The sequence below is a fragment of the Desmodus rotundus genome, chromosome 3 (assembly GCF_022682495.2).
Source record: "Desmodus rotundus isolate HL8 chromosome 3, HLdesRot8A.1, whole genome shotgun sequence".
NCBI lineage: Eukaryota > Metazoa > Chordata > Mammalia > Chiroptera > Phyllostomidae > Desmodus > Desmodus rotundus.
The window spans coordinates 80,853,768-80,997,946 of NC_071389.1; the positions used below are offsets into that span (position 1 = coordinate 80,853,768).

At 40.2% G+C, this 144,179-nt stretch overlaps 1 protein-coding gene and 1 pseudogene across 2 annotated transcripts; one reads left to right on the forward strand and one right to left on the reverse strand.

Annotated features, from left to right (window-relative positions):
- Positions 1–22,506: 22,506 nt before the first annotated feature.
- ADTRP (androgen dependent TFPI regulating protein) lies at positions 22,507–109,620 on the forward strand. 2 transcript variants are annotated; one of them, XM_045199596.3, is made up of 7 exons: positions 22,507–22,724; positions 45,751–45,894; positions 55,987–56,121; positions 57,612–57,713; positions 89,083–89,198; positions 102,695–102,846; positions 107,551–109,620. In XM_045199596.3, the coding sequence occupies exons 2-7, from the start codon at positions 45,865–45,867 to the stop codon at positions 107,583–107,585; spliced, it is 570 nt and encodes a 189-aa protein (XP_045055531.1). In that variant the 5' UTR covers positions 22,507–22,724; positions 45,751–45,864; the 3' UTR covers positions 107,586–109,620. The 2 variants fall into 2 exon arrangements, with proteins under 2 accessions (XP_045055531.1, XP_024421086.1); XM_024565318.4 differs by having other exon boundaries at positions 22,509–22,724; positions 45,751–46,000.
- LOC112309432 (U2 spliceosomal RNA) lies at positions 89,348–89,573 on the reverse strand (annotated as a pseudogene).
- Positions 109,621–144,179: the final 34,559 nt, after the last annotated feature.

The following is a 144,179-nucleotide window of genomic DNA, read 5'->3' on the forward strand; positions in this document are numbered from 1 at the left end:
GGAAAATACATCCTTTGTGCTTAAGTTGTCTAGCTACCTTCTCTAGGTATCCTGTTGCCTCTTTGCTGATCAAACCACAACAACCTATTTCTGTCTCAACGATAAGGTTAAAAATGCAGTCAACACATCTTGGTCTCTGTAAACTTCGAGTTTTTGTTGCTGTTGTCATTAAATGTTACCACAGTACCTGGGACATAGTAGAAAAATAATAAATATCAAATGAATATAGATATAGATAGATGTAGATACAGATATAGATGGTGTAGATATGATATAGATAGATTTAAACATGAATGTTGTTGGGTAAGAGGTGTCAGCCAATATGTTTTTTTTTCCTCTACTCTGTGTTAGTCTGAGCCCTCCAAGAAGACCCCAAGATGAATTAGCTCCACAACAGATTCATTAGGGGAAATGCCTTTGAGGGAAAGGTAGCAAGGGAGGCAGAAGGGGTTGAAAGAGCCATCAGAACTTGGAAAAGATAGGAAAGGATGGCTAAGTGCAATTGCCTCCAACTGAAGTGCAGTAAAAAAAATATTGGCAAAGCTGATATGGAGTCCTTGAGCCAAGGACACCCAACAGAGGAATCCTTGTCATCCAGGAAAAGGCATTACTTATAACCCTGCCCCACTCAGTCACTGCCTGGGGGCAGCCCATAGGAAGCATGACCCTGGAACCAGTGTGGTGGAGTTTTTCAGGGTGTAATTGCTGGAGTAGTTCAGTTATACTACCTGCAGCCAAGATCTGGGAGGCACTTTTCACAGCCACCTCACCCCTCATGTCTATTTGTAGCTTTTTACTCAATATTGTATATAAATGAGTGAATGCAAATGAAAATACCAAAGGAAATCTGAACAACCATCTTTTTCAGCATCTCCAGTCAAATACCTGAATATCCATAATGCTTCTTAGTTAAATAAGTCAACCAGTGGCAACAAGCCATAGTTTAGGCGACTTAGAATTGTTAGATTAATCTTTTATCATAAAATCTAACACATTATCACCATCTCATAAAATGATTACGTATCTTTTAATAGACAAGCTAAGTGAAAAAGACAAAGGATACTCCCTCTGTTCTGCTTCCCCTTTATCCTGTTAGTTACTAACCTTGAATCAGCCCAGACCCCAGCTTGCATCCTCCTCTTCCATTTTAGTCCTCTCCCCACAAAGTTCCTGTCAAGATTACTCCTTAGGTTGTTGTCTAACTTCTACCCCAGAAATTCAAACAAAGCCACTTGCTTGCAATCTATTTTTCAAAGGAACCCTTCCATCTGTGAATACACACTTGTGTTTTTATAAAAATGTGACTCAACTACCATGTACTAAGAACATACTTTTTGCAAAGATGTGTATTGGTGAGTCAAAAAGTTAACCGTTTTTTAATAAAGGAAAATCTGAGGGAAAACATCTGGCTTGCTCTTCTCAACACTATGTGCTAAGATTTTTGTAATATAATGTGTTCATTTTCCAAAGAAGAAAACTGAGTCATGAGATAAAGAATTATTTTATTTATTTTATTTTTATTTTTTAAATATATTTTATTGATTATGCTATTATAGTTGTCCCATTTCCCCCCCTTCACTCCTCTCCATCCTGCCCACCCCCTCCCTCCCACATTTCCCCCCTACAGTTCATGTCCATGGGTCATACTTATAAGTTCTTTGGCTTCTACATTTCCTATACTATTCTTACACTCCCCCTGTCTATTTTCTACCTACCATTTATGCTACTTATTCTCTGTACCTTTTCCCCCCCCTCCCACTCCCCTGTTGATAACCCTCCATGTGATCTCCATTTCTGTGGTTCTGTTCCTGTTCTAGTTGTTTGCTTAGTTTGCTTTTGTTTGTTTTAGGTGTGGTTGTTAACAACTATGAGTTTGATGTCATTTTTACTGTTCATATTTTTTATCTTCTTTTTCTTAGATAAATCCCTTCAACATTTCATATAATAAAGGCTTGGGGATGATGAACTCCTTTAACTTGACTTTATCTGAGAAGCACTTTATCTGCCCTTCCATTCTAAATGATAGCTTTGCTGGATAGAGCAATCTTGGATGTAGGTCCTTGCCTTTCATGACTTCCAATAATTCTTTCCAGCCCCCTCTTGCCTGTAAGGTCTCTTTTGAGAAATCAGCTGACAGTCTTATGGGAACTACTTTGTAGGTAACTGTCTCCTTTTCTCTTGCTGCTTCTAGGATTCTCTCCATATCTTTAACCTTGGGTAATGTAATGATGATGTGCTTTAGTGTGTACTTCCTTGGGTCCAGCTTCTTTGGGACTCTCTGAGCTTCCTGGACTTCCTGGAAGTCTATCTTCTTTGCCAGATTAGGGAAGTTCCCCTTCATTATGTGTTCAAACAAGTTTTCAATTTTTTGCTCTTCCTATTCTCCTTCTGGCACCCCTATAATTTGGATGTTGGAATGTTTAAAGATGTCCTGGAGGTTTCTAAGCCTCTCCTCATTTTTCAAAATTCTTATTTTTTCATTCTTTTCTGGTTGGATGTTTTCTTCCTTCTGGTCCACATCATTGATTTGAGTTCTAGTTTCCTTCCCATCACTATTGGTTCCCTGTACACTTTCCTTTGTTTCTCTTAGCATAGCCTTCATTTTTTCATCTAGTTTCGAACAAATTCAACCAATTCTGTGAGCTTCCTGATTACCAGTGTTTTGAACTGTGTATCTGATAGGCTGGCTATCTCTTCATTGCTTAGGTGTATTATTTCTGGAGCTTTGATCTCTTCTTTCATTTGGGCCATTTTTTTTGTCTTGTTGTGCCGGTTATGTAAAGGGGCGGAGCCTTAGGTATTCAACAGGTCAGGCTAATACTCCTCGCTGCACTGTGATGCTGTACGTGGGGGAGGGATCCAATAAAGAGCAATGGTGCTTACTCCACTCTCTGCCAGTTTTCAGTCACTCCCTCCGCTACCCACAATTACATTGGGTCCTTCTGGTGCTGCTTCGCAAGTGGGTGGGCTTGTGTACGTTCTAGGATCCTGTGGGTCTCTCCAACGACCTCTTCTGTGAGGCTGGGAGTTTCTCCTGCTGCCTCCTCAACCCCCACAGGTGTTTTCAATCAGTGGTTTGAGCCTTTATTTCCCCACTCTGGAACTCTGGGTTGCGTGGTCTGTCACCCAGTCCACCAGCTGCTGCCTCGCCGGCCAGCTGCAGCTTTGCCCACCTGGCTCAGCAATCCACCACCTCTCTGGGTCCTCAAGCCACTGCCTTGCTGAGAGTCCTCTTTGCCTGGCTGCCCATCCCTGCCCCTCCTACCAGTCTAGATGAATGTTTCTTCTTTATCTCCTTGGTTGTCGGACTTCCATACAGTTCAATTTTCTGTCAGTTCTAGTTGTTTTTTGTTTTTAAATTGTTGTTGTCCTTCTTTTGGTTGTGCGAGGAGGCACAGCGTGTCTACCTATGCCTCCATCTTGGCTGGAAGTCCTATTTATTTTACTTTTACACTTTTTTTTGTAATACAAAAGTCAGAATCTTATATTAAACTTTCTCACCCTGCACCACACTCAATCACTTACCTTAAATTGCACGACTACGAGCTGAGAACATCAGTACCTGAGAATCACACATTATGTGTGCATGAGAGGATAACTAACTGCTTTTGAACCTGAATATTGATTCTTCAGTGGTCTATCCTATTAGACATACCATTACACTTGAATGAAGCAATTTCTTTTCAGTGTCACAGAGGAAGAAAGTAATAGCTACAGGGCAGATTTTCCTGTCTCTTAGTATATAGTTAATTAAGCAAGAACTGCTGTTTTTAATTTACCAGTAACCACGTTAGCCCTTGGTTTCATCGTTCTCCCCAGTAATGTCTATGCACTTAGATTTTAAAGTAGGTGGGAGAAAGAGGATCACAGTAGAGAGGAAAACTGAGTTTTCCTTTTTCTTCCCCAGGGTAAAGAAAGGGATTAATAACTATACAGTAGTGGATTTTGTAATTGCATATTTTCTTTTAAGGAGTGAAAATTCAACTGCCCCATCCATATAGCACATCTTCTACTATTTCTAAAGACAAAACAAAAACTCTACAGAAGTTTTTTCACCTTACTTAAAGCATTTATTTACTGGAAACTTGAATTATTCCATGCTAAGAAGTTGAGCAATTTAATGGAGTTAAAACAATTTGCTCAGGTCTCCAAAAGACCATTCCTATTTTGGAGCCTCAAGGTTGGTCATTGACTCAGTCTTAGGAAGGTCCATAAGATGTGTCACCTACCATTTTGTTCAATAGAGAAGTGCTCAAAACTCAGCCTGAAGACAGCAACAGACCTGTATGTGCAGCCCTCTGCAAAAGGGGAAAAGTGGCTATTCTAACTTGTAGTGACTGGATGTAATACTGTGTTCTCTAAAAGATTTTATATGCAACTACTACACTTAGATTTATGAATACTGGAAATACCCGTCAATTTTATTTTGTATAATAAATTACAATTTTTTAAAACTGTGGTCTTGGTCAGTAATATTGAATGCTGGTTCCCACCCTTTTTAGGTCTGGCCACACTTGCTGGAATCCTATGACAGAGATAAACCAACATTTCCCTGTATAGATGAAAATCCGTACAATCTTTGGCCTAGTTTACAAAGATCTCAGAAAAAGAGATTATGCAAGTTTTGTTCCAGAAGTCTCTTTCCTTATTTATTTTTCAATGATTCTTAGTCCCTTAAAAGTTGTTGTTTGTTTGTTTTTTAAAAGAACACACAGGAATACTTTGGGCAGCTTCTCCACCAACTTTCCAGGCTACAACAATAATGGTTGTCTTATGCTTTACTCAAAGATCTTATATCCAAGACTTAAATAACCTGAAAGTATGTCTTTTTATTTATTTATGTAATAAATTATTTGGGCCCACACTGAGTGCGGTGGCGAAAGCTGCAGCTGACCCAGATCCGGAGTCTCCCAGGGCAGGGGCACAGGGCCCCAAGCTATGCAGGACACTCCTCAGTGCTTGTTTCAGCTTGGCTTCCTCTCTTATGTTTGCTTAATCCTCACATTGTTAGCAGAGAAAGCAAGGACCGGGGAGGGCTGCCTCTACCACTTTCTCCACTCCCCCACCAGCCCCATTTTTTAGAACCAAGTAAATTTTTCCTAGAAATCTTCCAGAGCTTTCCCCTATTTTTTCACTAGCCAGATTTTGGCTTAAAGACCATTGCTAAAACTATTACTAATAAAAGAATGGGATTACTATGTTTGGCTTAGATAATTTCAGATCAAGTGGATGTTGGGAAATCAATCTTAAGAGCTATAGCAGGCAGGTAAACAAGTCATAAATTTCAAGATAGAAATTGTTGAGTCATAAAGACACATAACTGTGTTTTGAGTATTAAACCTAAAGAACTTATTTGCAGCTGGGGAATAAGAAAAAAACTGACTTTGGGAGTGGAAGACTGGAATTATACAGAAGATGAAAAAAAGCATTTTAATTTGCCAATCAGAAGAAAAGTAATGGGACATATATATAAAGTTACCAGGTACATTTGGCTGAGGTAAAGATATGTGAAGGTATAGCAGTTAGCTTTTGCTATTACAATAAGCCTGCATCTCAGGGTTTCGCAGTAGTCCCCCTTTCTCCATGGTTTTTACTTTCCATGATTTCAGTTACCTGTGTCCAGCTGTGGTCCAAAAATATTAAATGAAAAACTCTAGAAATAAACAATTCACAAGTTTTAAATTGTGTGCTATGTTGAGTAAAATGATGAAATCTCGTGCAGTCCTGCTCCATGCACTGGGACATGAGTCATCCCTTTGTCTCCCTGCTGTATACACTCCTCACCTGTTATTTACTTACTCAGTATCCATCATGATTATCAGATCGACTGCCCTGGCATCACAGTGTTCAAGAAACCCTTAATATACTTCGTAATGAGCCCAAAGCACCAGAGTAGTGATGCTGGCAATTTGGATATGCCCAAGAAAAGTCATAAAGTGCTTCCTTTAAGTGAAAAGGTAAAAGTTATCAACTTAATAAGAAAAGAAAAAAAGTATATGCTGAGGTTGCTAAGGTCTATGATAAGGATGAAATTCTGTCTGTGAAATTGTAAAGAAGTAAAAAGAAATTTGTTCCAGTTTTGTTGTCACATTTCTAACTGCAAAAATTGTGGCCACAGTGCATGGTAAGTACTTAGTTAAGGAAGAAAAGCTGTTAAATTTGTGGGTAGAAGTGAGTTGGAAATGTGTTCTGACTGATGGCAACATGTTGACCAGAAAGCACTGAACCCGTATCCCAGTGACACCAAGCCATTCACTGGAAGTGAGGCACAGTTACAATCAGCTATTTTGAGAGAAAGAGAGAGAACATTTATGTAACTATTATCGCAATATATTGTTATAATCATTCTGTTTTATTTTTAGTTGTTGTTGATCTCTTACTGTGTCTACATTGTAAGCTAAGTTTTATCACAGGTATGTGTGTGTAGGAAAATCATAGTATCTATAGGTTTTGGTACTATCTGCAGTTTCAGGTCTCCACTGGGGGTCTTGGAAAATATCCTCTGTGGATAAGAGGCAACTACTGTAAAACCACAACTATTGTTGTCCTGCTCAAAAGTCTGCCAACTGTCTGTAGCTCTGTTTGACCCTATTCTAAGTGTCTTCTTATTTGGGGCAGCAGGCTAGAGGAGCAGCCTCTAGCTGGGATATGCTCCTCTTATGGCAGAAAGCAGAAACCCAAACTTACGGAAAAGTTTCTAGGGGCCCAGTGGTCTGGGGAATGTTGAGGTATTCCTTCAGAGATGAATCCAAAGTTGTGTTGTCTTGTGCCTCCTACCACTAAGAATGAGGCACAAAGGCTGGTAGGAGTCTGGACTTAGGAGGCAGCACATGTCACAGGTAAGTGTGCTATTCTGTGCAGTTTACCAAGTTATCATTAAGCTAGCTAGTTTTGCAAGGTGTCAAGAGCAAGAGAAGCATCTACAACAGGTTCAGGCCACTAATAAACTGCTCTACAACTTGAGTACTTTGATCTAGGAGATCAGAGGCTGAGTGAAATATCTGATGCCAGATGAGGTCTTTGAAAACCTCCATAGGAGTATCACTATGCAGACTTCTGAAATTTGGATGTGTAGCTGTTCCCGCTTCTGAAAACTAACTACTGTTCTCCTCATGAAAATCATCTCCTCATTTGTTGCTGGTAGAGAATGAATATTCAACCATGGAAACCAAATTACCACCAGTCAGACTGCAACTGCCTCCACAGAATAATGGCTTTTCCTTCTCCATTCCCAATCTTGTGCAAATTGATCCCACTGGCAAATTCTAACCTGGAGCAATATGGCATGAGAGATTGGGGAAATGTAACCCCTGGCTTCTCTGTGATGCACAGGCCCTGGAAGAGGTGGCAGGGATACCAAGTTGGCAAAAGAAGATGAGATTGGAAAGAGACTAGGACTCTTTCATGCAGGGCCTTAAATGCTATATCAAGAAAAGAGGCAAAAGAGAGTTATTTAAAGTTTTAGGTAGAAGACTGGCATGATCGAGGATTAATCCCAAAGCTCTTTCAAGTATTCTATAGGTAGAAACGTCACAGGTGGACCCAACAGAATCATAACATTTACTCCTTAGCTGTTTTCCTTTGTGCCTGGTACTGAACTATATCCTTTTTCTTAATCTTCACATTTAAATCCTTTTAATCCTTTATCTAGTATCCTTGTAAGGTAGATTTTAACATCTCTATTTTTCAGGTAAGAAAATTGAGACTCAGGGAGATTAAGGAACTGGCTTAACCCTCCAGCTAAGAAGGTGTTCCTGATTTCAGCCTCCAAACACTTTCACTTTTATTAAACTGTCTCTCCCTATGAACTAAGATGCAGAGACAGGAGCCCTACAGCCAGAGAAAGTCCAGGGAATACACAACTCTGAGGGGCTGAAATCTCTTTGCACTCAATTGTTTATTTATTCCTCCATTCGACAAATAACTAGGAGCTAGAAGTTAGGCAATTTTGAGGAGATTTGAAGGGCACTCTTTTAGCATGCCTTAAGCTGTGGTTCTTTAGACATTGTATTTAACTTGGGTCCAGGTGAAGTAAACTCAATCACAACTGCTGATTTAATCGTCATCTTCTCCATCACAGCCTAAACTCCAAGAAGGAAAACTATGGCTGTTTTATACGTTGTGTCCAGCACATAATAATTTCTCAATAAAGATTTAATGGGAAATGTGATGACTGAGTGACAGGCTGATAGAATAACAAGAACCACACAGAATTTACTCCTACCGTGGCAGTAAGAATCAGCTGGTAGCCTTTCTCTTGCTGATGGGACTGGTCTTTTAAACCTGCAGCATGAACTCTCCATCACACACTCTCCAGTTTGAGAGCTAATCATCTAATAGCTCTTTCTGCCTCAGTCTCACTTCCCGCTGACTCGTTGCCACAAGGTTAAGCGTCTAACACAGACACCTCATTCACCATGCTATTCTCCCAATGACAAAGCACTGAAGATCCTCCATTTGACTCCAAAGTTTAGCGTAACATCTAAGGCCCCTGGGAGAGTCTATTTTCAGACAATCTTTCAGCTCTGTTGCCATCATTTATCACCAGCCCTTCCCTCACCCCCAATCCAAGCCCCTGGACCCTACACTCCATCCATAAACAAAACTATTTACAATTTCTCAAGTACTCCGGGCCCTCTTCCACTGGAACTCCAAGTAACCCTTCAAGATACAGCAGCTCAAAAGTTGTCTTGACTGTCACACCTCATGCAGAGCTAGTCATACCTTCTGCCGAGATCAATAACACTTCATTCATAGCTCTTCTGTAGCTCTACCCATAGTATTCTGATGACATATTTCCATGTCTAGCTTTTCTCAGACTAGAGAGAGCTCAGAAATGAGGCTTTATTTGTCTTTGCCTAGATGGTTCCCAGAGAGGTGGACAGCAGGTCATAGATGTTCAGCAAATGATGGCCAGATGAATAAGGCCACATAGTGAGCAATGAAGATGCTCCACTCAGCCACAAGGCTTTGATCCAGGCTTCTTTGTCTGGGTGTTCATTCTAGTTACAGAAGGTTCCATGGCCCCGTGTCTGTCATGGCCAGCAAAGGAGAAATTTCCCATGAATGCTGGGTGGTGAATAGGTAATGTCTTTGCAGTCACAAAACTGTCCTCCATGGGTAGACATAACCCGGGGTGGTGTGTCTGTGACCAGGGAAGGGCCAGATGATTGTCCACTGAAAGACCGAGAGGTTTAATTCTGAGATGCTAGCCTTTGGATCAGCCTGACCCACTTTCACCCTGGCTCAGTTCTGATTCATTTGCCTCGTTAGTGCAGGCTACTTTATGAAAAGCGAAAACACACATTTGATGATTTTGTAAAGCTGGTGCTTGTGTGCATTTCATCAAGGCATTTTCTCAAAAAGGGGCAGATGTAAATTTTTTTTAAGCTTGGTAATGTAGAGGATATGACCAGACATGATCCCTCACAGCTGAAAAATATTCCCTTCGTCTTTGCAGCAAGTATGAGGATGACGGGGAACTTTCATCTGTTCTGACAAGATAACGCACAGATTTTCCTCAGGGAGAAGCAATTGATCATTTGGTTCTGTTCAAGAACAACATGGAGTGTATAAAAGCATTCACAGGACTTCATTCTTTATAGCTGCCTCCTTTGAAAACATGTGAAAACACACAGGATGTTCTTCATTACACAAGGAGCCCACTTGTGATTTTTATTTTAAAGGCTCTTGAGTACTGGGAGCTATGACAAGAGGCCATTTCTGCTCCATAATGCAGACCAAGAGAGCTCTTCCCAGCCCCCAAACATGCCCCTCACCTGACTACTTTGGTTGACATTCATCTCACCTCTCTCTGAACTCCTAAAAGCTCTTTATGCCTGAAGCTTTCTGCAGAACATTTACTAGAGATTGTATTGTGTCATGCTCTCTCCTCTCACATTTCTATTGTTTCAGGTATATTTAAAACTTCTGAAGGACAGGGGACCTACCATCTGCTTCTCTGATAATCCCTAGAGTGCCTAGCACAATGCTGAGTATATAAATCATGCTCAATAAATATTTTGATCGATGTATTTCCCAAAGACAGGGTGTAAAAAGGATGTGCGAGAGAAGATTAATCATGTCATGTCACTTTTCAGGCAACTTCATGAGAAGCCATCACCAATTTACAACTGAACATTATTTCTTTTTGTAACCTGGATAACAAACAATTCTCCATAACCAATGACACATACAGCTCCCTGTCAGCCTGCAGCTGGTTCCATAGCTTGTGCTAACATGGAGATGGTTTTTAGTAATATGATTAAAATAGCATCACATTCTTGAACCTAACCAAATTACCTCTACCTGGGGAAGTCTGTGTGTCATTCTGTTGTCAGACCTTAAAAATGATAACTGAGGGCTGCAGAGGCCTGTGGGAAAGCATTTTAAAGGATAATGTAATTGGGTGCATTTTAGGAAAATCAGTGGACATACTAGAATTACTTATTTAGACTACAGAAAGGCTGACAAAAATCCAATCAAAGTTTATATAATATTACACTTTTGAAATAAATTTCCTTTTGTAAAAAATGTTTATAAAATAATGAAGATAAACTGCATATTTAATCGCATGAACTGCATATTAAATCCTATAATTCTACCACTGATAGACACTTGGTAAACAACGGGCTTGAAGAACTCAGTGATTATATGATTATAAATACAAATATATCTTAGCAGGACAGGAATCAATTAATGGTACATAGAGCCACAATATATTATTAAGGAAATCAGGAACATTTGGGGTTCTTGTGCTGAAGGGCACATTACCATGCCTTCTTGCAAAAATCTTGCTTGATAGATAGCCTTCTCAGACACACAATACCGAGGGGATAGGAGAATTGGGCTTCCCTATTATTATATGTCTTAAATGCTTATCTCCAGTTTGGAATTATTTTTCCTTTCCTTGAATTCCTACAGACTTTTATCTATATGAATAATATAATCTGTATACTTTCTGCCTTTTATTACAAATATGTGCATGTCATTTATCTTACTAGGTTTAGGGGTCCTTAACTAATAACAGAAATAATGATAAAAATGATAAGGGTGGTAATGATGATAATAAGAGCTAACATTTATTATGTTCTTACTAAGTGCCATGCTTTACTGGGCTTCATTGATTTACATTCACTTAATCGCATTGCATATTCATCTTCACATGTTTATTAGGCTTAATAGCATTTGGAATAAGATTATCTATGAAATCAACAAATGGTCAGTTGATTTCCTGATAACCTCAATGTTTTATTTTCCTCTTGAGTAGCCTGGGAACATGGGCAGATTGAGATCCAAATACATGACTGGTTTTTCTCTCCCTTTTAATTTTTTAGAAGCCTCTTCTACTAGGCAGGAAAGTCACATCTTCTGATGACATATTTACTTACGGTTTCTAGTGCAGTGGTATCTGCCTAATATGTCCTCAGAAAATGCCCCTCGACTTATATATATTCCACAGTACCAATTAAGTAATGATTATAGCTTGGGGACATCACTGTGGGTCATATATAAGGAACATGGTACTAAATTTGCAATGGAATCAATACACAGTGTCCCAGGGATCACATCAAAATAAAAACCTCCTGCATAACTAAAGAAAACAGCATTAAAAAGAGAATGAACCATATGGGAAACATAATTGCCAATGATACCTCAGACAAGGATGTGATCTCCAAAATATATAAAGAAGCCACATGACTCTACTCTAAGAAGACAAACAACGCAATTAAAAAATGGGAAAGGACTTGAGTGGACACTTCTCCAAGGAGGATATACAGAGAGTCCAGAGACATATGAAAAGATGCTCAGCATTGCTAGCCATGCAAATTAAAGCCAGGATGACATACCACTTCACACCGATGAGAATGGCCACCATAAACAAAGCAACAAGTATTGGAGAGGTTGTGGAGAAAAGGGAACCCTAGTGCACTGTTGTTGGGATTGCAGACTGGTGCAACCACTATGGAAAACAGTATGGAATTTCCTCAGGAAACTAAAAATGGAACTGCCTTTTGACTCAGCAATTCCACTGCTGGGATTATACCCTAAGAGCCCTGAAACACCAATCCAAAATAACCTGTGCACCCCAATGTTCATAACAGCACAATTTACAATAGCCAAGTGCTGGAAGCAACCTAAGTGCCCATCAGTAAATGAGTGGATCAAAAAACTATGGAACATTTACACAATGGAATTCTATGCAGCAGAAAGAAAGAAGGAGCTCCTACTCTTTGCAACAGTATGGATGGAACTAGAGAGCATTATGCTAAGTGAAATAAGCCAGGAGGTAAGGGACAAATACCATATGATCTCACCTTTAACTGGAACCTAATCAACAAAATAAACAAGCAAGAAAAATATAACCAAAGACACTAATTAAGAATAAATTGACAGTAACCAGAAGGAAGAGGAGAGGGGGTAAGGGGGAAAAAGGGCAAAGGGTTTACAGGAACTACTATAAAGGACACATGGACAAAAACAAGGGGGGGTGGAAACAGGGGAGGGAGGTGTGGAATGGCTGGGGTGGTGGGGAAGGGTGGGGGGAAAGGCAGAAAACTGTACTTGAACAAAAATAAGATTAAAAAGTATTTAATGAAAAAATAAAAATAAAAAGCAGTTGCTTAAACAAACAAAAATATACAGTGTCCCATGAAGATAATATAGAATATATATGTGTGTGCATAGGTATGATATTAAATATATATGTATATATGATATAAGTTTATAAATAACTTTTAATCCTAGGAGAGAATTACTCCATCTATCCCATAAATTCATTGATTCCAATATTTCAGTAAAAATTCTATTTTCTATCCTTTGTCTTTAATAAGATATAGAATCTGTCTATCTATCTATCTATTTGTCTATCTGTCACATATTCCTGATAAGCTCTGCAATGATTTTGAGAGGTCCCTGTATGTTTCTAAGTAGCTTGTCTACATCTAAGAAAGTGAGTGGGCTCTAAAATGCCTGAGTTTGAAACCTTTGAAAACCATGAAAATAGTAAAATAGAAACTGCAAGTGTTATTCTAAAGCTCTAAAAAAACTTAAAAATAAATTGAAAACATCCTCAAGAAACTCCCACTCTTGGGAAAATTATTAACTTGTGAGTAATGTGAGGACATTCTCAGCAGATTCCCAGTTATATTTTCATGGTCTTAATTGTTTCCTCTTTAATTAGAGTGAGCCCATCTCATATTTCTTGTGGACTCCCCCCAAAATAAAATAGCACAACTAAAATAATTCTTCTTACTCCCCTTTCTGTACTACCCCTCATCCCTTCTAGCACCAGTTTGGAATTTTCCTGGAGTTACAATCTTCTGAGGGAACTTGTCTTGGGCCAGTGAAGGTTGGGAGGAAAGGGCAAGGGGAGTGTGAGAGTAGCGAGCCAAGGCAACTTTGAGCTCCCTCACTACCCTGAACAGTTCTGAAGTGGCCTGTATTTGTAACAATCTACGAAATTTGTCACAAAGCAGAAGATGGATCCTGTAGACTTTTCTCTTTTTTTTTTCCTATTAAGGGAATCTTAGATCCTGGCTCTTAGAATTTGCTAAGTTTCTTTTCCGTGATGGGCAATAAGTCAAGATGGCTGAATTCCCAAGCTTTCTGGAACTATGTGAAAGTTCTCAGCCTCTACCCAAGCCTTTTTCCCTGCCAAGTGGTATGATAAAACTTGTGAGAACAGGTTTTCCTTGTGAGGTAGCTAATGCATCTGCATTCATTTCTGGCAGAAAAACAAAATAAAAAAGAATTTGGGAGAAGCTTTACAGAGCATCATAAAGAGGTTGATATAAATTGGTCTTAGGAGTTTAATGATTGTTCAAAAGAATGTGATTTTTGTTTGACCTTTATCCAAGTAGTTTCTCCCCATCATAGCACTCATAATTAGCCCCGCTTAACCAGCCATGACCCAGGTAAGGCACTTTTACCTGAATGAATTATAAGACCTTTACCAATTAAACACGAACAACATACTGCCTAACAGGTCTTTCTCAACTATGAAACTCCACAATACTAGAACTAGCCTTACAACTGTATGAGTATGTGAAAGTTCAAAGGCCTTTTACATGAGTTACCACTTTCTTTTGTCTGTTTTCTCTTTTAATCCTAGGAGAGAATTGTTCCATTTGTCCCATAAATTCATTGACTCCAATATTTCATTAAAAGGTCTTATTTTCCAGCCTTTCTCTTTAGTAAGATATAGAATCAAAAGGGAAATGTGTAAACTTGGCTTTCCTTTGGAAATGAAGAAAAAAAATAGCTGTTTCCCTCTGTAGGGGGCTGAGGACTCAAGTGACTGGCCCCTGGTGGTGTCACCATGATCAGTCTTAGCCTTTGCTTACCCCTCCACTTAGACTCAAGGAGCAGCCATGGGAACTATCAGTCACTGAGAAGCTGGGCTCCCCACACTGTTCTCTGCTGTGAAAAGCCCACAGCTGTTAACTTCATGCATGGAGAATCCAAGCAGGCTCAAGGTCACCAACCAATGTAGACTTATAAACTACTTTATTGGTTATCCCATTGAATGTTTAAAACAATACTTTGGAGCAGACATTATTAATTGTTATTTTATAAATGAAAAATCAGAATTTTAGTGAGATTAAGTAACTTACATGAAGTCAGGTAGAACTTGAATTGAACCCATGTTTTTTGACTCATTGATTTGGAGTCAATTCACCACATCCTTGACATTCAAAGCATGTTCTGCAGACGAGCTGCATCAGCATCCCTTGAAAATTTGTTAGAAGTGCAATCTTAGGCACTTCCAGACCTACTGAATCTGCATTTTATCCAGATCCCAAGTAATGTGCATGTACCTTGAAGCATGAGAAATACTGATCTACAACAAAATTCTTTCCAGCCAAGGGGAAGTTCAGTTGAGTACCCACATGCAGAGATGGATATGTCCATAGGAGGAACATTATGGCAAGCTCACTCCCATTTTGTATTATTCATCTGCATAAAATTTAAGTTTCTCCATCTCTTCCAAATCTGGAGAAACAGAATCTCAGGCCCCATGGGCCACATAGACATCTTCTCAGTACCTCTTTAGGTGTAAGCTTTATTTTCATGAGAATCTTTTTGAAGTTTCCTAATGAAAAGGGGTCATCACTCCTGTCAATGCTAGAGTCCTACCTGATGTGGCTTGTGAGAAAGCCCATTTAGCTTGAATACTACTGTAGATACTCATAGATAAGCAATACTGCTTTTTTCTTGAACAGAAGATAACTTGTAGTTTCAGGGGATGAGGAAGCACTGGGAAGGAGAGAACTATTAAAAACCCTGGAAGAATATGGAGGAATGCTGCCTCTGACTTCAATCCCCTGCCTACTAAGCATACCCTGAAAGGAGGGCTGAATAGGCCAGTCAGAGCCTGTCTTTGATATGTTATTACTCAAATAAAACAATTCTGGATTCTTTTTATTTTCCATCCTTCCCAATTTCCCATAAGAGTGGTCAGGAAAACCAAATGGCATGATTTCAAAGATTGGGAAGTCCAGTTATCCTAAATGTAACTCACACCCCTTCCTCTATCTGCCCTGAAATGCTAGGAATTTCATTAATCATTATTTCTGCTCAAGGGATTCTCATTCATGTTCTAGAAACCTGAGACAGTTGAAAGTCAGGTCCCAAGCTTCATCTGTTTGGTGTGAATATTGAGACTCAGTAATCCAGACCCTTCATGATAAAATGATTCCTGTTTCTATCTTCCATCTTGAATCCTGTGGGTCTAAGTGAAACCTGGCCTTGTAGGCAGATGTGATTCTTCTCTTTGTGCACAGACTGCCGTGTTGGGGATTCGTGGCATGATTCAGGCAGCTTATATAACTATTGTTAGAAGACAAGTGTGTGGTAATTGTAATGTCATCTTTCTCATCTATTTTTATTTGATCGATTGTACATTGTTTCACTTTTTCTGTTCTGGAACGAATATAGTACCCCTAACCACAGACTGTCTAGACTCTGGTCCAACTTGGCTTCTAAGAAACCAAATCAAATGTGCCCTATTCCATTGTTCAAAACTCATTTCATCCCTTGGATTCTCCATTGTTATCTCTAGATGTTCCAAATCTTCTATGTTGATCTGAAGATTAACTCTCTCTTCTGACTTTTAATTTCTATTTCTGCTTCTGGGACCAGTGGCCCCAGCATCTCCACAATAATAATCATTTTGTCCCAGCAATTCTCTCCTCTGAACAGCATCTTTGTGTTGGAAAACTTACATCCAATCAAAAAAAAAAAACAAAAAACATTTGTTGAGGTAAGGAGTTTATTATGTAATCAAGGTGGAAAAATTGGTAGTTTTTGAATGAGTTGTATGATTTTATCTGTACTTTTAGAAAGCTTACTCTTGAAATAGTGTGTAAAAAAGAGCAGAAGAGATGATTAAGGAAGCAGGTTTCAACCTCTGAATGAATACCTCTTTCTCCTTATTCATGCTGTTGAGATTCAATGGAAATTATCAAGTTAATAGTAAACATAAAGGATTAGATAAATGAGTGCATAAGAATAATTTTTTGAAAAACAGCAGGCCATACTCGCATACACATATACACATATAACCTGGGGAAAAAATGGGCCCTTAAGAGGCCTATTTTGATTATCTATTGCTGGGGCGGGGGGGAGATCACTGCAGTATCTTTGGGCTTATAAAGATAAGGTAATTTATTATTTCTCACAATTCAGGAAGTTCTTTTTTGCATGCTGTTGGCTGGGGTGTGGAAGAGCTGGAAGGTTCAAAAGGGCTCCAGTCACGTGGCTGATATTTAGTTGGTGCTGGTGGCTGTCTAGGAGCTCAGCTAGGCTCTCAGTGGAGAGCTTCAGTTCTCCTTCTTATGAACCTGTCTGCTTGGGCTTCCTAATTGTATGGGGGGTTGGATTCTAAGAAGGAGCCTTCCAAAAAATAAAGGCAAGAGTTGTAGATTTTAAGACTTTGCTTTAGAGAGTGCACAGTGTAATTTGGCAGCATTATACTAGTCAAAAGAGGTCACTTGGCAAGCCTAGATCGCAGGTGGGTAGAGAAGGCAATAGGCTCCACCTGTTTAATAGAGAGTGGCAAGATCATAGTGCAAAAGAGCTGTAGAATGAGAACTATTCTTGTAGACACCTTGAAAACATACTTTACCACAGGGTTTTTTTGGCACTCTTGCATGGCACTTGAACTATTTTAAATGACAGGGAAAATATTATGATATCATTTTAAGAAAATAGAGGTTGGCATGCTTGAGATTTTGATAGCTCTCCTGTTGCAGATGTACATTTTTATTAATGGATCAACACAGTCCTAATCAATGTATTAAGAAAGGCCAGAGTTTGATTTCACTAGTTGAGTAAAAATATCAGTTGGCATTGCCAACTAATGGAGTATCCCAAGTGTATTACCCTATAGCAATACATTTTGTGTCCTCTCCGATGCTAGCACTAGATAGGTATGGTGGGCTGCACAAGAAGAGAATTGCAAGTCCCTGTCCTTCAACCTTTGCCCCTATGTCTTGCAAAATTAGATATATACTTCAAATGAGGATTTCAGGATAGAGCTCCTCAAAGTCTACTTAATCACATTCTCCTAAGAATCCTGGAAAATTTGTGTAACTGAGGAAGGGCTTAATGGGAGCAAACTAAGAAATCATGGCTGGAGTTTCTACAATACTTTTAAAAGGAATGGTTCTAGGGTGAGGTACAAACCACTTCTTCTGGGAGAACGAGTCATAGTGGTGTGATCAAACTAAAACTGGAGTCTATCTGGAGAGTGCGGGGCACATTTCTCAGATGGAGAAGGCAGAATCTTGAGGATGTTATTCATGCCTCTCACACCCAATTGCCTGTCCTCGTGTCATCACAGCTGAATGTAGGATTAGATTTGTTGGACCTGACCCTGGACAGAAGACACCTTTTCAAGCATCTTATTACAATGAATTCTGGCAAGAGAAGAGCTGGGCACAATGTAGAACAGTCTGGAGGCCTTGTTGGAATAAGAGACAATAGTGTGGTTTATCTGTTGACATAATGTAAAATTTATTTATTTTTTAAATAAAAAAGTACTTAATTATGTAAGCATCTTATAGTAAGCTTTCTTCCAAGATAGGGAAATGTTCAGTGTTTCCAGATTTCTTGATAGGACTTATATCTTACACAGATTGTGACAATGATGAAGTCTGGTCTCTTAATTTTCTTTACATGGAGCATCTACACAAGATTTCTACTTGGATTGAGTGGTCACCCTGGGTGGGGGGGTTCTTGATCAGAAGTAGCAAACACATAGTAGACATTCAGCCATTGTTGTTGAGTAGGTAACTGAATGACTGAGATAGACACGACAGACGAGCTAATTGGATTTTCCAAGTCTCCCCTCCTGCCCTTACACACCTTACACACACACACCTACCATTTGAGTTGCCTTCTAGAATCCAAGAGACTATAAACTGCTCCAGATTCCAAGGTGTTTTAGACCAAAAGCTTAGTAAATATTTCCTAAATCAAAATCACACAGGCTGTGTTCATTCAGCCTACCACTTTGGAACAGTTGCTTTCCATAGCAAGACACTCAGCAGTTGTAAGTAAGAAATAGGGCTCAAGTGGAAAATATTTGTAAAGGGAACAAAAGCAAATGGTGTTGTGATTGCCAATGACATCTTACAGAACCAGTGGGTATTAAAAGAGGGAAAACAAAGAGGCTTAATATTATAATATGCTTTTCTTTCAAGCACACACATACAACAAAAATAAGGCAAACCCCTTTCAGGGGAAACATTTCTGGCAGAAATAATTACTCTATACTTATTGCTGCTGGAGTTATGGCCCAACAGGGGAGTAGAAGGTACAAGGCAATGAAGTAGAGCTTCGAGAGGGGACCAACAGGCATTGAGCAATTTACAAAGGGCTCAGATTGTTCTACCTGAAAAGAGGAGTGTATATTTTAAAATATCACATTTAATTAACACTTGAAGAGAGAAACCTAATGGCTCACACCAGTGATTCCAGGCAGCTTTTGTATGAAACAGATGAAGGGGAAAAAACCTGATTAGGCACTGGCCTTAAGCACAGTTTCCTTGGATTTCCTTTTTCCTCTTTACTGTATAATAACATGGATGAAAATTAGTTCTGACAGCTAATCAGAGTGAGTGGCCCTTTCTTTTCCTGGAGTGGTTAACAAGTACTACACGTTGTGCCAACACACCATACAGCTGAATGGATGTAGGAAGGAAAGAACTGATTACTTATTTCATGACAGGCAGCTCTGTACCTCCCTTCAGTTGAATTAAAAGGATCCTGTGGTACTAATGCCTGTTATGTGTGTGTCTGAGGGCAGCCTCTCGGAATGTCAGAATCCAGCTCTGCAAATATGATGACTTCTCTTCCTCCCATAAGTACTCATGTGCTTCCCTCGCCCTCCAGTCCCTGTCTAATGCCTCCCACTCATAATTACTTCTACTTCTCGTGTGTATTGGAAATCTGGGCAATAAAGATGGAGTTAGGAACTAAATTTAGGCTGTTGAATAATAAAGCAGGAAGTAGCTAAAGACAGAAAAACAAAATCAAACCCAACTCTTTTAAAGAGAATTGCTTGGGACCCAGGGGGGTTGGCTCAGAATAGGACAAGTATTTGTGTATAATGGGCAGATGTGAGTTAAGGTCATTCCAGGTGAGCAGGTAGGTGCTTCCCTCCCCAAGGGGTGTCCTTTACTTGCTTGGAGAGAGTTTGTTTGCCTCAGCAATAATTTTTTTTTCTCCTAGTTTTGAAATGCAAGAGAATGATCATTGCTAAAAGGGCTGTGATGGAATGGAATGCATGAAAGATCTTTAAGACTCTCCCTAAGAAGGCTGTGCAAAGGGGTACAATAATTGCCCTGCCAATTAAATATAATAGCAACAGCCAAAGTGTCCAAAGGGTGGTATTTGGGCCAAACACAGCCCACGGGATTCCAAACCTTGCCCTAGAGCTGATTCTCATTTGAAATCCCGAGAAATATCCCTGAGACTACAGCTCCTGACACATTCCCTTTCTAGGGTAGAAGCCAGAGGAAATGGTTCTGGATTAAATAGGGCAACATGACAAGCCACAACCTGAACTGTGGCAGCTCCCTCTTAGCTGAGAGTAGCCCCGTCCAGGCCAAGCAATGGGGTGCTTGGTCATGCCCCAATAGGTTCTTGGCTGGGTTCCTGGAAAGTCTCCTTTTTAAGTTGTACTTTGAGGGAGGAGTGGACACTCAGATGCTCCAGGCCAATTTTCCTTGGCTCTCTGGAGGGATATGAGCCCCTGAAATAAGAGTGGTCCTTCTTTAGCACAAATATCCTGATTTCAGGGCTCTGTTTTGCTGCGTCCATGCAAGTAGATCAAAGAGGAAAAGAAAAAAAAGCCTTAGAAATCACTTTAAAAATGCACTGGCTGCATTTTGGCTGGATGTACACTTGCCCTGTCTTTTTTTTCTTTTTTTTAATTGTGGTAAAATACGTATAACAGAAAACTTATATTTAATTTTATTTTACAAGTCAGTGACATTAAGTACATTCATAATGTAGTGCGTCCATCACCACCATCTCATTCCAGAATGTTTTCATCACCTTTAAAGGAAACTTGTACCCATTAGCGGCGATAGCCCCATTCCCACCTTCCCCAGCCCCTGACCACTGCTAATTTGCTTTCTGTCGCTATGGAGTTGCCTCTTGTGCATATTTTATATAAATGGAATCATACAATACATGACCTTTTGTGTCTGGCTTCTTTCACTTGGCATAATGTTTTCAAGGGTCACCCATGTTGTAGCATGTGTAATATTTCATTCCTTTTATGGATGAATGATATTCCGACGGCTTGTTCATTTATCAGTTGGTAGACATTTGGGTTGTTCCCACCTTTTGCATATTGTGAATAGTGTTGCTATGAACATTTATGTACAAGTTTTAATTTGAACATTTGCTTTCACTTCCTTTGAGTATATGCCTAGGAGGGAAACTGGGGTCCATATGACAGTTGTATGCTTAACTTATGAAGAGATTGTTGAACTGTTTTCCGTAGAGGTTGTACCATTTTACATTTCCCTTAGCAATGTATAGGGTTCCAGTTTCTCCACATTCTCACCAATACTTGTCGTTTTCTCAATTATTATTGGCATCCTTGTGGATAAAAAGTTGTATTTCATTGTGGTTTTGATTTTCATTTTCCTAATGATGAAGGATGTGGAGCATGTTTTCATGTGCTTGTTGGTTATTTACATATCTTCTCTGGAGAAGTTCTTTGCCTATTTTTAAATTGGGTTGTTTCTGTCTTTTTGTTTTTGAGTTGTAGGAGATCTTATATATTCTGAATACTAAACTAATCAGATTTACAAGCATTTCCCCCATTTAGTGGACTGTCTATTTACTTTCTTGGTGGTCCTGTTTTTAAAAAGAAGATGCCAAACAAAGCATTCGGATGCTTTGGGAAAAGGCATGTCAAATAGGACAGTAGCAGCTACAAGAATGTGGTAAAGGAAGTCTCCTTGCTATTATTATTTTTCCCACTAGGCAGCCCACATCCCTGAAGTCTTAATTATAGCAACAATATGTTGTATAAAGACTCCTTGTGAGAAACCTCTTCCTACTCACCACACATTTGGTAAATTTTGTTCTAGGGAGCTTTGGGGTCTCCACGTGGGTGTCTCTTGGACCTTCCTGTCCATCAAACAGATGATCAGTAGAGAGTCTAGGTCTCTGGGGCCAGCAACCTCACCAACCAGGGAAGCTCTGCTTTGATATCTCTTGTAATGTGGGGCTCAGGTGCAGGACTTTGAAAGAAAGAGGCCTCTAATGCTTTCAAAGTGTTTTAAAATCACTGCTAAATCATGCTATGCCAAGGAAGAAAACCCCAAAGCTCTTGTAACTTCTTGTGAAATAGGGGTTTGGTTAATGGAAAATTGGTTTTAAATGGGGAGCTATTGTGCAATGGACATAAAGCTTCAGTTCTGCTGAATGAATAAGTTCTAGAGATCTGCTGTACAACATAGGGCCCATAATTAGCAATAGGGTATTATGCACTCAAAATGTTGGTAAGAGGGTATATAGATCGAATGTTAAGTGATTTTACTACACACACACACAAAGGCTAAGGGACACAAGAAAACTTTGGGAGGTATGAGATATGTCTATTATCTTGACCATGGGGATGATGGTATTATAAGTGTTTGCATATGTCTGAATTCATCAAATTGTACATATTAAGTATATTTTTATATATTGATTATACCTCAATAAAGCTATTTTTTAAAAAAGGAAAACTATTCTTAGCTTCATTGAGAAACTCATTGTGTTGTGTCTGCACACACCCACATCCACACACTCCCACACTCTTCCTCTATCACCCTATCCCTGCACATTCCTACTACAGGTGGATGATGCCAACTCTGGAGGGAGTTGCCTCTAAACTCCTACTCACAAAAAAAAAAAAAAAAGTGGCTCTTGACAGCTGCCGCACCCACACTTTCTGGCAGTCTCAACTATTACCATTCATCAGTTAGGTATGTTGCCTGCTCACCTTTGACAGCATTCTCACAGGCTACCAGCCTAAGACACCCTCCAAACCAGAGCCATCCTTCTGGTCCTTTCTATTTTTCAATCTGCGAAATGAGTTACTACCAACGAATGAAAGAGACCTGAGCTTTTTTTCATCCTGGGTCGCAATACCCATATTCAGGAAGAGAGTCATTCAGAAGGTGAAGCCAAATCTTAAGAAAACTAGCTTGCAGGTGAGTGTCTGCCCGCCTGACAATTACTTGGAGAGGGGGCTGTGTGGCCAGGTGAGAGGGCAATGGGCTGAGAGGGTAATGAGGCTGCCGCATCCACATAACATTCATGATCTTCAGCAGGTCTCACTCAGCGGGGCAGTGCTCTGGGCCTAGAAATCCCCTGTGCACAGGAAGCTGGGCCTGGTCTCGAGCTCTCTACTTTCCCTTTCTTAGGAGACTCCGGCAATTGGGACAAGTTCCATGCATGTTAGAGTCAGCATCTGAGGTTCATCACTGTGTGAAGATGAACAGTTACAGAGAGGGAAGGGACATGGATTTCTGTAGCTTCTCAGAATTGCAACTTGGGTTTCTGAACATCTGTCTTGTGTGTCAATAAACTGTTGCCAGTTGTTCTCTCAGTTTTAATTCCAGTGTGAATTCACACAAAGAGGTCTAATGCCCTTTATTGCTTTGGTCAGAGATGAAGAGGGGTTGATGGGGAAACTTCTTGCCTACTCAGTAAAATGGGATCCCAGAGCATAATGCCTTTTATCCATTTCTAGTTTTCTCCAAATTAAACACTACACTGTGCATTTGTTTTCTTTTGTTCTCAAGAAATAACCAGCTGACAGTGGTATTTATTATCAGATTCCTATAGTGTAAATGGTGTTTCCTGACCCCATTAGGCAACAACCTGCAGGTAGAAACCGCAGAGCAGGCAAGTTTACAGGATATGTTTTCTGAAACATTGAGGGCCTTCCTCACCTCTAAATCCTCCCCAGGGACTTGCTCTAATCTAGCTAAAATGTTCCTAAACTTTAAACTGTTGATGTCACTAGTAGGTTAGTCAACCAATATGGGGCTCTTGCTGTCAGAAGGTCCCTGGTAAAGTACACATGGACCCACAGCCTCAGCTGCGGAGTGACCCCTCTCTGGAAGACTGAGACCTGACAAATCTATCAAGACCAAAAAAAAAAAAAAAAAGAGAGAGAGAGAGAGAGAGAGCGAGAGGGAGAAAAGCAAGCACAGGTGTGTCTTGCCACTTGCTGCTTAAGTGTGCTACACCCAACTTGCTTATCCAGATAAGCAGCAACAGGTCCCCAGGCAGCAGCCATTTGAACACACAGTGAATCATCCCTGGAACACTGGATATCTTGAAATTAAGAAAATGTCCTTTCCTCCATACTTCTTCCTTTCAAAGCCTAGGATTCTGACTGTCATTTATTCTGTTTTTCATAACCAGGAAAAGTTTTCCCTAGGTCCTGAGAAAGAAAAAATCTAAGAGGCATTTAGTACAGCCCAGCCTGCATTCCCCAGTGTGTCAGATATTTATACACATTGGTGATGAAGTTTCCAGGTGGGAGAGGCAGGGGGGGGAAAGGGCACCCCCTGGCCCCAGATACTACAGGCTGACGGGGAAATCACTGGCCTGGGTGCTGTGCCATTCAGTCAAGGTGAATAGCTAGCTGCCTCTCTATTTACCAGGGAAGGGAGTAGTTGAAAGATACTTGGGAAACACTGAAAACCATCCTGAAGGCCTACAAGAGAGGAGAGTGAGACTTGGTGGGGAAGCATGATAGCCCTGGAAGGAAGGTGACAGAATGAGGTGCTGGATGTAAAACCTCTGCAGCACGCTGTGTCCTTACTGTTTGGGGGTGTCTTTGCTGTCAGATCTTCCTACTGAGCCCAACTAGTGAATGTCAGGGTTTCTGGGTCAGAAATCCCATGGTTTTGATTTAGACTAATCACCAGAATACTCTTCTCTCAGCCTGATATGTCTTACGCAAAATCCAGAAACAGGAAACGCTCCTTTCTCACACTGTTAAGGTCTCCCTGAAGTGTCCCTGCAGCTCTGAACTGTCCTAGCAAGGGCTGTAGGCAGCATTTTGAAGGGATCACAGTGCACAATTGTATACAATGGGTCAGATACATAAAATATTTAGTGCAAACATGCTTTCTAAATTAACTATGGCTTGCCAAGTTAATTCCTATAAGCAAAGAAAAAGAAATTCAATTCAGTTCAATAAGTCTAATTAGGCTTATGATTTTACAAGGTAATGAATCAAAACAAAAAAATGAAAATGGTGAAGGTTTAAAAATTACAGGAAGACTTAATGAAGAATGTGAATTTGAAATTATGTTTGATTTCTATTTTTATAACAACTACCATTCTCTTTATCAATGAGAACTCATTGATATCTACCTTCAGAACCATGCTCTGTGCTTATGCTGGGAAAGACAGGTCTGGATATATTTACGACCCGAGGACCAGGCTCATCAATTTAGGATCTAATTGCTGGGGCTTAAGAGTTTTCTAGGAAAGAAATTTTACATCTACCCCCTGGCCAAGTACATAACTCATCTGTGGCAAAAAGCAAAAGGACAGTTGGATGTCATATGATGTTTGTATTCTTCCAATGCCCCAGTAGTAAGTTTACTCTAGGGCCAAGATTCACACCTGACCGAAGTCTCATTGTTAACCATGAGCCAAGACCTCCAATTTGAACAATTGTTTTTTATAAAGAGAAAAAATGGCACAGTTGTTAAGTAGACATGACTTTACAAATAATTCTTTAGAGGTATAAGCTTTAAAAAGCATAATTTCTTTTTTTAAGTTAAATTTATTGGGGTGACTTCGGTTAATAAGATTATAGAGGTTTTAAGTATACAGCTCTGTAATATGTCAGCTTATTATTGCATTTGTGCCCACCACTCAAAGTCAAATCTTCTGTCACCATGTATTTGACCCCCATTACCCTTTACTACCTCCTATCCTTCCCTCTGGTAACCACTATACTGTGGCCTGTGTCTATGAGTTCTTGTTTGTTTGTTCTCTTGTTTGTTCATTTGTTGCTTTCAGTTTTATATGCCACATATGAGTGAAATCATATGGTTCTTTACTTTTTCTGTTGACTTATTTCACTTAGCATGGTATTCTCAAGATCCATTCATATTTTCACAAATGGCAGTATTTCATCTTTTCTTATGGCTGAGTAGTATTCCATTGTATTCTACCACATCTTCTTTATCCAATCATCTAACAAAGGACACAAAGCATAATTTCTAAAGGAGTATTTAGTTTATTGAAAATAGATATATTCTAAATAAGCTTCATCTTTGAGAAAGAAAAGGAAAACAATTCCAAGTGTTTAACTTCATAGATAGAAACCTGGCGTTCCATCTGCACACATCTACACCCACACCCATACACCTCCTCCTTTTAGTCCCCCATTCCTAGCAATTCTGCGATCATGGTCCTAAGCTGCAGTCACCATGTAATATAGTTGAGAGAGACTGTTTTACCCCATATGAGGTTGCATTAGTGATTATCCATTCCCACTCTCCCCTCCAGTGTTCCCGGGGATATGTGTGCAGCTCAATCATAGACTGTTTGCATGGTGCGGGGGGGAATGTCTTATAACAAAGCTGATTCTTGACCTTTCCCCACACCTAGTGGAGCAGAATTGCTTGGGGAGAAATTGGGAAAGTTTTTTAAAGACCCCGAAGTAATTTTTATGCCCAATAAGTTTGGTAACCACTGCCAGAAAGATCGAAAATAAGTTGGTTCATATGGAAACCAAAACTAAGACCTTGAATCATTCTCGTATTTATCTCAGCAACTGTAGCTCTAGTTTCTACCAATGACCCAATGACAAGAAAAAGAAATGCACAAGATGAGATTAAATGAAAAGGAGAAATAAAAATTTAAGTAATAAATGCTAGAATGCTGAAATAGAGTGATTTTTAACTTTTTATTTTTGTAAAATTTTTTATTGTTGTTCAAGTACAGTTTTCTGCCTCCCCACTACCCCAACCCTCCCCACCTCCCTCCCTCATTTCCACCCCTCCATCCTTGTTATTGTCCATGTGTCCTTTATAATTGTTCCTGCAGACCCTTCACCCTTTTCCCCCATTATCCCCTCCCTTATCCCCTCTAGTCACTGTCAGCCTGTTCTCAATTTCAATGTCTTTGGCTATACTTGCCTTGCTTGTTCGTTTTGTTGATTAGGTTCCTATTAATGGTGAGATTTTTAACTCTTTAATCATGCGAAGATATCATTACTGATAGAGTGATTGTGACTCAGGTGACTAATATTGAATTACATGTGCATTTTAATATGAATATTTATTTAACTTGAGTGAAGCAGAGACATAACAGCAAAGGAAAGCAAAATAAAACAAAGTAAAAGGTAACTGTGGCATTCTTCTTTAAAATCCTTTACAAAAGTGTGTAGATTGACAATGATTACCTAACACACACATACGGACATAGCTCAAAATTTTTAACTAATAAGGGAGACTACAGATCCAGCTATCTCATTCCTTTAGTACCTTGAAAGTTATCAACTTGAAAAATTTAAAAAATTACAAATGGCCCTCATTTATGGTCATATGTGACTTGTCTTAGAAGATATCTGTATTTTAATAGAGAACAGTGTTTAACCTGAAGGAATCCACCTCTAGTGGTGAGTTTCAGGCTCTCTGGTTGGCATGTAGATATGAGTTGAGGTAGAGAAGCCTTTTCCAGGAGAAACATATATGAGAAGAAACTCCTAGAAGAAACACCTTCGGTTGGGAACAGAAATTCAAGGCAGTTATGATTTTTCAGTGAGCTCGGCAGTTGCCTTCCACTTTCCAATGAGATTCAAAACACAGTCAGGCCAGTTACTGGTGGGCTCAGCAGGCCATTTGAGGATGAGTGTCTTGTGTTTTCTGTATTTTTATTTTTATTGCAGTTTTAAATAGACTATTCAGTTAAAGGATGAACCCTGTGGTCTCTTCAATTCATTTTTTTTTAAAGAAAAACATTTATTTGTGCTTTGCTTGGGAAGGAAAACTCTCAGTTCTTCATCTGTCTTTGCATCTTTCTCCCTTTTACTCTGCACTGGAGCTGGAACATGTCCAATTCCCACTTCCAAAAATGCCAAACATATTTTACGAAAGGATCTGGTTTAGGGTGACCAACTATCCTAGTTTGCCTGGTACTGTCCTAGTTTAGCACTGAGAGTCTTGCACCCTAGGAAACCCCTCAGTCCTGGGTAAAGTGGGACAGTTGGTCATTCAAGAGTTGCACTGCCCAGTATGGTAGTCAATGGCCATGTGGGACTAATTAAACATCAGTCAACTTAAATAGAATTTAAAAATTCAGTTCTTCAGTTGTACTGGCCGTATTTCAAGGGCTTAATAACTCCATGTGGCTAGCAGCTACCTTATTGGATAGTGTAGATTAAAAAAAAACCCTCCATCATTGCAGAAAGGTCTGTTGGATAGTGCTGAGCCTGCAATTACCCAGAACTAACATTTTTAAAATTTTTTTTATGTTTTGCATTCATTTATTTAATATATATATTTTTAATTTTATTATTATTATTTTTTATTCGGTTACAATTGTCTACATTTTCTCCCCATCCCTCCACCCCACCCCAACCAGTCCCACCTCCCTCCCCCACCTCTACCCTCCCCTTTGATTTTGTCCTTGTGCCCTTTATAGTAGCTCCTATAGACCCCTCTCCCCACTATCCCCTCCCCACTCCCCTCTGGCTACTGTTACCTTGTTCTTAATTTCAATGTCTCTGGTTATATTTTGTTTGCTTTTTTCTTTTGAGAACTAACATCTTTTAAAACAATAATACCCTAGCCAAGCGTCACCATTTGGCCGAGCAAGCTCATGTGATGGGGCATGCTATCTCAGTGGACACACAGAGTATGCTAGCTCAGCAAAGCCACAGCGAAAACTTCTGTTTTTCAGAGTTCACATTTCCTGATACATCAGGCTTCTGGAACTAAACCCTCCGTCTTCCTAGCTTCCAGGGACTTATAAACAGTTGTTGGCATTTAGTGGAAATGGGAACATGATATAAGAAACATTTGACATGACAGCAAGAAAAGATGACTTGACCCCTTTTAAATTGTGTCTGTCTACAAGATATGAGGGTCACTCTAATTTTGTTCCAGTGTGGAGATTTTCCCCTGGTGCACAGCAAAGAAGAGAAGATAGCGGGACCTAGTTGAGTCACAGCTGAAGGAGGATATGCATGAGGGAAACCACCTTGGAACAGGTGGGTTTAAGTCTATCAGATCCCTACCCCAAACATCAGTTGCATGGAACAACAGGGCTTCTCATGAAAAGTGGCCAAGAGTCATGGAGAACACACCACTTTGGCCATGTCCCTCTTCCCTCAGGGCAAAGGCAAATTAGAAACAGAAACAGAAACAAACTGCCTATTGGTTTTAAGATACATTGCTGAAAGATGTAATTGTGAGCGCAGGGATTTACAGGCACCCCTCAGAGATATTGCGGGTTTGGTTCCAGACCACCGCAATCAAGCAAATATTGCAATGAAGTCACACAAAGTTTTTGGTTTCCCAGAGCTTATCAACATTATGTTTACATTATACTGTTGCCTATTAAGTGTGCAATAGCATCAGGTCTAAAAAATGTTCATACCTTAATTAAAAATACTTTATTTCTAAAAAATGCTAACTATCTTCTAAGCCTTCGGAGAGTCATAACCTTTTTCTTGGTGGAGGGTCTTGCCTCGATTTTTATGAGAATGCAGTTTCTGCAAAGCTCAATAGAGCAAAGCACAATAAATGAGGTATGCCTGCATTTGTTTTATAAAATGTTACTTAGCACCTACTAAGTTGCTACTCTTGAGTCATTCACAGTCCAGTGGTGGAGTCTAACATGTTCACTGGCTTTAAAAATGTAATGTAACAGATGATTATTTGTTTAGAAAGTGGTGGTGATTATGATGATGATGATGATGTTGGTGACAAACCTAACATTTACAGGGATCTTTCCCCCCAAAATGCTCTATTTCTAAGTGTTTTACATCAAGAAGTACAAGACAATACTTTGAGAATATACTCACAGATGCTGGAAATATCACCAGGTAAAAATATAGCACATTATTTTTCAAAATTTCCAGGAAATTTAACATATAAACAAAGCAAAACTCTCATAAGTTATTTGGAGAGATATTTGGAGAATTATTTGGAGAGAGTAGAGCAATTTAAAGAGTGGATTTAATTTTTAATAACTTTTTTATTTAGCGAAAATTTTAGTTACTTACATGGAGTAGTTGCAAAACAAATAGGTAGAGTTGCCCATATTATAATGTTTCTCTAAGTCAGAGAGCAATGGCTTCAGTTCTCTGTTATTTAGTATTGTGTCCTTGGACAAGTTATTTAACCACTCATTTCCTTGAATGTGGCTTCTTGAATTGAAAAATGGCACAATAATACTTGCTTTAGAGGGTTGCAGGCAAGGAAAAATATGAGAGCAGAGAGAGGAAGCCACCACTGTCCTGTGTCTTCTAAGAGCACTAATCCCATCATAAGGGCTTCACCCTCATGCCCTGATTACCTCCTAAAAGCCCCACTTCCCCAAACCATCAAAATGAGGGTTAGGGTTTGCATATGTGAATTTTGGGAGGAACAAACATTTAGTCCATAGCACTGACAGGATAGGAAGCTGACATGTTCTGCTTTGCTGTGTTCAATGTGGCTCACTGAGAAGGCTCACAGAGCACCCTCTTAGATGCTCTGAGCATGGACATAGGGACTCCCTCTTCTGTGGGTCTGGTGAATAGATCACAGCTCAGCTTCCCTTGTCTCTATGCTGAGCTGGAGATAGGACTGAAAGAGCAGGGAAACTGGGGGACCAAGCAACCTCTTTCCTTCTATGATCTCTGAGGTTCTGAGGACTTTTTCTTTACTTGTCAAGCACAGAGAACTCCCAGGATGCCCAAGGTCTCTTCGGGTCATGAACACTTAGCCTCTATCATTGTATAACAGTCACTCCTAAGATCTGATTTCTTCAGAAGGAAATACTTCTAACTAGACAATATTTGGGCTATGCATTCAAACTCAGTTTTATAGCTTCATAATTTGGCAAACAGTTGAGCACACTTGCATTTGTCCATATTTCTCTCTGCTACCTGAAAGACACTTCTATCTCTTAACATCCCCCTTGATTAAAACAAACTCAATATTGAGTGCTTTCTTTTATCCTAACCCCCCTTGCTTACATGAACCTGCCCCCTAGTTAGTTGTTTCTCTCTCCCTTCCTCCCTCTCTTTCTCTTTCTCTCAGAGAGAGGTGATGATAATTCATAAACCTTGGACTTCAGGTTAGTTTCAGCTGTTCTTTTCAATTCCAAAGAAACTTAACAGGGATATTGGGAAATTCTGGGTCATGATAGTCTTAATGGAAAGCCCCAGGTCAAGAGTTACAACATTTTTCCAGTTTAAAAACTAATGCTGACCTTAAGAAAACTCTGCAATATGTTTGAAAATTGTTCCTATTGAATGTTTTCTGGAAGGAATTCAGGCTTGCAGTGGGAAGACTATCAATAGGTTTAGCACCTCCACCATGCCAATAACTGAAAACACACTGCAAAAGTTGCTCCTGCAAACACACTTCCTAGTGGTGAGACACTTCCTGTTGGCCAGGTGGGCATTCTGCTCAGGGGGTGGCTGTGAGGGCAGACATTCTCCAAGTACCTCCTCTATCATAAACCCTAATGCTTATTGAGGACTAACTATCTTAAAGGCTCTGTCGTTAGCACTCCACAGGTACAGTCTTGTTCAGCTTACAGAGCAATGCTATGAGCTGAGCATTATTATTATTATTAATTATTATTATTATTATCCTCATTTTACAGTTGAAGAAATTGAGACGCAGAGAGTTTCATTAGCTTGCCCATGGTCACACAGGTGGGAAGAAGTGAAACCAGAACTGAAGTTGGGCACACTAACCTTGGAGAACTCACTCTTGGCCACTGTGTAAAATATTTTGCCTCACTTTACCTGGGAGTCCATGCTTCTTTAGCAGCTAACAGTTAACTACAGGCTGGGAGCCTGTCAAAATGACAGAAAGCAAATTGAGAGCCACTCAAATCATCTAGCAACTTGCAAACATTTCCTCAGTTATCCTTTTACCCTTAGAGTCATCCCAATGATATCACTGATGGTAGAACAATGGCAGTACCAGGGCCAAGGGCTGGATTTTCCTACTTGCTCACAGCCCAGTGGCTTCTACACCCAGTGTGTACTCTCTTAGCTCCTGAGCTATCAAGCTTACTTTGAAAGTTAAAGCCAGATTGATGGGGCCAGGGATGCTTACACTAACTCAAGAGCCAACTACGTAAAAACTGTTTTATGTTACTACAACTGTGGGGGGTGGTGTCATTAGGCCTGTGGTGGAGTAATTGTTGTTTCTAAGAACATGGGAAAAAATCAGTTTTCTAGCACTTCAAGTGAGTTCATTGGCAAAGAGGCTCATGGTTTGGGAACAGCCCTGAAGACAAATGGCTATGCTTCACATACTCTCTATGTAGGCCTTTTCTGAATCGTTTTAGCATGACTGCCTCTAAATCTTGGAAGGTGGAGACAGAAAGGAAAAAGTCAGAATATCATAGAAAAAAGTTTTAACATCTTTAAAGACAAGTGTACAAAGGGTTGGTGCTGGAGTGCAGGGTCAGGGGGAGACATTTAGTCTATCCAACTGAGTATCACCTGTACTTCTGCCTCCAGGAGCTTACAACCTATAAAGCATTCTTATCCTGAGCAGGCCGAGGTTCAATATATCTAATTTGTTGAAGGCAAGAAAGAGAGAGAGACTGATTTTATTTCTCATTGGCATGTCATTTATTTTAGGCCATGACAAAAATTGACATCACTTTGAATAGCCCCAAACACCATGAATGTTCTTGAGGAGATTGTTGGAAAATACTTAGTGACCATGGGTGCTCCTCAACCAAGGAGATAATGTAAAATAATTCCAGGTGAATAATTAATATACACTAATTTAGAGTTGCTTGATAGGCAGAAAATGCCAAGGAAGCTAACACGTTTGACCTTCAACTTCAGTCGTTTATAAACAAAGGTTCTGTGAAGTTTTGTTTCGTTTTCATATAGTTTGAGAATGGCAATTTTATTAGATGGCAGTCAACAATTAACCCAAACAACTCCTTTTGACCAGATAAGTCAACTCCACAATTTTGTAGCTTTTGCTATGCCTCTTTTTTTTTAAGTTAAAGAAATTTTTTTTTTTTTAATTTAAAGCACAGCAATTTTTCCCCTGCTTTTATAAAACACTGCCCTATGTTTCCAGGCAGAAAAACAAAAACTTTCAAAGGTCATGTGATGTTGTTTTAGCAATGTAGAAATAAGAAAACCAACTAACAAGCAAAAGGATGTATCTGATAATGATCTTTGGCAGCATGTCTTAAAGCAGAACATATAAATATGCATGCATGCGTATGTAATTCTAAGAGGATTTCACCTTGAAACTGGATAGCTGTAATTCCTTAATAAAGAACACTTGTTTGTCAAGGGCTAGATTAGTGTCTGAGCTGGGCTACACAGGAAATCAAATCCTGTTCCTTTATAAGAGTCCTTATCAGTAGCCTTGCTGAGTACAAGAGTGGGCAGTTGTGGAAAGAGGCAAAAAAAAAAAGCCTTTTTGTCTTCCCAGGCCACAGGAGTTGGTGCATGCAAACACAGACTGGGATCCTAAAGTGCTTTCCTAGGGCTTTAGAGGAGAACACATGCCCTTCTTTCCACAGGACCATGGTCTCTCCCATACTGGGGACATTGAATTCTTCTGATTTCTATACAGCAATTTCCTTTAAAACAATTGGAGATGATTTTCTTCCCAGAGCACTTTTGGTAATGTAGGAAATATTTTTGGTTGTTATGCTGGAAGCCCCCGTGGCACCAGATAAACAAAGCAGATCAAAGTAGCATGACAAAGGGAAAATTAAATTGTTATTGTAACCACAGCCCACAAAAGTGAGGCCAGGATCCATGGCTGCACCTAAACATGGTGGCTGACTGCTAAAATAAAAATTTAAACGGGACTCAGAAACTTGTAATATAATAATCCAAATATATAGGTTACAACTGAAAATCACTGGCCATACTAAGAAGTAGGAAAAGTACAGCTTAAATGAAAAAAAGGCTATCGACTGATACATACCAACACAGAGAAGAATCAGATGTTGGAATTATCTCATATAAACTTTAAGGCAGTTATTCTAAAAGTGCTTCAATGAACAATTGTAAATTCTCTTGAAACAAATGAAAAATAAAAAATATCAGCAAAGAAAAGTTATAAAAAAATAACCAAGCAGGAACTATAGAACTGAAAGATACAACAACAGAACTGGTTTTTTTTTTTTAAAGAATTTAAAATTATAAAAAAAGACTTACTGGATGACCTCAATAGTAGAGTGGAAATGACAAAGGATAGAATCCATGAACTTCAGAACAGATTAATAAAATTTGCTCAGTTTGTAAAATGAAGAGAAAATAGACTAAAAAAAAAAATGAAGAGAGCCTCTAGGAACTAAGTGTGAAACAATAGTAAAATATCCAAAATTCACATCATTGGAACCCCAGAAAAGTGAGAAAGGAGTTGGATTAAAAGAATGTTAAAAAATAATAATAGCTGAAAATTTTTCAAATTTGGTCAAAGATGTAAATTTATAGATTTAAGAAATTAAAAATTTCTCGAAATAAGATAAATCAAGGAAATACATGTCACAACAGATCATAATTAAACTTCTGAAAATTAAAGACAAAAAGTCTTTAAAGTAACCAGAGAGAAGTGATGCATTAACCATAGGGGAATGTAAATTCAAATAAAAGTAAATTTCTCATCTAAAACCGTGGATGCCAGAAGGGTGTTGCACAAAATTTTGCAAGTTCTAGAAGAAAAGAACTGTCAACAGTGAATCTATATCTTACAAAACAATTCCTCAGAAACTAAAAGGAAATAAAGACATTCTCAGATTAAGGAAAATTTAAAGAATTTTGTTGTTAGCAGACACTCCCATAAAGAATGGCTAAAGGAAGTAATTCAAACTGAAAGACAATGATAATAGAAAAACTTGAAGCACTGGAAAGGTTAGAAGAACAATACAAAGAGCAGGAAAAAAAAATAGTCTAACTATTCTCATAAATTTTATAAATTACATGTAATGGTTAGAATAAAACCGATCAACTGATGCTCAAGACTATGATGCTTAAAACTGGGAAAGGTAAAGGGTCTGAAATGAAAGCAATATGTCCACACTTCATCTGAAGTGGTAAAATAATGCCCATAGACTGTGAAAAGTCACGTTTGTACATTGTCATACCCAGGGCAACTACTAAGAAAACTATACAAAGAGACAGATACATGCAAAAACACTATAAATCAACGTGGAATCACCAAAGGTGTTCAGCACATGCTTGTAAACACTCAGAAAGGCAAGAAAGGGGGGACAAAGTACAAAAAACAAATAAAATAGAAAAAAAATTAAATGGAAGACTTAAGAAGCCCTAACATATCAACAACTACCTTAAATATAAATGGTCTAAATACACCAATTACAAGACAGATATTGGCACAGTGGATTTAAAAAAAAAAAAAACAACCCACCATAACCCAACTGTATTGTTGACAAGACATTCACTTTAATGTAATGATGTAGGTGGCATGACAGTAAAAGAACTGACAAATATATACCATATAGGCATTGATTTAAAAAACAAGAAAAAACAATATAAATATCAGGCAAAGTAGACTTTATCTGAACAAAGAAACTTACCAGAGACAAAGAGAGATATTACATAATGACAAAAAGATCCATCAACAGGAAAACATAGCAATCCTAAAGCTATATGCACCAGACAACAGAGTCTCAAGTACATAAAGCAAAAACTGGTAGAGCTGAAAGGAGAAATAGACAAATTCACAATTATTCCTAGGGACTACAACAGCCCCCTTTACAGCAAATGATACAATTGTTAGGCAGAAAATCAGCAAATCAGAGTGCAGTTCATGTGACATATGAGTGTCCACGACTCAGACCTACGTCTCTATGCATGGCTGAAACAAGTTCTTTTGGTGAATTTGTCAGGAAAACAAGAATACACATGAAAACACTCAAAACCTTAAAATGAAATGTGCTTATGGTCAGCATCAAATATGTTTCTTAAGTCTGCTGATTAATTCAAGAAATAAAAACCTATGAGTGAATAATATGAGTTTTATGAGAAAGTGTACACATTTCTGATTAACAGGTTATTTGCAAAACATGTGAAATCTGACACAGAGTGTAAAAAAAGGTGTTCCTAAGTAGAGAGTTTCTCTTTAATAACTTCATCAGACCTCCCATAATCAAGTAACATGTAAGCTAATTCATACAAGAGAAATTCACTTAAAAGTTCTAGAATTTAGGTACAAAATAAAGTGATTCAAGAAAGAGTGAAAGCTTACCGGGCTTGTTATTAGTTAACAGACTTGTATTCTGGTCATTACTCCACCATTAATAGCTGTGTGGTTTTGGGCAAATCCCTTAATCTCTTTGAGCTTTCATTTTCTCACGTGAAAGATGAAAACATTGAATCAAGTGACCTCAGATGGATCTTTCCTGCTCTAAACTTTTAAAACAATGTGAATTAGTTTCATGCTTGTAAACAGGAAGCATTCTTTGGCCTCACAACTGAAAATGAACCTTCAAAACTGTCAACAGAGAACTCTCTGCTCTTCTGAGTCAATCTGAGATCACCGCAGAACATTGTATTTGATTGTGAAAGCAAAGCTAGAGATCAAGGAGTAAGGCACCTGAATCAGGTTTCCCAATGCAATAGGCAAAGTGGAGGGCCAAGAAAGTTCTCATATTCTAAAAATATAGGTTCCATTGCCTTTCAGAGTTGGCTTGGTTTGGTGACTGAAAAACCAAACATGATCTCATCAAACAGACTTCAGACGGGGGCCTTTAATGAATGTTCTAGTGTTTAAAAAGAAGGACAGTCACAGTAACCTCTGAGAAAAACAAGTGTTCTTAGATGCAGTATAAGTAACCCAATGGAGGAGCTTCATTCTAACTCAGTTCTCAGCTGCATCACAGCAAATGGACAAGGGTTTCTAGGGATGCAAAGTCCACTGAAAGGAAGGTCCTAGTCTCCCTTCACCTTGGCTTTTACTGGGCAACACACACATATTTAATTATTTCCAGAATCATCTACCTTTTATCAAGGAGAGGCCTTTAGAAGACAGTGACAGTAAAAGGATGGACAAATATGTACCATGTAAACCTCAATTAAAAAAAACAAGGAATAACAATGTAAATACTGGGCAGTAGGGGTGCCAGGAAAATACAAACAGCACAGTATGATGAGGGTGGTAATAATCAGGAGTCCCAGGAGTTAAAGACCCCCTAAGTAGATATTAAGAATACCCCATCACCAGAACTGACCCATGCACACAAAGCTTTATTAGCATCTTGAAGTTACCTGCCACCATAAATAGGGCTGAGGGCCCAGAGGTATCAGACAACCCCGGAGGAGCTCACGGTCAGATTGGTTAGAGTTCCAGCAGGAAAATGTAGCCCACCCATATGAGATTTTAGTGACAGGACTATTGACCAAAGGGGAGTGAGGGGACCCTGTAAGGTCTGTGGAGGTATATATCAACTGTAAAGGGAATGCATGGGTTAAGAGGTTAAGTGGAACACAGATCAGTCCCGCTGACATGTATTGTCTTGAAGCTTAAAATAATTGGGATTTACTGGTTATTTTGTTTAGCACCAGCAGCTGCAGAGGCCTCTCCCTTGTGCCAGAATGAAATCACCCTCCCTCAAAGCTTTCCACCATAAACTCAAGAATTCTGAGCTCTACCATCCTTGGTTCCTTCCCATCACTGTGCTACCTGTAGCCAGCAGTGTTGTAGGTCTCCTAACACCTTTCACTATGGTTGGTTCCATGGTATGTGTGGGAGTGGAGGTGTACCTGTGTGGGCTTGGGTACAAGCTCTTTGATGCCAGCCCTGGTCAACTGCTCCTTTAGCTGAGTAGATATCCTGGCTTTAGGAAACTATCAGCCCTCTAGGATCCCAGGGCCCCATTTTTCGCTCTAGGGAACTAACACTCCAAGGAGGTTGATGGCTAACAAGCTCAAGGTCATGCAGTAGACTCATGCCCTGGCCTGATCTTCTGCTCTTTATATTTCATCACTCAGTGACTGGCCTTGGAATGAGTTATAATCCTTATCAGGCAAAAGTGTTATCTTTGCTAGTGGCCCGGACTACTTTGCTCAGAGAGATTCCTTTAATCCTTATCTCCTCTTACCTGATGTCTGAAATTTCCCATAATTTACCCAATACATTCATCTTTAACTCCATCTTCTGTGTATTCAGAATGACAGAATAATGTGCAGGATAATTTAGGCTCCATTAGTACATTATACATGCCTCTATTATAGTACTTATCACATCATGCTGTAATTTTCTGTTTACATATCTGCCTCTGACATTTGACTGCGAGTTCCTCCAGGACTTAGGCTATGTTTCGCTCATGTTAGTATTCTACCTGCTCCCCAGGACCCAGCAGTTAAACACTTTGAGAATGCTAGGTTTTAAATGAATGAGCTGGCTTTATAGTAAGGCTCAGCAGACAGGTAAGCCTGATATGCACATATTCATTTATTCAGTAGATACTTATTAACTTCTCACTGTGTGCCCAGAAATATGCTAAGCTGTAGGAATCTAAACACACTACCTATGAACTGGGGAGATTATGCCACATAATAACATTAATTCATAATTATTGTAGACTAATTGTTTGTGTTTCTCCAAAATTCGTATGTTGAAATCCTAACAGCCCAAGTAGTGGTATTAGGAGATGGGGGCCTTTGGGAGGTGATTAGATTATGAGGTGGAGTCTCTATAAATGGGATTAGTGTCTTTACAATAGATGTTGGCAGACAGATCCCTAGCTCCTTCAGATACATAAGGACTCAGTGAAAAGACAACTGTTGAAGAACTGAGCTCTCAACAAACATTGAATCTGCTGTTGCCTACATCTTGGACTCCCCAGCCTCCAGAACTGTGAGAAATAAGTTTCTGTTGTTCCTACTCACTGTGTGGTAGTTTCCTTATAACCCCTCAAATGGACAAGACACTAATTATTCATCATGCAATTTGTGGAGATGCACAGGGTATTAATGAAGACTAGAGGGGGTTATTTAATATGGCCTGAGGAATGGCCAAGGGAAGAGTTCTTAGGGAAGCAAACTTCGGAGCTGGGTTTTGGAGGGTGGTTCTGAGATAACCAGTCAAAGCCATGTTGAGAGGAGGCCATCAGGGAGAGGAGTCAGTGGGAATAAAGGCACTGGGACACAACATAGCTACTTGTGGGTGGAAAACTCTGCCAGTTGGGTGGAGTTGGAGGGACCGTCAAGTGTGAGACATGAGATGAGGCTGGGAGAGTAGTAAAGCCACATGGAAGTAGGAAGTTTATTAAAAGTAATGGAATTTGGGTGTTAGGCTGTAGGTGATATTGATTCAGTAAAAGGACTCAAGCTGGGGATGGGGATGTGATAAGATTGACATTCCAGATAAAATTACCCCCCTCCTTGGCCTTGTGAAGAACAGAGTGGGAGGATAAGACTAAAAATCAGGAAAACCAGTTAGAAGACAGTTGCTATGGCACTGGAAAGAAATAAAGAAAGCTTGAACTAGGACAGTTGTAGATGGGATGGAAAGAAGAGGACTGATTTAAGCTTGGCTTGGGAGATGAACTTGGCAAGATTTGGTGGTTAATTGGATTTGGGATATAAGGGAGAGACAGGAGACAAGAAAGACAAGAGGTTGATAAAAGCAGCCTCAGGAAACAGGATAGAGAAGAAAGGCCAGGTTTGGGGGAATGTACTGAGTTCATCTTAGACATCTTGAGTTTGAGGTGTACTTGATTCATTCAGGACATGTCCAAGAAGAAGCTGAAGATATGTGTGAAGTTTGGTGGGGATGAGGAGAGGGCTGGGACTAGAGGTGTATAGTTTATGGTCATAAACTAACATAGTGGTAGAAATGGTGGGAATGGGAAAAATCGCCAGGGTAAGTATGTAGTGTGAAATGGGCAGTGGCTGACCCCACTCCCTGGGAAATAGCAACATGTAAGGAGCTGGTGGGAGAAGATGGACTCACAGAAGAAGTCCAAGAAGGACCATCAGAGCATGTTAGGAGTGCTGGGAGGAGAAGCACTACTCACCTGTGGCTTCAGGGCTGGCTATTCCCTGACATCCTGACTACCCCAAGTCTGGGACTGTTGTCTCTTTAATAAGTCCTCTGTGCTTGTCCTTCACAGAATCTACTGTAACTATACATTGATACCTGATTGTGTTATTGTTTAATGTCTATCTCTCCTGATCAATTATAAATTCCATTAGAGCAGGGAATGGATCTCTCTTATTCCCCAGAGAAGCCTCAGAGACTATCAAGTGCTTGCTCAAGGATTTGTGAAATTAAAGAATAGTGTTCCAAACCTCCAGAGGGTCGAGAGTTCTTAAAAAATGTCACTTATAATAATGAATTGGGTATCTATATAATGTTTAATTCAAAGTGTAAAATAATGCCCATTGTATATTTTTAGTATTTCCTATGTAAAATAAATTCAATTTCTGTAAGTTTTTAAGAAGTAAGAACAATTCATACTTCATCTGGATATGACTTGAGGCCTTCAAATACTTGGAGATTGGGGAGAGGCAGGCTAACGACAGACTTAGTATTTACTATTTTGAATACTATGTAGCTAAGTGGTAACACTGTCACTGTTCCCAAAGTTCTACCTGTTCCCCAAAGTGCCAGAGAACAGATGGACAAAGTGCTTTATAAAAATTTACCTGGTCATTCAACCATGGATACAAAGTATCATGTAACTATGGTCACAGTATAGTATTTCCTTCAGGCATACTTTTGTAAAATAAATTATAAGAAAATACATTGAATTAAGAAATTACGTATTTTCAATATGCAAATCCTCATATGTAGCCATGTGCCTCATGATGATGGTTCAGTTGTCCATGTGAGAACATCCAAACCTAGAGGAAATTTTATAGGAGTTTATTTGAGCCAAACTGAGCACTTGGAATAATACCTGCCATATATTAAATACTAGAAATCTCTTTCAGTGAATGAAAAGTAAAATAGAAACATATGAAGGGGGAGACCAAAAAAACCCCAGAATTATTCTGGAGGGCAGGCCCCTTGTAGTACAGGCTTCCCCACTAGTGAATGTTCTAGGAACCCATCTGTATCAGTGCACCAGCTGGTGTTGTTGTGAGAGGCTGTGTTCAGCTTCAGTAAATTTTTTTGAAGACTCTTTTGACTTGTTTGCCCATTTTATCATGGGTGATTTATGAGTGCATCTGCCCACAAAGTGCTAAGCAGTCAGCAGTTTTGTACAAAAAATGGCATGCCCCGAGCAACTTGTTTTTATTTCCCAAGATGAAAAAAAGTTCTCAAAGGGAAACTTTTTGCTGATATGAAAGAGGTGAAACAAACAAACAAAAAACCCAGCAGAAACACTAAAAGGCATCAAAATCCATGCATTCAAAAACTGTTTTGAGCAGTGGAAGAAAAGGTCTCAATAGGTATATTGCATCAAATGGAGAGTACTTTGAAGGTGACTGGAGTTTGAACATATAAGAAAAAGCCCACAATTTTTTACAAATAAATGCTGTTTTGGGGGGTCTCCCCTCGTACTTGTTTTACATTGCAGGATATAGGATAGGTAACTTCTAACACAGTAAATAGAGATGATATACAGGCAACAAGATCATGTGCTCCCACCAGGGTGGTTATGCCTCCCAGGGTTACTCTGGCATTTCAAAGATGTGTTAACCTAGATGCACAAGAACAATGGGCAGGGCTTACTTAATTAAGGCAACAGTAAACCTTTTACCAAGGAAGTTATAGGCCTGGGTTGTGACTACCTACTGTGACCTGCCCAGTGAAGTTACTTTCGGCCACTGAGCTTGTCAGATTTGCTACATAGTTTATTTTCATTCACCGAGTCAATGACAGACTGCATGTACAATGGTGGTCCCACAGGATCAAAAGGGAGCTGAAAAATTCGTATCACCTAGTGATGCCACAGCCATAGTGAAGTCACGGTACAAGGCATTGCACAAATTGCCTACAGTGTTCATTCAGTGTGGTAACATGCAGGATACAGGCTTGAAGCCTAGGAGCTGCAAGGGAACAGAATTCATCACCCCAAAATATGTCTATCTGGCATAAGGATTATTTTAGGCTGGATAATTTTGAAAGACAGCAGACTTGGGAGAAGCTCTGAAAATCAAATAGAAGTTACCCTTTGTAAGATAAGAGGGGAGCTATCTTATCTCTAGAAACCCTTATCAATGCAGAAGACTACTATGAGTTAAATCTGCATAAAAACCTTACCTTGCTCTCTGAGTTTTTTTCTGGTAACCTCCCCCTACCCCCAACATCTTTCGTCTTCACCTGAAGATGTTATTTAAGGTGATGGCTTTAGTCATTTTGGCAAGTTACTCAGCTTTCCTGGGTTTCTCCCATATTTACAGGATATAAATGTTGTATGTTATACATGTTAAACTTTTGTTTGTCTTTTGTTAACCTGTCCTTTATTTCAAAGATGTCTCAGCCAAGAACCAGAAGGGTAAAGGGAAAATTATTTTTTCTCCCTTACAGAGCAATGGCTACCCCGTACAGCCTAGGGGTGTAGTGGGCTATACCACCTAGAGTCGGCGTGAGTGCTCTCTCAGGCCTTCGCACAACAATGAAATTGCTGATGACATTTCTCAGAATGTATCCCCCATTGATAGGCAGTGCGTGACTGTATATACTTGTATACTTGTACATGTTGTAATTTATTGAAATGCTAACAATTGAATTTCAATGTTCAGTGTCAAACCTCTTACAAATAAATTTAAATAATTTTGTCAATATTTATGAAAGGCCTCAACTGTGAGCATTGAGGCTAATGCAGGGGGAAAAACCTATGTTAAAAGGTCAGTCTCCAGGTTTGAACATACATGTTTTCTTTTCTTTATTTATTTTTATTGATTTTTAATATATTTTATTGAGTATGCTGTTACGTTTGTTTCATTCCCCCCTTCATTCCCCTCTGCCCTGTACTCCCTCTCCTACCCGCATTACCCACCTTTAGTTCATGTCTATGGGTAGTACATATAAGTACTTTGGCTTCTACATTTCCTATACTTTTCTTAACCGCCCCTGTCTATTTTGTACCTACCATTTATGCTGCTTATTCCCTGAACATTTTCCCCCATTCTTCCCTTCCCCCTTCCCACTGATAACCCTCCATGTGATCTCCATTTCTCTAATTCTGTTCCTGTTCTAGTTGTTTGCTTAGTTTGTTTTTATTTTTGTTTTTTAAGGTTTGGTACTTGATAGTTGTGAGTTTATTGTCATTTTACTATTCATAGTTTTGATCTTCTTTTTCTTAGGTAAATCTCTTTAACATTTCATATAATATTTAAAGTTGTCCCAGAGGTTCCTAAGCCTTTCCTCATTGTTTTGGATTCTTGTTTCTTCATCCTGTTCTGGTTGAATGTTTATTTCTTCCTTGTGGTCCAAACTGTTGATTTGAGTCCCAGTTTCCTTCCCATCACTGTTGGTTCCCTGTACATTTTCCTTTATTTCATTTTTCATAGCCTTTATTCCTTCCTCTATTTTGCAACAATACTCAAGCATTTCTGTGAGCATCTCAATTACCAGTGGTTTGAACTCTGCATCTGATCAGTTGTCTATCTCTTCATTGCTTAGCTGTTTTTTTTTTCCTGGAACTTTGATCTGTTCTTTCATTTGGGCCATATTTTTTTTGTCTCAGCACACCTGTTATGTAGTAAGGGATGGAGCCTTAGGTATTCACCAGGGTGGGGCAACCCAGGTTGCTGCATTGTGGTGCTCTATGTGGGGGAGGGGTCTGAGAGGGAACAGGGCTACTTGTTCTGTTCTCCAATACTTTCAGTCACTTCCTCCACTACCCACAAGCAAATTGGGCCCTCTGGTGCTGATTCATGGGTGGGTGGATTTGTGTACATTCTAGGACCCCGTGCATCTCCCCAGCGAATTCTCCTGTGAGGCTGGGAGTTTCTCCTGCCATGTCAATCCCCACAGTTATTTTTTCAGTCAGAGGTTTTGAGGCTTTATTTCCCCTTGCTGGAACCCTGGGTTGCATGGTCTGTGTCGCTCCTCAGTTGTTCCTCCTGGTTTATCTGCACGCAAATGTGGGACTGCCCAGTCCTCCAGCTGATGCCTTGTCATGAGTCCTCTCTGGCCTGGTTGCCCATCTCCACCCCTCCTACTGGACTGGATGAATGTTTCTTCTTTAACTCCTTGATTATTGGACTTCCATACAATTTGATTTTCTGGCAGTTCTGGTTGTTTTTTGTATTTAAATTTGTTGTTGTTCTTTGGTTGTGCAGGGAGGCAAAGTGTATCCACCTATGCCTCCATCTTGGCCAGAAGTCTGAACATACACGTTTTAGAGATTTGTGTGTTTGTCTTCCTCTCTTTTCTCCTTGTGCCTCAAATTCTTACCCATCTACAGATTTATGCTTCAGATGTTTTTATAAAGGAATAAAACCCCTACATCTACAGTGATATTTACCATGAAAATGCCCTGAGAGACATAGCACAACAATTTAAATGTGCACCAAGTTTTAAAACATATATATGATATATATATATATACATATATATATAAACATATATATTATAGTCTTGTAGAGAATTTTCTGATGAGAGAGAAAGGATATAAGGGGCTCAGCAGGGAATGCAGATTGTTTCTTTGTGGTCAGGCACACTGGTTAGAGGACAGACTGCAGCTCTGCCTCCTAAGGTTTTGAATGCTTCCTTTTAGCAGTCAGGGCTCCAATTTCCTCATCTGAAAGTGAGGATCATAAAAGTACTTAATTAAAAAAAACAAAAACAAAGATAATAGTACTTAGTTCATAGTGGTGTTTAGAGTGTAAATGAGTTATATGTGTCAAGCCCTTGGAACAATACCTGTCATATATTAAGTACAGTAAAGTATTACCTGCTATTGTTATTTACAATTTTAGCCTAGGCCATGGAATTGTGTACAGAGTTTTATGTCACCCATTTCCCAGAATCCTCGCTCCTTTGGGAATGTTTATAGTGCAGACCCTTTATTACCAGCTCAGGTTTGCTGTACACCCATCTGCAGGTCCTAAGGTTTGCAATGGGATGACTGACTCACATGGTGGGTTTGTTTTGTTTTGTTTTTTCCTGCAGGTACAGCCTGTAATTCTTTCTCCCAGTACTTGTGCAGCCTGGTTAAATCACTGAACAGCATCAGCTACAAACTTATATAACTGCATCGAGAGCATTTCCCTTAGGAATTTGCTCAGAACCATCCTAGTTGCCCAGGGAAACAAAGTGGTGATGTCACAAGGTATCACACCTTTAGCTCTCCCTCAGGTCCCTTTGCCCAGCTTGAGGCAAGGCTCAGGTCTGCAAGCTCTGCCCAGCCTGAGCACATTCTTGTCCTCTCCCAGGCCATGCAGAGACTCTCACTCTCTCCCAGCAATGTCTAAACTCAGGTATGTTGGAGTCAGGACCACATACTTCTTCTTTGTCACAAGCCAGTTGCTATGCTCCTTCTCTCCCAGGGATAGAAACACTTAGGTGAATAAAGTGTCTGGGGCAGCCCTGGGTTCTTTTAGGATATAGATACAAAACTAAAACAAAACAAAACCTTGGAACTTCTTCCTGGAGGTCCAGAGGTTGTTTCAGATTTTATGGGGCATCAGAGACCTCAGGAGTAAGATTACAACATCCTTCCCTTTATACTTACTTCCCTCCTTGTCCTAAACATGCCCACAATCTCTCCTTCCTGGTTTACCAACCTGCCCCTCATTCTCTCAAGAGATATTGGGACTTCCTTGTTCTGCTCAAATGAAAAGGAAAGAAAAGAGAATGCAGTTATAACAGTATTTCATCAGTTTAGTGGCACTTCATAAGAAGGTTAGTTAACCATACACCCATCCCAGCTTAATAGGGCAAAGTGCAGCTATTGCTTGGATCTCTGCCTTTATGCAAATCTGCAGATTATCTGTTATCTAAATAGGATTCCTGAAAACAACCAATAATCCTGTCACCGAAGTTCTCAGGAAGGGGGCCTATAAGGGAAGCAAAATTCAGTCTTGGAACTCTCACTCCCAGAGGTCTGTGTGTTTTACAGCTCTGCAGCCTGCTGTAGGACCTCAGCTCCTACCCAACAAGACGCCAGGGGAAAGCTACTAAAGACATTCACAGTTGCGCTCTGGTCACAGCAAGCTATGACGAGGACTTCTACATGCATATACCACTTCCTTGTTTTGAACTGGTATGTTTTCCTCAATTATTACATCTCACAAAAAGAAAAGGATAAGCAGAAATCCAAAATCTTTCAAAATGGTGGACAGTGGAAGTACTTGACCTTCCTTAATCTGGTAAGTCCATATGAGCATCTCAAGAAGTAATCGATTTGTCTGTAATATTAGATCTTCTACATATATCACCTTTAAGTTTTATTAGATACAAAATTCCGTTATTTCTATTCCTTCTTCATGGTTTTTGAATTTTGGGTTTCTCTTTTACTTAAAAGTTTACTCTGGGAAGCCCAATTTAGAAGTTATTCATAGATACCTTTTGTGCTTATTAATCATTAAATGCTTTTTTTGAAAAGAATCTTGGGGGCTCTTCTCAGTTGATCTCAAATAGGGGGGCTAAGTTAATGTTTTCTTCATGAGCTTGACTACAAATGCAGACAAGATTTTGCACCTGGCTTGGGGAAATCTGTGAGGAAGGCAAAATGGTGTATGTTGTATAGAAATGTAATTTCTTTTGGAGGAATAATGCCATTTTACAGCACACACAGACTAACAGATTTATCTGAGAAAAGCAAATATACATTGCCATGTTCAGATCCCGCTTCAGTTTTTTATAGGCTCACATCTCCACCTTAAAGGACAAAATCACCCAACCAAATGGCAAATGCAGATTTTCAACTATATTTACAAATGAATCATATGACTTGATCCCTTCTTGTCTTTCTAACCCTGATGACCACATTCTAATGAATGAAGTATGAATGAATGGGAGAAAAACAAATTTAAAAAAATATTTTGGGAACACATAAACAGATTTTTAGAGTTAAAAGCTAAAAATGGCACATCCTTTGGGGATGCTAATAACATTTGATATTTTTAACTAAAATTTAAGTGCCAATATCAACATCTGATTTCAGAAACTGGAAAAATATTCCAATCCTTTGGAATCAGACTCCTAAGCAGAGGTTGTGTTCATGGTCAGAAAAAGTGACACTCTGAAATACTAAGGGTTTGAAATTCAGAAATTTCAAATCAAACAAGCCTGGAGGTTCTGCTTCTCCTTCTCTGGTCATTTGCTAGCTTTTGATTTAGGCCTGAAAAATCTGAAGCCTGAACACAGCTTTATTGTGCTTGAAAATATCAAGGTGACTATTTATTTCAATCATAGAATTTTATAGAAGTAAAAGAAAACAACAACAACAAAAAAGCTTTTGCAGAGCTAGAATAACACAATAAAAATCTTAGCTTTGTGTATTTGTTGGCTTTATGTTTAAAATGATCAGTGAAAAGAGAACTGTGTCTGTAGCTAGAATGAATAATTTAAAGAAGTATAAATTCCAGTGTCCCACCTTACATTCATTATGGTTAAGAACAGATTTATCACCTACTCCCACAAACCAGCTCCCTGACTTCTTAATTCTACCTCGATTACATGCCCCAGAGCTCCCACATTTCTAAAAATGAAAAAAAAACCCACTTATTTTGTCAGACATTATTATTTCTTAGTGAAATATCCTTTTGCTTCCCTAACCAGTTATCCACTAAATCTTACGTGTTTTCTTTTGCTTAGTTCACCCCATCTTCCTTAATCTTACTGCTTCTCTCATTACAGGCTCTAATTAATTTTAACCTGGATGGCCAGATCATCTCATTGTCCTCTCGTTATCAAATCCATCCATCTACCACTCTGGTCCAGATTAATCTTTCCAAAGCACTGTTTTTGTTTTTGGTTTGGTTTGGTTTTAAACATAAGCCGTCTTGAGAAGTGTGGTCTGCTACTCTAGAAACTACAGTGGCTTCCTTCTACCTTATGGTACCAATTCCAAACTACCCAGCCTTCAGGTTGCCCTCTCCCAAGGAAGGCTAGTCTCTTCCCCAGGAATGCCTGTGTATTCTCCAGTACTGGTCCCCAGGCTTCTTGCTATAACTACTCAACCCATGTCCACACTTTCCTTGAATGAAAGGCTTACCAGCTTCTCCACCCTTTGTTATTTGCATAGATCACCTGAAATCCCATATTTTCTTTAAAATCTCTGCTGACCAACTCCGGCTCCAATTTGGTTTTCCTTTCCCTAAGTTTTTACAGCATCTTTCAGTGTCTACTTATTTATATGTAGTATTGTTTTCTAATTTCCACCCACATGTGAGTCTTAATATTCCAATCAGAATGTAAACGGCTCCAAAAAACAGGAATTTTGTCCCTTAGGTCCTTGCCAGTCCTAACAGTCTACGATCCTAAGTTGTATTTGTACAATTGCTGGTGCAGAGTACCCTCATAATAAACACTGGGTGACTTGGTATGTTGGCTGAACTTGACCTTAGCTTTTTCTGCATTCCTGAGCGATTAGTCCCTTCTGACATCTTCTGGCCCTTGAAATGAGCAGAGAGGGCTTACCTGTGGCTATTTCCTTTCTGAGCTCTGTTAGATGTCATTTGGAGAATGTGATAATGCAAAGTTTCTCAGTTAGTGAAGATGGATTGAATGTATTTCAGAGGATTAATTTAAGAATAGATTTCAAATACGTTACTTAAGGTAAAATGTTGGGCCTTAAAATGTCTAGTTCTTAAGGTCTCGTGCTGATTAATGGTTATGTTTCCTAATGACTAATTAGTGTTAAGTAATGATTAATTATTTGACACTTGTGCCTATAAAGTTATAAAGGTCTTGTAACTTCCTATAACATTTTACATTTTATTTTATGTAAGCTTGTTGAAGTCTGTACCTGACCCTGCTTTCCAGGAAATTAACACCCTTCCCCTTTAAACAGCTTTACTTGCTAGTTGGCTGAATATCAGTTATCCCACCTTTTAAGAGCAAAGTCCACCTTAGTGGAAGTCAGCATTCTGAGTGGGCCTCATTTCCTCTTAAAGTTATCCCAGGGGATTCAAAGGGAAGAAGCACAGGACTAGTAGCAGGGGGTGGGGTGGGGTGGGATGAGGTGTGAGGGGGTGCCACTGATAAGTGGTCATGGTGACCAATTCATGCCTAGTGCCTAAGGGAGAGGTGGTGTCACTTAGAGGTTACAAGCAGAGTTTTCAGGTCATGAGCTCTCTGGGATGGTACTTCAGCTTCACCACCTACTGGCTCTGTGACCTAGAGCTAGGCATTTCTTTGTGCCTTCCATTTCCAAATCTATCAAACAGGAATAAAAATAGTTCACCCTGGTTGGTGTGGTTCAGCGAATTGAACGCTGGCCTGCAAGCCAAAGGGTCCCCGGTTTGATTCCCTGTCAGGATTAATGTTTCTCTCCCTCTCTTTCTCCCTCCCTTCCCCTTTCTCTACAAATAAATAAATAAAATCTTAAAAAAAAAATCAGTTAACTACAGAGTGACCATGAGGGATAAATAACATGGCATGTGGGAAGCACTCCGAATGGTCCAGGGGTGTCCAACTGCTGTGGGCTGCCTGCAGCCCAGGGTGGCTATGAGTGCAGCCCAACACAAAATTGTAAATTTACTTAAAACAGTATGAGATTTTTTGTGGTTATGTGTCACAATGTATTTAATGTGTGGCCCAAGACAACTCTTTTTCTTCCAGTGTGACCCAGGGATACCTAAATGTTGGACGCCCCTGAAGCTGTAGATGAGGGAAAGAGAAGATGGGAGTGGGTGGTGAGCTTCTAGTCATCTTATCTTTGGGTAGTGGTGGTACAGAGGGGAGGGTAATTTAGCAGAGCATGGGTCTCCTCACTGAGCACCATGGTTGGTGGGTCATGTTTCCAGGCAAGGGCCCTCCAACTTCTTCATTGTTCACTGCCTCCCTCTGCAGGGTGTAGACTCCAGCTTCCCATGGAGTCGCTGCTTTCCCTGCAATAGCTGCCCAGGTGGATGCCCTCAGCACTGGGACAGTCCTGTAGGTAGAGATTGCAGGCTCAGGCAGGCTCAGCACTGAGTGGTGCTAAATGGGGAAGCCCCCAGAGCTGGGCATGGAAGCAAGGCAGTGTGTGGACATCCTCAGGGTGCACATGTTAGCTCAGGATTCCTGTGCCTCAGTCTTCCACCAATGTCCTGTCTCAGTGACTGTCTCTAAACCCCAGGGAAGGCAAGCTGGGGGCGGGGGGGTCACAGAGTTCATAGAGTTTTCTAAATTTTCCTCTTTTAATAAATAGTTGTCCTTCTGAAATATTGTTAGGGGTGATAATACATAACTGGGTTCTCTGGGAGAGACCCTGAGTGAGCCCCTCCCCACTCCCCTACCCACCTCACCTTACCAACAGAGGCTTGACTTTCCCTCCCCTCTTCATTAATTTGCCCAAACCTCAGGCAGCTCTGACTTCATTATCCTCAAGCTCTCAGGGTGACTACAGTGACTTCATCACACAGGTCCTCAGGAATGGCAAAGCAGGGCCTGGGGAAGAGAGAACCTTGAGGAAGCTCCATTGGTCTGAAGTCTAAGGTAGCCCATGAAGAGTGAGAAGACAAGAATTCATTTATGTTACAGAACCCAGTTCAATACGTGGGGCCAACCTTTAATGCCCATCATCAGGCTAATGTATTAATCTGTAGAACTCTTAAACAGAACAGAGTCAGATATACATTTAATTGTCTATTTTACAAAAATACTTAAGGTCACTGTTTTTAGCTCTCAGAAAGCTAAAGGGATGAGGGCTGATAGAAGGGAATAGTCACCACCAACATCCAAAATAAAATAGCTATAATTTATTGAGCAACCATGAGAGCATTTGGGTAGGTTCTTTACACCCAGTGTACAGATTGAAGGCTTAGCTTCTGGAGTCAGACTCCCCGGGTGTGAATGCTGGCTCTGCCTTTCATTTGCTGTAGGATCTTGAGTGAGTCACTTAACTTCTCTGTTCCTCAGTTTCCTCATATGTAGTGGATACTATGGGGTGGCACTCAGATCCCCGTCCCCCATCTCCCCAGGCATTGAGGTACTCATCCCTTCGCTCTTGCGAGAAGTGTTGTCTGCTGATGACTCACAGCCAAGAATCTGTCCCAGAAATGAGCTCAGCAGAAGGGAGCTGCCTAGACCAAGGCTGAGGGACCTCCCTGGGGTTGCTGTGTCCAGTGACTGGTTGGCTTGGGGTACAAAGTCCAGGCCCCAGGAGAACACTGAAGAACCCACTGAGCTCCAAGGCTCCTTCAGGGATCAGCTGATTCCATGCAGCTGCACTGCCTTTTAGCTCAGTCCCATTCCCTACTTCCTTCCCTCACTCTTACAGATGATATAAGAGCACTGTCAATGAACACTCTGCAAGCAGACCTTAGAGTCTCAGATTCTGTTTCCCAAGGAACCTGACCTACATAACGTAAAATAATACACTTACAGAAAAGATTCCTCCTCCTCCTCTGCCTTTTTCTTCTTCCTACTAAAAGCCTATTAATACAGAGCCTTCCCTGGCCTGCATTATATCTAATACAACTTCTAGCACCCTATAGACACTCAGTGGATGTTGATTTCATGAATAAATGGCCAGAACATGGTTCTAACTAGTAAGAGCCACTTTCTATGGACTTTAGATGGCCTACCTATGGCCATTCTACTACACTGAAGCCCGTGGTCATCTGCTGTCCAACTGTGGCCAAGCATGCTTATAATTCTTCTTTCCAACCTGTCCCTCAACATTCTTCTTTTCTTTTCTTTTTTTTTCTCATCATTCCAGCTTGCAATTTTATATCATTTCTTCCCCTATGTGCTTTTTCTCATCCTTTATCTCAGTTTTTTACTTAGGCTAAATGCATTAATGATGATTGAAATAGTATATACATATCCTACAGATAAATATATTTGGCAAAGTCTTCCTCTACCTACCCCAAATGCCACCACCCTAACCACCAGTTATATAAAATACTTATCACAGTTAGTCCCCATTTGTTGTTTTATTCTGAAATAGTCTCTCACTGCAAGTACAAGTATTGCATCATTTGCAAGGCAAGACCAAAGAAAGTCCCGGCCTGTCCAAGTCAGGCATGGAGTGCTGAGCTGGGCATTGGAATACCTGACTCATCTAAAAAGAATTGTAATGTCTTACTCAGAAAACTTGTGGAATCTCCCTCTCTGGAATTATTTTTTAAATAGAAAAAAAAAATCTCATTTCTTGCAATAGTTTAAAAGGGTTCTGGCTTAAAGGCAAAGACATAAACTCGATGACTTAGAAAGATTGTTTCTGTGATTTCAAGATTTTCATGAATTTTGTGAAGATACATGAATATAAAAACTGAATATCCTTTAGCTATGGTTTCTTAAATTGCACTAGTTATAAAAATGTAAGTTCAGCTCTCCCAAGTAGTAGGTTTGTCAGCTAGCTACAAAAATGGAAGACATCTAACAAACTTAGGCCAGCAGCATTTCAGAAAAAGGCACAAAAGGACAAACAGAATTAGGAAGGGACTGGTAGAAAAAATACATCAGAGAGCAGCAGCTCTGAAGTAAGTCTTGGTCAAGATACCATTAGCTCTGCTTTCCTGGGCAGCCAAAATAGTTGAAAAATGTAAACAGCAGTAATGTTGTTAAAAGAAGGCCAGTTGTTGCTATCTTATTTTAATGCTGCTGTGTTATTCTCCTCGGGCTATCATAATAGAGCACCACGGACTGGGTGGCTTAAACAACAGAAATTTACTATTTCTCTAGTTTCCCATAGGCTAAAAGTCCAAGGTACTGGCAGGGTTGGTTTCTCCTGAGTTCTCTCCCCTTGGTTTGCAGACAGTCACCTTCTTCCTATGTTTTCACATGGTCTTCCTTCTATGTGTCTATGTCCTGATCTCTTTTAAAGACACAGTCATAACTAATTACCTCTTCAAAGACCCTATATCCAAATACAGGCACATTCTGAGGTACTAGGGGTCATTCAACACATCAGTTTTGAGGCAGGGGACACAATTCACCCCGAATAACTATTATTTTCTCCCTTCACCGTTCTTTCAGTGCATGTTTTATAAAACATTCCATTGTATTTTCCTTAGAGAAAGAGCAGGCCATTATGCTGTTTGGTGAGCTAGTTCAAACCCGTCCTTAAGGTCCCCAGAAGCCTCCTCACTGAGTAAGGTCATGGCACCTCCTTCTCCTTACCCTCCAGCTTTGCTCCAGTGTGGTTCTCTGCGCCCTAGGTCCTGCCTCTTTTTTTCTCTTGGCTACACCCTAGCTCTCTGTTGCTGGGCTGCTATGTGGAGGCACTGTAAATATTCCTTGTTGATATAGATGATGGTATGTGAATGTGGATTAAGATCAATGGGGACAAGGCTGCCTGTCACATGCACAGTTGGTATCTTTACTCTGTGGCATATGCTTGTGAAATAATGTGTGAGCTGAGGGTGGAGGGGGAGGAGTCATTGGCAAGTTTGCGGTGTGGAGCAAATTTTTATTGGTGAATGAGAGCCATGGAAGCTCTGAGTAATGTGTTCTTTTCCTCAATCCAATTTCCACATTCTGTGACTGGGAAAGGCAAGAGCAAGTCAGGATGAGCTTGACTCATGATGACCCTAGGAGGCTTTTACTAAGGAAAGTGGTCACATGGACTTCACATGCTGGGTGGAGGCAGCCTCTCCCCAAAGGGGGAAAACCTGGCAGACACTCAGTGCTCAGTATGTGATTAATTGCTGTGTTGATAGAACAGAGCAGGCCTCCTCACCCAGAGCCCAGGCCCCATGCCTGCCTTTGCTAACTAAAGCAGTTGCCTGCTGTGGGCTGAATAGCTGGAGCTGAAACCTGGTTGGGGTAGGGGTCAGTGAGGAGGGACTTCTAACACCCCTGTGCAGAAGACTGCATTTCAAATTCTACAGACCTAGGGGCTAAATGTTCAAAAGTAGATGACAAGTATTAGGATGGCAACCTCTTCATGACATTTAAAATTGCTGCCCACCCCTCCCTGAAATGCCCCCTTCTTGCTTGAAGCTTCTCCTTCAAGGACCATGAGTTTACTGTACATCCCTGGTTTTCTACCATCTGACCATTTTTTGCTGTTTTGCTGGCCCCTTACCCCCTTCTGTTCCTTATATGAGGGCATTCCTCAGCATTCACTTCCCACATCTCCTTCTCTTCTCTCTTCTGCTTCCTCTCTCTAGCAATCTCATCCCACCAGGGCAGTTCAACTCCCTAGGTCTCCACAAGCCCATCTCTACTGAGAAGGCCATGTCTGATTTTCCAAATGGAAGTTCCTCTAGGCAAGTGGTTCTCAACCTCAGCTGCCCTGATTAGAGTCACCTGGGAGAATTTTGTCATCCTGAAGCCTAGGCCAAACCCCCAGATCCATTCAAGTAGAATCTCTGGGCGAGTGGAAATCAGACATCAGTATTTTTTGAAGTCATTTGTAAGTCTCCCTCCTGGAGATAACTGTCTCTTTTCTGATCTCCCACAGTTCTTTATCTGAACTGTTCTTAGAAACATAATATATATATTTTTTAAGTCTGCCTCAAGAACCAGACTCTGGGTCTCAAATCCTGGTGTTGACATTTATTAACTATGAGACTTTAGGGAATTTTGTTCATCTGTCTATGCTTCAGTTTCCTCATCTATAAAAAGAGTTAAGAGAGGAAATAATAATAGGACTTAGCTCATAAGGTTGTTATTAGAAATTAAAAGCCTAGATTAGTACCTGGCACTTAAAAAGAGATAATTAGAAGTTAGCTCTTATAGCTTTGAGTAGTCACTAGAATTTATGTTTAATCCAGTGTTCTAGAATTTAAACATATATAAAGATCACCTGAAATCACCTGGAGAGTTTGTTAAAAGAAAATTCTTGCCTTGGCCAGGTGATTCAGTTGGTTGGAGCATCATCCTATACACCAAAAGGTTGTGGGTTCAATTCTTGGCCAGGGCACATACCTAGGTTGTGGGTTCAATCTCTGGTTGGGGCCCATACTGGAGGCAACAGGATTAAAAAAAAAATCCTGCATTTCTTTTTTATTTTTTAGAGAGGGGAAGGGAGGGAGAAAGAGGAGAGAAACATCAATTGGGGGTTCCAGGTCCACAAGCCAGGCATGTGTCCTGACCAGGAATCAAATGAGCAACCTTTTACTTTACATGTTGACGCCCAACCGACTGAGCCACACTGGTCAAGGTAAAAATTCCTACCTTCCCAGGAAGCTTTCAGGTGATGCTGGTGCTCCTGGTCTGAGGACCTACCTGGAAGTATTCCTTACCTAATCCACCCCCATATCATCTCCTGCCCATACCTTCAGCCCAAGGAGTCTCAGGAGGCCAACTCTGTGAGGTCTTTCCTAAATTCAGACCTCAGAGGTCATTCACCAATAGCCAACTTGATACATCAATCTCTCTAGGATCCAAAACTTGCCTGACTCATACTCTCAGAGCAGAGTCCTGATTCTTTTGCATCCATCCAGAGCTTTCAAGGAATAAAGGGATTCTGATGCAAGCATAATTCAAAAACAACCCCAACTCTGGATTAGAAGTCACAGGTTTGTGCAAAACATTAAGAATGGGCAACATTTGCTTTATGCGTTATCTTACTTCTTTTAAAAAAGCCCTCTTCTCCTATATATGACCTTGGAGTATTTAGTGCCTAACCAGAGCCCATAGCTTGCTGTGTCCCTGTGGATTTAAATCCCTCTCTCAGACAGGTTTTCTCTGTGATGCCTTCAGGCACCCCCTTTTAATGAAGGAAGAACCTGGCTTCTCCCTCAGATAAGCAGATGCCATTTGGTGCATCTCCCTCAGGAGAGCACACAGCTCCTTCATGGTGCTCTTGACTCTGATTCTGGCTTCTCTAATTAGATGGCAGCACCAGGCATTTTCTTCCTAAGAAGAACATGTCCACCGTTGTGTCTGGCCCTCTGCCCCGGCGCTGTTTACTCGGTTTGTCCCACCTCTGAGCAGCCAAGGTATCTAGCTCATTACATTCTGCTTTTAAGCTGACTCTTTACTTTTTTTTTCCCATTTTAGCTTGAGTTCATTACACTAAATACTGTACACATTATTATCCCCTAAACGACTTTACTCAATCAGTTTTAGCAGCAAGGTCAAGGCCCAGTGAGCTGGAAGACCAGCCCTCGAATTGGCTTTCAACCAAAACAGCCAACAGTCCCCTCCTTCTTAAATCAACATTGCTCCCAGAGGGATAGAGCTTTGCGTCAGTGAAGAATGTATTAATTAAAGCAAATGAAAACGCCCTCATTTGTTGTAATGAATTTAGTTCTTGCAGGCCATTTTCTATGGAGTCGCCTGCCTGGAAGATACGCTGAAAAGAATGAAAGGGAAAAAACACATTAAGTTCATAACTGCCTTCAGAGACCTGTTTTTCACCACGCTGGCCTTTCCTGTATCCACAGTGAGTTGCAAAGATGTATATGCAGTACGATACACATGTACATGTGGACGAACTCATCTCCTGGGTGGCAAGGCTGTTTGGGAGTCCATTATTGTAGACCAGAACAACTGCGTTTGCATAAATGTCTTGAGGACTGCATCACATTGCCCAGAGTTTTCAGGAAATAGAGCACATTACTGACAGACTTAGCATTATTAGCTAAGCGTGTCTTTGTGAACATTTGACACAGGACCCACATTGCTGTCTAATAAAGAAGTTTAAAGGACCTTTCTTAATCAAAACACAACTAAGTTAACCTTGGTTTCAGCAGGGTGATGGGGATAGAGAGTGCTAGAGAGAAAGATAACTAATTTTCCCTTTTATACATCTTGGTTCACTTGCTATAGTAAGTATATGTTACTTCTGCAAGAGGAAACAGCAAAAAAAAAAAAGGCATGAGAAACTTAAAGTTTGCACATGAGACAGACAATTGAGGAGAGAGAGACAGACAATCTGTCTGAAATACCCACTGTGGGGCACAAAAAGGGGGCCTCATTCGTTTTGTTGAATGAATGGACATTGGAAAGAATCAAGACGTATGCAAGGGAGAGTAAGCTTGTCTGCTGACACTGTCCACGTTTCTATGACGTGCTTTAGTTTTCGTTCATTAGAATGGAAACAAACCGAGATCAAGCATGCCGGCTGCCCAGCAGGGCCTATAATTAGACATGACTACCTCCTTCCACCTGTCATTGTCCTACTTCTTATAGTATTGAGACTTGAAACTTCAATGCAAAATGAAACTCTCAGATAACAGAGCAAGTACTGGCATTCCAGTTTCGCTTTGCAGGACGCCTCTTCTTCAGTCCCATAAATCTAAAGGCCAAGATTTTTTATAACAATGGAATTTACTCATTTTTTTAAGGCCTACAAATCGAGCCTTTGGAATTTAAGAAGATTGGAAGACTAATAGTTTCTTTTTTCCATCTCTAAATTGACTTTGATATAGAGGACACTTTGAAAAGACAGCCAAGGGATATAAGAGGATGAGGATCAACTTAAACCTCTGAGCAATGGAGAGATTCAACTCTCAGTTAACTAGCTTGTGAGTGGTCCTGGGAGTTTGTCACTCCTCTCTCCTAGCCTTACTGCCTCCCCTTGCCATGTCTATGGAGAGGGTGGGCAAGGAAAGTGTAAGACTCAGGGCATTCCGAGTGGCTGCTCTCAGCACTCCTGGGGACAGTGTAAAGAAGAGAGAAGTCATTGGTTAAAATGAAATGTCTTAATGGTCTGCAAACACTGTTTGTCTATATGCTCACTGCCTGCCCCAATGACAAATAATTGATCCCTGACTCTTCAGATTCCTTAGGGTATGAAATTTTTTCTTTATTTTACATTTTTATAATGTCTTTAAAACTGTTATGTATTTTTACTTTGCTATGTTTTCTTGGTTATCTTAGAGAGCTTTGACTGAAAACACACCTAATGCTATTTTTGTGTTTTATTTTCAGTTTGTATTTTTGTCATTCTGGATCCTGTTTCTCTATGATCGAGAACTTGTTTACCCTAAGCACCTAGATGATATCTTTCCAGTGTGGATGAATCATGCAATGGTGAGTAAAGGAAAAAGTCAGGGCCTATAGAATGGCAATAACCTCTGTACTGAACTCTAAAGTGACTTATTTATGTTTCCAAACTTTTCCTGAACCCCCAACATCCTGTTCACTCCTCCCTTTGCATCCCGTCACTATTTATTTAAAGAGCTCATCGAGAATATAAAATGAATCAAAACTGGTACTGTAATTACAGTCACTGAGAGCAGAGGGGATGGCCAGGCAAGACTCTGCCAAGTTGCTCATGAAGTCATTGAAAAGACATGCAACCATAAGGGCAGGCAACTTCTTGGCAGCTGCAGTCGTGACAGAGAAATGACTTCAGCAAATAACATGTAATGAAAATTCTGGTCTAGAAATGGAATTAAGCAAGCTTTAAAAAAAATCCACTCCAACATCTAAAGAATATCTCAGAGTTCAGCAGCAGCTTCTTAGCTAACACAGGATTATTCATCGCAAGTGGAATGATTATTTACATATTCTATGAATGCATTCTTGTTTTTTTTTTATTCTTGCACTTTTTTTTTTATCCTCACCCAAGGATGTATTTATTGATTTTAGAGAGAGAGGAAGGATGGGAGGGAGGGAGAGAGAGAGGGAGAAAGGAACATCAATGTGACAGAGAAATATCTATCAGTTTCCTCTCATGTGCACCCCAACCTGGGACAAAACCAACAACCCAGCTATGCGCCCTGACTAGGCATCATCCCTGCAACTTTTTGGTATACAGGAATGATGCTCCAACCAACTAAACCACAACAGCCAGAGCCATGCACTTATTTTTAAAGGGCTAAATAGTAAACATAACGCGTTGTGAGACATTCAGGTTACTAGCATCTGAATACCAGTAACACTCACCTGGACAAGCAGGATGGGAACAAGGCTGCACAGGTCTTAGATGAAAGATGGGCCTGAGTCATGGGCACTACTGCATGAAGAAATCATTCAGCATCCTAGCTTTGCTGTTTCACACTTACAAATGTATTTCCACATTAGTCAGGGATTCAGAGTGAGGTTTCAGAGTGTGTGAAGCAAATGACATTTAAAAACCAGGGGAATCACAAGGCAGTAGCATTGTCAAGGCTCCTCAAGATGACAGCCTTTATTTGACCCTTCCATTGTCTCTACACTCACATGATTACCAATCAGGAAAAGCAGCTCAGTCCACTGACTCTGCCCCTCCAATGTGCCTCATCCCCCAGTAAAAATATACTTTCAGTTTAAATATGCACTTGGTGAGATTACTGATTACTGAGATATCCAAATTCTAATCTAATTCAGAGTTCAGCACCAAAAACTACGTGTTCAATGAGTCTTACCTCTCAGAGAGCTCCTCCTACCACCTTCTTTTTGTCTGACCACCTGTTCCAGGGAAGGTCTGCCCACCTTTCTAATTCCCAATTAGTATTAATCTGAGACTACTATTAAGGGACATTCCTGCTTTTTCATGGTACTTTACTGAGCATGTTCCTCAAATATGGGTTTGTTTAACTCACACAACATTTAGATAACTATAATCCTGATTTATACAAATTAGAAAAAAAAGCTCGGAGAAGTTACGTGATTTGCCAGGGGCCACAGAGCTGATAGGTGGGACACTAGGATTCAAATCCAAGACTGATTTTGTTCTCCCTTGTTCTTTGCTACAGTAACTGAAGGACTGTAGTCTGATCTTGTTTCCTAATTCACCGGGCAATCAAAAGACTGCTTGGTTAACATAACAAAGTGAGAATTCAAAACATCCAGAATCCCCATCTGTATGCTAATAAGCTAAAACATGACTTAAGAAAATTAAGTGATTTAGGACAACTAACTGAGCTAGATGTTACTAAAAAAAAAAAAAAAAGAAAGGCAGAATCTTTCATTTGTGTCTTTTATTTGGGGCTGACCACAGACATCATACCTTTTACAGGCTTTGTGAGCTCATCTAGTAGTTTTCCTGAAACTATTACAAGTTTCCTGGCTCTTTATGGTTCCATTTTCCAGATGAAGGTAGGGTTAGATTTCTTCCAAATACTTGTTTTAGTGATGCCCAGCATCTGTGACTTTGCTAAATAGCCACATGGTTGTTTAATAATTTTAAAACAAGATAGCTGTGCAAGGTACATCAGATCCAAGAACAAAGACTACAGTGTACAACAGAGATCCTAAAACATTTTTGTGCCTTCACAACAGGGGTTTTTTATCTGCTCCTAGTCCTTTGGTCAATCAAGTACCCTGAATCTCTCCGAGAGAAGGGGCTAGGGTCAGAAGAGGTGGGACAAAGGCAACAAAGAGCAAAGAAGAGGTGGCAACCTGCCTTCAGTCAGACATTGACTCCAATTCTGTTCATTTACATGGACAAAATCCCAACAGAGCCATTTCCAAGAGGAAATGTTGGCATCAGCAAGGCCAGCTTTGTGGTCTTTTCCAGACTTCCATGCTTCCTGTTGGCGTCTGCTCCAAGTCCAGTGTCCTTGTGACTGCATCTCATCCCTCTCTCCAGATTGTGTCCCTTATGCTGGACATTTTCTGTCCTCACTATTAAATTCTTCTGGCCTATTGTGTCAGGGAATGCTTTCTGCTAATTTCTTAAATACTAGTATAAACAAATATGGAAATGGCTGTTACGGGGTCAATTTGTTAACACTTTCTACATTTAACACTGTCCTTCCATGACAACCCAAAGGAATGACTACCCAGAAACCACCACTGTGGCAGCCAGAGTGACGATGAGCAGTCAGGCCAGACAACTGGTACTAGTTGCTTACACATACTTGCGGCTGGCCCTGCTCTTACAGAGAATTGCTTTCTGTACTGCTCCTTTTCTCTTCCACAATATAAGAATTATTGGCTACATAGTCAGTGTCGTAATTTCCTAAAAGTTTCCTTCATTTCACAAAAGATTTATATTTGCTATTTTAGCCTTAGCTTTGAAATATCTTACCTGTTGCCATTTGTGATGATGCCCTGGGCTTTCTGAGTGGTATTTGTCATATTAAGAAATACCATTCTCCCCTTTGACAGAGTGCAGTTCTAAAACTTTCATGATTTATCAAGTCTTTGGAACCCTTCCAGTGCAAGCCTTCTAGCTCACTGGAGATTTGTCATGGCAGTCGGACAATTCAAAGACGATTTTCATCTTAATGGACATTTTTCTACCTTTGTTTTATATTCAAACCAAATAGTAACATCAGTGAAACGTTTGCATCAACCATGGACAGGCTACCTTCACTGGTGCCCTAACACTCCCATTTGAGCTGGCTGCCTTATTTCAAGTCAATCAACCTGACGTTTCACTGCTAAGCAGTTCTCCAGTCTTCATGAAAGAAGGGAAAGCACAGCAAAGTACTCTCCAGGTTTGCCAGGAAAAATTAGCTCCTCAGGTCTTATCTAAATGACTACTAAAGATAGAATCAGAGCAGATGATTTAAATAGTAGAAAGAGGACTCAGTAACTGAGGAAACTATCAGATGGTAACCTGAAGGGAGCTGGGGAACTTATTTCTCAGAAAAACAACCTAAATTGCTCAGGTTTCCCGAAAAGAGGGATAAAATAGATAAGAGAACCCCCTCAAATCCCCTTTGCATTTGAAAATAATACATGATAATGGAGAATGTGATGCAAGTACTTTGTAAACTACCAAGGACTGCATAAATATGTCATTATCATGTAAAACTCTCAATCCATCGGCAGAGTTTTAGAACTGAAAAGACTTCGTTGATATTAATGGAAGATTACAAACAATCTGCTCTTAAGAACCAAGCCTTACTTTGGCTCTATAAATTGGGAAAATATACCAAATACAGCTACTTTGTTATTTAATGTGTTGTCTTTATCACTGGAAGAAATAATTATTAAGTACTTACTGTGTGTGGGGCACCATGATTGATATTTGATAAGGGTTTTGACTTCTAGCACCCTAAATCTGGGTGAACCTAGTATATACACAAAACACTGCAGCAATAAGATAACAGTTAATACTAATATAAGACATTGATATAGGCGCTGGCATGCAGCTGTGTGTGATTACTGCCAAATGAAAGACGTGGACAGGAACGCTTTATGCCTGTTGTGTTCTGGCCTGGATGTGACCAACTTCTGGGTCATGACTGAATAATGTGAAAGGCCTTAGAGCTCTCTCCAGGATGTAGTGGGGCATCAAAATGACAAGGGAGTGAAACTCTAACCCTTCCAGTTTTTTTCTCACTCATAGCATGCAAGATGCTATCTTAAATTCAGACCCAATCTTAGATTTTTCTCTTTCACCTTAATGTGAAATTGTTGGGCAGCTAAATAGAGTTAGGTGAGTCCTGAAGAGTAGAGAAGGTCAAGTGCAGGCATGTCAGTGCTAACTGGCCACTTTTGTTCACCAACATTATAAAGCCCTTCTGCACACCTTCCTGGTTTTTCTTTTTTCTTTTTTTTAAAAATATATTTATTGATTATGCTATTACAGTTGTCCCATTTCCCCCCCTCACTCCACTCCATCCTGCCCACCCCCTCCCTCCCACATTCCCCCCCTTATAGTTCATGTTCATGGGTCATACTTATAAGTTCTTTGGCTTCTACATTTTCTACACTATTCTTACCCTCCCCCTGTCTATTTTCCACCTATCATCTATGCTACTTATTCTCTGTACCTTCCCCCCCTCTCCCCCTCCCACTCCCCTATTGACAACCCTCCATGTGATCTCCATCTCTATGGTTCTGTTCCTGTTCTAGTTGTTTGCCTAGTTTGCTCTTGTTTTTGTTTTAGGTGTGGTCATTAATAACTGTGAGTTTGCTGTCATTTTTACTGTTCCTATTTTTGATCTTCTTTTTATTAGGTAAGTCCCTTTAACATTTCATATAATAAGGGCTTGGTGATGATGAACTCCTTTAACTTGACCTTATCTGAGAAGCACTTTATCTTCCCTTCCATTCTAAATGATAGCTTTGCTGGATACAGTAATCTTGGATGTAGGTCCTTGCCTTTTATGACTTGGAATACTTCTTGCCAGCCCCTTCTTGCCTGTAAGGTCTCTTCGGAGAAATCAGCTGACAGTCTTATGGGAAGTCCTTTGTAGGTAACTGTGTCCTTTTCTCTTGCTGCTTCTAAGATTCTCTCCTTCTGTTTCATCTTGGCTAATGTAATGATGATGTGCCTTGGTGTGTTCCTCCTTGGGTCCAGCTTCTTTGGGACTCTCTGAGCTTCCTGGACTTCCTGGAAGTCTATTTCCTTTGCCAGATGAGGGAAGTTCTCCTTCATTATTTGTTCAAAAAGTTTTCAATTTTTTGTTCTTCCTCTTCTCCTTCTGGCACCCCTATAATTCGGATGTTGAAACGTTTCAAGATGTCCTGGAGGTTCCTAAGCCTCTCCTCGTTTTTCTGAATTCTTGTTTCTTCATTCTTTTCTGGTTGGATGTTTCTTTCTTCCTTCTGGTCCACACTGTTGATTTGAGTCCCAGTTTCCTTTGCATCACTATTGGTTCCCTGTACATTTTCCTTTGTTTCTCTTAGCATAGGCTTTATTTTTTCATCTGGTTTTCGTACAGATTCAACTAATTCTGTGAGCATCTTGATAACCAGTGTTTTGAACTGTGCATCCGATAGGTTGGCTATCTCTTCCTCGCTTAGTTGTATTTTTTCTGGAGCTTTGAAGTGTTCTGTCATTTGGGCCATTTTTTTTTTTTTTTTGTCTTGGCACATGTGTTACTTTAAGGGGTGGAGCCTTAGGTGTTCCCCGGGGCAGGGTAATGCTGGTCGCTGAGCTGTGATGCTGTACGTGGGGGAGGGGCTGAGAGGGAGCAATGGCACCCGCTCCCCTCTCCACCGGATTTCAGTCTTTCACTCTGCTACCCACAAACTGGGCCCCTCTGGTGCTGGTTCCCGAGTGGGTGGGCTTGTGCATGCCCCAGGCCCCTGTGGGTCTCTCCAACGACCTCTCCTGTGAGGCTGGGAGTCTCTCCTGCTGCCGCCCCAACCCCCACGGGCGTTTTCAATCAGAGGTTTGAGGCTTTATTTCCCCGCGCTGGAGCCTTGGGTTGCGTGGTCTGCTTCGCTCCCTCCGTTTGTCTGGTTTATCTGTGCGGAGTGTGGGGCCGCAGGGTGCTACCTGCTGCTCTGCCTGCTCCGTTCTCCGCAATTCTGAGTCTGGCCCTCTCGGTTTATGTGTGGGAATGTGGGGCCGCAGGGTCTGCTAGTGGTCAGACTGCCTGCCCTGTTTATCCCACACCCCGCCAGTCTCGGTCCCGCCATAGCCACGCGAGTCCTCTCCACCCTGGTGCCCGTTTCTGTCCCTCCTACCAGTCTGGATGAATGTTTATTTTTTATTCCCTTGGTGTCGGACTTCCTTGCCGTTGGATTTTCTGTCAGTTCTAGTTGTGCGAGGAGGCGCAGTGTGTCTACCTATGCCGCCATCTTGGTTCTGTGACCTTCCTGGTTTTTCAACCCAGGCCTTCTTCTGGACAGCGGAGACTCACAGCTGAGATACCTCTGAATAGCTCAGTGGTTTTCAACCTTCAGAAAATAGATCCCTCTGTGAACCTAAGGAAATCTATGGGCCATTTCCCAAAGAAACACATATACCCATAACATTTTGTGTGACTATTTTAGAAGGTTTATGGACCCTCAGAATTCCATTTATGGGCCTCAGATTAAGATCTCCTGGTGTAATTGAGCATGTACTTGTAAAGAGAACCCCCAAATGGTTGCTAATTCTGAGTTCATATCAAAAAGACAAAATCAAGTATACTCATTTTTCAAAGTCATTATTGTGTGTTCAATGATGTTTTCATTTCTATGAGGTGATAAGAGAAACATGAGATATAGTTCCTAACCTCAAAAAGCTTAACTTACAAACATTATATATCTAATTATATATATATATATGTCCCCCCACACAAATGACCTTTTAACCTGTTAAAGGCAGAGGCTGTGTTCTCCAGAATCTTCAGGAGAACATTTGGACAGTTAAAAAGCAAAAACAACCCCCCCTAGTATTAATCCTCTGAAAGTCCATGTCTGAAAAGAAAGAGGGACCTGGTCAGTGTCTCCATGGGGAACTCTAGGTCCTATCCACTTCTGTTTCCCCATGTCATAATCCATGAACCGGAGTGCGTCTGCTGATACAACGCCCCAGCCCATATGACTCAGAGGGTAGTAAGTGAGAGCCTTTGGAGGATGCTTAAAGCAAGGTCCAAAGTTAATGGAAACCATGCAGCTCTTGTACAGTGAGGTGGCTAGAAAGTAAACCCCCATATAGTATCTTTGTAAGCCACACCTTTTAACACAATTTTTATAAACTATTATCTCACCATAGACAATCTGCTTATTTTATACACACACACACATTTATTTTTATATAATATATTATCTTATTTATAGAGTGCTTACTATACCAGGCTATCTTTTAGGAGCTGAGGATACAGAAATAAACATGACCCTCCCCCCCCCCCATCTGTCTTTGTGCAGGACACATACATTCTGTTGGGGAAGAGAACAGTAAATATGTAAACAATAAATAAATAATAAAATGTGCAGGTGTTTATAGGTAGTAAGTGTAATAGGGTGCAGAGCAGTCAGGGTGGTCAGGGAATCCCTCTGTGATGAACTAATATTTAAACAGAAATTTGGATAATGTGAAGGAGGCACTACAGGAAGTTCTGGCAGAAGAAGGGCTCAGCCAGACAGAACAGCAAGGACAAAGACCCTGATAGGGAATGCGAGCATCTTTAGGAAACAGCAGGAAGGCTACTGTGGCTGGTTCAGGCTGAGCTAAAAAAAGAGGAAAACTATAGAACTGCAGCCAGGGTTTGAGTTATGCATGCCTCACAGGATTTATAAGGAATTAGGATTTTTCTCTGAGTATGATGGGGAAGGGCATCTTTTCAGGGAGGCCTTATCTGGTGGGGGAGCACTTCCAGTGTTTAAACTACATAAACTATATAAAGTCTGAGGAATAGGCCTTAGCTGTCCCTTCCCAACATATTACATATAGTATATACAAAATAGTACTAAGGGCTATATAAATTCCTATTTCTTTTCAGTATCTATCTATCTATCTATCTATCTATCTATCTATCTATCTACATATCTACATATCTATCTATCATCTAATCTACACTGCATTTTATTATTTATCTTGCTTGCATTTCAAGAGCATCACATTCACTACACACTAAGAGGGACACAGTGGAGGTGTGATGGGGGAGCAGGGAATGAAGGCCAGTTAGGAGGTGCTTGCAAAGTGCAGGAGGAGATGAAGGTTGTTTGGGTTAGTGCCATGGCAGTGGTATTGATAAGATTTTTAGCTTAAGACACAGGGTAGGAGTAAGGATAGAGATGCTAGGAGAGGTCAAAGGATTGTATAGGAGGAAATTGATTCCAAGATGCCTGAGACAACAAAATCTAGGGAGCTAAGCATATAAGCCTAGGGGAGAGTTCTGGGCTGGTGAGATAAATTTGGTTGTCTTTATCATAAGGATTGTTTTTAAAGTCAAATAAGATCGCCTAGGGAGTAAGAATGGTTAGAAACTATATCTCAGGACTTGGCCTTAGAAATTCTAGTATTTGGGAGGAAAAGGAGAATTCAACAAAGAAGATTTAGAAAGAGGTACCAATTAGTTAAGAGAAAACCCGGTGCAGTTTAGTCTCCTGGAAGTCAAGTATAAAAATGTTTCAAGAAAGAGGAAGTATTTTATGTGAAAAGCTGCTGAGAGGTTAAGTAGGGTGACATTGTAAGATGACTTGAGTTAAGATTTTTCCATTGGATTTGGCACTATTGAGCTTTCTGGTGTGAGAGCAGTTTAATAGAGTGGTGGGGAGACATAGAGCCTTAATAATGCTGTATGTATTAGTTTCTTTTGCTGCTATAACAAAGTAAAATAACCTTAATGGTTTAAAACAAGACAAGTCTGTTAACTCACACTTCTGGAGGTCTACAGTCCAAAATGTGTCTTATGAGATAAAATCAAGGTGTCAGCAGAGCTGCATTCCTTCTGGAGACTCTAGAGGAGACTTTGTTTCCTTGCCTTTTCCATGTACAGTCACCTACATTCTTTAATCCATGGCTTCTTCCTCCCAAATTTGTTGTACCATTAAATTCTAAAACGTTCCCTGGCATTTTCTACTCTAGACTAGGTCCACATTAGAAAGAGAAAATACGACTACCCCCAAAGACCAGGAAATGGTATTGGTAAAGAACTTGTCATGTGACCCTGCAGGAGGTAGAGATCCACTAGGTGAGCCAATGATGGATGTATCAATGGTGTGTCACTGGAAAGACCCTTTTTCAGAGTGTTGTTCCAAGGCTCCTGAGCAAGAATGAAAATAGTATCATTTGTAGTATACACATAATTACTGGGATATTTTTTCAGGTTTAATCACCTCAGTGTTATTTATAGACAATCCTCTTGGTTAAAACACATTCTAGCCATCCCTTTATTAATTTCTTTCTCTTCTTACTCTAAGGTAGGTTAGGCTCCCCTATATCATTCACCTGGGAAACACTGAGGAGTTACAAGAATGCTTAAAGCTTAGCAGTAAAATTAGAAGCTAAACTCGGATAAGGAAGCAGAATTAGCTGAGTAAGAACAATAAAGGCATCTTGCTCCTCAGGAAGTCTTAAGATAAATAGAGGAGATGCTGATAATGAACTGCTAAAGGATTACCAATCCATTTAAGGTTTTATACAACTAGAACCAAGCATTCAGAGTGCCTGCTTTCTTAATCTCTTGAGAGCAAAAACCAAAATGGGGAAAGTATATCTTTTATTTTTAAAATTCCAATTCAGAGAACTTTCAACATGTGCTGAAGAGTAACTAGCTTTTACAATTCCATTATCCAGTGAGTCTCTATCCACAGGCCGCTTTTTAAAATAGAATACCAGCAGAAAATACATCCCAATTTCAAAATCAAGGTCAAAGGTTTTTACTGATCAAAAAATGTATCCTGTCTTCTAAGAATTTAGTAGGAATTTGAATAGTTGAAATCATTTGGTGCCCTTGAGGGTTTGCTAGTGGGTCTCCTCCCCTCCTGTGTGATATAATTAATCCTCACTTCCATGGCAACCATGTGTACTACCACCAATGGGAAGAATGACTTCACACTGGCGAATAACCAGGGTGGAGAAACTCATTACAGAAGATCCTAAACCCCTCTGAAGTACTGATTGAAAAAAACTCAAATCTAAGTGGATAGGAAAGAGCTGAAGTCTGATGATCTCAGAACAGAAGTGAAAATGCCCAAGAGCTGCCCAGTGAGTGGGTAGATGGGAGAGCCTTCTCTGTCACATTTGAATGGACACCCCCTTTCTGATCAGAGGGCAGCACAGAAGAGCCCCCCGTGTGCTTCTAGTTGCTACATAACCCCACAGGTAGACACTGACAACTGCGGAGTGCTGTCCTTGCCTTGAACAGGGAGCTGCTGACAGGCTTTCAACCAGCCCCCACATCTCTTTCTCTGGTCTCTTCATCTCCTCTGATGACTGAGCAGTCTCATGCTCAATTGGGAATTTGAGATGTCCAAGTCCTCTCTCTCCGTCTCACCACCAGGTCTTTGTGTTACTTACCACCCAGTAGAATATTTCTATAGGGTATTATCTAATCTTCTTGATAGTGACTCCACTTGCCTGCAGATTACACACACGGATTTCTAACTCTCGGATGCTTTATGTCTAGTATTTTGAATTCTGAGCCCTGCCCTTCATTTCTCTCTCCCAATCCAATGGCCATGTTCATTTACACAGAGGTACTTGCTTTACCAACTTCTCCTAAATCTCACCAACTCTTCCAACCTACTGCCATTCTTACTTACTAAGCAACTTTGTCTTCTATTTCCTTCATGTACTTGCTAGATTCATCCATTTTCTCTAAAATTTAACACTAGAGCAAAACTAAAGCAAAGTGAGAAAAGACATGCAGACAAGAAAAAGGTCTTTGTCTAGGAAGCTCATGCATGCTGAGGTGTGTGAGACAGAAATGACTGTCAGAGTCTGTGGGAGTGTGAGTAAAAGGTTTGCTCCAAGTGGAGATCCTGTTTCGGTGCTTTACAGTGAGTGACGAGTATATATGCACAGCCTTTTAACAGTGGACTGACATCTAAAAGTGCACTGTATGCCACTGAAGAGCATCACCATTAACATAAAAATCTATAGGCATGTTGCTTCACACTCCATGTATCCACTCAAAGAATCAGCCATCTAATAAGGCAGAATGAAAACCTGATGCTAAATACCAGGCCTGCAATCTGGGGCAATATGTCTGGGCCATTGATTGAAAATGCTGTTTTTGCTGTTGTCTTAAGAACATATGACTATAACAGACAATAATGTGCTAATATTTCCCTTTCTTATCCATTTCATGCTTGACAATAAATTTTCCTTTGTAGTGATGATTGGCAGAGATACTAAAATATCTAACCTATCAAATAGTATTTAATAAAAGTCTTTTGTCTACAATCAGCTCAGGGAGTTTAGTTTAAGGCTTATATGTAGGAACAGTTTAATTAATATGCATACTTTTACTGACATATTTTAAAATACTTTGCTAACCTAATAATGTCAGAGTTAGCAGCATGAAAATATCATGAGGATCACAGAAATTGTAAGCCTCACAAGAAAAAGGTGCTTCAGAAGTACTTGTTGAATATTTGACAACTGGAATACTGAGTTGCATGTCCAATGGAAGTGACACTTAACCTTGGTGGCTTTTTTTTGAGGTGATGACTCTTAGAGCATGGTGCAGATAATGCAAGACATCTCCAGGTACAGGTCATTGAGAAATGAACCATCTGCGAATCATATTCTTCCTTCACAAGTGTCCTTTCACATGTGTTAAACTTTTTTCAGGGCTACACAATTGAAAGGGGTAAATTATTAGGAAGACAGGTGCTGGAACTTGATTCTAAAAAGTCAGATTCGGGTGAATGGAAACAAAATTTCTTAGCTTTTTGTCTGAGTTGCAGAAATGATAATCTCAGGTGTTTTCTACAAGTTAATTTTTAGTTTCATTAAAAGAATTGATTTCAGTACCAGAAAAACCTCAATTTTGGCCCCATTTTCTCCATTATCTTGTTATGTGATTTTGGAAAAGTTAATAGACCTCTCTGGGTACTGGGTTCCTTAAAATGGGTGTGTTAGTTCTCAATTCTCAGAATGTTATTAGGAGAAAAGAAAATAATATGTATGCACCATATACTCCTATTGGTGATGCATAATGACCTGTGCCAAATTGCTGTTAGCTTGAAATCACTATCATCCCTTCTTCATTCTCTTCTGTGTAGTGCAAAGGAACCACACACAGCTCCCAGAATCCCTTTCTGCATGTGGTTCCAGGTGATAGTCAGCCAATGAGAGGCACTCTCCTGAGATGTGGCTTGAACAGAAGAATCCATTCTTCTCTAGTGGCAGGTGAGAAAAGTTTTATGGGAAGATTCAGACACAAGGTTAGCAGTGGCTGCCATCAAACACCTAGGAATCACTTTATACTACAAGTTGCTGAAATCAATGGTGGCAGCTCCCAGAGACTTGAGGTTTGCCACAGCTTCTTGGCCAGCTCTTTGCCAAGTAGAAGTGTCCTGACTTTTACTGCCCTACCCTTTCTAACAGCTAGCTGTCCGAGCTCTAAAATTTCCCTCTTCAGAATGCCTTGATGGACTCCTGTATTCTTGATGCACTCGTGACTGATACATGACCATACATTTCCTGCTCCTTCCAAATCATGCCCATGAACCTTAAAAAAGGAAACAGAATTCTGAGTGACTTTGTTGCAGGCTGTGAAGTGGACCAGTAGCCTGAAACAAACACACAACCATTACAGGTCACCTACAATGTTGCTATAAGATATTTCTAGAACTACTTTTAAATATTTGACTTATTGACAAGAAAGTTGTGGAAATTCCCCCCAAACTAAAAGGAAACAGAAGAGTTTCTAACAAAGAGAGTGAGGCATAGGCAGTAATTAAGGAGACAATCACTGATTATTTCCTGGAATTTATCAAAAATTAATCCTCTGATTCAAAAGGGGCCTCCCAAAATGCCCCCCAGGACAAAGGGCAGACATGCAGCCACTTGTATGACACTACATACATTTATGCAAAAAGAAGATCCAAGAAGCAGCCAGTCTGGTATCTGGCCTTTTGAACTGTCTCCTCTATGAGAAGATGAGTTTCCCAAAAAGAAGTTACTGTTAGAGTGATAGCTGATTTTCAATAGCAACAAAGAAGCCAGGAGATGATTGAATAATAGCTTCAAAGTATTAAAGAAAAAAAACTGCCAACCTGTTTACTCCCTGAAAGTACATGAACATATTTTTAGACACACAAAAACAGACTATATCATCCACAGACTCTCAGCCAGGGGAAATGCTGAAGGACATACTTCAAAAAGATCTCCGAAGGGAGGGCCAAGATATCAAAAGCAGTGGCAAGCAATTTCCTCAACTTATGGTGACTTAGAAAAGAAATGCATTAAAATACTGAACATAAATGGAATGTATGAAATTAAGGCATTGTAAAGCCTCCTTGGATTGCTGGTAGGGAGAGGCTGGGGATAATGACATATTAGCCATTACCAAATTAAATAAACATGTTAAAATGTCTAAAATAACCACACAGAAATGGAGTGTACTGCTTCTACATTAGTAGAAGAGGAAAAACTGAACAGGGGGGAAAAAGCTAAGGAGAATTTGAGTCTATGGTCAGAGACTGTTCTAAGGAGTAGAGAAAAGCATAGGAACACGCCCTGGTGTGGGTAGATGCCAACCCATGAGTACAGGAAGACTTTGTACAAGATTAAGTTACCTCTCCCTAGAAGTATTTCTACTGTTCTCGAAGGTGCAAAGCTCTAAATTATACAATAACCTCTAATTGGGCTATTCCAGTTAATCATGTAGTCAGACATGTAGGGCAGGTGGCAATATGGGAAAGTCAGAAAACATTTGACAGGAAAATTCAAAGATTCTAAAGTACTCATTTCAAAGGGGTAGGCATAAACAAAGAGAACTAATGATTAAGTAGTCCATTTTGTTCATTCCTTTATTCCAGACAAGAGCCTTGTTTGCTAAGATTTATCCCATAGGCTACTATTGAGTAATACTGAATCATGATTATAGACGAATTTGGTGAAGTGTTGTCTTTTCTAATCCTGGCAGCTGTCCCTGGTGGGGAGGCCTTTAGAGTTTTCTGGCAATTAACAAAAGGCTCTTGATCGTAAAGTGATCTCTCAAGGTGATCAAATTGCCTTCCTTCCATGATTGGCAATGTAGCAATTAAGCACAAGTTTGCATTCCTTTAGATTCCAGAGCACACTGTCTATGTGTTAATGTGTAATTAAAGTTTCAAGGTTGGGTTTTAGAGTCCCCAGGATTGCTTGATTTGCTTTGTGGTTAATGTCAACATAGGAGTTCTGCACACAAATCTACAGAGTGATCTGGGCCTACTGGTCAGGGAAGGTGTGAACTGCTGGTCCTCACTGTTAACTGGGATTTCCCCCATTGAGAGATTTAACCAGTAACCAAACACTCAGCTCTCCCCCAAGATACCTGATGACCCAAGAAGGAGACTTTGTTCACAGAGGTGCTGCTCCCCACCCCTCACCCCCCAATGTGCCACTCCCTTGAATTCTAGTAAATGAGACTGAATTGTCTCTTAAACTTAAAGCCTCACTAGGAGCAGCACGGCAGCTTGCTGCTAGGTCACTTTTCTGGGACTCACTGTCCGGCATCCAGCCTGTTGAACTGCCTCCTCTATGACAAGATGAAAGGAAAGACACGAAAAAGCACGTCGCTTCTTTCTGCCACCTGAGGCAGAGGTGAACCTCAAGTTATAACTTCATTTTCCTGAGCCCTCCCCTGATTGTCACCAGGATTTGGGGGGCAGGGGGGTGGTTGTGGGGTTGGCTAATTAGTTTCCTTCAGGACAGAGACATTGCCATTCACACCACATGAAAAAGAATGCATGCCTCTCCAAATGGAACAGAGGCCAAGAGCATTGCCCCAGACCCATGTGTATTATCTATACTTGTCCTGCTCACCAATTGTTTCCACTATTGCAAATCCTTGGCTCCTATTTTTGCCCCCATCTTACTTAACTCTCAGCAGCATTCATCACAGTAGACCTCCTCCTCTTTGAAACTCTGATTTTTGGCTCTATTGATGGCACACTAACTAGTTTTCCTCTTACCTCAGTCTCTGCTTGTGTCTTCTACCTGCCCTCTAAATGGTGGTTTTCTTCCAAGCTTGTCCTGGGCCACCTGCTTTGCCGGTACTCTTTTCCCAGTAGCTCACAACCATCCCCATGGATTTAATTCTATCCATGTGCTGAGTCTCTAGCTCAGACCTCCTTTGAGTTCCAGACTTGCATGTCTGTCTGTCTACCTGACATTGCTGTATCGGCCCACCTCTGAGTCAACTTGTCCAGAAGTGGACATGTAATACTCACTATCAAGCTGTCCTGGGCTCCTTCTCAGGAAAAGGAGCCACCATTCTCCCGATTGCTCAAGACAGAAGTCCGCATTGACCTTGCCACCTTCCTCCATCCCAGCACCCTTCCATTCAATATGTTAGCTAATGTTGTCCCTTCATCCTCCAAAGTACATAGCGAATCTGTTCACTTCCTAGTTCCATTGCCAATACTTGGTGTCCACCTTCACTTTCCTCACACAACATCACTGAACTGGTCTCCCTGCTTCTATTCTCAACCTTCTCCATACAGCAGCAAAGTACAGTTGTCCCTGAACAACCTGGATTTGAACTGCCTGAGGCCACTTATACACAGATTTTTTTTTTCAGTCAATCCGTGGTTGGGAGTTCATGGGTGCAGAGGGCCGACTATGCATTGAGTATCAACAAATTTTGATATCTGCAGGGGTCTTAGAACCAGTCCCCCACAGACACCAAAGGACAACTAAGTTATTGAGGTGTCACAAGTTACATGTGAACTTTTGACTGCATGGTGTGGGGGCATGTTAGCATCCCTAACCCTTGTGTTATTCAAGGGTCAGCTGTAAATAAGAAAAGAATTCCCCTTCCTATTACTCTGCAGTATTAAAAAACAAAACAACCAGTTTAAGAATGACCTCCTCAGACTGGCCTTCCCTGACTACTTTATTTAATGTTCCTCCACTTTTCTTCTGATGCTTCAGAGCAACATGCCATAATTGGTATTTGTGTAGTTTTTTACTTGTTTAAAGAAAATCTTGCTGATTAAACTACAAGGACTACAAGCACAGGGACCATATTTGTTTGCCATTTAATCCCAAACCTAGCACAGACTGGCATGGGGTAGGTACTTACTAAAAATTGCTGCATACAAGAATAAGTGAGGTCTTTATCTCTTATTACTTGGGGAGTTTCTCTCTGTCCTTGACTGGTCCCAGAGTTCCTCATTAGGAGTAGAGTGGGGTGTGCTGGGGCCAGGGGACATTGAAGGCAGAGAGAAAGCCTTTAGTAGCCTTGCCTTTAGAGTCTGTGGCTGACATTATATGCTTTGATATTTTCAGGTGTTCTTTTGTAGAGAAAGTTATAAGTGAGGAAATTTCAGAGAGAAAGTATGGGTCCCTTGAAATATCTATGGGGTTTTTACTTGTTATATTAAAAATGATATATTAGTGACTGATTTATGTTGAAAAAGATGCAGAGTCATAGTAGTTGCACATATTTTGTTAGAGATGATGTTTGTTCTGATTTTGACTGTGGCTCAAGGGTGGATGCTTTTCTGTAGAACCATTTCCAGGCTCACACTTTCCTCTGTTACCACCATTCTCGGATCTAATTAGGTAACTGGGTACTCATGTAACCAAAGAGAGTTCTAAAAAGCCATGAATCGAGGAAGGAAGGTGGCAAAGGTTCAAATAAGGAAGAATAAAGACGGTCTCAGAGGCAACCAGATGAAAGAAAAGTAGTCAAAGGAACCAGTTTAAAACAATCACTTTTTTTTTTACTGTTCAAGTACAGTTATCTGCATTTCCACCCCCACCCCCCACGACTCCCCACCACCCCAGCCATCCCCACCTCCCTCTCCTGATCCCAACCTACACTGGTTTTGTCCATGTGTCCTTTATAATTGTTCCTGAAAACCCTTTTCCTTTTCCCCCCATTATCTCCTCCCACCTCCCCTCTGGTTACTGTCAATTTGTTCTTAATTTCACTGTCTCTGGTTATATTGTGCTTGCTTGTTTGTTTTGTTGATTAGTTTCTACTTAAAGACGAGATCACTTTTTATCACTGTGAAGTGTGTGGAAGGTCAATTTCCCCCATCCTCTTCATTGCTGGGCTACAACTGGTCCTGAGAGATAACATCCAACCCAGGGTTCCTATTGATGGACAAAGAAGCTAGTAATGGGTTTATTAGTGTATGTATGTGAAAATTGAATCTGTTGTAGGTGGAAATCAAACTCTTCCATGGGATTGCAAGGAAATCTTTCCAATAATCCATGCATGGGAGATTGTGATGTGGCAAGGTTTATTCGGGTAGAAATAGACTCCTGGGTTTCCAGTGTCCATTTCCTTCTATCCTAAATGGGAAAAGTCCAACTGTGTCTTCAGCAAGGCCAAAACAAAGGCCAGAGTCCAGAGTTTCAGCTTCATACTAAAACTTAGTCCTTTGGAGCCCACATAGTCTGCCACAGCAGCTGCTAAACCCATATGGTCATGTGCTTCCAGGAGAGAGACAACACAGGAACACATGGGGTGAATGCAGGTCACTGAATGAGAAGTAGAGAGGGAGCTTCTTTGTTCTTCTGAGATTATAACCAAGGGCTTTTTCAAAATAACCAATCAACTTCCCAAGCGTTTATGGGCTTTGGATGGGTCCACACCCCCTAGTTAGAGTGACAGGCATCTATGGTCCAGCACCTCCCCCTGTGCCCTACAACAATCTAGTACCAAAGTAGGGAAGGGAGGAGTGTTAATCCCCTTGGCAGAGCAATGATGATCCCCTGGGATGTGAAGCTGTCACTTCCTGGTGAAGCAAACAGGTTCATGCACCCCAGTTTACTAAGCTCAATGTCTAATTCCCTTTGCTCTCTTTCTTATTAATAACTAGTTAACCTCCTACAGTAACAAATCCAGGAATGTGGAACTCCACCAATACTTGGTGGCTGCCATGGAACCTAACATTTTTACAGTTCAATAGTAATCAAGAGTCTTCTTATTTTGAGGGCAGCATAAAAAAAGCCTCATAAAAGCAGGGGAGATTTCAGCATTTCACTTCCCTTAATAAGAACAGATTTACCAACGAAAATTCACATATGAAAGCTAAAAACAAAACAAAACTTTTGTGCTTTTTCCCCCCCTGAATTTGGAAACCAAAAAGTGCATCATTTCAGAAAGGTACTCTGAAGAGCTCGCCTACTCTGGATTGGTTGGGAATAAGAGCTTGTGTGCTTTGGTGTGTCTGTAAACACATCTAGGAACTCATAAAGCCACAATTTACTATCCTGTGGTGAGAAGGAATTTTGTGACCTTTTAAGAAATTTTGTTGTTTTTCTCAAGAAGACCAGGATAAGGAAGTGAGCCAGATTTCTTGGCAATGGGAAGATTGTTTCAATGCCATAGGCTTGCATTCCCAGAAGTGTAGAGGGCTCTGTGCAAGCCAACTTGTCATCAACTTGTCCTGCATGTAAGTTCCTAAATTTTATAATCACAAACTTGTCTAGATTTCCACCCACCCTTAGGTTTTGTGGAACAGATGGCAATCGCAACCATGGAGACATATCTGTGTTAACCTCCAAGCTTCCAGGGGCTCCAAGGTCCAAGTCTGAGAATATTGTTAGCAGGGAGTTGAAATCCAAAGATGTATAGGACTGCACAGAAACATGGGGTGTCATTCTGGAAGGAAGAACAAGCAATTTTGGACATAAGGAGCAAACTCCTGTGTGCTTACCACAGTGTTCTTGTTTCTAAAACTGGGCAAAGGGGGGAGTGGAACTCACATCTTAATACATTTCTCTGACATTTGACCACATCTTTCTCAAAATATTCTCTTTTCTTCTTTATCTTACCTCCATATTTTCTGATTGCTCCTTGTCAGTTATATTTGTAAGAGTTCTTCTTTGCTCATCCCTTAAATGAAAGATTCTCAACTGGGATTCATTTTGTTCTCCAGGGGACACTTGGCAATATCTGGAGACACTTTTGATTGTCACAACTGGGGGTGGGTGGGTGCTCCTGATCTCTAGTAATTAGAGGCAAAGGTGCTGCTAAACATCCTACAATGCACAGGCAGCTCCCACAAAAAAGAATGATCTATTCTACAACATCAGTAGTGTGGAGGCTGAGAAACTCTGGCTTAACTACTACTGTTCCACAGTGTTTGCTCCAAGATCCCTGTTTTTAAACTCACACTCTTTTAGGGCCATCTCATCTACTGCCACTAAAAAAAAAAAGTCACATCTACACTCTGTTGGCTCCCAAATATTATTTCCAGCTAAATTTCTCTTCTGAGTACCAAACTCTTATCTACCATCCTACTTGGCATCTTCAGTTTCATGTCCAACAGACAGCCTTTTTGTTGTTTTGTTCTCAGCAAGGAAAAAAGTTCATAATTGAAAAAGTAGTGTAATATATAGTTATATGTTTTTAATAAAGGGGAATTGGTTTTTTTTCTCAAGTTTATTTTTTTTTGTATGGCATTAATTTTTAAAAATATATTTGATTGATTATGCTATTACAGTTGTCCCATTTTTTTCTCCCCTTTCTCCCCTTTGCCCCGCACAGCCCCCCCCACATGCATTCCCCCCTCCCCTTAGTTCATGCCCATGGGTCACACATGTAAGTTCTTAGGCTTCTACACTTCCTATACTATTCTTAACCTCCCCCTGTCTATTTTGTACCTACCATTTATGCTACTTATTCCTTGTACCTTTTCCCCTATTCTCCCTCTCCCCTTCCCCACTGATAACCCTCCATTTATCTCCATTTCTGAGATTCTGTTCCTGTTCTTGTTGTTTGCTTAGTTCTTTTTTTTTTTTTTAGGTTCAGTTGTTGATAGTTGTGAGTTTGTGGTCATTTTAGTGTTCATATTTTTAATCTTCTTTTTTTCTTAGATGAGTCACTTTAACATTTCATATAATAAGGGCTTGGTGATGATGAACTCCTTTAACTTGACCTTATCTGGGAAGCATTTTATCTGCCCTTCCATTCTAAATGATAGCTTTGCTGGATAGAGTAATCTTGGATGTAGACCCTTGCCTTTCATTACTTTAAATACTTCTTTCCAGCCCCTTCTTGCCTGTAAGGTTTCTTTTGAGAAATCAGCTGAGAGTCTTACGAGAACTCTTTTTTAGATAACTTTCTCCTTTTCTCTTGCTGCTTTTAAGAGTCTCTCCTTATCTCTAATATTGGGTAATATAATTATGATGTGCCTTGGTGTGTGCTTCCTTGGGTCCCAACTCAGAGAGTCCCAACTTCTTTGGGAGTCTCTGAGCTTCCTGGACTTCCTGGAAGTCTATTTCCTTTGCCAGATTAGGGAATTTTCCTTCATTATGTTTTCAAATAAGTTTTCAATTTGTTGTTTTTTTTCTTCTTCTGGCACCCCTGTGATTCTGACGTTGGAGCATTTAAGGTTGTCCTGGAGGTTCCTAAGCCTCTCCTCATTGTTTTGAATTCTTGTTTCTTCATTCTGTTCTGGTTGACTGTTTATTTCTTCCTTCTGGTCCAAACTGTGATTTGAGTCCTGGTTTCCTTCCCGTCACTGTTGGTTCCCTGTATATTTTCCTTTATTTCACTTTGCATAGCCTTAACTCCTTCCTCTATTTTGTGACTGTACTCAACCATTTCTGTGAGCATCCTGATTACCTGTGTTTTGAACTCTGCATTTGATAGATTGGCTATCTCTTCATCGCTTAGTTGTATTTTTTCTGGAGCTTTGATCTCTTCTTTCTTTTGGCCTTTTTTTTTTTTTTTTTTTTTTTTTTTTTTTGTCTCAGGAAGCCTGTTATGTAGTAAGGGGTGGAGCCTTAGGTATTCACCAGGGCAGGGCTACCTGAGTCACTGCATTGTGGTGTTGTATGTTGGGAGTTGTCCAAGAGGGAACAATGTTGCTTACTCGGCTCTCCGCCCACTCTCAGTCACTTCCTCCACTATCCACAAGCAAATTGGGCCCTTCTGGTGCTGATTCTCAGGTTGATGGGCATGTGTATGTTCTAGGACCCTGTGGATCTCCCCAGTGAACTCTCCTGTGAGGCTGGGAGTTTCTCCTGTCATGTCAATCCCCACAGTTTTTTTCAGTCAGAGGTTTTGAGGCTTTATTTCCTCACGCTGGAACCCTGGGTTGTGTGGTCTGTCTTGCTCCTCAGTTGTACCTCATGGCTTATCTGCATGCAAATGTGGGACCACCCTGTCCTCCAGCTGGTGCCTTGCTATGAGTTCCCTCCACCCTGCTGCTGGTCTCCACCCCCTACTGGACTGGATGAATGTTTCTTCTTTAACTCCTTGGTTGTCGGATTTCCATACAGTTAGATTTTCTGGCAGTTCTGGCTGTTGTTTTTGTTTTTAAATTTGTTGTTGCCCTTCTTTTGGTTGTGCAAGGAGGCACAGTGTATCTACCTAAGCCTCCATCTATGTTCTCAAGTTTAAATATCAATAAAGAGGAAGTAAAATTAACTTTTATTTTGAAAGAACAAAACACAACTTAGTGACACTCTATGAGATACTACAACACAGTTTGATATGACACAAAAGTTGTTGAAGAGAAACCCCTAACTATTTTAGGTCAGAAAGATTTTTACCTAGTGAGTGAAAGAGAAGTTGGTCTTTGCATTAAACAAGAACTTGTTCTCTTTCATTGTGGACTCCAAGGGCTCAACCCAGAGTCACCTGTTGTTTATCACTTTCAGAGGCTCCACTATATAATGCTTTAAAGCTAGCCTAGCCCTAGAAGCCCCTAGCAGGGCTACAAAACACATATAAGTTAAATTTTTTTACCAGGACCACATCTTACATACTTTTTAATTGTCTGATGTGCTGAAACATAGCTGCTTCTCATGAGATATTTAATGGATATTGAATGAGGGCATTTCCCAAGCAGACTTCTCTTTTTCTTTTACCTCTAGACCCACCTCCAGCTCTTTCCTCATCTATTGTTAAGACCCCAACAGTGATCTCATGGGCTCCTCATAGAGCCTGATATATAAACTAACTCTAAGGCAACCAATTACTTGCATTTGGGAATGCCACCAGTGAGCGACTGTCATTCTAGCACAACAGCGGGTGAGTCCCTTTAGGAAAACCCTGATGGGTCAGCAAGAGAAAGCTGGAAGCAGGAAGGGGAAAAGTGTGGTAATGGGTTTGTCATGGGATCAGTCATGCAAGGAGTTTGGAACTTTGCCCCAGAGCTTGTGCTTACAGGATGCTTTCCTAAAATACTGTTATCTCCCAGGGAAACCAGCTGCCTACACATTCTGAGTCCTTTATTCACATCATGGTAAGATATCTGGGAGGAAGGGAGAGTGCCCTGAGAGATGATGGCTCTAAAGTAAGAACAGATCCCCATACTATCCAAACTTTCTCTTTCTTGAAAAGAACAGTCTTCTTCCTCCAACTTGGAGCAGCTTTCTAAAGAGCTGCCCATCTGTCTATGTCTTAAAAACAAGACTCCATGTGTGCTATGTGGAGCCAGGCACAGAAACATAGAGGAAGGATAGATTACAGATTAATACAGAGGAGGGGTATAAGAAGATATTGAGCAAAAACTGGGGGATTTCTATCTGGCCCAATTTTGGAATGCAGGGCCAGAGGCCAGTGAGCTCTAAGATCAACAAAAAACAGCTTCTGTTGCCTGCATATCATCCAAATTCTGCAGGGTTGCCAACTCCTGGATGGTGACGCCCCTTTATTGAGTCTACAGTTTTGTTACCATGATGTGGGCATCCAGGGGTTGTTCCCAGGAGTCACATTTTCTCACAAATTTCTCTGTGACAAACAACACCCATTTTTCAGGATTTGGGGTGCAATCTATAGCCATTACAAAGGGTAAAGATGACCAGCCTAAAGTGGGACTGGCTCTGTGCCCCTGCTGCTATGGATACAACCCAATGTGTGGCTGCCATGTCAGTTGAATCTGGACTGCAGTTGTCTTCTCACACCAGGACACTGGATTGTCTTCCCAGGTTGTGAAGAAGAATTCTCCCTTCTTCCCCTTCTACTGCATTCCACTGTTTTCTTGATTCATTCATTAATGCCACAGATATTAAGTGTCCAGAGTAGGTTGAACACCATGCTAGGCAGTGGAGGTAAAGTGGTGACAGTCCTAAGCTTTGAATTTTTTCTGTCTCTAAGGAAGGTTTGTCCAAAGCTAGGTGAGTGCAGTAATGTGATGCTGTGAAGGGAATGAGCACAGGGAGGGCCAGCCATACTGGGGAAGGGCACTGGAGTCTTCAGATTCTTCCTTGGAGTCAGTGATGTCTAGTTTGAGCCCTGCAAGGTAAGAAGAAGGTGTGAGGGCTGAGAGAAGAGAGGGATAAGTGTGTGATGTATCAGTGGTGAGAGATGGAACTATGGGTGAAGTGCAGAGTAATCAGGAGGTAAGGATGGGGTGAAGGCTGTAGGTGGGGAGCTGGGCATGAAAGTAAGACAGGATAGTTTAGTAGATCATGAAGGACATTGTAAGCCATGTCAAGGCTTAACTCTGCTTTGCAATACAAAGGTTTACGTGAAGAAAATCGGTCAAAAAGCATTTATAAATCTGAGGGGGAGGGAAGTCCTGAAAAAGGAGAGGAGAACTTTGAGCTCAAATTGCTTGTAATTTAATTCAAAATAGAAGAAGAATACATGAAACTGACAGTGCAAAAAATTAAACTGACTATAATTAAGCAATGAAAAGTCTAGCATGGACCCAAAAAGCTATGAGAAGGATATATGATGTGGCTGTGAGGTGGATGTAGCATGGGCCCCAGAGGTAGCAGAAAGGGCCAGCTGCTCAGCTCCAAGCAGCAGGATGGTTTTCTTGATGAGAGTCCTTATCTGCAATAAAAGGGGGCCAACATTACCATTGACTCTCTGAATTCCTCCATGCATTCAGATCTCTGTGTCATCAACACTATAATACCTACACTTTGGCTCTAAAAACAGAATAAAATACTGGCTGTTGTCTGACTCATAACTGGAACAAAAACAAATAAAAACACTCATGAAGGAAGTAGTATTTCTGGAGTCCTTCTACTGCTCTGATGATCAGAAAGCTATGTAATTATACAATATTATCTCCTTACTGGCAGAATCCCCTTTAATAGATTGTGTTTTATTTTTTTGCCTTGAGATTTTTTATCAGTTTATGGAAACCAGACTTCTATTTTTGCTATGGGGACACATAGCACTGCCTCCTATGACTTACTGTCCCTTCACTAGAATGCAATAATAAAAATTTATTTGAGGCCTAATTAGTAGTAGAAAAAATTAGTTTCCTTTTAAAAAAAAAGGAATGGTGTACATTTCATCTCTCCCTTTTTATTCTGGCTGTCTGGAAAGGTATTGATAAATTTGAATCTCAATAATAGTGGACCAGCAAGCCTATGGTTGGTGAATTTGTGTTTCAGTATTCTCCTGGGTCCTGATTTTCTTTTATATCTTCTCATGCTAATGTGTGTGCTTTTGGTTGTAAGGTGTCTCAAAGGTGGGTCTGGTTGAGAGAGATGAATTAAAGAATTAATGAGAAAAGAAAGGAATTCTGGGGAAAGAAATGGAATGAAGCACAAGGATAATGAAAAAACTAGTCTCAGTTGAAAGGAGGGAGCTCGTTGAGATACTGTGGAAAATGACAGAGAGATGAGCTTAGAGAAGGGGTATAGGCAAGGGACTGAGGCAGCAGGGAACCAGAGAAGGTCTTTGAGCAATATGAAACTTGTTCTAGGAAGGTTGGTCAAATTGCAACATTGAATATGTATTGTACCAAAATAGGGGAAAACTAGGCAGGTGATGCTGGGAAAGATTAAGAATAGGCAGTTATAAGAGGAATTTGAGGGGGAAAGTGAATCACATTTGGATATGAGAAGTAAAGGAATGAGTCAGTGATTACAGCAGGTGTGTAAGGGTGTTATTATTGCCAGAGAGAGCTAAATTAGAGAGAAGGATTTGAGTGCTTTTGAGAGGGAGGGAGAGAGGAGGAGAGCAGGAAGAGGCAGATACACTCATGATCATAGGGTCCTAAGATCCTAGATCTTTCTTTTATCTTACCCGTAACTGAAAAGAATCTACAGTCACTTCTTCACCAGGTTGGACACCATCAAAGCCAACTAGCGTTCCAGTAGAAGGATGCTACTTTGAGATGCTGGCCACACTACATACTAACCCATAGGAAAATAGTGTAGGAAGTAAAAAATCACTTGGAAATTCTCCTTAGGAGATTCAGAAAGTTATCATTTAACCACCTGTTTAATTCACACACAAGTTCATGAATAATGGCAGTCCTTTCTTTGGCCTAATGCAGCATTCATTTCTCTTTCCAGGTCAGTAAAGACTATTTGCATTTCTTCAAACATTTTATTATGAAAAAATTTTAACATAAAGCACAGCTTAAAGAAGTTTACACTGAACACCTGCATTACCCACCACTTAGGTTCTACTATTAATAGTTTACTGTATTAGTTATATGCATCTATCCATCCATCAACTCATTTTAATTTGGTGCATTTCAGAGTAAACTGCAAATATTAGTACTCTGTAGTAAATAAAACTACTGGTTTTTTACTTTTGTTTTTGAATTTTTAGCAAGCTGGGCTGTGTCAGCTCACCTATATATAGATGATGTGGCTCTTCCTGTGGGTGCTTTATCTTCCCCGTCCCTCTTCCCCAGGCATTTGAACATTGACTCTCTAACTATAGTGGTACTTAGCCTGTGTACTTGAGTTCCTAGAACATGGAAAAGGGTATTTTTACAAATCCAATTATCTTCTACACTCTAGTATTTGAGACAAAAATAAAATAAAATAAAATAAAAAGGAAGACCCCTGTAGGTAGTGTAGATGGAAGAATGAAAAAAACAATTTCCCCTAGAAATATAATCAATTTAGCCTGTGTGTACATTTCAGGGTTACTGTATGTCAGATTGACTTAACACAAACTTTATTTCACCTTTAACAACATAGGAACTATAGCGAGTATAGATGACTAGAGGCGGAAACTGTAGTGAGGGAAGATGGTAAGGAATGAGGTAAAAGTTTTTAGCTGGCAAATGGATGGTATTTTCAAAACGAGAGATTGCCTTACAAGGGTTTAAAAAACAACTATTACTGCGTGTAGTTTTCAAGCTTAAGGAACATGATCCAGCACTATAATAACAAGCCTGTTAACATGGCATTCTATTAAGGTTTGTTTTGCCTCCATTTTCACATCTCTTATATTTACATTTAAGTTTTAATTGATGTTTTGACCATGTGTTTGGGTCTGAGAAGATTTTGTGAAAGCTTTCATTTTTTAAATAAATTAAAAAGTGACATACTTAATATATACCAAGCAAAAATATCCACCTTAACATCCCCAGAAATGAGATCTTGGTGCAATAAAACTTGATTTAAAACTTCGTATATGTTGGTACCATAAACAAAAGACATTATCTTAGAGACCTGGGGAAAGGACATCAACTTGGGAAGAGCCAATGGAAGAAGTTAATTCTTGCCCCAGGTGTTGCCTAAACAGGGGAAGGGAGAAGATGTAGCAAACATGAAGAGGGCACCAGTTCACTAGAAACAGCAGATGAATAAGCAAGTCTCTCAATGACCACTCCAAGAAGGCAGCAGCTGTTTTGTTTATTTTAGTCAACACAAGAGCTAGTTCAACAAGAAATGAAATAGAAGAAAGAGGCAGAGATCATATTTTTAAATGTTCTTTGATTTTTAAAATGTGTAGGTTCCCTGAAATTTCTCTCACTGGAGAAAATTGAGTGCTCTTGTCTAGAGATAAGAGTGTGACCATCCTAGCCTTATTGATTCAGTCCTTGGAGCCTGCATGACAGTGATGAACTTTGGGCTCCACGGGTTATCTCGGTGATTAAGCCTGGCCTCTTTCACAAGAGCCAGGCAAATGCATCCCATTGTAGATTTAGCTTCATACACAGGAAGCTATTTATAACAGCTATTTATCTACTGGTACAAGGTGAGTAAAAGTAAATGTTCATTACTTTCCATGTTGGCACTCATGTAACCTTGTAAGAATTTTCTATGGGCTGGTAAATTTTAGTACTTAACTATGAGGTTATTTTGCAACCAGGGAATCAAAATGGCAATTATTATACTAATAACAAGTTTGTTATTAGTATAAAATTGGTATAAATAATATTAGTATAAAATATTAAATCAATATTTCATGTTTATAGTTCTGTCTCCAAGATATTCAAATGGAAGTAGGCATTACACCAAGGACAGAGGAAAAAACGTAATTTAGTAGAAAAGAATGGGAAAAGAAATCACTGTCCTTTAACTGATGCTTTTAAAATGAGATATTTCAAGAAAAATCCACCAGAATGATGGTTTCATTGACAAGGAAAGATAGCTTCTTCTATCCCTCTGTTTATACATACTATTGTTTCAGCCCATGGTGTTTTGTTTACTTTGGAAGAAAATATTTTACCCCCTCTGAGATAATTAATTTTTGTCAGCTTCACTGTTTATAAGGGAAACTGAGAAACTGTTAATTGAAATACAGAATGAGTCACTGTTTTCAGCAATTTTTGGCAGCATTCTAATTTGTGTCAATCTCAGCCTAATTATTGAATTTTTTAGAAGTAGAAAGCATATTTGATTTTTCTCTTCCTGAATTTTTTTCTTCTTATATAAAAAAATATATATGTGCTGCCTGACAAAGTTTATATAATTTATATCAACATGAGGTGAAATACCAGTACGTTTGAAATACCAGGAGGTTTATTGTGTCATGCTTGGCTCCTCACAGTAGCTAAATATTTAGAAAGCTCATAGAGTATGGTCTTCCTCCTTTCCTCATTTCTGCCCTAGCCCAACTAAAAAATGTGTTTCTTTTAAAGACCTTTTAGCGGGTATTAACCACAGTATATGGCCCATCACTAATGACACCAGTGAAGTAAACTTCCCAGAAGTATTCAGGAAGAATTCATTTGGAAATCCAATTGGATGTCACTTGCAAAGGGCAGGCTCCTAAAAGAGGTGACCAGTCACGCATCCCTGAGTTATTTGTTGTAAAAGCATTAATCACCATGAACTCATTTTCCCTTAATGCAAACACACTACATTGTTTCACAGGAATTCTGTTCCAAATGATCATTAATGTAGAGAGCAGAAGCTGCTGACTGTGGACAGGATTAATAAAATCTGTCAGATCAATGGCCAGTGTAATGGTACTTTTAATAGTTGCTAATAGAAGTTGAATCTTCCTGGCTGTGGCAGAATGAAGGTGGATGGAGGGGCAGTGGCTTTGCTGGGGATAAAGCACCATCTCTCACATCCTGAGGTGGCCTGTGGGTGAAAAGAGCATCATGTCAGTCTCAGAGCAGTGCCAGGGCTCTGAGGAGGCTGTGGCTAGAAGCATAGGCACCAGCTGTGAGCTGAGGTGGGAGGCATGGGGTGGCCATGGGGATGGCTCTGCACACACCCCACCTACTTGCACACCACATCCTTCTGCAGGCTATGTGTCAGGGTGTGTCTGAGCACCAGGTACTGTGCACATCCCAAAACTTTGCCTCACCCACTCCACATTGAGTCAGCAATGAGATGAAGAACAGTATCACAATAGGAATGACAATCACAGCTACTGCTCATGAGAAGTCTCTCGAGCCAAGGAGCAGCCCTTTACATACACTTACCTCAACCCTCAGAGCAGCACCCCTAAAGCATGTATATGATTTATTATCCCATTTCATATCTGAGGAAGCCGAAGCTCAGACAGATTCAGGAGCTAGCCTAAGGCCAGGTTCAAAAGTGTGTGCTCTTAAACACCATGTTCCTTTATTGGGGAGTGAGACAGAAGTTGTAGCTTAAAATCAGACCCAGAAAAGATGCCACGTATGACAGTGGGCCAGAGGTCTTTCCATTTGCATATTCAACCATTCAGTATGTTCAGAACCAACCTTGGACAAAGTGTATAAAAGGCAAGGTTTGTTTGAAACCCTGTTTCTCTAGGCTTTGCTAGTAAAATGTGGGTACCCAGGGCCTTTAAGAGGCCTAACTGCTCTGTGTTCCCCAACAGCAGCTTTGGCAGGATCCCCCCAGGAGGCCCAGTAAATACTCTATACTTAAGACTTGTTCCCTCTCATCCCACCCTTGCCCCGTCAATACTTGTCTCATTTCCTGTCATGTAAGAGTCTTGATCTCCTGACTGGCTGTACCTTATCCAGGTAAGGCCAGAGGAAGCTACTGCCTCCTGGGTCTTCCCCTGAGCACAAGAACTGACAGCAAGGGCCACCCACAGCCAGTGCCCAGGGTTCCAGCAGCATGGCTGGGCATGGGAGCAGGGTGATAAGGGCACTGTGACATTCCTAAGTACCCGGTGACTCCCTCAGCCAAGGTGCTGACATAGCTGCCTCCGGGCTCACAAGTGGGCATGGGATGGAGCTTGCAGGTAACGGCTATGGATGCAAGAAAGATGAAAGAAGAATGACAGATGTAAATGTAAAAACTGTAAAATACATTATCTAGTATTCCCAGTAAGCGCAGAGTATGGCAGAAGTGCTCATTTAATATGTTTAATAAATGAAAGGACATTTCACATAAACTCATCACCTACCTTTCCCAGATCAGTTCCCATGACTTAGAGGGAAGCAGGTCAATAGTCTTTCCATCTGAAAACACCACCATTACTAATGGCTTATTTCCTTGATTACATTATTTTTTATTAAAGTAGTGTTAAGGGTTTGAAAGATGTGAGAAATCAGATGGTTGTGAAGCAGTGTGGGGGGCCCCGCCCACAGGGCCCTCCATCTGCCATGGATGAGAATAAGTCTACCAAGACATGATCTGCTTGGGGAGGAAAGGTGACTGATCTCTCAAAGGAGAAGGGCCAGGAACCTGTTCCTCAGTGGGCTTTTATTGGGTTTATTTGCATAGGAATATAGGGCTTATACATAAAGCTCATTAATCATTGTCAGGCAGTAAAGATCAAACAAAAGAACTATGAGGACTTATTCTGAGTCAGTGTCAGTTAGCTAAAGGGCTATAAAACTTTGGGAAACAAACTCATTTCATGCTTGGAGCCTTATCAGAAAACTGAGGGCATTCTTAGCAAAGCAGGTTTCACAGGATTTTATGTATTCTTCCTTAGGCCTGATCGCCCCAGGGAATCCGCCCTTTCCATCACAGGGCTGTTCCTCCCTCTGTCATTGTTTCAGGCTTAACTCAGGCAGGGGAAGTAAGGCAGCCAAGAGATTAGGAGACTTCTCGCAGACAGAATGAGGACTCAGGCTATGTCAAAGCTGAGGGGTGAGGGTCCATCACCCCCTTTTTCTGTAGCCTCCCAAGTCCTTCCCGGAGGGCCCTTTTGTGACCATGCCTGTCTTAGGTCATCCCTCCCTTGAGGAATCTCACCCATTGGAATCATTAGCCAACCGGTCAGGCTCGGAGCCAAGCAGGGTAAAGTAAAGAGGGCAGAGGCGGTGCCCCTGTCAGGGAGATAAACTTTATTTCTTTAGTGGCTTGTGGTCCCAAGGTCTCTCACTCAGCCTTGGCCATGGGGGGTTACAGCTTCTAAAACTAGGCAGGGCTGTTCCCAGCAAAGCAGAGGGTGAAGCATGGAAGGAGTGGGGAGGACAGAGAGGGTTTTAGAGGGAGGCTCTCACACACCCCTCCCATCAACAGGATGGTTCCATAGGCCCAAGCGCAACAGAAATACAGAGACAGGCTAAGACGTGTTCTCTGGCCCCCAAGATCTTACAAATACACATCATAAGTGCTTGACTGCATGGCACAGGATATAAATGCAATCAAATTGAGTAAAAGATGTTAACAAGAGTAAAATTCAGACACAACATCATGGAAGATTGCATAGGTTGTGAAGAATATGGACCATGTGAATAAAGGGAGAGCAGACACATTTCACACGGTTGAGGCATGAACATAAGTCTGTCTGAAGGTGAGAGCAAGCATATTGGGTTAAAAGAAGGGTGAAGGAAACACCTTTGTTCCAGTGGAGGAGTGTGTGTGCACATTCCTGTGTGTGTGTGTGTATATGTGTGTTAGGAAAGGGAAGCAGCAGGCAGTAAGCAGAACAAGAGAGAGTGACAGAACTTTACAAAGAACCTTGGTAGCCAGACAAAGGAGTTTGGATCAGTATGAAAAGCAATAGAGAGCCATTGTAGGTCCTTGGGCATATAAGGGGCATGATCTCAGACAAGTTTTGGAAAGTTTCATCTGGTAGTTGTGGAAGAAGCTAGATTGCTGGGGAAGAGAGAATAAGAAACACTAGGAAGCAAAGGCACCCTGATGTATGATTTGTCATCTTTTCTCCTCCAGCACACATCCATATTCCCCTTCTCACTGGCTGAAATCATCCTCAGGCCACACTGCTATCCAATGAAGAAGAAAGGACTCACCTTGTTGGCTGCTGCTAGCCTTGTTTACATTAGCAGGTAAGAATTGCTGAGAGAAAATCCACTTAGACTTGTCATTCAAGTCTCTGATGAATATTCCAGAAAAGTACTGTTCTGTAAGAGTGCCTTCATATTGAGTTAATGGGGATTTTAGCCATCTTTAAATTTTCAGGTAAGAAGGACTTTTTTTTTGGTGCACCGTTCCCAAAAGTACTGCAATACTGAGTGGATGCGCAGAGTGGAGGAGTAAGTTCCTATTCCATCTGCTGGTTCCAAATATCTATTTAATATAATGTTCTCAGATACTTGTATCTGAGAGGATGTATCTGTATCTGTATCTGTAGGATGTATCAGATATTAAACTAATAGGAGCAGATACTACACTTGATCTTAGCGAAAAGGCCAAGAAGCAATCAAGTAAGAAAGATTTTTATTGTTTGTTTTTGGTACTCGTGGGAACATCACAGGCCAAAAAATACACAGGAGGGCACACAGCAAGGCACGATTTCCCCTCTCTTTCTCATGCGGAATTCATCATTGCAAAGCTACACACGTTACTTCCCCCAAGAAAATGTTGATCTTTGGTTCCATTTCCAATTAGATATTTGATTAGCTGAGTGATCCAAGGTATCTAAATATATTCCTTTTAAAAAGGCATTTGGCAGGTTGAACATGCTAGGTTTGGTCCGTTCCTGTTGCCTGTATCATTATGGGTTTATTTGCATCAACATCTGGCACTAGAACTCCTAGAGGGCATTTGGGCGATTGCCCAGGGGCCTGCAGAACAGCTAGCAGGGCACATGCAAGATCATTTTAGCAGCTGGTCTAGATTTTATCATTCAACCACCTGGTGACACTAATTGTCAGAAATACTGCCCAGAGATTGGAAAACCCCTTTCCATTCTACAGCCTTCTCATTTACTCTATGTTTTTGCTTTACTGAAATGGGCATGCCAAGCACAATGCCTGCTGATCAGAAGCTGATCATGATGTTCCTTCCGTAGTCTAGACTCACATAAACTGTTCATATTTGACAATCTCGGTAATCCCCCAATCCCTATGTGGGGGAAAGTCTAACTGGGTACAGTATTCTGACAGAAGCCAGGTAGAGAACACATCCAAAGGGGCTTGGGCTCCAAGTGCCCACTCCATGGGCTTCATGAGCTTTTGTCTTAGAGCAAGTAACCTTTGTGCCAGAACTCAGATGGTGGTTTTTTCCTAGTCTTTCCTTCCCTTACCGGAAGCCTGCTCCTCCATCCCTTCTGTGCTCCTCTTTCTCTGAGAGCCCAAAGTCTTTCTTGCTTCTCCTGTCTTAAAGAAAGTATTGCCCAGTAAATCTACCCCAAGATCCCGGTGATCTATACTGTTTTCCCACCTGGCACCTTTGCATTTTAACAAACGTCATTTTAGAGAATAAGGCTTATATTGGGAACCTACTAGTAATTGATATCTGGAGCACTGTGTTGGGAAGGATTCTGAGGTTCTACCAAAAGAGAGTTGTGTGATCATTTAGCAATATCTGCCAATAGCAAGAACATGACAGCAGCAGAATATGTACCACATATTTGCTAAGTCTGGCTTAACCGAAGAAATAAGTCTCTAAAGACAGAATACCTGGGGTGGGGTAAGAGTTGTATGTGTTGGGGAGAAGAAGGGTGGTAGCTGGTTGATTATGTACATGAATTTCCATACTCTGTTTTTTTTTGTTGTTTTTTTTCTGGTGGACTTTAATCTTATTTAGTCTTTCTTACCAAGTGTAACTGTTGGAGTTCATATATAAGATAGTACTTTTGATCTATTATCTTTTACTGCCTAAAGACTTGGAAGTTGATCATTGATCTTCAAATCTGATCTTGGCTCTTTTCCTCCTCAGTAACCAAGAAGGCACAAGAACACCTAAGTCCACTGGTATTTGGGGGGAAATTGCAGCAGCCCTAAGAGATGAGAAACAGTGGTTGAGAGGGCTTGACTTGTCAGTGCCTGGTCGTGTGTTCTGATAATGCAGAGAATTGGGTGGCAGGGGAGAAGTGCAACAAGACGGGGTCAGGTGTGAGTACATCGTATGCCCATTTAATTATATTCACAGTGCCAGACACTCTGCTAAGATCCCGAGGATACAGCAGTGTACACAGTACCATGCTACTTTCTGGGACTGTTTGGGAGAGAGAAAAGTATACGCACAATGGGAAGATAGGATGATGAGACTGTTAAAGGGGTAAATACAGGGTGCTATGGGCTGCTGAGGACTGGCTTCTTAAGGAAGTAATGTCTAAGCTGAGACCCAAAGAATGAGTAGGAATAAGTCAAAAGAGACATGGATAAGACCTTCAGGCTTAGGGATCAGCATCTGTGAAGAGCTGGAGGAGCTGAGGGTATGGCTGAATTGTGGGACAAGGAAAAGCTAGATCATGAATTCACATTAGTGAGTTTGGACTTTTAAACTGAGGGATTTTCTATGGGAAAGTTTTAAGCAGAGGACTGAAATGATATGGCTTATGTAAGAAAGATGATTAAAAAGTTGATTTTGGCCTAACTGTGGAAGTTAAAGAGGAAAAGGATGAGGAGACCAGTGTTAGCATTTGCAAGACTTGATGTTAGCCTACTGATCACAATATCAGTCAATTTCAAATAGAATTATAGAAGGTAAGTGGGAGAAGGAGACTTAGAGATCATCCAGCATTGGAGACCTGAAACCTCAGTGGGTTAAATGACATGCCCAACGTCATATAGCCAGGGAAAATCAAAGCTGGGACTTAAATGCACATCTATTTCCAAATCCAGTTCTCTTTCCACTCTATTTACATGGCCAGGTATATTTTCAGTTCACTGCATTTGCAAAACATATTCTGCTAAGTGCTGGAGGAGTTGGGTATGCAAAAAAGCTTAACATGGTCTCTACTATCTAAAAGCTTTCATGATGTTGTTTCCAGAGCTGTGCTCGTGATGTTAAAGTGATGTAATGGAGCAAGTGGAAGGAAGCACCAGCACAAATGTGACTGGGTGGACCCCAGTGGTTTGGGATTTGGACCTCCTTATCATTAATAAAGTAGTAAATCAGCACTTGGTCCATCAGGACCCACTATTCCCAGAATAAATCAAATACACCTGTATGTGGGCATGTTATGCTGCACCATTGACTGAAGCTTCCCCACTTCTGTCCATTCCCTGGTTAAAGGAGCTTAGACTCTATGCTTCCTGCTGTCTCCACCCTTAAGGATGCAATGCTCTGGGGCCCGTGAGCACTTCTGGCCACAGATGGCCATCAACAAGCTCCACAAACTGAATATCCATGGAGATGTTTTAGAGAAGTAGCTGTGGATCAGCTGTTAGGCGTGCCTGTTTGGATGGTCAAATAGGGAAACGGTATAGCAGAAATGAGGTCAAGAATATGGGCCCGGGCCAGACAGAGCGTGAGAAATAAACATGAGTCTGAAAAATGGCAATAACTCTGAGCTAGGGAAGCATTTCACTGCAGAAATCACATCACAGTGACCTAAAAATAATTACTGAGACCATGGGGACTGCCTTACATGTGGAACTTACTTTTTGTTATTTTTCAGATTGCAAAATTGGAGGGCTGGCCCCTAAGTGGGAAAATAAACCTCGCAAAGTAGTAATAACTGCAAATCTTTCATTTCCTTTGGAAGCATTAGTCACCTATAAATATGGTAGCTCACTCACTACTCCCTTCTCTCTCACCTCAGAACACCTCAACTATCTCTCTGAGGCAGTGGTAAGGAGCAGAAAATATAAATGTTCCTACTCCTGGCTCTTATTCATTCTTTTATTGAACAAATATTTCCATTAACACAGGGCTAGTCTTGCTGGGAAAAGCAAAGTTATATAAGGCCACCCCCCCACCCCACCAGCCTGTTGGGGACATGTGCTTAGTAAGTGGAGATGAGCCATGCATATGAATTATAAGAACAAACAATGGAAAGTCATACAGTGTCAGAACAAATACAAGGAGCCATAGAAACATGGAGGAGGAAGTGATTGTGTCTTGCTGGGCAGTGTGGGAAAGGTGTGCATTGAATCTGGGCCCTGAAGGACTGACTGGATTGGAGCATTAAAAAATGGGAGAAAGTGAACAACACAGCATAGTCCCAAGGCTACGGGAGCACAGATCACATTAGAAGAAAGGTCAACAATTCACTGTAATTGGACCTCTTAGTGAAAGAGAATGACAGGCAATCACCCTGGAACTGCCCTCCTAAGGAGGCTTGTGGATGGCAGGCTAGAGGCAGTTAGATGTAGTTTAGACAATATGAGATTTGATTGTTGCTGTTATTTGTTTATTTCTATGACATGGTGGTGGGAGTGAGAAGTATTTGCAACATGGCCAGAGAATTATGCTTTCAAAAGGCTCACTTGACAAGAGTGCTTAAAATGGATTGGAATGGCAAGACATGGGAAGCAAAACAGAATAAAACAATATACAAATAGAAGTTATCTAGAATATTCTCTTCATCTAGTTTAATCACATTGTCTTATTCTTCATCCATGGTTATTTCATAGTTCAGTGTCATCCCACGTCTGCCTGCGTGCAGGTGGTCCAGTCCTCCAAGACCTCTATCTCTACAGAGTTCTAATAATGTGATGAGTGCTCACATGTGCCCGTGCTGTACGCAGTCCTGAAAACTGCTCTTCCACACAGACTGTAGAGCCACAATACCTAGTCTTCTGGGCCCAACAGTTCCACTTGGCTCTGCTTTAAGGTTAGCATTCCACCCCGACTACTAATAAGGCCAGCACTACTATGGCCTATTGCCCACTTGTTCCCTGTATTGGTAGAAACAGAACAAAGCTGCTGGCTACTGCAACAGCCTCAGCTAGTCCGAGGTATATCACCACCTTGCTCTTGGTAGACCAGAAATTTGCTGATGCCATAGATACCTCTGCCAGTGTGTAATTGCAGGCCAAGTGCAAGTGTTGCACAGATCTGCAGCCTCAACCCAGCCTTGGGGGAGATGTTTTCAGAGTCACCTCTCAATAGTAGTTTGGAAGAGGTGAGAGGTGATTCCTTTCTTCTATACTATGCTTACTCAGGTGAAGACCACAGCAAAGATGCTAGGGCCCCAAGGTTTAACAATCCTCTAAATTAATGCACCCATTTACACATACGTGCTTATACATACAGACATTATACCCCCAGAATACCTTAAAAGCTGCCAGAGGGCAGGACTAAGCTGAGTTCCAGGATCAGCCAGCCACCTTGCCAAATCTAGCATCGACAACACCTTTCTACTCCCTCTAGTGCCTCGTGTGAATTCTCTCCCAGAGCTACTGTTACCCTTTCCTGGAATATGGCCTCTTTCTGGGACCATCTAATTGCTCCATAGTTTCATAACCTCAAATCTTAAGGAGGATCAGAATCCCAGCCCCATTTTTCCACAGGACTCCTTAGATCTCATGTAAAAACATATGAAAATAAATGTAAAAATGCCACACAACTCCCCTTGTTATCAATGTTTGGGGTCCAGGCTATCCAGCACATTGAATAGGAGTGGTGGTGGAGGGCTAGGAGAGGTAGTGGTTATCTATACTTTTCACCATTCTTGTCCATACCTCAGCTTCTGCTCACCCAAAATTTCTATTACAGAAATTAAAAATAAGAACAACTTGAAGGTAGATACAGCTGTAAAATCAGGAAAGAGGGACATACCTGAGACACATTGTTGAAGTAACAGAATAGGTTCTGTGGATTAACTGGCATGTAGCTGGCAAAATGAAAAAGAAAATATCAAGAATAATTCTAAGATTTTCAGCCAGATGCATGGGAAGATCATGATTCTATTAATAAATGTAGAGAAGTTAGAAAATAAATAGTTTTGGCTATAAGTAAATAACTCAATTTAAAATCCCATATCTGAGTCTCATTCCAAAAGATCCTGATTTAATTAGTTCAGGATATGCCCTGGGCATCAGAAGTTTTAAAAGCCCCAACTCAATTTTAATCACATCTACCTATCTATCTATCTATGATCTATCTCCTTATTTTTGTTTTACCTAAAATGTATTGAAAGTTAAGTAAATCATGATAGGAATTTATTTTTTAAGACAATGGTAGAAATCCAAAACTTAATGTTAAAATTAGATTTAATTTTTGTAGCTATTAAAGCTAGAGGTTGTTTTTAATATGTCATTATTCATATTTGATTAGCAGCATTCTGTATGAGATGAATAGAAAGCCTGGGAAGGCAGGTGAACTGAGGTGTGACAGAGGGGTGGTTTCCAAGGGCAGCAAGAGACTAAAGCTCCATGCTAAGGAATCATAAGGTTACCATTCTCAGGGACATTTTCATTGCGGGAAACCTTCTGCTAACTTGTTGAATTCATTTACAAATTTAAAGGCAGGTCGTGTTTGTCTCTGGCATTAGATGCAACCATGACTCTCTCATATGCTTACGTAAGAAGTCAGCATGAAATGTGAGACCAGAGGATCCTTTTATTCTATTTACTCTGCTAGGCTAGATACATAGGACATGAGGGATAACGCTTTAAGAATTATGATGTGTAAAGCCCATGAAATCCCTAGGTATCTACTAACCTCAAACCCACAGACTTCCACTATTTCCCTACTGATAAGACACAGAAAATATGCACTTCATGATAATCATTTGACTCTACAATGCTACAAAGTGTGGGATGAGAAGACTACAATATCAATTTTTGGTGACTAATGCCTGTCCACCCTGACTCACAGATTCACATGGAAGACAGTTCCAGAAGAATATATATTACTGATAACTCAACTGAGGGTAAGGATCATTGGCCTCATGAAAGTATTAATAAAGTGAACATCAGATTAACTAATTTGGAAGGCTACTGGGTCCATTTCCCAGTTTTCAGGGGCTGTGGTGTTCCTGCTGGGTCAAACAGCTGTAGTGAAGAGCAGTTCAAAGGGAACCAGAGGTGCTAGTAAGCCACCCATAAAAGCCATTAGCTTTATTTTCTTTTTTTTTAATTTTATTGATTATGCTCTTACAGATGTCCCAATGTTTCCCTCTTTGCCCCTTCTCTACAGAGCAGCCCCCATTCCCTCAGCCAATCCCCCCATCATTGTTCACGTCCATGGATCATACAAATAAGTTCTTTGGCTACTCCATTTCCTATATTGTATTTCACATCCCCATGGCAAATCTGTAACTACCTATTTGAACTTCTTAACCCCGCCCCCCCACCTCTTCACCCATTCCCCCACAAACCTCTCCCATCTGGTAACCATCAAAATGCTCTCTGTATCCATGATTCTGTCTCTGTTTTCCTTGTGTGCCTAGTTTGTTTTTTAGATTCAATTGTTGATAGATATGTATTTATTGCTATTTTATTGTTCATAGTTTTGATCTTCTTTTTGTTAAATAAGTCTCCTTAACATTTCATGTAATAATGGTCTGGTGATGATGAACACCTTTAGTTTTTTCTTGTCTGGCAGGCTCTTTATCTGCCTTTCCATTCTAAATGATAGCTTCGCTGGGTAGAGCAATCTTGGCTGCAGTTGCTGCTTTTCAAGGATGAATATTTATTGCCAGTCCCTTCTAGTCTGCAAAGTGTCTTTTTAGAAATCAACTGACAGTCTTATGGGAACTCCCCTGTAGGTAACTAACTGCTTTTCTCTCGATGCTTTTAAAATTTTCTCTTTGTTTTTAACTTTTGGCATTTTAATGATGATGTATCTTGGAGTGGGCCTCTTTGCATCCATCTTGTTTGGGACTCTGTGCTTCCTGGACTTGCATGTCTATTGCTTCACCAAATTAGGGAAGTTTTCTTTCATTATTTTTTCAAATAGATTTTCAATTTCTTGCTCTTTCTCTTCTCCTTCTAGCACCTTTATGATGCGAGTGTTGAAATGCTTGAAGTTGTCCCAGCTGCTGCATACAGTATCTTCATTTTCTTAGATTCCTTTTTCTTCCTGTTGTTCTTATCAGTTGTCTTTTGCTTCCTTAGTTCAAAATCATTGATATGATTCTTGGCTTCATTCACTCTACTGTTGTTTCCCTGTAAATTGTTCTTTATTTCAATTAGTGTATCCTTTGTTTCTGACTGGATCATTTTTATGCTATTGAGGTCCTCACTAAGTTCCTTGAGCATCCTTATAACCAGTGTTTTGAACTCTTTGTTTATTTATTTTTCTGGAATTTTGATCTGTTCTTTAATGTAGGGCATGTTTCTTTTTCTCCTCATTTTGGCAGTCTCCTTGTGTTTGTTTCTATGTACTAGGTGGAGCTGCTGTGACTCCCTGTCTTGGTAGCGTGGCTTAATGTAGATGTCCTATGGGGTCCAGTGGCATAGCCTCCACTATCACCCAAGCTGGGTACTTGAGGTGTGCCCTCTGTGTGGGCTGAGTACACCCTCTTCTTGTATTGAGCCTTGGCTTCCATTTGCAGGTCAACTGGAGAAACTTACCCAGGCCAGTAAGCTGCAAGTATTGTCTGTGACCACTGACCACAACCCCTGCCCTCCATGAAGGATCAGCTGTGGGGGCAGGGTGGTGGTGCTTCTGCATGGTCTGTAGCTGTCCAAAGAGCCCCATGGGCACACAAACCATGGGGTTTCTGGGTGGTACAAGTCAAGGTCAGCCCCACCTGTGTTTTGCTTGTGGCCACCCTGCCTGAGTTATAAAGCAGTCTGAGATGGCTGCTCTTCATGTTGGGCTTAGAGATTCCCAGGTGTAGCCAAACTGTGAATCTAGGATGGCTGCTGCCAGTGCCTGACCTGGGGCTACTTAGCAAGAAATATGGGGGCTGAGGGCTCACTGAAGCTGGCTATTGATTGTTTGAGAGGATTTAGGAAGTTGTGAAGCATGAGCCTAGGCCAGTCATTCACATGGAAAAGCCACTGTAAACAGTTTGGGTGGGCCTATAAGTTGGGTGGGATGGTGCCTCAGGGGATCTCCAGAGTGGGGCCAACTGTGTTAGCCAGGTTGATGGAGTCTCAAAGGTGGCACTGGCCTGCCAGCTCTGTGGCTCTGTGTGTGGAGGGTCAGAGAAGGGGCAGTGGCTTCTCCCACCTTTCTGTCTGGGTGAAAGCTGTCTCCCAGCTCTTGTGTTGATGCTAGACAGTTCAGTTCCTCCCTGTATGCCACTGATGCCTTTCAAGCTGCTAACCTAGTGCTAGAGCTCAGAGGGAATAAGTCTGATTAAGTCCATATATGGGTTCTTTAAGAAGAAGACTGCTTGGGACTCCAGAAGTTTCTTCCACTGACTCAATCCCTGCTGGGTTTTTGCAGCCAGAAGTTATGGGGACTTATCTTTCTGGTACTGGGACTCTAGGCTGGGAGGCCTGATGTGGGGCTGGGACTCCTCACTCCTGTGATATCCCTCCTGAATTTTTATCCAGGTTGTGCCTGTGGAACCAGCCTGTTCCATGTTTCCACCCCTCCTACCAGTCTGGATGGATGCAGTTTTTTCAATTCTATAGTTGTTAGACTTCCATTCAACTTGACTTCTGATGATTCTTAGTGACAGTTGTTCTATAATTTAGTTGTAATTTTGATGTGGTTGTGCAAGGAGGTGAGTGATGTTTACCTATGCCTCCATCTTGACTGGAATTCCCCAGGCCTTTCCAATAGCCATTCACTTAAAAACATAAAGAACATGCTGTGTTCTTGCATTTAGGAAACTGATGTGTATGACGATATGATCCCATAGAGCTTCCATGCTAGTGAGAAAGATAGTCAAATAAGCAACATGGGTAGGGAAAGCACCAGGCATAAGAACCTAACTAAATGGAGGTTAAAGAATGTTCATGAAATATTTTTTAGTGAAACTAACTTTTAAGCTGAGATTTGAAGCATGATACCATTTAGCTAGACCAAGAACAAGAAGTGTGTTCCAGGATGTAAAAAGGTCAGAGGTGTTCCAAGAAGAGACAACAGTATGGGTAAAGATCTAGAAGCTGCAGAAGTTGGTGTATTCAAGAAACAGAAAGGGGTTCAATATGGATGGACTGCAGATCTAAGGGTGTATGGGTGGACCAAGGCAATGCCAGGTGGGCTGGGTGAAGGAGTTTAGATATTTTCCTAAAGCAATGAGGTTCAACTGGAATCAGAGGTGCACCACGAATAGGTTTCTCTTTTAGAAAGATTATTAGATTACTGGTGGCCTATGGTATGGAAAGTGGGTTGAAGGAAGCAAGAAAGCCTAATGAGCAAACAATTCCAGAAACCCAGGTGAGATGAAGGAGCCTAGACTGAGATTATGAAATGAGTGCAGTGGAGAAACATTTAGATATGATTTTATGGGATCTCCCCTGGGGGCTAAGGAAAAGCTGACACTGACTGAGAGAACAATGATGAATTCAGTTTTCACTTGCTAATTTAGACTTGAAGACTTGAAGTCTTCCCTCCATCCCACCCTTCCTTCCCTCCCTTCTCTCCCTCCTTCTCCTTTTTTTTTTCCTCCTCCTGTTCTCTCCCCACTCTGTTCCCTCTCCCACTCCATTTTCCTCTCTGTCTCTCTCCCCTTTGACATATATTAGGGCAAGCCATAAAAAAATGATACCAAATGAGTGTGGCATCTTCTCACTCAGGCCTCTCTGCTTACTTCCCTTCATTAAATAAGTGCATTCTTGCCTGATCCTTTATTTGAATTTTCATTACTTTCCTCACTGTCAGTTAACATACAACTTTCTTCGCACTTTTTCTGTGAAAGTACAGACTTCATTAGTTTATCTCAGGAACTTTCCTTTCCAAAACCTTATGCTGAAGGAAACAAAAATTAAGTAAACAAATTTTCCAGGCCTCTAGGGGAATGTCCTTATTTATAGACTGTCTTATATAAATGTGCATGGGAACTAGGAAGCCCCCATTTCAAGTATATAAAGTAAACAAAGTGAACTAATTAATGCAACTTGTTTAGAATATACTCAGATGTCTTCACTGACCCCAAACTCCTAACCTTAGCCACTCAGGGCTATTTACTTCCTGTCCCTTGTACATTCTCTGGGCTGTTATGAGAGATAGCCCTGGAGAAAAGGAGTGCTGTGGATGTCTTTCTAAAATGGTCTTGTTAATAGCTGCACATTCACAGAATTGAACTATTGGAAATAATAATTATCATTTGTTTTTAATTCAGCAAAGTTTTCAATACATGAGAGGAGCACCTAGATAAGTTTGAGACCTCAGAGTACTAGTAGGGCCACAACTAGGGACCAAGGGCCAACCCAACACTTGTATGACCCTAAGAGTGATGCCTCCTTAAATATGTTTAAAAATTTCGTTTATGTAATACACATAACAAAATTTTTCAATTTTAACCATTTTTATGCATATAGTTTAGTGGCATTTAGTACATTTTTATTGTTGCACAGCCATCACCACCATCCATCTCCAGAACTTTTTTCTTCCCAATCTGAGATTCTGTACCCATTAAACAGTAACTCTTCATTTCCCCCTCCCCCAGACCATGGGAACCACCATTCTACTTTGTGTCTCTATGAATTTGTTGACTCTAGATACCTCATGTAAGTAGAATCATATAATAATATGATCTTTTGTGTCTGGCTTATTTCACATAACATAATATCCTCAAAGTTCATTCATGTTGGTAGCATGTGTCAGGATCTCCTTCTTTTTCAAGGCCAAATAATATTCCATTGGGTGTATACACATTTTATTTATCTGTTGATCCATAGTTGGGCTCTGGGTTGCTTCCGTGTTCTAGCTATTGTGCATAATACAGCTATGAACGTAGATGTACAAATATCAATTCGCATCCTTGCTTTCAAATCTTTTGGGTACATACTCAGAAGTGGAATTGCTGGGTCATATAGTAATCTATGTTTACTCTTTTTGAGCGGCTGCCATGTTGTTTTCCACAGCAGTTACATCCTTTTACATACCCATCAGTAGTGCACACAGGTTCCAATTTCTCCATAACCTTTTTAATACTTGATATTTTCTGCAATTACAATAGTAGCCATCCTAATAAGTGTGAAGTGATATCTCATTGTAGTTTTGATTTGCATTTCCCTTATGATTCACGATTTAGGGAAATACAAATGAAATGAAGATGTAAATGTTTTATGTGATTGTTGGCCATTTTTATATCTTTTTTTGAGAAATGCCTACTCAAGTCCTTTATCCATTTTTAATTAGGTTGTTTGTTGAGTTGCAGGAGTTCTGTATATATTCTAGAAGTTAATTCCTTGTCAGATATATGATTTGCCAGTATTTTTTCCCATTCTGTAAGTTGCATTTTCACTCTGTTGATTATGTCTTTTGGTGCATAGAAACAGCCTCTTAAATTTCACACCATGGGTGCCTCCCTTGCCTCATCATAGTCCTGGCCCTGATATTAGCCCTTGTCTCTTCCTTGACAAACTTCAAGTATTTGAAACAATCATGACTACACTTGGGGTTCTGAAAATTTAATTAAGCTTTCAGAATTTCATTCTTCCATCCTTTGATAACTTGGGGTATCCAAATTGGAATGTCCTTTTTGAAATATAAACAAGGTTTATCCTAATTGTTACAAGAAATGAATAACCTTAAAAGAAAGGTTGCTGAGAAGACTCCCACTGTGCCATCCCTAGAGGAAAGAAGCAATATCCTAGGCAATGTTCTATTTTACGTGTGTTAACTCCCTTAATCCTTACAATGGCCTTATAAGGTGCATGATATTCGCACCCCCACTATACACATGAGGGCAAGGGACAGATAAGTTGAATAAATTGTTGAATGCAACATGACTAATAGGTAGCAGGATTTGAATCATGGAAACCTGGTTCCAGATTCTATGCTCTTAATAAATTATAAACTGTACCTGATACAACATCTTTCTCATATTTAATTTTAAAAGTTATTTAAGGCTTTGGAATCTTCTACTGCAGCTTATTTCCAGAAAACTGCATTTTTAGGCTTCACTTAGACATTATGGCTTCTCTCCTAGCATTTATTTCCTTCTCTTGGCTTACAGAAATGACTTATATTCTACCCTCACACGAGCAAGACCTGAGCCTCCTGTAATTCCATCCATTCCTACTAAACACTCTGTCCATTGCTATATGGTAAAATTAGAGCCAACAATTAAACCCCAGGCATACTGTGTTAGAGTAATAATGCTCAATCTCTGTCCTTCCTGCCCCAAAGGACTTGGAGAGCTAATGGAAAACTAGACATGACTCTTAGGGACAGAAATGCAAACCCACTTGTCTGGCTGAGACCCAGCAAAGGGATGTGGTCTTAGCAGGCTCCATGTCTCAGCAGGTCATATCCTTCAGGGAAAGGAATAGTTCATGTTCTCCCATATTGTATTTGACTAATGATGTGTTCAATATCCTCACATATTTTTTCACCATCATTGAATTTAATTGGTTACATAAACTAGCCAAGCCCAGTCCATGAAATAGAATGTCTCATCAAATCAAGTCTATCTAGAAAAGACTCACTTCTGTAGGTTTGTGGAACATGTTAACTGGTGACAAATATCCCCAATGCCTTATTTTAATTTGCTTGAGCTAGAACTTATTGATCTAAAAATAAAATAACTTTCCCCACTACTGTCCTAATCATTGTGATTTGTGATTTTCTGCAGGGTCCTATGGATCTACTTAAAGACTGGTACATGGGTGTATCCGGTGTTTGCCAAACTCAGCGCAGTGGGTCTAGCAGCCTTCTTCTCTCTCAGCTACATCTTTGGTGCCAGCATCTACCTACTTGGAGAGAAGCTCAACCACTGGAAATGGGGTCAGTTTACTTGTATTTTACCTACAGATACTTCTTCCTTACACTCTCTCCACTCCTCTTGGAAAGAGAAACTAGTTCAAGGCAGAAAGCAGTGATGCTTGATACCTTTGCCCAAGGACTCAGATGGGTCTTATCAAGGTAGGCAAAGGAAAAAGACTGGGGGAAGTTCATATTCTATCAGAGAACCCCATGAAATTGTCTCCCCTTCTACCAAAAATGACACCTCATTTAACTTCAAGGCTAAAAATAATCTTTAGAGAATTTAGGACCCAGAGAGCAAGGTGTCACCACTCCCAGCATGAACAAATGGATTCTCAGTCTCCCTCCCTTAAGTAAGTGCTTGAGAGATACAAGATGTTAAAATGTCAAGGTTTTGTTGTGGTTGTTGTTTGTTTGTTTTAATTTGGTTTGGTTTGGCTTTGAAGGAAATGACCCTTTCAGCTCTTTCAACCTCAGCAGTGCTTTCCTGGATGATTTCCTTTCCCGCTCCCATTAGGTTGCTTCTCAAACTTTAGTAAAACATTTACCAGACAAGATCACATCCTGTACTTGAGATTGAAATTCTCATTTAGACAGGGCAATGTGAATATGTCAGCTAGCTAAGCTTTCTAATTATTGGTGGGTAGAACAATGTTGCTTCTTCATAAGAAAAATTAATCTTAGGTGATTTTAAAATGAAAAATTTTATTGTCCCTGCTTCCCTCCCTACCCCGACCCCCCAAATATTATTCTGTTGGAAAATTAACCACCAAAAAGTCAGGTTGCAAAATACCCATGATTTTTTCCCTACCCAAGGAGAAGTGCGGGAACTGTATCCTGATTTTGTATATAAGGAAGGCAAGAGTCACATACAGTCCCCCACATCACACACCCACATGCCATTCTGTTCTATCAAAATAGAAATGGCAGAAGTGGCATCTTCCGCCCAATCTATGAACTAGTGTGAAAACATAAGCTGTGTCTGAAAAAAAAAAAAAAAAAACCACAACAGTTTCAGAAGTTTCAGCACAAGAGTGTACATTTCTGAGAGGAGAATGAAGCCCTGGATAAATCAGCATGCATTTGGCTTTTTCACATGTTTTCTACTTGTAGAGAATTTAACCAGTTAAGAAAGTCCCAAAGGCAATATCCTCCTTGAAAGCAAACACTTAAAAAATGGAATACTAAAAATTACTCCTAAATTCAGGACTCCAAAGCACAGGAGACAATCCAGAAAAAAAAATGTGTTAACATTTCAGATGTGTTGACATCTAATTCTAACTAGTTTTGGCTCCTTGAAATTCTGGGTAAAGATTTCCGATGCCTTCCCAAAATCTATATTTAAAAAAAAAGAAGAAGAAGAAAGAAAAAACTAATCCATTTAAAATTGGGCAAATAAAGATGTGCAGAGAAAAATCGATTACTCAGAGCTCAGAGAACAATAACTTTTTACTAAATCAATTGTATTTAGTTCAATAATGATTAATTTTTAAATTGTTAAACAGTGACTTTGAAAATCCATTAAATTAAAAAACAAAATTTTTGCTATATTTAATATTGATTCACTATTTTCAATACCACACTCTTTCAATAAGCCTTGTTGTTCGAGTACTATATCCAGTTTTTCACCACAATTAGGACCCATGAGCAAACAGGCTGGCATCACCATGTGGACCTTCATTTGCATTGTGCATCTGTGAATGTTTGTGTGAGGGACAGATTACTGTAAAGAGATGGAGACTGCTGTGTCTCTCCTCTCTCCTGATTTTTAACTCCTTAAGAATACAATGAATAAAAAGGCATTCATGCTATATAACATCAGAATAGTATCATAAATGTGTTAAATTCTGAACATATCTTCCTTACAAATGGTTGGATAAACATTAAAAGAGAAGTCAGAGCCCTGGCTGGATAGCTCAGTTGATTGCAGCATCCTCCTGAAATGCCAAGGTTGTGGGTTGAAATCAATCTCTCTCTCTCTCTCTCTCTCACTCTCTCTCTCTCTCTCTCTCTCTCTCTCTCTCTCTCTCTCTCACACACACACACAGTCTCTCTCTCTCTTTCTCCTGTCTCTAAAATCAATAATTTTTTTTAAAAAAGAGAGAAGTTAGATCACTTAAAATTCCAATAGCAGTGAATACTTTTAAATTGCCTAAATTAAACAGAGCTATCTATGCAAACACATTTTACATGTCCTAGTCTGCTTAAAACACTAAGATTTCCCTCAACCATGTAACCTGGGTTAATACCATTCAGATGACCTCTAAGTAAGGGCAACTACATGTCTCAGTTTTGTGTCCATGGGCATATAGTATCACATTGTCTAGGCTTGGACAGTCAATTGTGTGGTTTCTCTATCTCTGAGTTCCTCTCCTAAACTTCTCTTCTTGATCTATGGGAACACCTACTAAGTAGCCACCTACTCTGTCCAAATTCAGCACTAATTTTACTTTCTCACCTCCTTCCACAGCCTGAGACTCCTTGAATGAGGACAGGAACTCAAAGGAGTATATTGGTGATGCCATGGGAAGCAATGGTTAGGAGAAAGGTTCTGTGCCAGACTGCCTGGGTTCCTAACTTGTTCTTAACCCAGAACTTACAAGAGATCTTATATTCTTGTAGATCTCTGACACTTTGCAAGGCATTCAGTATCTTTTTGTTTCAGTTTTCTCTTATGCATCATGGAGACTGTATTAGTACCCATCTCCTAGGATAATGGAAAACCATAAATAAATGACTTGGGAAGGGTCAGGTGCCAAGAACAGGGCCTAGCACATAGAGTTAGTCACTATTGCTGTTAATCTCATTCTTCAGCAAAAATGTGCAACCTTCTTTTCTATGTGGACATTCTAATCCTCTCCTACTAATTTATGCATAAATTACCAGTTTCCTTAGCTAAGGCAATTGAAAGCAACAACCACCTAACTGAATGCAAATTGACAAAGATGGTTTCACTCTAAATTCCTGAAGAATTTAGAGTGAACTAGGACGTCAAGCTAATTCAAGCTAGAATTAATTGGAATCTCAGCTTCTGAAATCCTGAGACCCAATATGCCCTTAGTTGGGAGTCACTAACCAAGTACTGAGCATTCAAGAAGTTATCAGTCAAAACCCATCTAATATGCAGGTATCTCTCTAGCAGTAGTTCTTGACCTTGACTGCACATTATGAAATAACTAGGCAAATTTTAAAAATACTAATAAGGAGTCATGAACAATGAACTGATTGCCTCCTGGATGCACCTACTACATATAGGAGGCCTTCTATTTTGTCCTGGTAGCCCATGACCCCTCTACTTACATCCAGGAGGGATATGGGCTGAGGTCTGAGACCATAGATCCTTTCTTCCTAAGAATAGTTTATCAACTGAAAATTTCAGTCTGGCCAAGTGACCTCATGATGGTGCCTTGGGTAGAATGAATTAAGGCCTTCCTTTAATACTATTTGTTCTAGAGCAGATTTTTTTAAAGGAGATTTTAGTGTTAAAAGCTGCTTAGAGGCCATCTAGTCTACCTTTTGCTTTTATCCATGAAGAAATTTGTTACAAGGTCTGCCTGTATATTCTCTCTGATCATTTCATAACAAAAGAATCTTGTCATGAGATGACTCTTCATGTATCTCTAAACCACTTGTGCCTTTCTTGTCCTAACTTCTTCCCTCTGAACAGTCCCTCCTCTAGATTATTCCTTATCCCTCTTCCTTGGCCTCTTTCCCCACAAGGCTTTCTCCAGCAGCCCTCAGCTCCATTTATTTCCTGCAACTTTTGCACTGTGACTGTACTCATCAGTGCTCAAATCTCATTCCTGTAACACCTTATACACCCCTAACCATCTGCCTTCTCACCCTTTTCCAAACCAACTAGCTGAAACAAGGCACATGTTCTTCAAATTTTCAATTCAAGATCTAGCAGTAGCTTTTGTAGTTGTAGATACATAGGTGTAAATCTTTGTGAATTGTATGTTTTCACTTGTCCTGTGTCCTGACTATTGGAATAATAAGATGTATAGTTACATATGGTATCCATAGTGATATTGATTATGGTTCCTTTACCATGCCAGTATAAAATGTTTGGATCTTACATAAGATGACCATTAAATGTTTGGTCTAAAATATCTCTAATCCTTAGTACTAACAGAGGATGAAGAAAGAACTAAACTTAGGAGTGGACCTAACTCCCTAACCACCAACTAGGAGGTATTCCACTAGGAAAACATCCCATCAATAAAGAAAAGAATAATAACAAACAACATTATTTCCCAAAGTTTGAAATCCATTTTATAAACTTTGTTTGGATGAGATAATATGATCTAAGTCAACAGTTTGCTTATCTCTAGCCACTCACTGTGGAAACATGGTAAGAGAGGAATTTTGAAGATCTAAAGAAGCCTAGAAACTGCTCAGCCCCATGAGAATGCAAGACTAAGGACCCACCCCCACTTTCTAGAAACAAAAAAAGAAAAGATTATTTCTGTTATATTCACACCATGTAAGTTTATACAGAAGGAAATGACTGTTGGAGTTCCACACAGATACACTTTGGAGGAGAGTGTCTTCTCTAGCACATTGCTGGGTATGTGAGAGATTTCCTTAAATTACATCCTCTTGCCTTGGAAACGTGTCCTCAACTTTCCACTGCCTCAAGTCACTATAAATGTCTTCCTACGTAAGCACACCTGTTAGGGAAACCCTGAAGTCTGAAGTCTTTCTCTTTTCTTATTTGCACAGGAGACCTGAGGCAGTCAAGGAAGAAGAAGAAGTGATTATATGCTGTTTTACAAGAACTAAAAAGGAAGAAAACATGGAAGTTTTCTTAATTTTTTTTTTATTTGGTGGGGGGATGTGGTGGAGAAACATAAGAAAGTAGAAAGGACAGTAAACAATATTTAAATTCAACAAGAGGGTTATGAAGATGGTTAATTTGAGGACTCCTGGGTTTTGAAAGGCTTACTGGACATGCCAAAAATAACTCCTGCTGTTTCAGAATTTGTTACCTTCATCTGACCTCTGTGGAGGACGGTCTGTGGTCAAAATCTGGCCATAGGCCAAAGAAACTCATAATTCAGTGTTAGAGAATGTTTAGACAGAGAAAAGAGTTTAGGATCATTCAAACTCTTTACAGAGGCAGTTGCTGCAGACCTAGATGAGAAGTTACCTGCATGAGGCCAAAGAGTCAGTGTGAGAACTGAGATGAGGGCTTTTGTCTCCCAGATACGTTAATTCCCAGTCTTGTGCCATTTTTTAACAATCCCAACTTTCCTTAAAACAAGCATTTTCATAAGCTAGCTATTTTCACGGACTGCTCATCTGTTGTTTTTCCCCCTCAATCTGGATAGAAGTGTAGGGAGATGGCAGCTACTAAAGTTGTCTACCTGGTATGGTATAACAGCAAATTATTTGGGGCAATGAGAAAATAAGTTTTAAAAAATATTAGGAAATCTGTCCCCCTTGTGAGCAAGCATTCTGGGAAGGTATAAACACTGAACATGATGACACTGTCAAAATCCCTTTTATTCAGTATTGATTAACTTGTCAAATAAGTGTAAATTTTACTTGGGGAACTGTCTAACTGGGAAGTGATATGGTTGTGAGGAGAGTAGAGAGTGCTTTGGAGCAAATCAGTTTGCTGAGTTAATTTATGATTTAACAAAGCTGACTGTCAGCAAGCACATTAATAAACCCTGGTTTGACCTTTCTAGTGGAATTTCCCAGGTCTTACAGGCATATTTTGTAAAGAACACAAATAATATATGTCTAGTGGTAGATAGAGATAGTCAAATCTAATAGTGTGTCATAAGGCCCAGGAAGATTGGGTTGTGGGCACCAGGGTAAATTGTACTTGGGCTTCACAACCAAACATAGTACAGGAGAAATTTGGTGAAAATGCATAAAATCTGGTAAAACTGTGCCTGGGACCAAATAAAACTTTGATTGCTATATAATTGACCATTGTGCAATATATATTGCAGCACTAGAAATTCCTCAAAAATACCAAGAGTGGTCTTGCAGGGTTAGGGAAGAGAGCAGGCTATGCCTGTAGGGCAGGCAGTGTAAGGGGAGACTAGGACAGGTACCAAGAAACCTGCTTGGTCCCTACTCCTCTACACTCATGTAAATATGAGCCTCAAGTCTTTCCAGATTGAGCTGAAGACACCCTCTCTTTTCCTATACCTGCTGCTTCTCGGATGCTCAGAGCACCTGGTCTCAGCAGGAACCCGGAAGCAGTGGTCACAGTGGAAATTTCCCAAATATGAAGCCCACCAAAGTCACCCAAATTTTCCACATCCCAAAGGTGAAGGTGGCTGCATACTTCTCAGAGTCGTAGTAAGCCCTTGGCTGGGATGAACAAGCAGATTTCTATTTGTGGCTTTACTGTCCCCAGGGCCAACTTAAACCTTGATTGCTGCCTGACTGGCCATTGTGCAGTATGTATCCCAACACCAGAAATACCTCAGAACCATTTCCCATTGAGTACAATGCTCCTTGGCGCTGCTGTAACTTTGGGGGAGAGAGGCAACAAAACACCTATAAAGAATATTGATTAAACATTCATTAAAAGGTATGAAGTGCCTACATAAGGCTGCATTAGGTTATTAGTGCTTAAAAAACAACACATTGGGCTATTAGTGCGTAAAGAACAATACAACGGATGAAATAACTAGCCATAATATTTGTATAGTGTCATGTGGTTTACAACCACACCTACCACCATGATCTTATTTTATCCTCACAGAAATCTTATAAGCAGAAAATGTATTATGTTCTCATTTTTCAAATGAATAAACTTAGTTTCTGATATTGGTGTGCTGGTAAATGTTTACAAACTAACTCTCTAGAAAAAAATTTTAAGGTTCTGCTTTATAGTGTTTGCCCATTTCCATGGTATAAACACTACCATGCCTTTGTTCAAGCTATCAAAGTCACTGAATGCAGAGTAGGGAAGAGATGAACACCACTTGGCCCTTGCAAGCCTGTAAAAGCTGGCTCCAATTCAACACTGGGTTCAGAGGAGGGAAAGTATTGGTTCGAGGTTACACAGATGGTTGCCTCTTGAGCCCACCTTCATTTTTATTACAGGCAAAGCAGTAACTGGTCTGAAAGCTGTTATTTACAAAAGCAAAAGTTCTTGTATATTTGCAAGGTGGTCAGGGGAAACTCTCACCCATGCATACAAGCAGAGGTAGGAGCAACACTACTGCCTCATGGACCTTACAGGTCCCTGTGCTTCTGTTCTGGAGGTTCTGTCTCACGTGTGAAATCAATTTTGAATTTGGGAGCAGATTTATTATGTTTGTCTAAACAATACATTAGCCCTACCCCTTCCAAAAGAGTCATACATTCCTCAAACTATTTCCAGCTCCTCTGCACCTACTCGCAATACTTGTCATAACAGGAAGTCAGTCTCATATACTGTAATCCCCAAACACGTTGTGCTTGCATATGGGGAGTGGGAGGAGGCCAAGGAATAAGTGGGGTGAGACCAGGCCTCCCAGAAGGCCACCTGGCTGAGCACTGAACCCATCCCAAAACTGGGCATCCCCCCTCTGAGGGCCAAGTGTCAGAAACCAGAATTCACATCCAGACATTGTTTTCCTTTCTCATGTAGTTGGTGGAGGTTTTTTTTTTTTTTTAATAAAGTATTTGAGTAGGCAGCAAAGCCCATCAGGACTGTTTATTTATAGCTGTGGATTTTCAATGCTGTATAAATTAGAAACCATTGCTGAAAAAGGCCCATGCCCACTCACACACGCAGGGCTGCTGTGAGTCCTTTCACAGAGTTTGACTGTACACAGTCTAAAATGGGAGAAAATGACATGCTCCAAGTCAAATGATGGAGTCACAGCTAAACTGCAAAGCAGAAAACCAGCAATTATTTTTCCTCAGCACAATATGGGGAGTACGACAGGTGCAATTATCCAATATTATTTAACAGCACTGGTTCACAGTATATAAAGAAAATAAAGGTTTTTATGTCTTGGAGAAAAAAGAGAGAGAGAGAGAAAGGACCTGCCTTCTAGCTCCTGTGTTTATGGATTAAGCTGTGTTACGTAAATTGAAATGGGCCAGGATTCCAAAAAAGAAAGAGAACCACCTGGCTCCTTCATCCTTCCTCCTGAAAGTTTACAACCTGTGTTTATTAGGGACTTCTGGGGAAAGACCCCTTGCCTTGGGGACCCTGAACATCCTCCTCTGAGGCAGTGGCTCCAGGTATGATCGCGAGGAAGGTTGGGTTTGCTGAGCTCCTGTCCCTGAGAGGGGAACCCTCTCCTGCGTTCACTCTCCCTCCCTCAGTTGAATTAAGATGAGGTTAAAGAGTAGGTGGCCAACAAAGAATAACTTTCATTACCTTCAGAAAGTTTCCCCCCTTTAGCCTCCAGCACACTTTTATTCCTATTCCTAAACCTTTCCTTAAACTGATCACCTGGAAAGACCTCTTTTCTTCCAGCTACTATCGAATAAATATGTTGTCTTCATGGCTTCAGAACTTAGTGGAGCATCACTTTTCAGTTCTGCTAAAAAGTTTTCTTTTTGTTCTCCAGGCACGGGGCTCATTCCCTTCTTGACACCCCCACCACAGGCCATGTCAGCCCTACCATGTCGCTTTCACTTTCTACTCCATCTAGCTTCTTGGCTTTTGTTTCCGTAATGGTGTGGACTGCTGGAAAGAACATAATCTTCAAAACCAGAACAAACTCAAATCTAAGTCCTGACTATACCTCTCAGAATTTATATAGAACTTGGGGGAAATAGTTTATTTTCTGAGCCTTGGTCTCTTGAAGTCACATGATAATACCCACTACAATAAGATTTAAAGTGGTGGAAGCAAGTGCTTGGCACCCAAGATTCCTCAACCTACTCTGCTTCACTGCAAACTCATTGAGGCCATGGGTCACGCTGTTTGTATTCCCTACAAGGCCTAACTCAGCACCATGAGCACACACTGAAAATACGGAATGACTAAAGGATACTTACACCTTCTTAATCCTGTAGGTTTCCTCACCTAGTATCTTCCTCCTCTCTTGGAAATTGAAATTCTCAACACAGGACTCCCTTTTTCATTTAAGATGCTCTCTCCATTATGTCCCAGAATCCTATTAACAAGGATGATCAAGTTACAGTTTCATGTGACCTAGCAGTAGAAAGCACATTGATAAAATGGGACACAAGGCAAATAAATTTTGATAAAGAGACAAAGGAGGAATGACCTGGAGAATAAAGATAGCAGCAGGTGAAGCTCCAGACTGGACAACTGAATGGCCCTGACTACCCCAGAGACAGCCTGTGGGTAGGAGGCTTCAAATCGGGAGATTGATCTTTAAGATAAAAGTGGGACAGGGGGAGCATTGAAGGCAGATCTTTACATCAGAATTTATTTTCCTTTAGGGGCCTGCTCACTCCTTCCTTGCAGATGCTATCTGCTGTCATTAAGACCTGGTCTGGTCTGACTCAATTTATCATACCGGATGCTTCTTCAGCCACTCCTGGAGTATGATTCTCTAAGAACCATGGAAAGGGTCTCTGCTCTTACTGCCACCCCATAAATCTTGCTAATGTGTAAAAAATAAATCCTACATCAGGGATAAAGCCTTCCATTTAGAGACATGAAGAGACAAATTTAGCATTCAAATACCTAAAGAGAGGTGACCTATTGACTTATACTCATTCATGTTCAATTATCAATGAAAGATATGTCATGATTTGAAAGCAAGTATTAATATGGAGGGGCATGCTCGGCAGAGTGAAATGAGGATATTGTGAGGAAAAGAACCGCTGCAGAGAGGGTCCGCTTCAGACTTTGAGGACAAACCTAGCCTACTCCACAACATTTTACCATGTGAGCTGCCAAGAAAAGACTGGGAATGTATCTTGGCTCTCCACGCCTCTCTGAGAGTGCTAACCCATGGGTCGCATACCCCAAAAGGGAGCTAGACAGTGATCTCGGCCACTTATGGATCAACAAAATCCTGCATGCCTTTGGAGGAGTAGAAAGAGGAGGCACAGCTGTGACATGTCACTCTGTTTCTAGGCTTGGTTACCTGCCTGGCACTACAGGAATTTAAACTTGCTTTATGGCTGAGGAGAGAAGTCAGCATTGGGTTGTCATCATTTTAAAGGAGAGAGGTGACAGCACAGAAAGGAATTTGAATTTCATTGGTTCATGAGGAGATTTAGCCAGGGTTAAACTTGCCCAAGATTTCTTCCTCCCCAAATATCTTACCAACCAGTTCCAGAGCCACTGAAGTGTTAAAGAGGGACTGACAGTTATTAAAGTCAAAGAGCATACCTTTTTCACCACCATATTCCCCACACAGAGCATAGTGCATAATACACAGTAGACTTTAGATGCATATTTGATGCTTGGGAAGATTTAAGTAACATGTCCATGTGTCTCACGCAGGCATTAGAATTCATATTTAGATCTGTCTGACTCAAATACCCCAGTAGTTTCCACTCCACCAATGGCTTTTAATATTTCCTGATGTCCTCAGAAATACATTTTACATCATGACCCAGTAGAAACACAAACGCAGGTTTTTAATTTGTATGGTAAACCCCTTTACTTTCTACCCTATAATCTTCTATTATTTGAAATATATTGTGACCATTATATTGATTTCTTAATCCAACAATAGGGTTGCAACTGATAAATTGAACAGCACTGCAGTCCATCATATTGTAGGATTCATTGAACCATTAATTATAAAGTGCCTATTATGTGTTTGGCCCTGGCCATATGCGTGCCATAGAATAAGGACAAGGGGCATGGTGGTTATCGTCCAGGCCATCTGCATTAGGATTGGAGGTTTCCATTCTTTCATCCTGAAGCACTTTGGGGAATGTAGAACTAAGCCCTGTTTTTCCAGCTTGCTCATTTGCAGCTGTGCTATTAGACTGAACTCCTTTGAGATGCAGACAGGAAAAAGAGAAAAAACTTCCTCTGCAAGAGCTTACAAAATCTTCCTCTGAGGCTTAAGTCTGGCCAGAGCAGATAGATTTGGTTACATTTTAGGGATTTGTTTTCACTCAACACTTAATTTTATTAAGCCTCAAATTATAAAGTTAGAGGACTGTAGAGTTAGGAAAACAAATATTGTATGATTTTACCTTGCCAGAAATCTGGTACACAATTCTGAAAACTCTCAATCTAGGCATTTTTTATTCCATTTGAAATTTTTTCTAACATGCTGAAGTGTACTTATGTCATCTTATATACATGCATTAATTCAACTTTGCCAATTTTTAAAGTCATGTGAGTAAATACAAATCTTTTTATTATAGAACAGATTGTATTGGCACTGTCTGTATTTTTGTCTGCTAGACTTCCTGCCATCATGACCTTTAAGTGCCCTTACATGTCACCAAACTAAAAGCAAGAGGCCAAGGGATCTATCTGCACCCAAATCAGTCACAGTCTCCCTGCAAAGCAATGTGATTTCCTGGATAAGCTTCACACCAAAGGAAAGAAAAGACCTGTTGCAAAATATCCTTCCAACTCACAGATGAACTTCTCTCGGGCTCACCTGGGAGCCATCTTAGACTCCACATGGAATACAAGATTGCTTGAGTGACTGTCTGAACAATGGTAAAGGTAGACTTTTCTGGGCAATCTAGTGGGTTGAATAAAAATGCCACATGAACCTTGGTTCAGTGGTTGTTTATTGGAAAAGAGATTGAAAGCACTACTCCAGGGTGGATCTCCAAGGATGAGAGCCAGCAAAGCTCTAAGCCATTTGTGCATGAATATGTTTGTGTGTGTTACAAGGGGTTGTGCTTTTGCACCTGAGATCAAAGAGCAACCAGGCCTTTTTTGCTAGTTGGTGGGTGGAGGTGCCCATGGAGGGCAGGTCTTTGATTTTGACTTAGTGTCTTACTGCCCCACACCTTGCGCCCTTCTACACTCAATATTGGTTATTCACTTTGCCTCACATGGTCACCCTTTAAAGACCCTGCAAGTGCCAGTGGCCTTGACTCATATTATAGAATATCATCGGACTAGGCTGTTCACCCAATAGCTAAATAATCCCAAATAACGTTTAGCTAAAACTTTATCATTACTAAATTTAATTATGTTTACAACATAAATTCATTTGTAGTTGCAATAACTTGTAAGGAGTATAGCTATTATTATCTGTACTGGTTTCCTAGGGCTACCATAACAAAAGACCATAAACTAGATGGTTTAAAAACAACGGAAGTTTATCCTCTCATAGTTCTGGAGGCTGGCAGTATGAATTCAAGGGGTCAGCAACACCATGCTCCCTCTGAAGGCTCTACACAAGAATATTTGCTTCTGATGGTTTGTGATAATTCTTGGTTCCTGACTGCACTGCTCTAATCTCTGTCGCCATCTTCTTATGGCATTCTACCATGTATGTCTCTGTATCTCTTACCATAGAGGGAATCTGTGTCCAAACCTCCCTCTCTTTTCTCTTATAAAGATACCAGTCATTAGTTTTATGGCCCATCCTTAGTCTAGGGTGTTTCATTCAAACCACCCCACCACAGAGATGTCCCCCCACCTCCCAGTGCATCTTTTCTGACCATAGGAGCAGTGAACTAACTACCCATTGGAGAAGGACAAGGGTCCCAAGACTTAAGTCCACCCACATGATGGGGACACCAGCTACTTCTTCTACAATGATGAAAGTAAGAGGAGGAGTGGCTTTCTGGACCAGGCTCTTCAGTTCGAGAAAAGATGGTTCATTCCCACTATACAGTGTCAGCCCAGAAACCTGCCAGAAATCCTAGGGCAGGAACTAGGGGCCACACAAGTATATCTGACTCCTGGCTTCCATGATCTCTTTGTGTCCCCTTTTCTTTGTATACCCTTGATTTATGAGACTAGAAGAGATGATCACTTCTAACTTACCATGAGATGATTAACTGATTAACTAATCACATCTGCAAAGACCCTATTTCTACATAAGGGTCACATTCTGAGGTTCCAAGTGGACATAAATATTGGGGAGATGTTTTTCAATCCAGCACATTATCTCTATTTTACAAATAAGGGATTGAGGGTCAGAGGTCACTGGATATCAAATTCCAGCTTTTCATTCTTCTCATTTGGCTGTCTTATTCCAAGCAGTCACCAATAATTTATACCATTGAGAGCCTACTACAAAGGGCCACTGCCATTTATTATCTATAGTCCTCCTCACATCCCTGAAAGGTGGACATTAATATCCTAATGTTAAAGATGAAGACTCTAAGGCTGAGTGAGATTAATGGATTTTCCCAAGGAGAATTATCCAACAAGAAAGGTGCCCATGCCCAGCATGGTCACCTGGGGTGCCTGCCCCCTTTCCTTTATGTCACATAATTTCTACCAATTCCTGTTTCTGTTTTCTTTATAATGTCTAGAGGATTGACCCTTCTATCTCCTCAAGGTTAAAATGTCAATCATTTTTATTCCAAGCCTTCTGAGGCAATGCAAAAATGGTGCAGGCCCTGAAAAAAACAGGGAAAAAAATCCATTATTGTGCAAAACCCTCTTTTCTGAGCCCTTGCAGCTTGAATGGCCAAGAAAATGGTTTAAATGGACACTGAGGAAGTTTTAGGGGGTGAAAATGCAAAGGGCTGCCAGAGGGGTATATGGCAGAGCTATTCTGCCTTGCTGCATATTTGGGGTCACCTGGGGATTTTATAAAATACCCAGGTCCTTCCTCCAAGATTTTGGATCCATCTGGCTATGGAGTAAGCACTGGGAGTTTTAAAAGCACCTCTAGGTCATTCCAATATGCAGCCAACACTGGAAGTATTGATAGTTGGGAATTCTCCTTGAATTTTATTTTGAAAGTGGCAGCTGAGGTCTGATTGAATATCAGGTTGTTTTAAAGATCACTTGGAAGAGCTACAACCTTCTTTCCTAGTTGCCTTCAGGTGCCCAGCCATCCTGATGCTTGGCAAAACTGGTGGCATGGCTGACTGCCTAGTCCCTTTGGATGCAACACCAGAGGTGACTTTAAGGCAGTGCAAGGCCAGCTCAGGGAATAGTTCAGAGTTTCTACAGAGTTTTCTATTTGGGTGTTCTCACATCTTCCTATAGGCCCCAATTCACTTCCCTAGTTGTGAGGGAGCCTGGGTTGCTGGAACAGAGCAGAAGCTCCTTGTGGGAATTGTGCCAGCAGTCAGTCTTTGGACTTAACCATCAGCTCTCCTGGATCTCCAGCCTGCTGGTCCACCCTGCAAACTTTGGACTTGCCAGCCTCTTCAATAGCACCAGCCAATGCTTTAAAATAAACCTGTATATCAAAACACACACATATGTGTACAGGCACTCACACACACATACCCTATTTGTTCATTTCTCTGAAGAACCCTGAGTAATACACTCCTCTACCTTTCTCTGGGTTTGCCCTCTCACCCTGCTCTGCACCTGCCCTCAGTCACTTGTCTTCCAGATCACTTGCCTGAAGTCCCTGACTCATAGACCTAAAATAAGCCCTCAGCTTCCATTTGCCAAAGTCTCTCTCTTCCCTTCATTCAAGAATCTCTTGAAATCCCACATCATCTAATCAAGGAAACAACAGTCTTCCCTCCCTCAGATGAGCTCATTCAGTGAACAGATTTCAGGAAAAAAAAAAAAAAGTCTATAAGTGTTGCTTTGAAACAGTTCTACACATGACCATAAAGGGATTTGGTGTTTCAAAATGTTCTGCCTTAGAGATCAGCTCTACGGGGCTGGGGGCTGGGTCTCTGCCTCACAGATTCCTGTTTGGCAAACAGTCTTGGGTGTGGTTTCCTGATTGAGGTGCTAAAGGCCATTGCCCTCCAAAGTTACAGAATTTACAAGCAACCTCACACTAACATTGCTTACCAGGTGAATTGGGTGAGAAGGTGTGAAGGAGCCCTTGCGAATCCGTAAGTATAAGTCCTTTTGACCATGGGTCACTGTGCCTTCCTCCTGGGAGCAAGGCCCATTATTATATAAGCACAATACAAATGATCAATACACAAAGTCCGCAGCACTGATCTGGTGGCACATTAACCCCACCTGTGTTTACCTGCAGGCCGTCCCAGGTCAGAGGCCATTAGTAGCTGGAATGAGAAGAACAGCCACGGCCAAACTCATGGCACTTACTGCAAAAGAACTGCAAGGGTCTCATCACTGTCCCTTGAACTGTGGTTGATGGAGGATTAAAAGGACACTACCCTCCCCTTCCTACTGCACCTGGGGAGTGGCTTTGTGTTGTTTTTGCAACCACCATTAAACCACACTCTTAGTAATCATTGCAGGGGCTATAGAACACACTGCCTTAAAGCTCCACCAACGAGCTACAGTTCCAAAGACCCCTGAATGGCTTGGGGAGAGGATAGTAGCCAAAGGATAAAGAAAGCCCAAAGTATGAGCTCATAGTATAGGGGCTACTGCAACATCAGAAAGAGCATGAGCTTTATAGGCAGGCAAAATTCAGCTAGTCCCATTTTCGTAGCCGTTACCATCTTGGATGACTTACTGAATGTTTCAGAGCTGGGTTTGCTCATATACACATTGCGGGTGAAATACTTAGCTTGTGTTAGAATTACTGTGATGTATGAATGGAAGGTCATAATGGTCCTAGAACACAGCCCAGGGTCAGGGAATCAATAAACATCATTTTCCTTCTCGGCTCTTTTAACTCAAAAGCTCTATTGATCCAATGAGGGATATTTATAAGTTATCATTTGTGAGCCTGGTAGATTTCGTGTTAAGTTACAAAGGACAAAACAGCTAATGGGCCTCAGGGGGTCAGAAGATTATAACAGGATGGACACTAACTTATTCTCTGTGTAACTTCACAAAATCAGCAATGGGGTCGCAATCATTCCTTGATTTGAAGTACAAATAAGATCGTTACATATGACCCAACAGAATAAAAATGGAGAGAAGGCAATGAAAACTTGTAAGTGTCATTGACTCCACAATCCTAGTTTTAAAAATGCTCTATATCTTCGTAAAGCACTAACATTTCAACAAACATCACCACTTCAGGCAGACTTACATTCAGGGAAGCAGCCCATCGCAGATTCCTCTCTCTTGCTGCCCAACATATGAGAATACCTCCTGAGTAGTCCTTGCATTACAAGGTGCTTGAGAGAAATTCATTTTTTGATTAACAAAAGATAAGGAAGCCATTCTTGACATTTGGAAGTAGAGTATTTGAAGCACATTTGCTGAGTTTAAATTCTCTCATCTTGTAATAAGATGACTTGGCAGGATGTCCTCACCATGGTAGTGTAACTTTAAAGGGGTGGGAGAGAATATATATTCTCTGCTAGTCTTCAACTGCATTTTCTCTACTTCATGAAAAATTCTAGGCCTACAATTAAATGGAATGTGGAGAGCCCTCTGGTGGCTAAATGGACTCTTCCCTTTACTTAGAGAGATTAAACAAATAATGTGTTTTGAAAGTCCTCTGCCTGGTTCTAATGAGCAACTCGCTGCATACTCTGCATCTTGTCTCCACCTGTGCCGGTTCGCCCCGGGGTAAAGAGATGATGAGGTATTTTACTTTCAATCTCTTCGATGCTCACATTCAGCAAAGATCTGGGCAAGTATTTAACCCACTTTCTGAAAAAATTAAACAAATTTCTAGAAATTTAATTTTCAGACATTTATCTAACAAATATATACTGATCATCTATAACAAGTCAAACAGCATACCAACTACTGTAAGACATACTAGAAAAGTTAAAATATAAGCTCTAATTGCAAGTAGTTTATGGTAGTTTAGTAAAGAAAAGAACAGCCTTGAATTTTTTAAATGTGGTTTTTCTTATAAACCAAATTGTTTCATGAAATACACTAAATTTTCCTTGAACAGATACGCTTTTAGGTTCTCTGTCTTCTATGCACTCAGTCATTTAGCAGGAATCTCAGCATCATTCTAGACTCTTCCTTCTTTCACCCACCAATCCAGTTACTCATTGTGTCCTGCCCATTCTACTTTGTTTCAATTGACACCAGTTTAGCTGTAGTTTAGTTATTACTATTTACTTTAAAAAATATTTTAAAATTGTTTTTGAGTGTTAATACATGCATAGACTATAAAATTCAAAATGTACAATAGCAAACGCATAAAAAAGAAGTCTCTCTCACATCCAATCTCCTAGTTCCCATCTACAAAAGCAACTACAACTCCAGTCTCTTGCAAAAGCTTCCACAGACACTGTATTCATGTCCAAGCATATATGTACTTTTTTCCACAAGTGATGGCATGCTTTTCTGCACCATGCTCTCACATCTTTCAATACATGTTGGAGAAAATTCTAAATCAGTGTAAAGAGGCTGCCTCATTTTTTTAAGATACACATAGAATTCTATTCTATGCATGTTACTTTATGTAATCAGTTCCCTATTTATGAAAACTCAGGTAGTTTCCAATCTTTTGCTATTATAAGTCAATGTTCTGATAAAGATAATCATAAAGACATAATTTTGCACATGTGCCAGAATATACTTGGGATAAATTCATAGAAGTGGAATTGTTGGGTCAAAGGAAATGTGTATTTTTACTTTTGATAGTTATTGCCAAATCATTCTTCATAGAGGTTTTACCAACATCAAGACTCCCTGACAAAATATGATATCATATTTCCCCAAATCCCCAAACCAGTGGGTTGTACAATCTTATGGGTAGAAATGGTATCTCAACATAGTTTTAATTTATATTATTCTAATTTTGATTAAGGACAAACATCTTTTTATGTTTAGTATGTATCTTAATATGTATTAATTATATGTATTTTCTATGAACAGACTTTTATGTCTTTTGTCTGTTTTTCTGAGTACTTTTTTTATTTCTTATTGAACTACAGAGACTTGTAGTGGGCAGCCTCCAAGATACCCCAGATGACCCTCACTTCCTAGTATACACACCCTTTCATAGCCTCCCACATTGTACCAGTGTTGGTCTGAGTGACAAATGGTGTATGGCAGAAATGATGATATGTCCTTTTCAATATTTGCTTGTAAAAGGCACTTGGCTCTCTCGGTGACTCTTGCTCTCTCTCTGTCATTTGCTCTGGGGGAAACCAGCTGCCATGTCATCCAGCTACTGATAGATAAGGCCACGTTGTGAGGAACTGAGACCTCCAACAACCACATAAATGACCTTCCAAGTGGATCTTCTAGCCCCAAGTGAGACCTTAGATGAGGCTCCACCCACAGCTGACAGGTTAACAGAAATCTCATGAGAGAGTCTGAGCCAGAACCACCCAGCTAAGCTATTCCCAGATTCCTGACTCTCTGAAACTGAGAGGTACTAAATGTTTGTTGTTCTAAGCTGCTAAATTTAGGGGTAATTTGTTATGCATCAATCAATAATAATATAGAGATCTAAATACGTTAAGAAAATAAGTCTTCTGTTGAGTTTCAGTTTCTTTATACAAGTTTCAAATACTTCTTCCTATTTGTCTGTTGGTCTTCTGTGTGATTTTTTAATTTCCTTTCTTTCTTGACACAAAAAAATTTTTATTTTTATGTAATGAAACTTAGAAATTTAGGAAATTGCTTTTTTACTAGATTCCTTTTATTGCTATTATTGTTTTTATCATGTATTGGTTTGGGGTATACAGTTTAGTGGTTAGAAAACCATGTGCTTTACATAGTGTTTCCCTCAATATTTCCAGTACCCCAACTGGCATCATACATAGTGATCACAATATTATTGATTATATTCTTATCCTTTACTTGCTTTCCCATGACTATTTTGTAGCCACCAACTTGTGCTTCTTAGTCCCTTCACATCTTTTACCCAGTGTCCCAACCCCCCAAATCAAAAGAATATATGCACCCCCATGTTCAGTGCAACATTATTTATAATAACCAAGCTATGGAAGCAACCTAGTGCCCATCAATAGAGTGGATAAAAAAGTGATAGTACACAGATACAATGGAATATTACTCGGCCATTAAAAAGAATGAAATCTTATCATTTGTGACAGCATGGATGGACCTAGAGGGGATTATGTTCAGTGAAATAAGTCAGTCAGAGAAAGACAAATACCATATGATTTCACTTACATTGGAATCTCAAGAACAAATAGGTAAACAAACAAAATTGAAATAGTCTCATAGATACAGAGAGAGAATAAATGGTTGCCAGAGGAAATTACTTTTTTACTTAGAAATGATGAAAAAGAGACTATAGGCAAACCTTGTTTTATTGCAGTTCACTTTATTGTGCTTTGCAGTATTGCATTTTCATCAATATTGAGGCAAGACCCTCCACTAGCAAAAAGATTATGACTCGCTGAAGGCTTAATTAACAGCATTTTTTAGCAATAAAGTATTTTTTAATTAAACAATATACATTGTTTCTTAGACATAATGCTATTGCACACTTAACAAGCTACAGTTTAGTGTAAACATAACTTTTATATGCACTTGGAAGCCAAACAATTCACATGAATCACTTTATTCCAATATTCACTTTATTGTGGTTGCCTGGAACTAAACCACAATATCTCTGAGGTATGCCTATATTAAACAATATAGAAATTTCATTTTCCTCCATTTCTAATAATAAAGAGGTAGGCTTTTGAACCAACCCTCCTGCTAAAATCAACTAAAAAATGGATAAAATAACTTTCTAACCTGCTTAAAATCATCACAAAATGACAAGATAATAAGGAATTACTACACCAATTTCTCAGAGACTCTGAGAATCCATAAAGGCAAGAAAAACCATGAAAGCCTTTTGCCCTGAAGATTTAGGTTACTATTTTGAAGATCTCACAGAATAAGAAGGACAGAAGTCAAAGCTCAGGGTCCCCAGGTTGAAAGGTTAATGTTAGACACCCTGTCTGATGGCAACCTGAATCCCAAAGGAAGAACCCTGAGAATAAGAATAAACCAGAAGTAAAAACTATTTGCCTCTCTCCCTCAAAAAAACAGTCCCCAAATAGGTGTCTTAATGCTGAATAGAGCAAAGCAGGAGAAAAAAACTCATAATTTGTCCCTGAGTAGAATATCCAGAGACCAGCTCCCTGAGTTTCAAATAATAGCCTAAATTTAAAACCCAGGAGTAGTTAAGAAAACGTCAAACCATGATTTAAACTTGAATTGGTTGCACAAGGGTAGTGCCCCTAAAAGCCTGGGAGAGGCAAATGCAAAACTATCTGAGAAGGGTTCTTTCACCCAACTCACAAAAATCATGTCTCATGGACAACGAACAGTGCCAAAATCAATGGTAACCAAGTGGCAAGAAACTAAGTTATAATGAGAAAGAAAAAACAGAAAAAAAAAATAAAACCGCTCTATAGATTCTGAAAGACTCTGGGTTCTGGAATAATCAGAGGCAAATTATAAAATAGCTGTGTTTTAAAAAGTAAATATTTAAAATATCTGTAGTAAACAAAAACTTGGGGTAAAAAGTGACCTAGCAGATTTGAAGATCCAAACAGAACATCTAGAAATGAAAAATATAAAAACATAAATTAAAAACTTACATGCTTTCGCTTATATTAGGATGTAAAACTGAAAGCAACAAATTGGCAAACAAGCTAACAGAATTTCATAGACATGGACAACAGTGTAGTGGTTACTGGAGGGAAGGGAGATGGGGTGAAATAGTAAAGGCTAAAGGAAGTCAAATATATGGTAATGGAAGGAGGTTTGACTTTGGGTGATAAAACTCATTGCAATATACAGATGATGTATTATAGAATAATGCATTTGAAACTTATATAATTCTATTAACCAATGTCACCCAAATTTAATTTAAAAAATTTTAAACAATTAAATAAAAAATAAATAAAGTAAAATACAAAAAATTAAATAGATGGGTTTAAGAGAAGAGTCAACAAAGCTAGAATGAACTGGGATATAGAATAAAAGAAATCAATCCAACTGTGGCATAAAGTAGGATAAGAAGATAGTTAAGAGAAGTGGAAGACTGAAAAAGGTAGAAGCCAAAAAAAATTATATAGAAAATTCAACTACCAGAATTAGCTAGTGAATTTATCAATGTTAGAAGATACAAGATCAATATACAAAATCAGTTGTCTTACTAATATATATAAATAGCAAACATTTGGAAGACAAGATTTTCAAAAATACTATTTAAAAGAAATAGTATAAAAACATAATGCTTAGGGCCTTTTTTGTTAAGGGAGAATTTATAAACAGTGAAATGCACACATCTTATGTGCTCTGTTTGATGAGCTCTGACAAGTGCAGGCACCTGTGTGGGATAGGTCCCACACCTCTTCCCTTCCCTGGTCAAGGTACAAAACACTGCCATCACTCCAGAAAGCTAGCCCCGTTATGCCCCTTCCCAGTCAATACCTATTCTACCTCCAGCTGCAAGCAACTCTCTTCTGATTCCTTTTACCAAAGCCTAGGGATTGTCTTTTATAGAATTTCGTGTAAGTTATACCATGCAGGATGTGCTGGCCTCTTTCCTTTAGTATGGTTGTGATGTTCTTAAGTTTTTCCATGTCTTTGATCTATGTTTCATCCTTTTCATTGCTTTTAGTATGTATGGATATGCCATCCATACATATATCATACAATCGATCCATTTTCTGACATTTAAGCATTTGGGTCATTTTCCGTCTGAGCCATTATAAATAAAGTTACTATGAATAGTCCTATACAGGGACTTTTATGAACACATGTATAACCTATTTCCTCTTTTCTCTTGGGGAAATACTTAGAAATGGAACTGCTGAGTTAAAATGCACTGATGTACTAGAATAATCCTTATAAATGGCTACCCCACTGGACTGTAAACTCTTTGAAAGCAGGGCCAGGTTCCATTCACTGGCTTATCTGAGATGCTTGCACAGTAAAGGGTGCACAGGAGGCACTAACCATGTATTTACTGGGTCAATATACTGGGGAGGAATATCAAAAATAAAACTATATAAGCAGACAATGCATCTTCAGTCCAGCTTGTCTTTGTTATGCTGTGGTAGTTTCAATGATATGAACTCCTTAATAAATTGACAATTTTATAAAAGAAATTCTATGAAAAGAGCTCAAGGAATTTTGGTTCTCTAGTGATAGCTATTTTCAATGGTTAATATTTATTAAACCCCAACAATACTAAACATCTTATAATGATCATTGCATTCATTCCTTGTACTCCAGAAAGTGCAAGGAACTAACACTTATAAGAGTTAAGTAACTTACTTAATGTCACACAGTTGGTAGATCTGCAATGACTATGAAGGAGAAACTTTTGGCTTATTATTTTAAATAAGTATTAACTTTAATACTTATTTTCTTATAAAAGCAGTTTCAGTCATATTTTCCTACCCAACACAAAAAAAACGATGATAATAATAAAACCCATATCACCTATGTACTATAGGGATAAAACGAGATCATTTATTTAATAATTCACTCTGTAAACAGAAAAGCACAATAAGCAGGTAAGAGCTCACCCTCGTTGTCATCATCGCTATCATCATTTGACCATTTATTGTGTGTCCTTAGATTGTGTGTCACTGTTAACTTGTAAAAAGGGGATAATGCCTACTGTCTTGTTGTGATGAGCAGAAGAGGGAATGTGTATCAAGCCCAGTACAGTGGCTGAATAAGCGCTCAGCACAGAGCTGCTGCTGCTGCCCTTGGCTTTCTTGACCTCACGGTAGTGTTTTCTCATTCTTGGCCAACTTGTTTCTCCCTGGTAGATAGGAGGGACCCTAATCAGGCTTTATGATTCTCCCTCTCTCAGCCATATCAAAGCTTTGACCAAAACAACCAATCAAAATGCCTATTGGAGAGGTACGTGGTAGCAATTACATCAGATTCAAGCAGTAAATCAAAGTCTTTGCAAACATGAGTATCCCTTGTTCTCTCATGGAACCTTTCAAGTCTTTCGTTTAAATGTTGTAGTTCTGACTTTTCACTAATGTGAACAAAGTAAACCATATGTATAAATCGGTGATCAATTTTTCTAAACATATAGTGTCTCACAGCCATATTCATTTTTATATAAGCCAAGGGATTTAATTTAAACTTTGTTTAGCTATTTTTTATGCTCCTGAGCCTTCTGAAACACTGAAATTATATTATCCTTATCTGAAAACATCATTTCCATAGGTATGTGAAAGCTACAAGGCTTCACAAAATCACAGGCCATGTTCATAAATCAAACTGAAGGGACAGACGCACAGTTCTTCTGACTTCCTGTCAACCAAAAGGGGAAGACTGCCCAGTTGATTCTGCTGCATCAATTGCACACAGCCCTGCTTCCCAGACAAGCCTATGCCTGGGAACAAAAGTGACCAGATAGTCGCATGGTACTCCAAATACTACCAGGTCCCCTGACCATGCTCTGCCTTCTCCTATGTGGAGAAATGTACCATTAATACTGAGTCAACATAAGAAACCGCGGAATAACAGGATCCTGCAGGACAGCTATGGCCCTGCCCATAGCCAGACCAGGGATAGCCCCCAGCCTGATAGTCTCTAGGTGTCACCCACCCCAGTCTGAGTCTGATGCCAGTGAGCTCGCTGGGCCTGCTTCCTGTCCTTGCTATGCTCCTCCTGCAGCCGCTGCCTTTATCACCAACACACTCTTCCCCTCCCATTGTCATTTGGTCACTGGCTTTCTGGCATGCTCACCATTTCTGTTCCAAGTGTTACAAGTGAACTGTTACCTGAGGTTGATATATATATTCACTTTTTTAAATTTTGGATAGTTGGTCCCTGGCCAGGTGGTTCAATTGGTTGGAATGTCATCCCATGCACCAAAAAGTTTGCAGGTTCAATCTCCAGTCAGGGCACATACCTTGGTTGTGGGTTCAGTCCCCGGTCAGGGTGCATAGCAGAGGCAACCGATGTTTCTCTCTCACAATGTTTCTCTCTTTCCTCCTTCCTCACTCTCTAAAATCAAGAAATATATCCTCAGGTGAGGATTTTAAAAATTATTTATAATTTGTATACCATATTATATTAGTTTCAGGTGCACAATAAAGCAATTCAACATTTATATACTTTACACTGTGATCACCACACTAAGTCTATTAATCAATCATCTCTCACCAAGCAAACTGATTACATGTTATTGATTATATTCTCCTTCACATTTCTACCTTTCTGCCCATTCTTCCAATTTCCGTCCCCTCTGGCAACCATCAGTTTGATCTGTTTCTATGAATCTGTTTTGGTTTTTTGTTTGTTCATTTATTTTGTTTTGTTTTTAGATTCCTTTTCTAGTTCCTTTAGGTGTAAACTTAGATTGTTTTTTAAATTAAATTTATTGGGGTAACATTGGTTAATAAATTATACAAGTTTCAAGTATACAGTTCTATGATACATCATCTGTATATGCATTGTGTCCATCACCCAAAGTCCAATTGTTTTGTCACCATACCTTTGACTCCCTTTTCCCTTTACTATCCCTCCATCCTCCTTTCCTCTGGTAACCACAGTACTGTTGTCCATGTCTGTGAGTTTTGTTTGTTTGTTTTTCCTCTTTATTTTTAGCTTTCAGTTTTATAGCCAACATATGAGTGAAATCATATTGTTTTTTATTTTTTCTCACTCAATTTGCTTAGCATGATATTTTCTTTCTTTTAAAAGTACATTTGATTGATTATACTATTACAGTTGTCCCATTTTTTCTCCTCTTTACTTCCCTCTGCCCAGAACCCCCCCCTTCCACCAGCATTTCCCCACCTTGGTTCATGTCCACAGGTCATACATATAAGTTCTTTGGCTTCTCCATTTCCCTTACTATTCTTAACCTCCACCTGTCTATTTTCTACCTACCACTTATGCCGCTTATTCCTGGTACCTTTTCCCCCACTCTGCCCCCAACCCCTCCCTGTTGATAATCCCCCATGTCATCTCCATTTCTGTGATTCTGTTCCTGTTCTAGTTTGCTTTTGTTTTTATTTAGGTTCAGTTGTTGATAGTTGTGTTTGTTGTCATTTTACTGTTCGTATTTTGATCATCGTCTTTTTCTTAGCTAAGTCCCTTTAACATTTCATATAATAAGGGCTTGGTGTTGATGAACTTCTTTAACTTGACCTTATCTGGGAAGCATTTTATCTGCCCTCCCATTCTAAGTGATAACTTTCCTGGATAGAATAAGCTCGGATGGAGGTCCTTGCCTTTCATGACTTCGAACACTTCTTTCCAGCCCCTTCTTGCTTGCAAGGTTTCTTTTGAGAAACCAGCTAATACCTAAAGGGAACTCCTTTGTAGGTAACTGTCTCCTTTACTCTTGCTGCTTTTAAGATTCTCTCCTTATATTTAATTTTGGCTAATATAATTATGATGTGCCTTGGTGTGTGCTTCCTTGGGTCCAGCTTCTTTGGGACTCTCTGAGCTTCCTGGACTTCCTGCAAGCCAGATTAGGGAAGTTCTCCTTCATCATTTTTCAAATAAGTTTTCCATTTCTTGGTCTTCCTCTTCTCCTTCTGACACCCCTGTGATTCAGAAGTTAGTACTTTTGAAGTTGTCCCGGAGGTTCCTAAGTCTATCCTCATTTTTTTGAATTCTTGTTTCTTCATTCTGTTCTGGTTGAATGTTTATTTCTTCCTTCTGCTACAAATCATTGATTTGAATTCTAGTTTCCTTCCCTTCAGTGTTGGTTCCCTGTATATTTTTCTTTATTTCACTTTGCATAGCTTTCACTTTTTCCTCTATTTTTCAACCATACTCAACCATTTCTGTGAGCATCCTGATTACCAGTGTTTTGAAATCTGCATCTGGTAGGTTGGCTATCTCCTCGTCGCTTAGTTCTGTTTTTGGAGCTTTTATTTGCTCTTTCATTTGGACCATATTTCTTTGTCTCAGAACACCTGTTATGTTGTAAGGGGTGGAGCAACCCACATCAGTGTGTTGTGGCACTATATGTAGTGGAAGGGTTAGAGATGGAACAATGATGCTTGCTCAGCTCTCCACCAGCTTTCAGTCACTTCCCCTGCTACCCACAAACAAATTGGGCTCTTCTGGTGCTGATTCCTCACAGGCATTTATAGGCAGAGTTTTTGAGGCTTTCTTTTCCTGCACTGGAACCCTTGATTGTGTGATCTGTCTCACTCCCCAGTTGTTCCTCCTGGCTTATCCCCATGCAAATGTGGGACTCCCCAGTCTTCCAGCCACCACCTTGCCTGGTGCTCCAGCTCTGCCTTGCCTCCCTTCCACCCTGGCTGCCCATCTCTGCTCCTCCTACCAGTCTGAATGAATGTTTCTTCTTAATTCTGTGGTTGTCAGATTTCTATACAGTCAATTTTCTTGCATTTCTGGTTATTTTTTGTTTTTAAATTTGTCGTTGTCCTTCTTTTGGTTGTGTGAGGAGGCAAATTGTATCTACCTACACATCTATCTTAGCTGGGAGTCATAGTATGATATTTTCAAGATCTATCCATGCTGTCACAAATGGCAGTATTTTATCTTTTCTTGTAGTTAAGTAAGTATTCCATATATATGTCCCACATCTTCTTTATCCAAGTAAAGGACACTTTACTTGTTTCCATGTCTTGGCCACTGTGAATAATACTGCAATGAACATAGATGTTTATGTATGTTTGCAAATGAATGTTTTCAATTTGGGGGGTAGATACCCAGAAGTCGGGTTCCTGTGCCATATAGTAACTTTATTTTTAATTTTTTGAGAAACCTCCATACTGTTTTCCATAGTGGCTATACCAGTTTACATTCCCACCAGCAGTGAATGAGGATTTCTTTTTCTCCACAACCTCTCCAGCACTTGTTATTACTTGTGTTGATAATAGCCATTCTAACAGGCATGTGGTGGTATCTCATTGTAGTTTTGATTTACATTTCCCTAATAGCTAGTAAAGGTGAACATCATTTTACACATCTGTTGGCCATTTGTATGTCTTCTTGGGAGAAGTGTCTATTCAGGCTCTCTTCCAATTTTTTAACTGGATTTGGTGTTAAGTTGTATGAGTTCTTTATGTATTTTGGAAAGTTAGATTATTTATTTGGGATTTTTCTTGCTTCCTGTTGTAGGTCTGTATAGCTATGAACTTTCCTTTTATAACTGCTTTCTCTGCAACCCATAAATTTTATAAAATTTTGTTTTCATTTTCATTTGTCTCAGGGTAGGTTTTGATTTCTTGTTTAATTTTCTCTTTGACCCATTGGTTCCTTATTAGCATGTCATTTTCCCAATTTTCTTTCTGTAGTTGATTTCTACTTTCATACTATTGTTGTCAGAGTATATACTTGATATAATTTCCATCTTCTTGCATTGAATATTGAGGCTTGTTTTGTAGCCTAATCTGTGTATCCTAAGAAATGTTCCACGTGCACTTGAGAAAAATATGGAATCTGGAGGTTGTGGATGAAATGTCCTATAAGGGTCTACTAAGTTGATCTGGTCTAATGTGACATGTAAGGCCATTATTTCCTGATGAATTTTCTGCCTGGATGATACATTGAGATAAGTAGGGTATTAAAGTTCCCAAATATTATTATATTACTGTTAATTTCTGCCTTTGTGTCCATTAATATTTGCTTTATATACTTGGGTGCTCCCAAGTTGAGTGCATAGATATTTATAATTGTTATAGCCTCTTCTTGGGTTGACCCCTTCTTTGTCTCTTTTTCCATTCTTTGTTCTAAAGTCTACGTTGTCTTACATGAGATTGCTACCTCAGCTTTCCTTTAGCTTCTATTTGCATGGCATGTCTTTTTCTATCTCCTCACTTTTAGTCTGTGTGTGTCCTTAAATTTAAAATGAGTCTCTTTTAGGCAGCATATAGATGGGTCTTGTTTTGGTGTGGTTTTTTTGTTGTTGTTGTCCATTCTTCACCCTGTGTGTTTTGATTAGAGCATTTAGTCCACTTGCATTTTAAGTAATTATTGGGCAGGTATGTGCTTATGGCCATTTTTTAAATAGTGTTTTGTTGTTGTTGTTCTTTGCAGGGGTGATTCTGTGTTATTTTCTCCTTCTCTTGCTCTCTTTCCTTTTGATTTTCTGGGTTTATTTAGTGTTTTGATTGGGTCCCCTTCGCTTTATTTTTCTGTGTTTTTTTTAAAGGATTTGGTGTATGGTTATCATGAACTTCATATATATATATATATATATATATATATATATATATATATATATATATATCCATTTATGTCTATAGCAGTCTATCTTGAGCTGATAGGCTTTTAAGTTCAAACACATTCTAAAAGCACTACATTTTTACTCCTCCCTCTACTCTTTACATGATGTCATGCTTTTTACTCTTTTGTTTTGCATATCCCTGTATATTGTAGTTATAGTTAATCTTGCTATTTTGTCTTTAACCTTTATATTAGCTTCTTAAGTAGCTGATTCACTGAGTTTATTATATACTTACCTTTACCAGTGAGATTTCTTCCTTTCCTATATTTTCTTTGTTCTGGTCATGGACCTTTCTTTTCTGCATAAAGAAGACCCTTTAACAATCCTTTAAAGCCAGTTTAGTGATGGTGAACTGTTTTAGTTTTTGCTTTTCTAGGAAGCTCTTTATCTCTCCCTCATTTATGAATGATAACCTTGCCAGAAATAGTATTCTAAGTTGTAGTTTCTTTTCTTGTATCACTTTAAATATTTCCTGCCATTTCCTTCTGACCTGTAAATTTGCTGCTGAGAAATCAGCTGATAGCCTTGTGGGATTGCCTTTGTATATGACTTGTTTCATTCTTGTTATCTTTAACTTGTCTCTTTATTCTTTTTTTAATAATTTTAATTTTTTATTGTTATTCAATTACAGTTGTGTGTTTTTTCTCCCCATCCCTCCACCCCACCCCAGCTGAACCCCCCTCCCTCCCCTACCTCCACCCTCCCCCTTGATTTTGTCCATGTGTCCTTTATAGTAGTTCCTGTAATCCCCTCTCCTCACTGTCCCCTCCCCACTCCCCCCTGACCATTGTTAGATTGTTCCTAACTTCAATGTCTCTGGTTATATTTTGTTTCCTTTTTTCTTCTATTTATTATGTTCCAGTTAAAGGTGAGATCATATGGTATTTGTCCCTCACTGTCTGGCTTATTTCACTTAGCATAATGCTCTCCAGTTCCATCCATGCTGTTGCAAAGGGTATAAGCTCCTTCTTTCTCTCTGCTGCGTAGAATTCCATTGTGTAAATATACCATAGTTTTTGGATCCACTCATTTATTCTTAACTTCTGCCATTTAATTACAATATATCTTGCTATAAGCCTTTTTGGCTTCATCTAGTTTTGAACTCTCTGCTTCCTGGAACTAGATGTCTGTTTCCTTTCCCTCATTTGAAAAGTTTTCCACCATTAATTCTTCAAATATACTTTTTGTCCCTTTTTCTCTCTCTTCTCCTTCTGGAATCCCTATAACAAGAACATTCCAGCACTTGAGGTTATTCCAGAGGTCCCATACATTATCCTTATTTAAGAAAAAAAATTTTTCTTTCATTTTACAGTTCTGTTCTGGTGGTCTCCACTACTCTGTTTTCCAGGTCATTAACCCATTCTTCTGTATTACCTAATCTGCTGTTAATTTCTTCTAAAGTATTCTTCATTTCAGTTATTGTATTCTTCATCTTTGACTGGTTCTTTATTATATTTTCTAATTATTTGTTGAAGTTCCCTCTGAGTTCCTTACTTTACTTTCAGGTTTCTTGAGTATCCTTATGCCAGTTTCTTTGAGTTCCTTGTCAGGTAAATTAGTTATCTTTGTTTCATTAGTTTTTATCTGGATTTTTTCTTGCTCCTTCTTTTGTGGTACATTCCATCTCTTCACTTTGTTTGACTTTCTGTGTTTGTTCCAAAGAGTTAGATTAAATAGCTATACCCCCCAATCTTGAAAAACTGGCTTTTGTGGAAACTGGGTGCCAGATGGTTTTGGCAGACTGGTTATATTCAGGGTGGTTGCATGCTGTGTCTGGTATGCCACCTAGCCAAGAGTGGGTTCCAGGTTGGCTAGCTTGCTGTGTGTGCACTTCCTTGACTTTCTGATCAGGGCAGGGCTGCCCATTGTCGGAAGGGCTGCCCAGTGCAGGTATGGCGTGTCCTGTTACTTTAATTGTCTATTGCTGGAGCAGAGTCTGTGTGGGTAGGGCTGTTTTGAGTACCAATGTTGCCATGCTGTACTAGCTCCACGCTTTCTTCCAGCTGGGCAGCTCTCTGTGTGCACGTGGCTGCACTTCTCTAGTTTCACACCTTCTCCTGGTGGGGCAGGCCTATGTGTGTGCTAGCAGCACCCCACTATTCCAGATGGGGCAGTCCTATGTGTGTGTACCACAATGCTTTGCTAGTTTCACACACTCTCTAGGCAGGAGAGCCCAACATGTGCATGTATTCCAATGTGCACATGCATCAGTGCCCTGCTCTATCCACTGGATCAATCTCTGCGTAAGACACCACTTGTCTGCCTGCTGTGCTGCCCTACTGTTCCTGCTGGAGCTAACTCTGGGAGGGGTGGGATGTGATAAAGCAGCCCTGTAGGTTGACCAGAGAACCTGGATAGAGCTTCCACCTGCAATCAAGTGTAGGGGAAACATAAACAATGGTGCTCACCAGTTTCTCTGATGTTGGATAGTTCCCTTGGCTCCCAGAGAGCTCTTGTGGTTCCCCAAACTTCTCTATGCAGTTTCTCTTTCTCTCTCATTTATTGTGCAGAGGCTGTTCAATTGGCTTTCAGTTGTCTCTCACGAAGAATGGCTATAAATATAGATGTACATTTGACATGTCCTTAGGAGGGGGCAAGCTCAGTGTTATGTTATGCTACCAGCATGGACCCACCTACTCTATTCATTCACTTTTAAAGCTTTCTCTGTTGATGTCATCAGGTCAGCTTTTTTCTCTATTTAGAAACCTCACATGGTTATACTGGGGAAGGTACTCAGCAAACACCACACAATAGTCCAACTCCTCTTCCTCCTACTACTTTCTCTGTGCTCCAAAGAGAACATTTCTTCTCTGACTGCTTCCAACCCCAAGTAAGCTTTCTGCTTCACCAGAGGTCTCTTTCTAGGGATCAGAGGCAAAAACAAAAACAAAAATATATTTCCCCTTGCTGGATTCTAGATGCAAATGTGGTGAGTGAAGAAAGTTGAGGTTATAGGCTTTTCCATTATAATGCAGAGGCCATTCTGCATAAAGGGTCTCCAGAAACCCACTGGCCATATGTAAATTGACCCAATGCCCCTGGGTTTATATAGTCAAAGCAAATGCATCTGCCATCGGGTGCTCTCAAAAGTTTTATACTCTCAAAATCCCAATATGTAAACCTAAGAACATAGCTGCAAGGAGTGTGGTTAGCTGTCCAAACTCCACCCCCTCTTTCCCTGAGCCCCAAAGCCCCTGAGATGGCTCTGATAATGCAGTGGGGTTTTTTTTGTGCATTTTTTAAATCTGTGTTTTGTGATTATTCACTTTCAAAGATGGTGCTTTTCATTTCGTTATTTTCCCCATTCTATCAGTGGCAGAAATGAGGGGAGTCTGTGAAGATATGTACAGACCTCTAGTTCACTCAAAGTAAAAAATGTGAATCCTAGGCATGAATTTGACCCAATGGAACAATGTGTTCCTAAGATTCAAGCCCATTTTGAAGAATGATTAAGGAAACATCTTCTCTGGAGACCCTCACAGTAGCAAACACTTGTTTTATAAATTTTTTAAGGCAGACAGAGATTGCTCTGTTTGACCTTTGAGTTTGATTGAAGGTCCAGTCCTTTAAATCTAAACAAGCCCTTCAAAATCCCAGAAGATGGACCCTCTCTGAGTCTCTAAATGTTCTCACTCGGTTTTTTCAATGACAATCTCTTAATTTCCACATAGATTTATGTTTATTTTTTGAATATAGCATGCAGAATGACACCAAGAATTATAACAGCTCAGAAAGGGCCTAAGCTCATACATATGAGCCTGAAGAAAAGTAAAAACAGAAACAAAATAGTATGTAACATTTGTAGTATTTGTCACAGTTTACAAGGCACTTCAAAACATATGATCTATAATAATCTAGTTTCTTGGTGACAAATAACAGGAGCAGCAGAAATAAATGTATTGAATAGACAATGGACAGTTCACAAAATTTACATAAACACCAAAGCATGCTGAGCAGTCAGAAACTACAGGACCTGGTTCCATGTAGCACAGCCAAAGTGATGCCACAGCCACACTTGGTCTGAAAGCTGTCCTAGGCTCTGCTACACTGGGCATCTGTCAGCACTACCACTGCTTTTCGAAGTTCACCTCTAATAGTCCTTGAGTCCTTGAGTCCTTCCTTCCAGATTCAATGTTCCAGGAGTGCACATCTGATTGGGGACATCTATGTCCTAGCTGTTGGTGGACGGGGGTTGGGGCAAGAAGAAACAATTTTCACTTCCCCCACCCCTTACCTCTTGGTGTTCAGTACTGAGTAAATATATTAATTTCTACTGATGCATAATAAATTACCACAGACTTAGCAGTTTAAATGACACTAGTTTGTTATCTCAGTTTCTGTGAACCAGAATTCTGGCATAGCCTCAGCTGGGCTTTCTGCTGAGGGTCTCACAAGGCTGAGGTCAAGGTGGCAACTGAGCTGCCATCTCATTTGGAGACCCAGCTGGGGAAGAATCTGTTTCCAAGCTCCCTCAGATGGTGTCAGACTTCATTCAATCATCTACAGCTGTATGTCTGTGGTCTCTGCTTTATTGTTAGCTCTTAGGTGAGGACCATTGATAGCTACTAGAAGCCACACTCAAGTCCTTGCCATATTCAGGGGCCCCTCTTTTCGTTGGATGTTCACAACAAGGCTTCTTCAGAGCCAGCAGAAGTCTCTCTCCAGTTTCATATCTTCATTCAGGAAGGATTCAGTTCCTCTTTCACAGGTTCGCTTGATTAAGGCAGGCCCATACACAATAATTTCCCTTTTGATTAACTTATAGTCAACTGATTACTAACTAGATTATAGACATGAAATCTTGTCATATTCATAGGCCTCACCCACACTCGAGAGGATGAGATTACACAGGGTGGGTACTGCAGGGGGTGGGAATTCAGCTCATCACCCTCACCAGAGAATGACAAGCACCTCCCACATTACCTCATTGGAGTGGCAGGCTACGTATAAAATTTACAACTATATAGAGGAAAAATACAAGTCTTTCTGAGAATTTAGGTGATTTGATTATAGCCACAGGGTTGAGAAGAGGCTGAGCTGAAACTTGAAATTAGAACTTTTGACAGTGCTCTTTCCAAGGGCAAATGGAAATAAACAGTAGTAAATATAAACGTAAACGTTCATGAAAATGAATAATTTGACAACTGGTGCTACAGGATTTGATGAAAATGGGAAAGGAAAAGGGAAGGTTGGAAATGATGACTAGTGAGCCCGTGGCCTGCTACCTGAAGACAGTCGTAAGCCACAGTGCCAACAAAGACAGGAGAGGTCTGTTTGATGTCAGGGAGAATGGCACACCCCTGCGACATGACTGCTGTTCTTAAAAGAAGCAACACAGAGCAAGTTTCAAGGGTGAAGATGCAAAGTGATAAAGGTCTCCAGAAAAGACCAAGCAGAAGCTCGAGAGTCACCACCAGGGCCCTGCCGTTTTCTCTAGCTCTACCCTTTGGTATGTGTTTAAGCGTCCTGTTCCCCCTTCACGGTTCAGAGACCACACTGCCTCGAGAGGAATCTTTCCTTCAGCAGGATTACCAAACAGAACATGAGTTTATTATTTTCTTCATCATCATCCTGAAATGTTCCCAAAGAAGCCTTTGAAAGGCAGACTATAGAAAAATAAAAGGGGCAAGGTTCTCAATGATATAGTTTGATATTCTACAAATAACAACATTTTGTTGTCTGAGAATATATAAGTAAATGCTTAATAGGTCTTTGAATCTATTTCTGAATATGAAATATACTTAAGTGTGTAGTAGAACAGAGTTTTTAAAAAGATATTCAAATGTGTCTGAACACATAAAAATGTATTTGCTCTCTTCTATTCATATATATGCCACGTGGAACAAGTAACAATGAAGTCACTGGAAAATCTTTGTGCCAACCTTGGCCTTGCCACCATCCAACTGTGTGACCTTAGAGATATAATTTAGTCTAACTAAGCCTCAATTTCTGTCCTGTAAAATAAAACATTAGGAAATTGGATCTCTACATGTCCTTTCAACTTTAAAATTAAGTAATTCTTCAATAGGCTAGTGTGCAGAAGTCAATATTAAGGCAAAACCGTCCTCTTCTCTCATCTTTATAGGAGGATGTGAGTTCCCATTAACCACAGGCAACTGTAAACTTGATCTCACTTTGGATTACATTAAACTAAGAACATTATCCAACCCCTTTGGTTATTTTGGGATATTTGTCTACTGTAGAACTACTTCCTACAGCTATGTAGCAAGCTGTCTAGAATTAGACACACACACGTACACACACACCAGAAACACAGACAGTACAGGTAGTAGCCAGGCTAATGGAGGAAGAGGGAAGCAGCCTGTGCGAGGACAGAAGAATAGGAGAAACAGTAGACTTGCACAGCTCTCACAAGTTGACGTCATCCATATGCATCTCCATTAATTACAACAATCACCTTCTACAGTGAGCAGACTGCTGGACCCTACACCTATGTTTAATTTAATTTTTAGTATATATTTTCCCCATGCTTTTAATAAACTGCAGTGAAAGATAAGAGGGGTCTCCACTACTTGGTCTTTTTGGCATGTCCCTGCTCCCAACTATCTTAAAATGTTCCCAACACTTTTAAAAACAACAGTACATTTTATCATGGCCAACAAGATAACCAGCTTTCTTCTCTTCTCTTCACTCCTTGCTTTCAATTTGTATTGCAGAAAAGCAAGGCATAGGAATCCTAGAATAGAGTCCAGAGCTTATCTGAAACATAAGTGGAATATCTGGGACACAAGCCCATTTTATTTTTTCAATATGTAAGAGGAATGCATATTCTTGCTATGACCTTAAAAGTCAACTATATTCTCTTCCAGAGAGGTATAAAATCGCAATTTTTTTTGAAAAAAAAAAAGACTGTCACTTCATTACCTTTTCTTCTTCACATATTCCTTTATCATTGACATAGCTTCCTCACTTTACATAGAGTATCTCAACTTGTCATCCACAATTCAAACTTCAGTGACTCCCTACTTGTCCACTACCTTCAACTATCTTCCTTACACTCAGAAGTTGCCTACAAATTGCCTTACTCAGTGGGCATGTTGACTTTATTACTCAACCTGCTCAGGCAGGTTATTCAGCACTCTCTCCTTTGTGAAGCCCTCTCCTCCGGCTTCTGTGCCTCCTCTCCTTGTCTCCATCCTACCACTCTAGTCACCCCTCTCCTGTCTTCTTTGGAGACTTCCTCCTCTACCTGCCCCTAAAATGTACATGTTCTTCGTAGTCTCATCCCACAGCCTTTCATTCCTCTCACTCTTTATACTTTTCAGAATGATAGCCTAGTCCTAAATTTTCTTAAAGGTCTCCCCCTTCTGGAATTCAGATTTATGTATTAGAATACCTGCTAGAAACACCATTAAGATATTCCCAAGATGCTTCAGACTCAACTGGGCTGTCTTAGTCTGGTCTGGCTGCCATAGCAAAATATTACAGAATGAATGGCTAATAAAACAGAAATTTGGGTGCAGAGCACACAATAGAGTACACAGGTATCAAATTATAATCTTATACATCTGAAAATTATATAATGTGTGAAGTATAAGAGGGGTGTGGAAAGTTGGAAAGTCCAAGGATATTATTTAAGGTAAGATCTAAAGGATATTTGTGTTAAAAAGAAGACATTCAAGAAAAAAATTTAATAAGCAATATTACTGATAAAACTTACTCTGTGTTCTGCATTTTATTAGCATTTTACATATATCGGCTCATTTAGTCTCATTCTCTATAAAGTAGATACTACTTGTATTCTTATTCACAGATGAGAAAACAGATGCAGAGACCTTAGAAGGTGGCCTCCCAGGTACCAGTTAGGCATAGACTATTGGAATTGCCTCCTAACTAGTTTTTCTGCATTCTCTCAGCTATCTGTCTCATCCTTTCCACACATACCTAGGTGAGTAATATATTCTAGCTGTAATAATCACATTTATCTGGTCAAATATTTTCAGTGGCTCCTTATGGTTTTAGACAATGTTCACATTCCTTAGTATTGCCTAAAATGCCCTTCATGGTACAGCCCCTGACTAACTCTCCAGCCCCTGCTGGGAGAGGCAGTTCTCTGTGGGCATTAAGTGTCTCTGCACTTTACTTACTGAGCCTATCTGGCTGCAAGACTCATTCATCTCTTAACATGGAGCAGTTCCTTTAGTTAGTCACATAGGTTCCTAAGTAGATCTAGGTGACTACAGCACAACTACTGTGCAACTACTTGGTCCATTGGAGAGGCAGTCTGGATAGCAGGCTGCTTGTAAAAAAAGCATTGTGCTGTTGGCTCTGGGTTCCTCAGCTGCAATGCACATCCACTGAATGTACAGCATCCAAGTGGGTCCATTACATCACTCATGTGGGACTTGGGGAAGAAGTGAACCAGTGAAAATATGCTGATGCTCACGCTGCTTGCTATACCATCAACAATGAAGTCCTTCATCTCTGACCTAGGAGTCTCATGTTATCTGCCAGCATCCATTAAACTGTGCCACACTAACTTAGCTTGAAAACAAGGGGAAATTCCATACTCTTCACAGTTTTTGATAGTGCCATCTCCACTTATCTTTTGTTCTATCTCTCATCCTATGCTCTAGTTATACTGCACTTTTTCCTCATCTTTCTCCTCAAAATCTTATTTTGTTTGTTTTTGGCTAAAAGTACTATCTCTTTCAGGAAGCCTTCCAGACTGTTAGAGTGATTTTGAAGCCCTCCGCTTCTTTTCCTATAGCACCCTGTGCACATCTCTATAGAGCTCTTGACAGTGTGGCTTATTCCACTCCTGCAGCTTCTCCACTGCACAGAAAGCTTCTTGAGAGTAAGGGTCATGTTTTATGTTTCTTTGTGTGCATGGAAATGTTCCATAAATGTTGTATTATTGAATGAATGACTAGACCCTAATAGGTTTGATTCCTTTTGAAGGATGAAGTTAGAAATAATTTATTCCATCCACTTCTTTGCCCTCCACATTTTTCTCTTTTTACCTTCCTATTTCTCTCTTTTCTCCTGTTCTAAGCTATACCCTATTCTGTGTGCTTAGCTAGATGCAAGTAGTCTTAAGTAATGCAGAAGTATGACTGCAAAGCACTGAGATGGATTCCAGGCACCACTTGGGAAAATTAATCTCACCATACATAATCAGTGCCTAAAGAGAGAGACTAAATTTCCTTCCTCCTCAAAAACTTTCTGAGAAATTGCAAAAATGGATTAAGTAGCAAGGATGACGTAGTGTTGATATTCTTTTAATATTTTAAAATTTATACACACACCCCCGCATTCACACCCAGAGGCCCCCTGCTGATAAAGAATGGAGTATGGTAAAGAAAATTGCCTAAGACCCTGGCTGACTTCAGAAAGCTTTGCTACTGCCAGAGTGGAAAGTTCAGCTTTAATGAGCCCTCTTTTCCATCTACAGAATCCCCAGGCAGCAAACACCATAAACCTGGAAGGCATATCCTGACATGTGTTAAATAAATGTGTGTGCTAATAAATAACATTCATAGTATGAAGGAGTAACCCCACAGAGGTTATATTAAAAAGAAACATTTTCATAGGGAAACTAATAATTTCTTTCCTAGGGAGAGAATATGTCCTCTCCTACTTCCATAATTACTATCCTGATTCTGACCACAACGATAAAGTGGCTAAGACTTCACACTATTGCACTGTTTTAGAGATTAAACTATTCTCACTCAGCTGCAATCTCATCCTTCCATTTTCAGTGTTGTAATTCCGGCACTGACTCTGCAAACTCCGTTTCTGCTTTGCCAGTTCTTTCCATGTTTGCTTCCTCCCCACAGAGGTGATAGAGGAAGAAGGGACTTGCTCCTTCTTGTCCGTTTACATTGTTGTCAGTGCCACCCAGCCTCACTTCATCATTTTAAAGAACCTCGCTCTTTTCCCATAAATGGCAAAGAGCCTATCCCCTGGGGCAGCACATTCAGAGTGTGTTTCTGCTCTCTTTCCCTCTCACTTCTGCTGGCTAACAGCATGCGTGGCAGACTCTCTGCTTTCCTTCTAGTCATGTCATCATGCCTGCTTGTCCCTTTACCCTCCCTCTTCCACAGCACCCTGTGAGATCAGTGCACTGTCCATTTATAGGACAATCGCTAAAATAGCAACTTAGATGAGACCACAAACTAGCAGCCAAGACATAAATATTTGTGCTTATGGGCTTAAAAATAACCACTCTGGAATGACATAATAGGAAAAGTCCAGATAGAACAACATTTGCCCTGGTATGAAGTCACAAATGGCTTTGCTGCTGGATGCACTTTTTCTCTTTTGTACCGCAAATGTTTAAAAGCAAAAATAATCTCCTGGATTTATTAATCTTTTTTCCTTCCAAAACATAATAAGGAGTTAGTTTTTTTCATTTAGTGTCTAGTACTACTTTTTCCTTTTTAAAGAGGAATAAATTGAGGTGCCAGCAGTTTTAGTAAGATCTCATGAGTTTTAGCTCAACCAAAAACTTAAAGTTTCATTAATTTCTTGAAGTGATTATGCAGCTTTTTTGGGAGGAGGAGGGGAGTATAAAAAAAAGAGAAAGTATTGGGTTGGCCAAAAAGTTTGTTTGGTTTTTCCATAAATGGTTCTAATAGCACTTAGTTGTCTTTATCTTCATTTGAAACAGTTTTGTTAGATTGTGTTGTGACAGCTGTCATATCAGCATGCATTTGAAAAAACATCAAAATTGGTGAATTTTGTGTAGCCATTATTAATATTGAAGATGGAAGAAAAGCAACAGTTTTGGCATATTATGTTTACTATTTCAAGAAAGGTAAAAACACAATTGAAACGCAAAAAAAAAGATTTGTGCAGTGTATGGAGAAGGTGCTGTGACTGATCAAATGCGTCAAAAATGGTTCGCGAAGTTTCATGCTGGAAATTTCTCGCTGGATGATGCTCCACAGTCAGGTAGACCAGTTGAAGTTGATAGCGATCAATCAAGACAATATCAAGGGAGTTCCGGCCAAGATGGAGGCATAGGTAGACACACTGCGCCTCCTCGCACAACCAGAAGGACAACAATTTAAAAACAAAAAACAACCAGAACTAACAGAAAATTGAACCGCACAGAAGTCCAACGACCAAGGAGATAAAGAAGAAACATTCATCCAGACCAGTAGGAGGTGCAGAGATGGGCAGCTGGGGCGGACAGGAGTCACAGCAACACAGCCGGACCTGGAGATGTGGCGGATTGTGGGACAAATGGGGCAGGCAGTGCAACCACTAGCAGACCCCACAACTCCACATTCGCCCATAGATAAACTGTGAAGAACAGCAGGGTAGTGAAACGGACCTTGCAATCCAGGGTTCCAGCGCAGGGAAATAAAGCCTCAAACCTCTGATTGAAAACACCTGTGGGGGTCGAGGCGGCAGCAGGAGAAACTCCCAGCCTCACAGGAGAGTTCATTGGAGAGACCCACAGGGGCCTAGAGCATGCACAAGCCTACCCACCCAGGAATCAGCACCAGAGGTGCCCAGTTTGATTGTAGGTAGAGGAGGGAGTGATTGAAATCCAGCAGAGAGTGGAGCAGGCACCATTGCTCCCTCTCAGCCCCTCCCCCACATACAGTATCACAGTCCAGCGACCAGTTTTACCCTGCCCTGGGTGAACACCTAAGGCTCCGCCCCTTTACATAACAAGCACACCAAGACAAAAAAAAAAAAGGCCCAAATGACAGAACAGATCAAAGCTCCAGAAATAATACGGCTAAGCAGTGAACAGATAGCCAACCTATCAGATGCACAGTTCAAAACACTGGTTATCAAGATGCTCACAGAATTGGATGAATCTGGTCGCAAATTAGATGAAAAAATGAAGGCTATGCTAAGAGAAACAAAAGAAAATGTACAGGGAACCAATAGTGATGGGAAGGAAACTGGGACTCAAATCAATGGTGTGGACCAGAAGGAAGAAAGAAACATCCAACCCAAAAAGAATGAAGCAACAAGAATTCAGAAAAACGAGGAGAGGCTTAGGAACCTCCAGGACATCTTGAAACGTTTCAACATCCGAATTATAGGGGTCCCAGAAGGAGAAGAGGAAGAACAAAAAATTTAAAACTTATTTGAACAAATAATGAAGGAGAACTTCCCTAATCTGGCAAAGGAAATAGATTTCCAGGAAGTCCAGGAAGCTCAAAGTCCCAAAGAAGCTGGACCCAAGGAGGAACACACCAAGGCACATCATAATTACATTACCCAAGCTTAAATGGAGAGAATCTTAGAAGCAGCAAGAGATAAGGACACAGTTACCTACAAAGGAGTCCCCATAAGACTGTCAGCTGACTTCTCAAAAGAGACCTTATAGGCAAGAAGGGGCTGGCAAGAAGTATTCAAAGGCAAGGTCATGAAAGGCAAGGACCTCCATCCAAGACTACTGTATCCAGCAAAGCTATCATTTAGAATGGAAGGACAGATAAAGTGCTTCTCAGATAAAGTCAAGTTAAAGGAGTTCATCATCACCAAACCCTTATTATATGAAATGTTAAAGGGATTTATCTAAGAAAAATAAGATAAAAATATGAACAGTAGAATTGACAGCAAACTCACAGTTATTAACAACCACACCTAAAACAAAAACAAAAGCAAATTAAGCAAACAACTAGAGCAGGAACAGAACCACAGAAATGGAGATCACATGAAGCGTTATCAATAGGGGATTGGGAGGGAGAGAGAGGGGGGAAAGGTACAGGGAATAAGGAGCATAAATGGTAGGTAGAAAATAGACAGGGGGAGGGTAAGAAGAGTATAGGAAATGTAGAAGCCAAAGAACTTATAAATATGACCCATGGACATGAACTATAGAGGGGAATATGGGAGGGAGGGGGTGTGCAGAGTGGAGTGGAGTGAAGGAGGGGAAATAGGACAACTGTAATAGCATAATCAATAAATATATTTAAAAAAGACAATATCAAGAACAATCAATGTTATACCATGTGGGATTTACCCAACATACTCAAAATATCCAAATCAATAAAGTTATTGGTGAAAATGAAAAATGTATTTTTTTATTTTAAGGAAAAAACTAAATGGAATTTTGGCCAACCCAGTAAAAGCAGCAGCAGTGACTGCCACCGCTGCCACCGCTGCCACCCCCACCTCCACTGCTGGAGTCACTTATCACGCAGATCCTCACCTTGCTCTGTGCTCAGTCCCCCTTACCACCCTTCTGTGTTCTAGGAGTGGAGAGGAAACTGGATGAAAACCTCAAGAATGCTGCTCAGAAGCCTGCTTGTTGCTCCCAGAGTTGTCTGCAAAATCTATCTCAGGGCTCTTATCGATGTTTTGAGGGTAAATGATTTGAATAAGGATGTC

Coding starts and splice junctions, on each gene's coding strand:
- ADTRP (XM_024565318.4), top strand. CDS start 45,848: ATGACGAGGACTTCTACATGCATATACCACTTCCTTGTTTTGAACTGG. Junction 46,001..55,986: donor ACTTGACCTTCCTTAATCTG/GTAAGTCCATAT, acceptor TAATGAATTTAG/TTCTTGCAGGCCATTTTCTA. Junction 89,199..102,694: donor AGCCTTGTTTACATTAGCAG/GTAAGAATTGCT, acceptor GATTTTCTGCAG/GGTCCTATGGATCTACTTAA.